General features: G+C 38.5%; 3 protein-coding genes across 5 annotated transcripts; all 3 read right to left on the bottom strand.

The window, feature by feature from the left end:
- Positions 1-542: 542 nt before the first annotated feature.
- Positions 543-8,342, bottom strand: cplx3b (complexin 3b). The gene is made up of 3 exons (XM_053501161.1): positions 7,896-8,342; positions 2,792-2,879; positions 543-2,687 (listed from the first exon to the last, which is right to left on the bottom strand). Exons 1-3 carry the CDS (start codon positions 8,051-8,053, stop codon positions 2,463-2,465), a joined length of 471 nt encoding a protein of 156 aa, XP_053357136.1. The 5' UTR covers positions 8,054-8,342; the 3' UTR covers positions 543-2,462.
- A 34,215-nt stretch (positions 8,343-42,557) lies between these two features.
- Positions 42,558-79,427, bottom strand: LOC128528272 (tyrosine-protein kinase CSK). 3 transcript variants are annotated; one of them, XM_053501042.1, is made up of 13 exons: positions 79,222-79,427; positions 59,741-59,820; positions 56,347-56,460; positions 55,650-55,762; positions 51,407-51,626; positions 48,708-48,801; positions 47,570-47,635; positions 47,385-47,484; positions 46,115-46,205; positions 45,233-45,306; positions 44,909-45,104; positions 44,714-44,800; positions 42,558-43,911 (listed from the first exon to the last, which is right to left on the bottom strand). In XM_053501042.1, exons 2-13 carry the CDS (start codon positions 59,753-59,755, stop codon positions 43,729-43,731), a joined length of 1,353 nt encoding a protein of 450 aa, XP_053357017.1. In that variant the 5' UTR covers positions 59,756-59,820; positions 79,222-79,427; the 3' UTR covers positions 42,558-43,728. The 3 variants fall into 3 exon arrangements, with proteins under 3 accessions (XP_053357017.1, XP_053357020.1, XP_053357018.1); XM_053501045.1 differs by having other exon boundaries at positions 79,360-79,396; XM_053501043.1 differs by lacking the exon at positions 79,222-79,427 and adding an exon at positions 77,973-78,074.
- A 30,196-nt stretch (positions 79,428-109,623) lies between these two features.
- Positions 109,624-113,894, bottom strand: LOC128527841 (cytochrome P450 1A1). The gene is made up of 7 exons (XM_053500459.1): positions 113,810-113,894; positions 112,398-113,277; positions 112,185-112,311; positions 111,983-112,072; positions 111,668-111,791; positions 111,220-111,306; positions 109,624-110,871 (listed from the first exon to the last, which is right to left on the bottom strand). Exons 2-7 carry the CDS (start codon positions 113,235-113,237, stop codon positions 110,562-110,564), a joined length of 1,578 nt encoding a protein of 525 aa, XP_053356434.1. The 5' UTR covers positions 113,238-113,277; positions 113,810-113,894; the 3' UTR covers positions 109,624-110,561.
- Between the last annotated feature and the right edge of the window lie 30,285 nt (positions 113,895-144,179).

The raw sequence follows: 144,179 nt of genomic DNA, 5'->3' as shown, positions 1-144,179 counted from the left end.
AAGGCTACCAAACGAATCCTCCTAACTCAAAAACTGAGTTTTTTTCTCCCCCCTGAAGACATAGGGGATCCTTTCATAGTTAGTCCTACTTGCTTGGGAGGTATTTGTTCTGGTGACAGTTCCACTTCACATGGTGATCGTCTTCGGCTGATGCAGACAGTTGTTCTCTGATGGCTTGTGACTGCAGTCGCTCAAAAGTTCAGGACTGAAATTCCTACAAACAGTTTTGTACCTGAGCCTCCAATAACAAAACTGGACTCCATATTAACTTAAACACCTTTCATGTTATACTGAACTTTCAGTGTCCTAACACACTGTATGATAGCAGATCAATCCCTGCTATCCATTATCACCCAAATGAGGGTGGGTTCCCTGTTGATTCCTCTTAAGGTTTCTTTTTGGTGTAATGGCTGCACAATTGGGAATTTGGGGAAAACCGTTGGACGGATGCATGAGAAATCCAAATTTCTTACTCTTTAAAAATAACAATAACTGAACTACTAATAACGCACAGGTTTGTAAATAAATACAGAACACACAAGTCATAAAAATATGTTTACTATAGTTTTAACATTGAAAATCATAAAATTACCATAATTCATAATTTAGTCTATAGAGTGTGGGAATTATTATTATACACTATTATATAATACACATTATAATACAGAGGAGAAAATCAACATACTCACGCTCTCATGTCACAAGTTTATACATAAATAAACTGAAAGATATTAACATGCATCTTTCTTGTTTCTGTGTATAGATATTGCTGTATATACAGGATTACGTTGCACCCTTACAGGTAACAGACACACAAAGACACACATTTTAAGACTCTTGGCAATGCTCTATGGCACTAGGTATTTGCACAGGTGCTTATAAAAATGGCAATTACACAAACAGTTTCAACCAACTGGCACAGCACGACTCACACAAAGCACACGGCGGAAAAAAAATGTTGGCAAAAAATAAAAAGAAATTAAATTCTTCATCTGTGCTATCGCAAACCACTCATTATCAGCTTGGAGAACCAAGCTGTTCAGTAAAAGACAGTTTGATTATTTTATATATGTAATATTGAGTATGTTGATCTTAAAGGGGGGAAACAGTCAAAAAGAACAACACATTGTAGCTGTAAAACAACACACAATCACCTCACAAGACAGCACCACTGGATGGGAGGTAAAGAATGGTGAGGGTTTGGGGTAGGTCATGGTCACATGATCGTCAGTGGGGACCTGAACGGCGGAAAACAAGCCAGGTCTGTTGAATAATGTCACAGCGGACTGGATGTTCGCTTCTTAGTCACGTAGTCATTATTGCTTTATCCTAAGATAACACATCACCTCCAGGGTCAAGGGTTTGATTCCCAGCTCAGGGTCTGTGTGCATGGAGTTTGCATGTTCACCCCATGTTTGGTCGATGTTATCCAGGTACTCCGCTTTCCTCTCACACTCCACAGATTAGGTTACTTTGGCGTTTCCAAATTTGCATGTAGTTTGTATGTGTATGGGTGTGTACCCTGTGATGGATTGGCACCCTGTCCAGGGTGTACCCCGCCTCGTGTCCCAAGTCTCCTGGGTTAGGCTTCAGGCCCCCCCGCGACCCTGTATACAGGATAAAGCGGTATAGAAGATGAATGAACTTTATCGATTATAGCACAATTAAACGCACTGAAGAGACTTAGCTTTTTTTGTTCTCTGTTAAATGCAGCCAGTCTCAAGATTTGCCTTTTTTTTTAATGGCAGAGGTAAGCAGCTTTGTTAAAGATGTGTGCGGAGCTGATTTCAGGGCCAGAAAAGTGTGAATAACTTAGCATGAGTGTTTACGGTCTACATTTTTTATGAATAAGGTGCTCTATAAAATGTATATTAAAGAAAAACATTATTTGTCACTCTGTTTTTTGTTTTATTCCTTATTTTTATTTAAATGTAATTACTTTTTTGTTTAAAGGTGGTGCTCTAGATGCTCAGGAAAAAAACCCTGGGTCAGATGCTTTTCGCAATAGCGGCGGTCGCATACTACCAAAGCAGCAACTTTCCCTGGTGTAAATATGGGCATAATCTCCAGCTCTGAAAATATTCACAACCAAACAGCAGTGATGGTAAATCTGGGATGCTCTGACACACAGATGGGCGATGGATATGTAGGATGTGTGAGTCCATATGCGCTGTACAGATCTGTCCATGTGTGAGTGTAGGGGAGCTTAATGGACTTGGCATCAAACCTGGCAGCTGGTACATTTGGCAGTGTATTGAGCTGAAATCCTATTGTGTGTAAATGCAATGTACGGGACATGTGATAGAAAAGAGAAGAAAAGAAGGGGATAGATAGAGAGAGGAAAAGGAGTAGATCTTGCCTTCTCCTTCAGCATGGTGTTGAAGACACAGACGTGTTATATGAGAGGAAGAAGAGGGAGATAGAGAGAAAAAAATGACACTGGGAGAAAAAGAGAGACAAATTCACATGAGTGTGCACTTCTCTGCGGAGTTTTTCAGCTCCTCCAGCGTGGCCTGCGCTTTGTCCTTCAGGTGGTCGATGTCCACGTTCTGGATGTTGGACAGCTGGCTGAGCACCGAGAGCTTGCTCTCTTCCTCCTGGTTGTCCTCGGCGATCATCTTCGCGAGCTCTGTGGGCAGCTCGACGTCCTGCGTCGCAGCCTGGATCTGCGTCTCATCCACCTCGTTCTGACGCACACGCATACACATACATGCAAATGAGTGATAATGCTAAAAAATAATAATCCAGAGTATACAGCTCGATCGATAATGTGGGTGTTCCTCTGCTGTACCTTTGGGAGTTTGTATTTTTCCCTGAAATGAGTTCTCACTGTAGCTCTTTCCGCCTTCTTCTGGGCAAAATTGGCATCTCGTTCTCGCCTGCAAGCAAGACATCACAGGTTTCAGTCAAAAGCACGTACACACACACACACACACACACACAGAATCTCTGGTCTGACACTGATTTATTCATCTTAAGAGCAGCTTGTGTGCCATTTCTTCACCAGAAGTATTACATGTAACATAAATAATAAAATAATAAAACACTTAAGGAAAATAATCAGTTTTTGGGTAATGTGATGTGGCTTGACATGGGGTAGATTACTGTCTGTCATCTCACAGTAGTGTTCCTTTAAAACCAGAGCATTTTGATTCCAATTTTAGCACTTAAGTCTTTTTTTAATCCATATACAGTGACATGACATTTAACATGTGAGAAGCATTTAAGTTCCTGTTATAACTTAAGCTATAGCAGCTATAAATAGTATTTTTTCTTTCGTTTTCTGTAAAATGATTGCAAAATGAAGAATTTACTCACGTGTTTTTCTATACAAGCTTATCCTGTTAAAGGATCTTAGGAAGCCTGAAGCTATCCCAGAGGACTTGGGGTATATCCTGGACGGGGTGACAGTCCATGGCAGGGCACACGCAGACACAAACACACACACTCTAGGCCTCGGTGCTAACCCTTACACCACCGTGCCACTCTGAAGAATTTATTAATGGTTTAAATGATAGAAAACTATGTACTATAGTCTCCTGACTTATGCTCAAAGTCTCCTGGGATAGGATCCAAGCCCCACACCACCCAGTACAGGATAAGCGGTATAACAGATGAATGTGTGAATAAATGAATGGATGATAAAGTGATTTTGTGCCAGAATCTAAAACCCAAAAAAATAATTTGGTACAAGAATGTTGAATTTAAAAAGAATTTGTGTTAAGACGAAAGAAAGATTTGCAAAAGGATATTCCAACACTGTTAAAATACCAGGCGGACAAATACTTTAAATGCATCAGGTAATTTTTTTGGTGATGTTTAATTGGAGAAAAGAACAAGCATGGACACAAGGTTAAGGTTTGAGTCCTAACTTCGCCTTTAATAAAGTACTGGAGCTGCGCACATGAACAGTTTTCACATAAGCTTCAATATGTCTATGAAAACCTATTACTAAACACCTGCCAACTTATGCTGTTCATGTTCCAGGGTTAGAGGAAACCACTACACTCATGCATTAAAATCACTTTCAGTCTTCTAATACTCATGAATACGATGCCACCTTTAACACTTTATATTTCAGATTTTTTTGCTGGTTATGTTTGCGCCTTTTTACGTTTAAAATGAATCACAATGTAACAGAACCCTAACAGTATCGGTGTCTGCCTAACCCTGGCCAACATACTGTGTAATGACATTTAATTTATTATATTTGTGGTATATGACAAGGAAATTGGTATGATATGTGGTGCCACAATTAATACACTGTATCTCTATTATAAAGGACTTCTAGTTAGTCCTTGAGCAGACGCTTGTCAATTTTTTTGTCACTGTGTACAGATTATGATGCAGTACTCCACGGGACCTCCAGAGGGCAGACATGAGGCAGAAATAGGGCTAAAAGCAGTACTGTACTCAGGTTTACATTAAAAAGCAACTTCAAAGTAAAAAAAAAAAAAACTTTTTTGTACTTTTGTCTTTCTTTAATTATTAATTCAGTTATTATTATTTATTATAATTTGGTATTTGTTTAATAAATGTATCATGACTTTAATTTTATTGTGTAATTTATTTTATCATTACTTATAAAAACTTATTAAGAGAATTTTTATATAAGTTTCTTCTTCCTCCCTGGTGTGTATTTATTTAAAATCAGTTTTTATCCTTTTATTAGCTTTTTTCTCTGTAACAGACTTTTTAATATAAAATGATTTTTTTAAAATATATGCAGAATTTATTATGTAAATAAAGTACATTATTATTATTATTATTAGATCATTGTTAGTTTTTTAAACTTATTTTCTATATTGTTTATTGTTTATTCACTTTAAATGTCAATTCTATAAAGAGAAAATACAGCTGGGGGTTTCACACCAGCTGCTTAACACACCAGCCAATATTTATAGCTCTAACCCCATTGAATTAAAGTAAAATTCATGGCCTTTGTCTCTCACATACACAAACACAAACCAGTATCGTATGACCTCCTCGCACCCACAACACGAGTGTTGTTTACTGAAGGTCACGTAACGCCTGCAATGACTGATCTATGATTAATGTCCATAACTCATTTTCTCATCTCCTGTGTTATACACCCAGGAGGCTGAACTTTAAAGCTTACTCAGAATCCTGTCATACACGTGACCCTCTGACAAATGAGCCGCGTCAATTGATCTGATAAATCAACACACGTTCAGAAGCTCAAGAAAATAACAGCGTGAAGACACTAAAACAAAAGGTTTCCAAATGCTATTTATTTTACATTGGATAAATATTAAAACCCATCTTCACTCTTTCAGTTGAAGGGGGAAATCTGTTTCCAACAGCTCAATTCATGCCTTGCTATGATTCTAATGGAAAGTTGTGATGCATGTTAAATCCCTTTAGTGCTAACCCAGCATGTGGAATTAGGGTACACGAGTCGCTGAAAAAGCGATTTGGATTTGGACATACCCTTGTGAAATAGCTGTTTGAATTTATGTAGACTCTGATGAGTTAGCTTTTCAGCTTTGGACCAACTCAGGTGAAGCTGCCACTTGAGAGATTCAGATGAGGTAGCAGTTTGGATATGGATGGACTCAGATTAAGTAGATGCTTGGATTTAGACAGGCGCAAACGAGGTAGCTGTTGGGTTTAAGGAGACTTGGATGAGGTAGCTCTTTAAATTTGATCAGACTCAACCGGGGTAGCTGTTTTAATTTGACCAGTCTCAAATGAAGTTTCTGTTCGAATATGAGGAAACTCAGATAAGGTAGCTGTTTGGATTTAGATAAACTTAAACGAGGTAGGTGATTGGATATGAGTAGTTGCAGATGAGGTAGCTGTAATATGAGTAGACTTAGATTGGGCAGCTGTTTGTATTTAGAAAGACTTAAATGAGGTAAATGTTTGCATATACTGTAAGTAGATGCAATTGCAGGAGCTGTTTGGATATGAGCAGAATCGAATGAGGTCAATGTTATGATATGAACAGTCTCAAATGGTGTATCTGCTTGGATTTGGACAGACTCAGATGAGCTCACTGTTTTGATTTGGACAGACTTAAATGAGCTGTGCTGTTTGGATTTGACAAGACTTAGATGAGGTAGCAGCATGGATTTGTATGGACCCAGATTAGATTGCTGTTTGGAGCAGAGCACACACGTTGATGAGGTGCAGTAGCAAAGTCCTGTATGTGTATTTGTGCAGATTCCAGTGAGGAAGGTGCTTATATTTGGACAGACACAGACGAGGTATCGATTTTGATTTGTGAGGTATCTGCTCGAATTTGGGCAAAACTATGGACAGAATTAGAATAGGTAAATAAACTTGGGTGAGGTATCTGGGTACAGCGTAGAGATGCACTCTCTATCACGTCACCCTTTGGGTCATCCAGGACAATTTGTGCTTTAAGCAAATTCTAATAAGCTCACGCATAACAAAGCATGAAAATGATGACAGACCATATGGCCGCAGATCCCACATGGCTCATAATTTCCTGTGTATTATTGAATCTGGTGAAGTTTATGTTCCAAGTGAACTAATAACAGATGCAGTGTAATTACCTAGACACTGATTAGGAGAATGTTTGCATATGTTAAAATGTGCAATTTTAGCTATCTATTAATAACTGTAACACCTGGTGTTTGGCAGTGAAACCATGACAAATCAGCATGAGAACCCTGTCACACATCATTTACACAAATTACTCAGAGATCTGTTTCCTTAAAAAACTTGATAAAGACTACTGTATAAATAAATACAGTTTACACAAAGGACAATGATGAGAGCTCAGTGGAAAATGAAAAGAAATCTGCAAAATGTGGGTATGATAACTGCAGATAAATGTTATCTTAATAAGACAATTGTTATTATCTTACTGAGAAGATTATATATATACTATATTATATGTGGTGTCCATGTTTGTTTGACACCATAAATATATTTTATGGTAATTATATGCCTCATTAAGGCATACTCCTACTCTTTGGCAAAAAAGGCAGAGCAATTATTTTCTGTCTGGGGTTTAAAAAATGAAAAAAAAAAACAAAACAATAAACCCATTTAGTCAACATGTTTAAACGCTCAAACAGCAGACTGTTGAGATTATCCATAATAAAAACATTTTTATTTGACAATACTACTAAATTTGGTATATTTATTAAGACTTACCACACCTGCCTGTGGTATCATCAAGCCTTTACCTTGGTATGTTTTTTTCTTTAATTACCCAGAATTGTTAAATTGGGGCATTATTCTAAAAACAAACTGTACACCTTTTTTAAAAATCATATACCATATTTACATTCCCCTCAAACAGATGGAGTTCGGTGCACTTTTATGAGTTGTTACAGTATTTATTTGAATAATGCATTTGTCATCATTTTTGTTTTTCACTACACACTCTACATCCAAAAGTATGTGGACATCTGACAGTCACACCCATATGTGGTTCTTCGTTAAAAACTGTTCTCACAAAGTTAGAAGTGCACACTTGTCCTGAAAGCTATACAATTTCTTTTTTACTGGAACTCAACCCAGTTTCAGCATGCACAAAACGAGCTCCATGAAGATATGAAGAACTCCTGTACAGAGACCTGACCTCAGTCACTCACTACCACTCTTGTAGCTGATTTAACACTAATCATCACAGCCATGCTCTAAAATCTATAGTAGAAAGCCTTGTTGCAGAGAAGAGCAGAGAAAAGATGAGCAAATTTTATCATTGCATAAAGGAAATGAAATATGGAATGGCATTCTCAATAAGCACATCTGAGTGTGATGGTTAGGGGTGCACAAACTTTCCACTTAAAACATATCAGTGAATTATTAAATGTGAATTATTAAATAATTAATGGTTAATTCTGAGTCTAATGTATAGTTGTTTAAGCTTTCTAGAACGTTTTTTAAAATCTTACTTCTCCTCCTCCAGCTGCTCTTGGTACTGCTCATACTCCTCTTCTGTCATGCCTTTAGCCGCAGCTTCTCCTTTCTCTGCATCCGATTTCTCCTCCTTTAATCCCCCGGTCAGGTCCTTCAGCTGCCCGCCGATCATGTGCTTCACCATGAAAGCCATCTCTGCTTATCCAAGTTCTCAAAAAAACACAACTTCCGGGTTCACAGCCGTTTAATTTATGATAAAAGCAATAATTTTCGCAAAAGCTTTAAAGTATCGATATCAGCGCTACAAAATATCAACATCAAATCTACAAAGTATCAATATCAAAGCTACAAAGTATCAATATCCGGGAATTACTTCTTTTCCCCCCTCTATGCAGGAGGTATAAATTATGGGATAGACGGATATCGAGTACCGACTCTTTCTCTCTCTCTCTCTCTATCGCGCGCGCGGTCTCGTGCGCGTATTGAAGTCGGAGCGGAATAACTGCGCGCGCCTGCTTGCACGAGCTTTCACTGCTCACTCCAGCCAATCAGATTCACGATATATTTAATATGTGAATACTATATGAAAATGTTGATTGATCTAAAATAAATAGTTGACATAATTTATTGAGAAAAAAAATAGTACCTTTATTTAGTAAATATACCTTTAACGCTATGACCAACCATGTAATTTTTTGTCACTCAGGGTGGAGGAGACCTTTCCAAGTAGTTATTGCAGTCTGAGAGGGAGATTCCTTTCTTTCTTTCTTTCTTTTTTTTACTAGCCAGAAGTTAGAAATTCAGCAATTTCATTCATAAATCTTGGACACAGCTGAAGACCTATATTGTTAATCTATAACACAGCTGAAGACCTATATTGTTAATCTATAAAGATTATAATGTATGTTGTTCTGGGTGGACCTTTCCATTTATTAGCTAATTACTTGTTTTTGTTTCCTCCATTGCTTTAATTACAGCGTTAGAATTACACGAACCAAAGTAAGTGACCACTACCAGGCATTTGTCTGAGCCTGACCACAAAATGTATGGATGAATAATATACATGGGTGCCATTTCTATTGTGACGTTGTCACATTTGACCCACATTTATTTAATGCACAGTGAAATTATTTTTTAATGAACTCTATTTGTCAGGTTAAATCCTAGATACCCATCCCTAGTCTGGAAATAACTCTACTGTTAATTGCATATAACAGGTTTATTAGCTTTTTTGGAAGGAGTCTCCAGTGCCAGCAAGTGTAATTCTGCATTCTTTTCCCACACAGGAAAGACTTTCGAATCGAGGATTTGGGGTTTCTCTGTCACATGACATGCTGAGTTGTTTATTGTTTAAAGCTGTTGTAAAATAAGGGAGAACAGGAACTCGCTTGTATTGTAAATATTACTATTAAGTAAATGAAATGTATGTCATTATTTAATAGATTACAAACTATGATGTAGGAGGAATAAATCCATTTAATGACATGCTGTTATAACAAAATTTGATCACAAAATGCTGATGTTGAATATTCTTCCTTTAACAGTATTACCTCAAATATTTTATTCTTTCCATGTTCAAGCTTGGCTGTACTTCATTATGGCTAAAATATCTGTATGATATTGAAGTGGGAATACTCTGTGCATGTAACTCTCCAAGGAAATAACCAGAACTACATCGCTCCTGCTACCCAGGTCTAATCCTTCTCCCTCATGTGTAGTGGTCACTTGTATGACGTACAAGATGATGCACCATTCTGAGTCATGAGGCGAAGCTTCAATGCTTGAAAAACGGTAATGAATGGGGCCTGGCTCGGGCTGTGATGGGCGCACCGCGCTTGTCAGAAAGCGTCTCACAGCTGTTTTTATGCCTCCCACATCAGGCTGACGCTTAAATTGCAGCCACGGCTTGTTGAGATGAAGCACTAAGCCGGAGGAGATAGCTGTAGTCTACAAACTAAACGTCTCTCATTATGGAGAAATAGCAAGCTGTCTTCAGTGTGTAGGACTTAAGTGAGAAAGGAGGAGATGTGTGCTTGCAGAGAAAATAAAATGTCAAAGAAAGCCAAGCATATGCAGAGCTGTAAAAGTGACTAACACCCACCACACACACACACACACACTTTATAAATCCGGATTCCAATATAAGAATGTCAGATTGCGAATTTCAGCATTTTCAGCTCACCTGCTCTATTGTGCTTTCAAACAACAGACAACAACAGACACCATGTACAGAAAGAATTTATACACTCACTTGACACACAACTAACACCGTGGACAATTGTGAAAATCGCTACAGTATCCCAGGTCAAAATATTTTACACAAATACCCCAAAATTTTGTAGCTATTAGACAGATTAGCTCCATATCACCTCCTGAAACCAGATCACATACACTAGAAATAGGGCGGTCCATCAATCCTGCTTACTAGAATGTTAGACCACGCCCACCAAGATAATTTTTAAAACAACAGTTTAGGTTAATAAATAAATAAATGAATTAGCTTGTTAATTAATTAATTAGTTGATTTTTGCTAATTAGTTTATTGATTTAATTATTATTAAAATTGTCACTCAGGTCATTACAGTTATATCTAGACTGTTGCTAATATTTTCAGGTTTTTCTTTCTCACTTTGTACGTAGCACAAAAATGACGTATTTCAAACTTCTGGCCACCATAAAATTTGCGTTGCTTTTCGAGCACAGCATTACAACACAGTTAATTAGTATCCCTGACTTCTACCACCAGAGGTGGCACAAACTCAAGTAAAAGTACAAGTACTTGCCTTAAAATTTACTCCACTACGAATATAAGTACCACTTGTGGATTACTTGTACCAAGTACAAAGAAAGGATTTTCTGTCTATCTATCTGTCTATCTATCTGAGACTGAATTAAATAACAAACAATATTTGAAAGTATCTTATGCAAGTCTATTAGATTTCAATAGCAAGAAAAAAATCAACATTATTTAATTGAATAGCATTGTTAGTGTCTTTCATTTCTGTGATAGCTTAGTTAGCTAGTTGCTACAATTGCTATACAATTAAATTTGGGAATACTGCAAAACATAATTAAAGGCTTGTTATAAAAAATTGCCCAGGATGTTCGCTACTTAGCTAGATCACTTCCATTTGTACTTTGTTAAGTGTTTCTGCTAAAGACACTTGAAGAGGGAGTCCGGCGAGAAGTGGGTGAGAACCGTTGCCCAGGTAACTGTCAATCACACTGGTGCGCTATCCACTCTATGCTAATTACCTTCCAGTCATTTCTGTAATCTTGGACTACTTGGATTGGTGGAATTGTTTTGTTTCTGTTCTTCCCTGTTCAGTTGGGTTGTGGCTCAGTCATGATATGGAGTGAGTGACAGCGTAAATGGTCCTGTTTAAATTAGAAAAACAGTGCACTTTTGTGTTATCGCCAGCTGAAAAGTAACTCTATTTCTCTTTTTAAAATGTATTGAGTAAAAGTACAGGTTTTTAATCAAAAATGTAGAGAGTAGAAGTAAAAAATACAGAAGTAAAGTACAGATACACACACACAAAAACTGTACTTTTTGTAACTTACCATCTCAGCCTAACACATTGCAAATATCTCTAACCATTAAATATGAGTTGTTTCACATTTTAACTAGCGCATGAATTTTTTGGAAATTTCCATTATCCCTCCATTAAAACTATTTGTAGTGCATGAAAAGAAGACGCTAGCTTGTTTTTTCACTTTAATTGCTTGGTTACTCGTTTGAAATCAAATAAACAAATAATTATGGTTATGAGGTCAGACAGTCTGCTTATGGGATCAGATATGTGTTGTCAGACCGGGCCAAAAGTAGGACAGAAAAATGCAAATTTCTTATAACAGCCTCTTACATAATAGAAACGCATGAATGCACCATCTCTTCACACGCACACACACACACACACACACTTACACACACAAAGTGGCTGACTGAGGCCCCAGCTGTTTTTACTGCTGCCCAGCTTCATGAATATGTCACACATTCTCTGTGTGTGTATACAGATTGCAGGCCTCCCTGGGATTTTGCTTCTGTTTGCTTTCACGTCTCGTTCTGTTTCTGTATGACAAGGTTAGCAGGATGCAGACAGTTAGCCAAACAGGCATTTAGTAACGGTGTCACACACTCCCCTTGTGTTTTGATACAACCCAAACAATAACAGCTAAAAATCCATCATCATGCACAGAAGAACAGAGCGCATGTTCTACAGCCAGAGATTAAAAACTAAACCATAAACACAGCACATGCATGCACTATTGTCAGTCCATCATCAGGTTTATTAAATGTGCACGTGAGTGTGTAAAAAAGAGAAAGAGAGAGAGAGAGAGAGAGTAAGACTGAGAGCAATGACCGTAGTCTAAGCAGAACAGACAGCTGTTTAAGCTATGACAGCTGGTTTGTCACAAGGTGCTGAAAAGGAAGACTATCACTCCAGTCCACTTAACACACACTGACAGGGGTCAGTCTTCAGCACAGGGGAATTAATCGATAGAAATCATTTTCCGCAGAACCATTTTTCACAAACACCTCTTCATGTTTTTGGCTCATTAATAGCCTGAAACTGAATCCAAATGGAAGGATACAGTGCATAAATTAACACCTATAGTGTGAAACTACACTTGCGGTGCACTCTTTATATTTATACTGGCTAGGCTTGCAGGGAGCGTGCTTCGAAAAAATGGTTGAGGCTCTTATACAAGGGTGTTCAAGTCAAAGCGGGACTTTTGATTGCGCCGAATAAAAGAACACAGGTACTGAATGAAAATAAAAACTATGTTTATTTCGTTATAAAATCCCTGCTACACTAATGCACGTATCCAGAGTAAAATGGTAAAAAGTGATCTTAGTACACCAGAGCCATGATCGGAATGCCTGCTCCACATCTGAAACGCTGTCCTCCCAGGAACTCCTTTAATGGCCCAAACATATGGAAATGCCTTGGACATGGGTCAGGACTGTCAATGCTGCACAATCAAAAATCCCGCTTTGACTTGAACACGCCTTGTCTTTTACTGGAACTTAAACAATTAATTAACCCTAAAGTGAGGAAACAATGACAAAACCAACAAAAAACATGTTAGTAAAGTGTTGGGCTACAAGAAGTCATCGCTATTGATGGCTACAAATCTCTGGAGCTTTACTGGAGCAATGAAAGCCATTTTGACGAAAGATTTTTCCTTCTGTTTGTAGATGAAGAGCGCTGTCTCCAATCATTTATAATTACTTAACTGGGTTGAGATCTGAAGCATACATATCTCACATCACTTTGATCATCATCAAACCACTCACCAAGCTTTCATGCTTTCTGAATGAGGATGGAGTCATTTTGAAAAAGCTCAGGCCCATCAGGTGAGAAACATTTCATCATGAGGGAAAGTGAATCAGTGAGAAGAACCTCATGTAGATTTACAGTGTTGTTTCTCTCTAAAGCGACACACAAATGTCAAGATGTCCACCTGAGAACGGAAGGTAATAAAACCAGCCCAGGCTACACTAGAGTGTATAGAGTGTATAAATAGGGAATAGAGAGTAGGACACTGTTTTAGATTCAGAGTCTCACTACTACAATGGGAATTCCTTACAAACCCATAACAACCAATGAACCAGTTATGCACTGATGCGTCCTAATTTAATGCCCCAGGAAACCGAAATCCCTGGTTGCTTTGTAATTAGGTTAATGTTAGTCTTGTGGATGGCACTGTGCATTAATCATTCCAGACCTCCCAATACTTTTGAAACTATGTTCTTCCCAATCTCAAGGTTCGTGTCATTGGTTTCTCAGGCTTATCTTTATGAATTTATGCTTGAACAGTCTTTAAGTCTAAGCAAATTTAAAGGTAAATGCTTGAGTACTAGGATTCAGGAACTGATGTAGAAGGGGAGAAAAAAGCATCTTAACTGTCTTTTAAGTAAAATAGAGGGTGATAAGAGAATATATGTTTACAGCTGCTATAACAAAAGTGATAACAGGAACTAACATGTTTAGTGTATAAAACAATTGTTAATATTACACAAAGATAACCAGAGTAAATATAAAATGCAGTTTTTAAATGATAGGGGGAAAAAGCTGCCCAAACCTGTCTGACCCTATGTAAAAAAGTAATTGAATAAACAGCGATTAAATTTCACTTGCCACACCCAGAACTGATTACTGCCAGACCTGTTCAATCAAAAAATCACTTAACTAGAACCTGTCTGACTTGCTAAAAGTAAATACTTTTTTATACAGTTGTTGATCAATTACCTATAACAGAACACTCTAAGAACTTCACACTGAACATTTACACAGGTTTCTTCTCATCTTCATAAACAAATTCCAGACTTTTCCAAGAACTCATCAGGTAAGTGCCGGAAAATAAACTCTCGTTCTTTTCTTTTTGAAATATTTTCCTTCCTATATTTGTCTAGACTCATATCAGACTTTTGTGACCCGAGAAGCATATAAACCTTCAGCACGACTCTGGTTGAGCTTTCAGCTTTAAGACTCTTTATTTTTTATTTTTCCCCATGTTGGTTCATCAGGAAGCAGCATGTCATTAAAATGTCTTGTGAAAAGTGGACACAACATCGATTTCTCCATGCATTTTGTGCAAAGCGAGAGAAAAAGACCATCGTACTGGAAGGACACACACCTTCCCTGTGACTGCTAGAGGGAAGAAGATTCGTCTCCATGGTAACGCACATTAATTACCTGTGAGTGCATTTCCACATCATGAAAGTGCCATAAGGTGGATTACACAACGAGCACGAGACTGAGCTGCACGAGTCTATGATGAGCTCATCCTCTCTCTCTCTCTCATACCCGCAGACACATTTCTTTTTCTCCCTGTCCCTCTTTCTCTTCTCTGCATCATCCTTCCTCTAATCTAACTCTCTTTTATTTCCTATTCTCCCTCCTCCTTTTTTTCGGAGAAGTGAGATTACACAATAGGTGCACAATGAGATGCAAAAACCTGAAAATTTCCTTTTCCAGTGACTTCCTGCAAACAATCAAAGAAGAGGTTGAGCACATGTGTGGCTATGTGTGCTTGAGTTTATATATTTGGTGACCAAATGTTCCAGCAATATCTGACAGTTTTCACTTCCTATGGACATTTTACAGCATTGCACAAATTATTATTATTATTTTTTTCAAAATCTTGAGGTTAGGGATATAAGTGATAAGGTGTATTCTAGAGTTTATAACCTGTATTAACAATTACAGTACTGTGTAAACATCTTGCCACCCCCCTATTTCATTCATTTATTCATTCATTCATTCATTTATCTTTTAAACCACTTAGTGGGTCGTGGAAGGCCTGAGGCCTACACACATATTACTGGCAATTTGGGAACACCAGTAATCCTAATCTGCATGTCTTTGGACTGTGGGAAAAATTGAGAAACCAGAGGAAGCCCAACAAGTACAGTACAGAGAGAACATACAAACTCCATGCAAAGGTGAAAATTGGACCCTCGACTATGCCGAATCCCTCATTTCTTCATATTAAATTTCATTAAATTGAATGATGCAAAATAGACTCAAGTAAAGAAATGGGAAAACGTGTAGTACTTTGACAGGCTGCAAAGTGCCTAAAGATGCAATAAAAAAAATTATTGTTTACGTAACAAACTTCAGCAGCAACTTCATTTCTCCTCTCGTCTGTTCCAACCACTCAGCATTCAGCTTCACCAGTACACTAAACACTGACTTGGTCATCTTCCTTCATCTGCACCTGTTACTCACTGGTTGATGACTCAAGTTATATGTTCGTCTGAAACTGCTTAGGTACAGGGACTGGAATGAAAATGAGAAGCAAAAAAGTCCTTCAAGTAGTCTGGAGAACTATTCCTCAAGCTCTTTGAGAACAAAAAAATGAAGAAATGTAGGGAACCTAATACTTTTGCACAATGCTGTATGTCAAAACAAAGAGAGCTACACAAAAGGTAATTAAATCTGAAAAGAAAACATTTACACACAATTCCCAATCTTCTACTGCACAACAAACCTCCAAAATGTCAATTACTAAATGTATTACTAAATCAAGGCCTACAACTAACTATATGATGTACATGTACCATGTTTGTTTAAAATATACAGTATGTAAGGTTAATTTTCTCTGTATTTGTCTTTGTACGAGCTTTACTGTACTAGATATGTACAGTACACTGAATTAAGGCACCAGTGATCTCTGCTGCTGGAGCTCTCCGCTAAGATGGAGCAATATTTCTAAAAAACCTTTTTCCATTTCTGTCTATATTACAGTAAATATAGACAGATATACTGTAGAAAAAGGCTTTAGAAATATTGGCTGTAGCAGGCTGTAACTATAGTGTCTGTAATTATAATGAGCAGGAAATAAAGAAACGTGAGAAAAACACACACACACCAGTGGTTTGGTCTGAGGAATCTATCAACACCTTCTTGTTGCTTCACAAATAATTTGCATAGAATTGAGCAAATTGTAATTCAAATGGAGCTTGCTGCTGAAGTCCTGGCTTTGCGTGTCACACATGGGCCGAGAAAACCAAAGGCCATCTGTTGCTTCATTGTGAATCATCCTTTTTTGATGATACAGTAGCTAATCCACACTTGTTAGCATACAGTAAATCATGTGTAACATCAAAAATATTAAAATACATAAAATGTTATACAGAAACTGTATTAGAATAAGTTAGCAAAACTGTGTAATATGGCTAAGGTGTAATGTTAGCATTCTCTAGGATTAGCGCTACTTTAGTTACTCTTCAGAAACCAAACACAGTGGTTTGTGAAAAGTCAGTCAATTTCACTGGTTCATTGGTTTCCATGGTTGGAACATGTGCATACTCTTTTTTTGTACATTCGTTGTTGTACTTTTTTTTCACAACATTCTGTTATGTGTTAGCAAGAGAGCTAAAAATAGCTATAAGCAAAGACAACTTTGCCAGCTAGCGCTCAGCTTCCTATACAGCTAGCTAGCATGATGAATGATTAAAGAGGGTGTTAAAAACATGAGATATTCCTAAAAGATACAGAATTAACATTTATGGCTCAATAGAAGCCAGTCAGTTTGCTAATAATGTGATTGCTAAAGTGTTAGAACTTCTTGTCTTTCTTCTCATTAAACACTGAGATGTGTGTGTGAGAAAGTGGCAGGAGATGATTTCCAGGATTAAGAGAGGAGTGGGGTGGAGAGGCTTTTAAACACTTTTTAAAAGAGCAGAACGCTTCAGTGCACTGCTTCAAACAGTCTTAACACACACACACACACACACATGCACGATTTGTGCACATCGCATCCTTTTGACATTTCCAAAATGAGATGAAATGTGTGTTAGTGAATTTGTGTGAATGCCGTATCAGTCGATCACATATACAGCTCCAGGTAAATGTTTATACACCCATGGCTGTACATAAAGTCATCTTAAAGGCACTTTGATATAATGCTGAAAATTGGATTCTGTGATAAATAAAGAATTTCCCTGTGTTAGCCTGAAAGAATTAAAGGAATTTTTACTCTCTAGTTCTTTCATGTTGCACAATCAAAAGTCCCACTTTTGGGACTTAAACGTCCCTCATATCTCTAAAATATTAGCTGTAGTTTATAAATAATGTATTTCCCCCCAAAAATAATTTCTGGCTAATTTTAATTTTAATAAAATTACATTTTATTGCTAGGTTTTTATAAAATAAGGAAAATCTGTCTCTGAGTCTAAGCATATTTGACTTATGTTGCATATTTGTAATGAGTATTGAGTTGGTGAATTGCACATTCAAGTATAACTTTTAGAGAAAGAAGTCATTTGTATAAGCACAAATTATGATTAGTTTGTATTTCACATATGCATTTAATATACATCTTTCAGAAAACCCGATTACAGAGCTCAGAGCGCAGTCTTTATCACTGTAAAAACCGAAGAATGTTTCCAACTATGTCTGCTAATACATGAGAGGGGAAAATAAATAAATAAAAAAAATAAATCTAAAATTCTTTAAATAGTGAACAGCGAGTCCAAGGCTGTGGTACTAAACTGTTATAAAGTTTAGGGAATTTTCAAAATATTAGAAAAATATATTTTATATTGCATTTTATTTTGTTATTGTTTACACAAAACTTGCACTTTAATTCATTCTATACCTCATGTTCCACTCATATTTTGTCATACTATACCTACATGCCATATCTCTATTCTTTTATATTACACATTCTGCACATCCTGTGTGTTTTTTTTTTTTAAAATATTATATATTTCTATTTTCATTATATTTCATTGTAACTTTGTAAATCTGATTTGTACATTCATCCCAAATACTTACATTTATTTTTTTTCTCCCTAGGGCAGTTTTTACTATTGCAGTAAAATTTTTCTCTTTCTATTCTTTCTTTATTCTATCTTTGAAGGCTGTTGTATAAGTACAGTTTAATACAAAGTAAACAATCGGTTTAAATATTGGCAAAATTGGCATAAGCAAAGCAAGTTAGCCAAACTTATGTTGAGATCAAAAATTTATATATACTTATCATAAACATGAAAGTCATTTTCAATATTGGATTCAAAATTGGTGATTATTCCTTTGGTCTGGTCTTTTACATCATTATGCATCATACAGCAATTTTAATGTACATGTTTGACTTCATTTTTAGCTTTATTCCTGTTTCAAAATCCATCTCCAACTCGACTAAAGTTGGCAGCTGACCCCACTGACAAAGAGAAAACTTCTGAAGGAAAGGTATGTTTGGAAGAGTTAAGGTGAAACGTTCAACCTTAAGAACACCAGGTTGGCTGTTACACATAATGGTGGTAGCATCCTGCTTTGGAGCCGTTTTGCTGCATGTGAAACTGATGCATTGCTTATGAAATAATGAAGCAGGTAGAGGACTAGCTCAGAATTATTCAGTAGAACCTCAAATCATCTGTGAGACAATTGGGTGTTTTGTCAGGACAGTGCACACATTAAAGCTGGTTGTGGAATAAATACAGGAATCTAACAAGTTTTAGGAGCCTCTTGAAAATGTGTGGACTGTGTGTAATAGACGGGTCTGTGCCAGAAAACCGAGAAATGTAGACTTTTGAATGCCCCCGACCTTGACAGTGTATGTGAACCTACGCCCACCTCTGTAGATATGCACACATAATGCGGACTAAAAAAACCCTCGAACCTTACACACTGATGCATCAAACCTAAATTGCATAGAACTGAGAAAACTCATTTCAAGTGATGCTCGCCACTTGCCACTATTTCTGCAGTTGTGAACACAGGAGAAATCTCGAGCCTTCGACACAGCCCTTTTTTTGTAAATGCTTCTTCCAGCATTTTCATGAGTGATATATAAACTCTGTAAAAATACATCACAATCATGTTTTTTGTGAAACCATAATTTACAATGATGACAAGATTGTGCAACCTGTAGATGTACTGTATATTTATCTGTAGATGTGTAGAAAAATGTTTGCGTGCCTTTGCATTTGGCTTATAAAAAAAAAAAAAGCTGTTTAGTTTATTGCCATCCTGTTTTATATTATTATCTTTCTGTGACATGGTTCTACATTTCAGTGTTATTATTATTTTTTTTAATCAACTTGAAGGTTGCTGCTGTGCCAGTAGTGTGTGACTAAGGTTAAGGGTGATGATATGATTTCTTATGAGAACAGACTAGATTTCATTAGGCAGTGCTTTCTTTCTTCATTCTCTGATTTTCTTTCGAAGCACAGAATCGTATCTGTGTGATCGTCAGTCTTCTTCCTCCATGCAGTGTCAAGGTTCATAAGCCTGGTGTAAGGCATGCAGAAGGCCAGTGATGGAGCTGCAGGCAGGGGGAAGGCAGTCCAGCCAGGCGGACATACACGGGGATTTATGTGACAGGCTGCCTGAAGGTGTTAGCGTTGTGCTTGATGGGTCACGGCCTAGTGCCTCGTGCAGACACGTGACCAGCATCCTACGCCTGCTCGGCTCCTGCGTTTGTCCTTCACACAACATACAACAGTGTAGACAGAACAAGGAAACAGCTATTTGAGGTTTGTATGCAAGCAAGAGCTGCTTCAAATGACGTGAGCTTATTACACAAACCTATTGTGTAACAATACAAATTAGCAAAAGTAAAAGCCATTACTTCAGTTTTTTGGGGTATATCTGTGAAAGCAATACTGAATTTGCCTAATTTGCCTAAAACATGGCTGTTAATCAGTTAAAATTTTAAATTTAGTTAATTACAGTCATAGTCTGTGATTCCATCCATCCATCTATCTACTGTAGGAACCTTTGTAGTCCAACTAGTGGCCATGGAGGCCAATGGCAACCACTGTATTTATTTTCATTTTGTACGACCTTGGTAGGACCTTCGCTCGACACACACATGCTTATCCACATAGTCTGTGATTAATCATGATCAATAACAATTTAAAAGAAAAAAACTCAAATTCACTTGTTTTATAATCATGTTGAAATAAGGTAATGCATGACAAACTGGGAAACAAACCTCTATATTTCCTCTATATTATAACCTTAATAAAAATTGTGCAGTTTTATATCTCAAACATCAACATTCAACAAATGCTAAAATAAAATCTTTTAAATTGGACTGGCACTGCATGCTGTGGCTGGGTGGTATAGGGTGTGGCAACCCACCAACAGCAGGGCTTGAACCTGGATCCTCAGATCTGAAAACCAACAATCTAGAGCCTTACCCGCCTGAGCGCGTGTTTATCCAAACTTCCATCAAGAAGCTTTACATAATGAAACTTGTCGTTCAGCACACCTGGTGATGATTCTGCAGTCATCTTATTATCTGTGTATTATCCTTATTATTAACGGCCCATTATCACACAAAGCCAGGTAAACTTGCTGCGTTTATGGAAAGCCATTAGGGCCAAAATTGTTCATATGATTAATTTGCGTACATTTTTTTTAACACGTTAAAAGTTCTAGGCTAATCACACGCGTAATTAATATTGACAGTCCTAGTCCTAAGTCACATGGGCAAATCTGTGAGACGTCACCATCTGCTCTTAAAATGGAAAATATTTCTCCACGTGAACCAATCAAGCAGTCTGACAGTCTGGTTGAGTAAATTTTTTTGCCAACAAAATACAGTAGCATATACTTGCTTAATCTTGGTTAATTATTTGTTCTGTTATTTGGTATTGATGCCAGTTTTCACCTGGCATGTTTTATTCATTGTATTTTTAGTGAAGCAATAATGATTTAGATATTTTTGAGATTTTGCCTCCTTTTTAATGGCTTGGGTAGAAAAATAAAACAATAAATAATTGCGGAAATCTGTTTGTGTTGCGTTTCAGTGTTTTGCCTCTGCGTCATTGAGAGGAGGTGGATGTGAAATATGACACGGTGTGCGTGCATGTGTGTGTGCGTGTGTGTGTGTGTGTACAAATGAATCATGCTCAATCAGACCAACCACCACAGGAAAACAATGCTAAAAGGAAACATGTTCTGAAATGACTGAAGGTGACATTAGGTGACATTATGACATTTTCTTTGCTTCATTACTCTCATGCACTGTATTTCGATATACAACTGACAAAAACAAAAACAAAAAATAAATGAAGGCGTTTCTTTATGGAAGTCATTTACATTTAAGATTGGAAAAGAGGCAGAAAAGTGCATTACACAGTTATGCAACCGAGTCATGGGTCCAATTATATTTAGCTTGCTCTGGATAAATTGATCTTCAATTCTCAGGGCTTCTGGAAATGTTTGAGCATGTTTTTAAATTTTTTTATTTTCATTGCCTTTGGGCATTTACGAAAACTGAATCAAGATGCTACCTAAGATGATCAGTTTTGTGTCACGCTTTGTAAGATATGCCAGATACCCGACGTTATTTAGCAGAAATGTTTCCTTTGCATGTCACATACAGTATGTATCTGCTGCACTAGAGCACTCAAATCTTACTGTATATATATATATATTTTTTTTTCTATTTTAATCAGAATAAACCTTTTTTCATCTGTCATTATTTTTTTTTTTTCAAAAGCAAACCTAAGGCCAGCGTGGGCTTTTTGTAATGTGCACATTTTGGTGCATATTTCCTCGGGTGGTACAGTAGATTCGTGCATAGTGCCATGTTTTATTGATGCCTGTCACTCTATGGTGCGATTGCAGCACCGCACTTGACAGCTGCAGTGTTAGAGTCAAATGTAAATGACAGCTTTCAGGTTGGCTCATGTCACTTCCTACTTATGTGCAGCTCCATCTTGCTCCTGCCAAAGAGCCGAAGGAACACTACTGCAGTTATTTAGCAGTCAACAGCATGAAAGACGCAGGGAAAAGGCCATTCATTCGCTGATTGCACACAAGATACAGGCTTGTATTCAAAAAAGATCCCAAAAGCAACTGAATATAATAGAGTGAGAGAGAGAGAGAGGAATAAAAATGGATGAGAGAGTGCCTCTTTTGTCATGGATCAGTTGTGCTGAGGTCATCACTTGGAGACGACCTAAACCTTGTCACAACAGAGCACTAAACAAAACCAATTCATACCACACAAGATGGGATGGGAAATGATGTATCACGGTCTGAACCATGGATTAAATGGAGTAGCTGAGAAATACTGTAGTGGAGCCAATAAAGGCTAATTCTGTTAGACAAGGTAGAGACATGAGATCAGAATGAGAAGAGTTTCCAATGTAATTCTCTATTGATTCCGTCTCTACTTCATCAGGTACACCTTGCCTTTGGCTTCAGAACTGCCTTTATTCTTCATGGCATAGATTCACCAACAGGATGAAAACACTGCTTAGAGATTTCGGTCTATGTTGACATGAGTTGCTGCGGGTTTATTGGCTGGACATCCACAATACAAATCCTGTATTCAAGGTCCCAGGAGGCATGGAGCCTATCCCAGGAGGTTTAGGGCACGAGGCGAGGTACACTCTGGACACACACTACGGGCAATTTGGAAACGCCAGTTAGCCTGATCTGCATGTCTTTGCACTGTGGGAGGAAACCAGAGTACCCGGAGAAAGCCCACCAAGCATGGGGAGAACATGCAAACTCCATGCACACAGAGACGGGAATCGAACCTGGCCAGGAATCAAACCCGGACCCTGGAGGTGCAAGGTGACAGTGCTAACCACGACACCACCTGATGTGAAACTCCAGTAGCGAAATATCCCAAACTGAGTTAAGATCTGGTGCCAGCAGAGGTTGTTTGAGTACAGTGAACTCATTGACATGTTCAAGAAACTACAGTTTGAGATGATTTTAGCTTTGTGACATAGGTCGGTTTCCTATGGTCATATATAAATGGTCTGCCAAAAAAATATTCCCCACACCATTGCACCACCATGACCAGCCTGAAACTTTGATACAAGGTGGGATGCATCCATGTTTTCATGTTGTTTACCTTGTAAATGTCATAGCAGAAATCAAGACTCATCAGACCAGGCGTTTTTTTTTTTTTCAATCTTCCATTGTCCAATTTTGTGAATTATATTACAATTATAGCCTGAGTTTACTGTTCTTAGCTAAAATGGAGTGGCACACGGTGTGGTCTTCTGCTGCTGTAGACCATCTGCTTTAGGTTTGATGTGTTCTGTGTTCAAAATTTTCTTCAGCCAACCTCAGTTGTAAGGAGATGTTTTTTGAGTTGCTGTTGCCTTTTTATCAGCTCGAACAAAGCATCAACAAAGCATTTTTTCTCTTTCAGACTATTATCTGTAAACTCTAGAGATAATAATAATAATACATTTTATTTGTAACACACTTTCCATTCATTAAATCTCAAAGTGCTAACTTTGATTATTGTGCATAAAAAACCCAGCGTGTCTGGCACCAAAAACCATGGCACATTTATAGTCACTTATATCACCATTCATCCTTGTTCTGATGCTCGGTTTGTTCTTCAGCAATTCGTCTTGAATACTGAAATGCACTTAGTTCCTGCCGTGTGATTGGCTGATTAGATATTTGCATTACCAAGCAGTTGATTATGAAGTGGCCAGTGAGTGTATATGGTCAGATGAATAAACCCGGGAGTCAGTATAATGTTTTCGTCACAAAAGGCACAATATATACATAAATTGTACAGTATATATATTATATTGTATATATAGCTATACTATTGATCAAGCCATAAAAGTTAACTCTTGTAATCGTTCATTCATGTTACTTGCGTATCTTTGGAAATTTACAGAATGGATAGTTTCCTGAGACATGCAACCCTGTAGCTGAACATTGGGTCAATGACTAGACTAATCTAAACATCTAACCTGGCGACAACACTGGCAAAAACATCTAACCTGCATTTATCACTATTTCATGAGATTTCACATATTTCAAAATGGTACATGATCTTCTAAGAGCTTGTTCTGTACTAGCAAATGTTTTTTTTTTGTCACCAAATCGTTCACAATGTTCCACACCGATTACAGTGAAGAGTTTTCCAGCTGTGTTTAGCCCATATGCATCAACACTGAGTGTCTGAGACTGCCGGTGGATTTCTCCTAAAGAAAGGCTGAAATGTGTCTAGGCTATAAAGTTCAAAATAAGGCTGTCTAAAGTTTTGTATTTTCTCCAGAACATTTTACAGAGCACTTGTCGCTTTATAGTAAAGAAGTGCTTGTTTGCAGAATGTGATCAGGGCAGAGAGAGACTGAGAGCACTACGGGTTTTAGCGTAGTGCAGCTATAAAGTGCTTTTTGTTTTAAATAGACAAGTTTGGGGCTTCAGTGTTTGGTGGTGATTTATCTAAAGTGCTCTACTGACCAAAAGTAGAATTCTAATAGTTGGATTATTTGATACACAGGAGCATGAACATACTTGGACAAAGATTACATGGTGAGTTAGAAGCTGAATATTAAGGTGATGCCTTTATTAGGTGCCATTAGAAACACATTTCAGACAATAATCTAATTCTTAAATCAGTAACAGGGTTGATTTTTTTTTTACACAATTACACAACATATGAATAACTAGTGTCCGTGCCAAGATTAAGACCCAAGGGGTGTTGAAGCCAAACCGAGACTTGCGATTGAAGGCGTAAAACCGATTGACATTTACAGAAAACTCCAAGCACTAGTAAAACACTGGGATAAGTGCATTAGTGTATCAGAGGATTATATAGAGATATAAAGGTTTTTACTTTCTTAACTGTGTTTTGTTATTTTCCACAATCAAATGTGTCAGTTTGACTTGAACGCCTCTCATCATAATTTATCAAAATGTCTCTCTTAGTTTTATATTAAATAACATGCAAACATTAAGTAACATTTCAAACTATAATTTGGGTGAGAGCATTTTACTATCAAAGAGACTTTCAATATTACAATATTATTCAAGATATTCAAAGAATAAAGAACTTTTCTTCCTTTGATCTTTCAGAAATTCCAACAATGCCACTTTCTGTGCCAAACATTTGACTTATGATTATTCCAGACCTTTTTGCATTGTGTGGCTAAAATGTAAATTTTTTCTCAATGATTGAAAATGATGTTTCAGGAACAATGTTTATTTACATTGTTTACCTGAAACATAGATATACTGGCACTTCATCATACCTACACGTATAAATCTATTGTACGCGGGACACAGATGACATCCTAGTCATAAAATCACCCATAACTTCTGCCCCACTTATTGCTCCAAATCATAAATTTTCCTCTAAAGAAACTAAGTATGCAAAGGGTTTAAAAGTATAGAACCAGGACACGCTGCATGACATGACATCACATCTGCTCTGGGTAATACAGCTCGCTGGTTTTGGAGTTAAGCTTTGAGCTAAGAGAAGAAATGGGACACACTTTAAGCCCTTGCTCATCCTGAAAGAAGTGTACTTTAAGACCACATGGGTTTGAGGGTGAGAATTGGGATGAGGCCACGCATTTTTAAAGGTTATGACCGAGGGTGCACACAGGCACTGAGACGGTGCCAAGAGCCAGCGGAGACAGAGTCGTGTCCCAAGCATCTGTGGCTCACATCGCAAGGTCAGTGGAGACAACATCGAATTCATTTCTCTCATGGAAGTAAATATTGTACTATATATTCATTAATTTTTTAGAGTTTATACTATTTATAGTCTACAACAAATTAAATTTACGTGTTTAAAGTGTTATAATATAGAACTTGTGCTTTAAACACATGAAAGTAACAACGAGACACACACACACGTGAATGTTTAAGGGAATAAGAGACCACACTGATGCACGGACACACTTTATAAGGTAGCTAATAACCGAGAACTACAGTAGCTAGCACAAAGCTATTATATCTTTTATCCAAAAACGATTTAAAGGCAGAATAACAGATATTTTGGTTAATTGCCAAAAACAAAAATATATATACTGTGAAACCTCGGATTATGAGTAACGCGGTTAACGAGTGTTCTGCAAGACAAGCAAAGATTTTTTATAAATTTTGACTTAAAAAAATAGTATTGTCTTGGTTTACAAGCACCGAGTATCACGTATCACACATGTGCTTCTTGTTTTGATGCCAAGCGTCACGTGATCACAACTGAGCCAACGGTTTTTCTCTCTCTTATGCTGCGGAATTGTAGGTAATCGGCTCCCCTGCTGGGTCTTAGTGCACGTCTCTTACTGGTATAATTAACATTCGTGTACGCGTGTATTGTTTACTATAACTCTGTGACCACGTGTGTGTGTGTGAAACATTTTGCTTTGTGTTTGTAAGCGTGTTTGTACAGCGCACATGTGTGTGTGTGATTCTGTTAGTATGCGCTCACGCAAGTCTGACTAGCGATGCTCCTTGCTAACTTTTCCGATAAAACAGTCTCTCCATTAATTTGTGTGTGTGTGTGTGTGTGTGCATCGCCTATTCACATTTATGGCATTTGACAGACGCCCTAATCCAGAGCAACTAAAATTTTTATCTCATTTTTCGAAGGCATCCAAGTAGCTGAGAGCAAGGCCTGAACTGTCAGGCAAAACATGGTATTGGTGCTAAATGTCTTACCTTAAAGAAAATTTCCAGATCATATAACACCATTTTTTATACTACTTAATGCTTCATGCATATACATTTATATTTTTATCAGATCCTTAACAGTCAATCCTTAACTGTTTTGAATTCAAATCTTTTAGTGATTTTAACTGTTGTTTATATAAAACTTGGCCAATTTAGTTTTTACATGAAAAGACATAAACCTGAAAAAGTCTATTAATAAAAAATGCAAAATTGTTAAGAAATTGCAGCATAACTTTTACAGGGTTATGGTTATATTTTTAATTTAAGCAACAATTTTTTACAGATCATATGCTTTTAGAATCCTACACCAATTTTAGTATCAATACTCATACAGAAATATGAATGATTTGCATTTTAAATGTTTATTGTTTAAAGCGAGACACTATAACGCTAAAAAATGCCCATTTTTGGAACACATATGAAATCATCTCTCCAAAACAGCTGAAGTTAGCAACTTGAAATTTTAGGGAAGCCAGATTGGTCACTTCAATGTTACATAAACTTCAGAATTAGCTTCTTTGGCCACACATATTTTCTGTATTATATGTAGAACATATAAATAAAATAAAATCAGCACCAATACTGTGTTTTGACCAAGTGGCAAGTTGGTGGTGCTGGGGTTTGGACTTAGGACCAATCAGTAGTCCAACATCTTAACCACTGAGCTGCTGCAGTGCATCATCTTGCTAACTTAACAAGTTAATAATAATCCTTTGTTTCCACACTTAAACTCTATTTATAATCTAAATGCATTTAATTAATAGCCTGGACTGGACAATAATAATAAGAATGATGTATTATGTAAAATAATTATAATTAATGATAATACTAGTACTAGCATGATGTTTTGCATGTCTTATTATAAAGCCATCTCAAATATGGTGAATATAACTGTATTTGGCATTACATAGAGATTTCAGAGTTATCCATGTTATTTCGTATTTTTACAAAAAAAACCAAATATGTGAGCTGACATCATCACCATGGTGACCTTTTAATTTTTCTGCACTACTATTATCAAGCTTGAGCAAGCATTTAAAATGTGGAGGCAGCTCTCTGACTAAGAGCAAAGTCTGACATTGGGCTGATGATGATGATTATGATGATGAGGATTATGATTATCATATTGCAGATCTGATTATATTGTGCTTGGGGTTTATTAACATTCTTAAAAAGCTGGCTAAAAATGTCAGGCTGAAACCGAGTGAAAAAAACATGTTATTTAAGCATGGGTGCATTTATTACCAGCTGAAAAAGAATGTTAATGAGAATGCACACGATCATTAGATAAGTGAGAAAAATTTAAATAAAAGTTCTCTGGTTTTCTCATAGCTCCTAAAACATGCTGCTACGTGGATTGGCACTCTTGATTTCCCTTAGTTAGAAATGTGTGCACAATAAATGCAATTGTGCATTTATTTAGAGAGGTGTTGCATTAGGAACTTACCCACAAGGGGCGTTCAAGTCAAAGCGGGACTTTAATAACAGAACACAGTTATGAGAGATATAAAAACTATCCTTTATTTCTCCATATAATCCGCTGCGCCACTAATGCACCAGTGTTTCACTGGTGCTTGGATACCATCAAGGTAAAAAAAGCCATGATCAGACTGCCTGCTTCATGTCTGAAACACTGGCCTCCCAGGAACTCCTTTAATGGCCCAAATGTGTGGAAACTGAGGTCAGGACTGTACAGGGGATGTTACCATAACTTCCAGCTGAGTTCCAGTAATGGTAAAGACAGATGCATCTCTTCTGCATGTTTGTGACAAGTTATCCATTGATTTTCAAGGATCAAACGTTTTACTTGCTGCATGTTCATGTGAACGACTGCAGTGGGCTCCGAGCCACCTCGGCCGTGATCGTTATTCACGGACATACAGACTAGAGAAAAATGTTTGCACCGTTCAAATGTTTTACTGTTGCTAAGATACTCATCACCGTACTGTGGTACGATAGCATAACTATTCCACATTCCTGCTTGTGGAAGAAAGCCAGAAAACTTGCAAGAAGACAGTAACCCAAGCTCAGGATCCAGCTGTAGACCCCGAAGCTATGAGGCAGTAACAGTACTCTTTGGTGGTTAGAACTTTTCTCTATATGGTTATTTTTGCATTTATGTTCACTAGAAATATGAAAAATTAAAGTAATATACAGTAGCATGTGCTACATAACCTGATTACTGGACTTAAATCCGGATCTCTATCAGATATCTTGAAACCCAGTAAAGGCGTTAATCTGATATAAGACATTGTAGTGCGCTGGTATTAAAGGAGCACTTGAGTAATCACAGCACAATTGTGTGTGTGTGTAAATCTAGTCCAGGATTTATTTTTTTTAAATAACAGTTTAGGTGCGTGGGTGGAGGCTGTGCATGCGCCCGTGTGTGTATGAGTAAGTCACAAGATAATATGAGCTGCTGCTGTGGATAATTTTGACTGCTCAGTCTGCTAATACCACCACAAAGAAGCATTTGCTCCAGTTTTTTGACTAATTAGCACAACTCAAAAGACTAGCGCTGGACTGACGATGGCGGATCTGACTGGATGTTGCCCGAGGTCTGTTAGCATGCCTAAACGACTGGCAGAAACAAAATGCCAAGCTGAAACTAAACAAATTAACCCAGGAGTTTAAGGCATGCTAACATGCAAAATAGAAACTGGACACTTTATGTAGGAAGATTTTATGGCTCTAATCCAGGTTTTTTTTATTGCAGAACAAAAATGAGGATTTTGATAAAAGTGTGTGTGTGTGTGAGTATGTTAGCCTAGGTCCCATGTTGGCTTGGAAGCCCTCAGGACCGCTCTGATGGGTCAGGAAGAGATCTCTGTTGGCATATTGTGTGACCTCCCAAGGCTGGCACTGAGCAGGAGGGAAGAACGCCGGGTCAGACGAGTGAAATGTTACCAGGGGGAATGCAAATTGTCCCTGACAACTGGTGCAGAAAGCATGTTCTTCCTGACTCCAGGACCTCTGATATTTCACAAAGTCAGACAGAACATGGCAGCCACCACCCGGGGCGCGTTTTGATTAGGTTATTTAAAGAGGTATGGAATAAACACACTCCTGAACACACACACAATCCTGGATGGACTCTTGACAAGGATTTGCTCAGATAGTTGTGGTGCTGTTTTTTTTTTTTTTTTTTTAGTCTAGCACGCTTCCCTCCTTCATAGTTCACACACCCTATGACCGCCTCCTTCAGGGGATGGAGAATTGGCCATCTGAATTGGTCACACTGCGGAACGTCACCATGGAATGTGCAGCGCAGTCTGTTGAAGGAGCATTTTATGGAATTCAATTTTCATTTAATGCATTTAATGCATTTTAGTGTAACAAGTTCTTTGTTCCAGGGGCGTTCAGGTCAAACTGGGACTTTTGATTGACAGAATATCAGAACACAGTTATGAGAGTTATAAAAACTCTGTTTATGTCTCTATATAATCCCCTGATACACTAATGCACTTCTCCTAGCGTTTCACTAGTGCTTAGACACCATCAAGAAAGGAAGGTATGATCGGACTGCCTGCTTCAAGTCTGAAACTCCCAGGAACGTCTTTAACAACCCAATCATGTGGAAATGTCTTGGAGCGAGGTCAGGACTGTACATGGGATGCGGCGATAACTCCCAGCCGAGTTCCTGAATGATTGGGTGTACAGCTCCCACAGACAGATGGGTCTCTTCTGCAAGTTGGCGACAAGTTATCTGTCGATTTTTAATCATTGTGAACACATTATTCAGTTTGTAGAGGAACAGTGCCAGAGAATGTGTGATGTCACTTTTCAGGCTACAAGCTTCAGGAGCTTGAATGCTGCAATCTGATTGGCTATCAACACTTTTGCCAGCATCAAACAGGAGAGCTCTTACTTTAAAATATAGCCAGTAAAGTAAAGAAAAAAAATACTTGTGGCATCGATGCCATACATTAATGCCATATTATTAAACAGTTTGAAGCAGTTAGTGGTAAGGCAAGAAGACGAGTGACAGGAGAGTATTTGGAGAATGGGCGTGTGTATCCCTGTCTCACATCACAGTGTTCAAGCCCTAGATCCGTCGTGACACTCAAGAGATGAACACACGATTGATTTCATCGACAGTGTTTCTGCTTCTCGCATGTCTTTTTTTCCTAAATATAAATATAGAAACACAAACAGCTCTGGTAAGATGCAGTGCATTCAGTTCTAACCTCTGCTCTACAGTACAGCATGTTACACCATAGCAGGATTATTCTGACTCCCTCAAGATTTAGGATTTTGAGGATTTTATTCTTTTTTTTCTTCCTCTTCTAAAGTTATGCGTGTGATGCCTACACTCTTGTCTTTCACTCAGCCGTCTAGTGTGATGCAGAGATAAGATATTCTGTTCAGGATGATTGTTCTCCACCTATGGTTGATAAAGTGGATATTTTGTCATTTTGCCTACATTCAGGTGGATCTCCAAATGCATACAAATCCAATCCAAGCTTTGTGTCTTGTATCCGATTATGTGCACCTGCATGTGACATATATACGATATGAACAGCGATGACATCAATGCCGAAGGAATAGCCTGTCAGTCGAAGGTTGTACGTCTGTATGTAATATAATATACAGGTATATGTCACCCGGATGGACGATGAGCTCTCGTCCCCAAGGTCAAGTGCTCCATAAAGATATATGGATGTAATAGTACAGGAGCAGAGAGTTCCTGTAGGTATCGCACCAGGGTACTGGACATTATTACACAAGCACAAAACGCTGTAGAAGGGTTTTCGAGTTAGGGTTTTTGGAGAGCCCCTTTATGCGCAGATGAGAGGGACATTTTTTACAGAACCACTTCACGGCGAGCAAGGACAGTTCGTAAGAGCATTACGCAAGACAATAACACTCGAGCGAACAAAACACTAGCGGGGCAAAGCAAAGCGTCTGCTAATATCTACCGGGTAATGCGGAGCGGATCTAACGCGATTGCCGTATTAGGGAAAGAGTGCGCGTATGAGAGTCGAAAAGGACAAGAGAAATGAGAGAACGAGAAAGACAGAGAGAGAGAGAGAGAGAGAGAAGAGCTGAAGGGCATGGTGAAGAGAGAAAATACAACCCCAGGCGTAATTACTGCCACATCACCCACTCAACCCTTAATGAGACTGGAGGCCAGCGGGGAGATCTGGCCCAGCGCTCAAGCAGAAAATAGACACAAAACTACACGATTAGACCAAATAACTGGCCTCATCCTGGCCGAAATGACTGGGTCGTTAAACACACAAACACAGCCAAAAAGAGAGTTAAAATAATTACACCCGAATCACACTCTCTCTCACGAACACATACATGCTCAGTCAATTCTCAGCTTAGTTTCTACTTTTTTCTGTTATGTTTCTTCACCACGCTGTTAATATACACTAAAAAAAAATAAGAATAATACAGCAATAAGGTCAGTGACTTTGCGACCGCTTCTTGCTCTCATTATCAACCCTGAGCTGATGCTGAGAGCTGACGCCCGTGTCGGAAATGCAAATTCAGCCGCCTGCGAGTGCACGTGGTAATTGTGAAGGCATCAGCTGAAACGCCAGCTTATTTTTAGGGCCTCTTACTGAGAAGTGTGTGTGTGTACGTGTGTGTATGTGGAGTGGGAGGGAAGATACATGTCTGTCTGACAAGCAAGAGAGAAGGGTGGGATGTGTGTGTGTGTGTGTGTGTGTGTGTAAGCGAGCGAGAGAGTGGTGAGACAGACAGAGTTGTGAGAGACATCCTGAGTCCACCTGAGGCAGCAACACCTCACAATGCCATGCTGCCTGTTTCTCAGTACCTGGATTTTATGGATTGAGCAACTATGAAAGATTTTGCTTTGCAACGTTAATTTTTTAGCTTACATGCTAGAGAAAAAAAAGGTCCTTGGGACTAAGGCTTCCTTGGGACTTTCTTAAATGATTGTGAAAAGGTTCTGTTAAGGATCTAGAATTACAAAATTTTATATTTTTAAGGTAATAAAGCAATAGGTGTGTTTATATGGACCATGATATTCCATCAATTATAATAATAATAATAATAATAATAATAATAATAATAATCTGCTCAATTGGAATAAACACATCAGTCAGAACACTCTGATCCAATCCAGCTCGATCAGAATTAATTTAATTAATTTAACACATTGTAATTTATCAAATAGGTAACTATTAGCCTTTTAACCTGATTGTTTCTCTTGTTTACATAAATATATTCTTTTTGTATGTTTGCCTAACATGATATGTGGTGAGTTTCTGGAGAGGACATTTTGCTTCCCTTTCTGATCAGTAAACTTGAACAACTCGCCTCTCTCAGTCTTTACTTCAGGCTTTTATCCACTGGAGCTCTGGCTGAAGGAGGAGCTCTGATTGGCTCACATTTCACAAGTAGTAAGGCATCTAACCATGTTAGAACCATCTAAGTTCTTGTAACCAATCGTACTGCAGAAAGTGGGATTTATTATAAAAAATCGGAAGCCTATGTCTATTTTTGGTCAAACAAAATCTTCATCTGTGACTTAGTGGCTCAGTGATTAGCACTATCTTAGCCTTGCACCTCCAGGTCTTGGGTTTGATTCCCGTGTCGGGTCTGTGTGCATGGAGGTTGCATGTTCTGACCCTTGCTTAGTGGGTTTCCTCTGGGTTCTCCGGTTTCCTCCCAAAACCCAAAGTCATGCATATTAGGCTAATTGATGTCTTCAGATTAGATTATATTCAACTTTATTGTCATTACACATGTACAAGTACAGTGAAACCTCGGATTATGAGTAACGCGGGTTACGAGTGTTCTGCTAGACAAGCAAAGATTTTTTAATAATAATGTAATTTGTCACCGCGCCAGTTCACACACAAACACACAGACACACGCTCTCTCTCTCTCTCTCTCTCTCTCTCTCTCGCCTTTACTTTGTGTCAGTGTTTAAGTGTGTGTGTTATGTGTGTGTGTGTGTGTGTGTGTGTGTTTTTCTTTCTCTTGCGCTGCAGAGTGTGTGTTTTATGTGTGTACGCACGCGTAATTTGACAAAGGGGTTTGCTGAGGGTTTGATTCAAATCATACTGGGACTTTCTAATAAAATTTCTGTTGAATAAAGACATAAAACTTTGACATTTTTAGAAGACTTCACCTACAATACATTGATGAGACTCGCCACAAACCTTTTAAAGAAGGCTGCATACAATCATTGGCCACCACTACTTGTACATTACAGGAACTTGACTAGGAGTTATTGCCACATCCACCATACATTCCTGACCTCACTCAGAGCCATGTCAACATGCTTGGGTCATTAAAGGAGTTCATGGGAGGCCGGCGTTTCAGATGTGAAGCAGGCAGTCTGATCACGGTTGCAAAAAAGTTTACTGAGAAAACTTTCTATCTTGAATGTATCCAAGCACTAATGAAACACTAGAGCAAGTGGACTAGTGTAGCAGGAGATTATATAGAGAAAAACAGAACTGTGTTCTAATATTCTACACAATCAAAAGTCCAGATTTGACTTGAATGTTTAAAAAAAGGTCATAATTTCCTGTATGAATGGTAATTTTTTGGGCCAACCTGCATTATCAGACATGATGCTGTAGATGTGTGGTATAAATTCGATTCTTTTCAGACAGGAGGAAATTCCTCTGAAACTTCTGAACCATGTGTGCAATAATTGAAGAACACTTTCACTTTTGGCATCGTCATAAATCTGATCATACCACTGTTTAGAAAACTAATGCTAATATCAATGCTTTCACTCATGGTCGACATACACACTCACACACACACACACACACACACACACACATGCTTAGATGTTCAAACAGCTCAAAGCTGATTAGAAGCTGCTTCTTAAGTTAATGAAGCTTTAGGTGGCTGTCAGGATTATACAGTTTCATACGGCAGTTTAATGTAAAGCCACTTAAAAAAATAAACCTGAACCTTTTTCTTAAACACCCCACATGGTGTTTAAAATCGATACCAGATCTTTTGACACTTATAATGAGTTGATGCTAAAAATAAAACCCCCATCAGGCAGAAGACCTCAGTCTGAGTCCAGGATTTCAAGATTCATTCCTCTTAAAACCTTCCCAGCAGCCTTCACAAGCTGGGATTAAGCAACAGGGTGCGTCCGATTCACCGTCCAGCCAATCAACTTCTTAGGTCTGCTTAACTTTCTGCCTCGGATTCCCAGCCATGAGCAGCTGTTGCGCTTTAATCTTCACAGCTGTAAGATTATGCCTTGAGAGAGTAGGTCTGGCTCGGATTCAGTGCTTCAGCCAGTCGCTCGTGTGATAAGTGTTTCACAAAAATAAAATATGACGCCTTCAAGGAGTCCTGAGGGTTTGGTAGAGAAGTGGATGGAAGTCTGGGTCTCAGCTGCACTCGCTGATAGCTGGAAGATTTTTTCAAAATGATCTAGGTCATGAGATATCAAGTCGTAAGTCAAAGTGTCTGGGTTTATATATAACCAAGATGGTTTTCAAAGAGAAATTGTGATTTTTTTTTATTGACAAATTTTGCAAATATCTAGAGGACATTCTGGAGTCCGTCAGAAAATTGATGTGCATTTTCAAACTGTAGTGATGGCAAAAAAGTACTTCATAATCCAACAATCCACTTCACTTTTACTACCATCATGAATTTTCATGTATAAATTTGAACAAAGAAGTATACAGTACCAGTTAAAAGTTTCTAGAACATTACTGGAGTTTTTTTTTAACCTTTAAAATAACACATATGGACATTATGTAATTAAGTAAAAACAACAGGAACAACAGTCAGGAACAAAGGTCTGGAACAGTTCTTGCAAGAACGGTATTGTGTCAAGTGCATTCGCAAGACCCATCAAGCATCATGATGAAACTGTCTCTTATGAAGACCATCTCAGGAAAGCGAGACCAAAACTGCAGAGGAGACGTTCATTTAGAGTTACTGGCATCATAAATCACCAATTAACAACCAGCACCTCAGATTAGAGCTGTTATGAAGCTTTACAGATCATGAGTAGCAGATACATCTCAATGTCAACTGTTTAAAGGAGATTATTGCATACTGTGGACGTCTGCATTATTGTTGTAGAATGTAGAATGAATGAAAGTCAGGACAGACCATGGAATTAGAAGGTGTGTCCAAACTTTTGACTGGTTGTAAATAATTATAAGCATAACTCAACGTATGTGCAATCTTGATCAATAGAGTGCAAAGGAAGATCCAGACAGTCTGGATCGTGGCTCTGGCGTATTGAGAAAAGTAATACCTTGAAGGTATCCAAGCACTAGTGAAATGCATTAGTGTAGCAGAGGATGTATAGAGAAATAAAGAGAGTTTTTACTTTGGTAATAGTTTTCTGTTATTCTGCACAATCAAAAGTCCTAGGTTGACTTGAAGACCCTTCATAGTATGAATACAGCAGTGTGTCATTTCAAACCATGTCTCATACTTAGTCATGCATTAGTCCATGCTAACCAGGGCACCAGAGGACACGACTGAGGAGCATCAGAACGGACAAAAGGGTCGGCACAAGACACAGCAGTCAGGATCAGAGTGCATGAACCAGACAGTAAGAAAAAAAGGCAAGCTACGTACGCATTAGCGTGAATGCCTACATAACTGTAAAACACCCAATGATACATCAAGAACAATGGGGGATACAAGGACATTAAATAGTAGTTGTAAAAATATTAAATAGTGTTTTTCTTCATGCTGAAGTCTCGCCAGGACTGGATGTCTCCGTCAGACCAGGGTACAAGCCTCTCGGCTGAGCCGCCTCTGTTACGCAACAGTGTCTTTGTTAGTGGCGCTCCACGCTCATCACTGTCCTCGCCAGCACGAGCCAAACACAACCGAGGACAGATCGCTGAAGGCCAAATTCCAGAGCAGGAGAGGAAAAAGTTGAAAATAAGAGCACTAATTTGGGATCGGGGGGGTGGATCTTTTGAGTCAAATACACTCCTGTTGTGAGTCATCCATTTAGTGTCAATCCTCTGCTAAACAGCTAAAAGATCAAACGGGGAAAAGAAAAAGACTGATACACTAAACAGAAGACATTTAATTGTAGCACCTGAAACCCTTACACCATCCTTTCACATTTATGGGTCACACAAAGTATCACGCGCTGATCTAACACATCTGATTTAATCATCAGTTCAAAGTCATGTCGAAACGTTGTATCATTAATGTCACTGTAGTCACATGTTCTACATCCAGGGTTGTTAGCTTTGCACTAATTTAGCATCATGCCAACAGCACGCTTCATCATCATTACACAGTGTGAAGTTGTTCAGTATCTAAACACAAGCCACAGAAAGCCCAAGCTGTATCGCACACTGCTATCTCAAGAGCTACGCAAGAGAACAGCGCAGAGCTAAAAACAGTCGTAGCTTCCTCACTTTCTTCTCCTCGGCACACAGCGTGGTGTCAGTGGAACTGCGTCAGGCTCGGGTAGGAGGTGTGACACCAAGTTCTGAGGCAAGACTTTATGTTCGAATTTGTTTGGATGAAAACATGTAAGGAATGAAACATGACTGCGTGGTGTGATGAAGCACAACATGACGTGCAGTTAATATTACCACCCTAAAGTTGGATTGAATTGTGCATTCTGAAGTGCTTCATTCCTTTTTTACATAACAGCAAATCGCCAACACTTACATTTTTTTTAAATTAAAGAACGACATAATTTTTCATCCATTACAGTTACATTCTAGGCGGCATAGTGGCATAGTGGTTAGCACTGTGACCTCGTACCTCCCGGTTCAATTCCCGTCTGTGTGCTTGGTGGGTTTTTTCCGGGTACTCCAGTTTCCTTCCACAGTCCAAAGACATGCAGATTAGGCTAACTGGTGTTCCCAAATTGCCTGCAGTGTGTAAATGCGTGTGCTCAGCAATGTATTGGCACCCTGTCTAGGGTGTACCCCGCCTCGTCGCTTTGGACCTCATCTCAGAGGTCCAAAATTACACCCAAATGAGGGAATGAAAAGGAAAATCAAGCAGCCAGAATGCAGGGACTGACTTAAATGAACTTGTTTTAAATGAAGTTTAACCGTGGAGGTTTTTCCTTTTATCATGTATGTTATAGCAGCTATACAACAGTTATTCCATCACTCGTTCTTTTTTTCTTTGTCCTACAGGAAACTTACATTCTGATAAATTTCCTCATGTCCAAAAGCTTCACCTCTGACACTGGAGACTCCTTCAACAACGTTATCTGTACCATACCAACAAATACTCAAGTCATTCAGTTTTTAAATTTTTTTTTTTTTATAGAATTTGTACATAAAAAGTCTGTGAAATAAATCCTATTTTCTACAACTTTCCATCTTGGCTGATGAACTACATTGAGAAGTGAAAAAACTTTTTTTTATTTAACATGCCGCTCGAAATATATCTAGGGCTCCATGCGGAATGCAGTACCGCTCCAGTTCTGTCAAATCAGGGATAATGTAGTGGACGGACTTCCTAAACATTAGAGGTTGGTACACTCCGTTTCTATTCCTAACTCTTCCCGAGACTCCCGGCTCAGCTGATCTGGAGTCCCAGCGGCTGTTTGTCATCGCATCACACTTTCATCACACCTCACACGAAAAAAAAAATCAAGTGTGAGGACTTGTTCGGCGCGAGCTCCCAGAAATAACTCCTCGCCAGACAAAAACACACCGTCTTTGCACCTGTCAGCTGCAAAGCGTCCCGGCCCGAGAGTGTACGCTGAGTGTGTGGGTGTAGCGAGAAAAACGAATCCCCATGAAACTTATTATTCCCATGAAAGTAACTCACATTAGAACAGAGGGGCGTGGATCCTGCAGGGCGTGAGTATACACTAGTCTTATGCAAAGCTCTTTTGATTGACGGCTCAGTGGCCCAGTTTGGGTCGTCTCGAATGTGGGTCACAAGCTGGAAGTCTTAGAGAATTCGATTGTCGTAGGTTAAATTAAATTCATTTAGAACAACGTGAGGCTGATAATTAACCTTTATTATTCATCATTGTCGTGATTTTAATTAGCAGCATGCAGATCTTTCCTGAGGTGAACGCTGAATCGGGGTCGGTGACGATATTCACAAAACATCACTTCCAGTGAGGGAAAGGAGGCGTGGCCTATGTACCTGTCAATCATTATGCAGGAGGCATGGCCTATATCTCTGTCAGTCTGAATGAGGAAGGCGTGGCCTCTGTGACTTATAGGCTGCGTTCCATTTCGAAGTGTACTTCACAGGGTGCTTCCTACTCTCTGTTCCATTCGCAGGGAATGTCGGTGAAGGGAACAAAACTCCACCATTCGGAACACCCTGCGAAGTCACCAGTGCAGACGTCACTTCCTCCATGCGTTACCATGGTAACATAAGCTCCTCGGATACCTGTCGCTGAGGCTGTGAAAATTACACACTACGACATTAAATATTGAATATTTATTAAAACAAAAACTGATACTATTATAAAAAATTCACTACTAAAATGTTTATAATTTGTAAATAAATTATTGATTAATAATAATTGATTAAAGATGCAGAGATTTTTATTAATTTTTTTATTTATTTTTTACAGATTATTAACCTATATAAGACTATGGATTTCATGATTAAATAATTACCATGTCGTATTATTGTGATGTCATCCTCGATAATAATGATAATAAATATACAGGTGATACCCAAACAAATTGGAATATTGTCCAAAAGTTAATTTATTTCAGTAATGCCACTTAAAAGGTGAAACTAATATATAAGATAGACTTACATTTACATGCAAAGCAAGGTAGTTCAAGCCGTGATTTGTCATAATTGAGATGATTATGGCTTACAGCTTGTGTAAACCCCAAATCCACAATCTCAGAAAATTAGAATATTGTGAAAAGGGTTAATATTCTAGGCTCAAAGTGGCCTAGAAAGGAAGAACATGCAAACTCCATGCACACAGAGCTGGGAAACGAGCCTGGCCGGGAATTTAGTCCGAACCCTGGAGGTGTGTCCCACTCTAATCAGCTAATTAAGCCATAACACCTGCAAAGGGTTCCTGAGCCTTTAAATGGTCTCTCAGTCTGGTTCAGGAGGAAGCACAATCATGGGAAAGACTACTGACCTGATAGTTGTGCAGAAAACCATCATTGACATCCTCCATAAGGAGGGAAAGCCTCAAAAGGTAATTGCAAAAGAAGTTGGATATTCCCAAAGTGCTGTATCAAAGCACATTAATAGAAAGTTATGTGGAAGGGAAATGTGTGAAAGAAAAAGGTACACAAGCAGCAGGGATGACCGCAACCTGGAGAGGATTCATTGAGAGCCACCAAACACAGACAGATCCTGGACCTGGGCTTCAAATGTCATATTCCTCTTGTCAAGCAGCTCCTGAACAACAAACAACGTCAGAAGCCGGACTAAAGAAAAAAAGAACCGGTCTGTTGTTCAGTTGTCCAAAGTCCTCTTTTCTGATGAGAGCAACTTTTGCATCTCATTTGGAGACCGAGAGTCTGGAGGAAGAATGGAGAGGCACACACTGCAAGATGCTTGAAGTCCAGTGTGAATTTGTGAAGTCTGTGTTGATTTGGGAAGCCATGTCATCTGCTGGTGTTGGTCCCCTGTGCTTCATTAAGTCCAGGGTCAAGCCAGCCATCTACCAGGAGATTTTGAAGCACTTCATGCTTCATTGGGGATGCTGACTTTATTTTCCAGCAGGACTTGGCACCTGCCCACACTGCCAAAAGCACCAAAACCTGGTTCAATCACTGTGGGATTACTGTGCTTGATTGGCCAGCAAACTCGCCTGACCTGAACCCCATAGGGAATCTATGGGGCACTGCCAAGAGAAAGATGGGAGACATGAGACACAACAATGCAGAAGAGCTGAAGGCCGCTATTGAAGCATCCTGGTCTTCCATAACACCTCAGCAGTGCCACAGGCTGAGAGCTTCCATGCCACGCCACATTGAGGCAGTAATTACTGCAAAAGGGGCCCAAACCAAGTACTGAGTACATATGCAAACTTATACTTTTCAGAGGTTCTATGTACAATCCTTGTTTCATTGATTGCATGTAATATTCTAATTTCCTGAGATTTACATGAGCTGTAAGCCATAATCATCTCTTATGACAAATCACGGCTTGAACTTGCTTGCGTTGCATTACTGAAATAAATGTGAAGTGTTGTGAAGTGTACTTCACAGGGCACTTCAGGCCAATCGAAACGCACTTATAGTTGAAGGAGGTGTGGTCTTTGTGGGAGGTGTGGCCTCTGTCTTTGTCTGTCCTTGTGAAGGAAAAATACGAGCTATGTGATGTCAATCACTGTGAGTGAGGTGTGGCCTTTATGACCTCATGGCAAGAATTGTTTGAATTTTAGCTTTCCATCACTACATTATTTATCACACCATCTGAAAAGCAAACACGCACACACACATATACCTAGTGTTTTTTTTTTTATTCATTTGATGCATGTGTTTTAGGAAACTTAGCAGCTTGCCAGCTGCCTGCTGCTTCATCCCCCTACGTCCTACTCTCACTCTCTCTGTCTCATATACACACATACGCATTCAGCCAGCGTGATGCCATTCTCACCCTTATTACAATTTGGGATTTTAAGGATTGCAGATTACACACAAAATGCCAGTCTGCTTATTCAACCGGTTCCAGAGATCGAGACAAGCCTTTTCCTTTTCTCCAACCTTTTGTTTATGCGCACACAAGCAACATGTCAATCAAATGAACCCCGCCCATGTTACAACATCTAGATACAGACATGATTATTGTTGAAGATAAAACATCACAAGAACTAGTTGTACAAAATCAAGGGGTGTTCAAGTCAAACCGGGACTTTAGATTGCACAGAATACCAGCTCTGAGAGTAAAATCTTCCTTTATTTCTCTATATAATCCCCTGCTACACTAATGCACCAGTGTTTCAATAGTGCTTGGACACCATCAAGGTGGAAAGTTTTCTCAGTATGCTGGAGCCATGTTCGGACTGCCTCCCTCACGTCCGAAACACTGGCCTCCCAGGAACTCCTTTAATGGCCGAAACATGTGGAAATGTTTTGGAGCGAAGTCAGGACTGTATGATGCAACAGCAGAGTTTCTGAAATGTGCAAGTGGTATCAGTTCCCACAGACAGATGTGTCTCTTCCACACGTAGGTGACAAGTTATCTGTAGGTTTTCAATGCGTTTCACTTGCTTGTTAACGAGGACGACTGCAGTGGGCTTAAAGGCACCTCATCATTCACGGACCCCCAACCTTCTTTAAAAAGTTTGCACAGTTCAAATGTTTTACTGTGGCTAGAAATCTCGTTATCGTACTGTGGATAAAGTCTTCTGTAAACATCAATCACATTTTACGCCTTCATTCATGACAAATGTTATCACAAGTCCTGATTTGACTTGAACGGCCATCAAATTTACTGTTCGGGAAAAGGTAGAGTAATTCTGCACTTCATGGCTTGTTGATGGATGAAGCTGCAGACTTTTTGACAGTTTTTAAATCTTAAAGTTTAGTATCCTGCATATAATTGTTTGTCTGGTGCTGTAATTTTTTTACTATATTGTTCCGTACAGTACATACACACGGCAATTCATCAAGCCTTGTTGTTCTGGGCTTGACAATTTGCAAGATACAATAACAGCAAGAGGCGGAGCTAAATGAAGGGTCATTTGTACCCAAGCCTAAACGGCATTTTTTGATAAATACTTTCAAACCACACATAAATAGCAGCAGCACACACATACACACACACCAGTGTGTCAGACAACTGTAATAAGGTCAATTTCTGAGTGTTTTTCCCCTCATCTCTGACCATGTACACACACACACGCACACACACACACCACTCTGGTCTGATGGAATGATTTATTCATAATCATGGCAGCATAATCAAACAATGAACATTGAAAGCACTGACAGATTAACCCCAGGTCTTTCTTTATCTTGCTTGCTCACTCGTCTCATCACCTCAGCACGTCTGTCAGTTGAGTCGTCGTTGCCTTTTTTCAGGTTTTCCTCTTATTTCAAGTCCTTTAAATACATTTTAATATAAAACAAGCTCACGCATGAAGAGTTCTACCGTACTCGGATCCATCCGCCCCCGCATCCCGAGGGTTTATGGGTAAACTGCTTTGTGTGTCCTGTTTTAGCTGGCGCAGTTTGAGCTCTACTGGGAAATGCATGTGTAAATGTGTTTTGTGTGTGTGTGTACATAATTATGTGTGTGTGTGAGAATGTGTGCACCGTTCCAGCTCTTTGCACTTGTCCCAGGTCAGGTGTTGATTGACGTGAGGAGACAGCAAATAAACACAACAAACAAATCAACAACGACAGAAAAAAGACAATCATTAAAAAAAAAAAAAGAATAAAAAAAATGAATAAAAACAAAAACAAGTCCGTGTGGCAGAAAAGGGGGACGTGAGAGGCATCGGTCCTGCCATCTGGAGGCACTCAGGCACAAAGCGTACGCCGCGCACACACACTCGAACACATACCACATACAGCATGGAGGAGATGCATGCAGCTAGAACGCTGAAGATTTAGAGAAAGAGACAAACAGGGGGTTTAAAGAAAGAGAAAGATAGGAAGGGAGAAAGCAACGCAATGACAAAAACGATGGAAAAAAGGCCAGCCTTGCTCCTGTTTAAGTCATGGAAACATAGAGAGAGATAGAGAAGGACAGAGAGAGGGAGAGAGAAAAAGGGAGGGAGGCAGAAGGGGGCAAATACTTTTAGGCAAAAAATGTCAGCATGGTGTAATAAAAAAAGGCAAAAAAAAAGGGCACAGTACATCTAATAAGCTTCCACTCCCCACAGAAACACAGTACGAGTGTGTCCAGATTAACAGTACAAAAAAAAAAAAAAAGACAAATGAAAGGACAAGCTGGAGCCTGAGACGCCGCTAGATGAGGCAAGCGCCTGCTGCGTCTCTATCCGTCTCCCCCACCTCCTCCTCATGGGTTAAAAAAAAAAAAAAAAAAAACAGACAAAAAAAAGTAGGCATGGTATCGTCCCTCCTCCGCTTTACAGGTAGAGTTCTTTAGCTCTGATGTGCTGCAGCTTCTCACTCAGCATGCGGAACGAGGGCCGCATCACCGGGTCCAGGGTCCAGCACTGCTTCATGAGGTCGTACACTACGGCGGGGCAGCCGTCTGGCGCGTCCATCTTGTAGCCCTTCTCTACCCGCGGCACCACGTCCTTGAGAGGCTAAACACACAATCATCATCATCATCATCATCATCATCAAGTTCTACCAGAGCACTTTCCTAGTCTTAATTTATGATTTCGTTTTCTGTATATAACCAATCAGCATGTGGAATTTCATTATCATGTGACTGTTTAATTGTCTACCAGAACAAAATGGTACTTGTTAGCCTGGTTTAAACAAGACGTTATTATTTTTATTTTATATTACTGTATATATGTTTTTTCCCCCCAACTGAAACAAGATTATTGTAGTGCAAGTCTGTAAAACAGCAGACTAAATTTTACTTGGACTAAACACTCTTCCTGATGAGTACACTCCCGCCACGCCCCCAATAGGCTCCTCAACCTTGACCTTCAGCAAACTAATACTGAATTATGCTGATCTGGTGTCTGTAAACCCCATAAGAAGAGGTCTGGGAAAACCTTTTCTCCGTCTTGGTCTCATCGTTAAAACAATGTTATTATTTCCACGTTATTTCCCTGTAGATCTTGTGTACTTTAAACTCAATTTAACAAATCCCTTCAGACACTGAGGATGTTCTGGATCGAGATAAGACTCGAAACATTTTTAAAATGAAAATAAAAAGAAACAATGTTGAATAATTAATTAGTGATATGAATTCAAGCCCTAGGTAACATCCGTTTCAGTCTGTCATATCTTTGACTCGGACATGTTCAATAAACTCAACACAAAGCCGTCACTGCCTTCTAGTGGTCAAACAAATGCTACATCAAATCATACAATGATTTTCACCTAAAAATCGTACAATCAGATTAAACACGCTAGGGTAAACTTTCTTACAATTTTGGGGTAAGGCACACGCCCGAAGGAGTAGATCTCCCAAAGCAGGACGCCGTAACTCCATACGTCCGACTTGGTGGAAAACCTCTGTGAAAAGAACGTAAGAAGTTAATACGTGTTGATTGAAAATAAGAAAGAACGGTATTGAACACAAGACTGGACTTAGATTTTTTATTTATTTTTTTTATGTGTAACCTTCGCTCGAAGTGCCTCGGGTGACGTCCATTTAACAGGCAACTTGGCCGTGTCCTGCGTGGACGACGCTTCCTTGGTCAGACCGAAGTCGCTCACTTTAGCGATATTGTCATCGGATACCAGAACGTTCCGTGCTGCGAGGTCCCTGTGCACAAAATTATTGGCCTCGAGGTACTCCATCGCCTCACACACATCACTGAGAGAGACGGAGAGAGACAGAAAGAGAGAGAATAGATGAAAACAGATGGCTGCTCTGGATGGTTTATAATAATGTGGAGGAAAATGAAGCCTGCAAAGCTCGAGTATGAAACAACCAAAACTCACAGTGAAAATTTGAGCAGGCACTCGACTCCGAGCACAGTGCGCCCCCGCGAGCGCAGGTAGTCCACTAGACTCCCCTGTTATAAAGACAGAGAGAGGGAGAGAGATTTTTTTAAAACGCTCATGAGAATTATCTTATCTTTAACTAAACGTCTGTACTCTTACATTTTATATACATTTATTTATTATTACTCTCTCCATCTCCTCCTGTTATTTTCTTGTAACTTTATTTCTAAGCTTTGGCAATACGAATGTACATATTTATTCATGCCAATAAACTATCGTAAATCTGGAGAGAGATAGAGAGAGAAAAAGGATGAGTTAATCCATAAGAGAATAACAGAGTTAAGTGAAGAAAGCAACAGAGACAGAAAGGATGAGACAGGGAGAGAGTGAGAAAGCCAATCAGAGTGAGACAAAGAAGGAGAGAGAGAGAGTTAGACAGAGAGGGACAGAAAGACACAATAAGACAGAGAGAGGAAGAGAAACAAAGACAATGACAGACAGAGAAGTGAAAAATGGTGAGAAAAATTGGGAGAATGACAGCATGTGAGAGACAGAGAGTCAGGCAGACAGTGAATAAAAGAGACAGAGAGAGGAAAAAAGAAAGACACCCCAGTTTAGTAATCCTAACTGAGAAGCTGCCCCCAGACGTTTTCCTAACAGGTTTTAGTCTGACTGCTGATGCACTTCGTGACATTTCACTCAAAAAAATAAATAAAAAATAAAATTAAATGTAAGACACAGCATACAGTATGTAAAGGGGGTCACAGAGAGGGCAGATGAACAGATGGGTTTTATCCGAGAAGGTATCAATCGCAGTCATTATGGCCATGATGATCGCAGGGTGTGATGCAGCTAGTAGCTTTAGCATCGAGCGCTTACCTTTGCCATGTACTCGGTGACGATAAAGAGGCTGCCCCTCTCCTCCACGATCACTCCCAGCAGCTGTACCAGGTTATTGTGCCTCAGTTGCCTACACAAACACACACACACACTTGTTCAGAGACTGCATCAACAATGATGCAGGTGATTTTTTTTCTTTCCAATGTCACCTGATTTACCTCACAGGGTTTAGAGAGTGCAGAGCTAGGTGATACCAAGATAGGATAAAATAGTGATGCTGATACTTTGATTTCTTTAATTTGTTAAAAAAACAAACAAACAAAAAAACTGGTAGCAGCTGAGTTGGTGTAAAAATGTTATACTGAATCTTTAAAAATGTTTGAAAAAAAAAAATATTCAGAGTTAATTTTTTGTGTTAAATAAAATTGTTGTAGATGATAAACTTTAATTTCAACTTTCACTAATATCTATCCTCATCTCTATTTACCCATCTATCTCCTTCTCTATACATCTGTCTATTTAATATACCTTTATTTATATCAATATACATTTCTTTCCCCCATCATTCATGTTTCTCTATCATTTAACCTTTCGATAAAAAAAATTCTCCATGCATCTCTACTTGTCATCTCTCTCTCTCTCTCTAAATATATATATATATAGTTTTACCCAGTTTTGTTTTTAATCCACTTTATCCATTCATCTACTCTATCTATCCATCTATCTAACTATCTATCTATCTATCTATCTATCTATCTATCTATCTATCTATCTATCTATCTATCTATCTATCTACCTATCTACACCCACGCACAATTGATATATCTATGTACTCAATCTGTATTATATATATATCTTTGTATATGTCTCTATCCATGTACTGTAGCTCTATATCTGTCTCTATTTTTTTTTAGCCATCATTATTTATAGCCTTCCATTTTGTTCTATCCATCCTTGGACCATCACCATTTATATATACATTTCTATCTGCCCATCTATATTTTTTCTTTCTATATCTATACATATTTACATTTTATCTGGGTTCCATCCATCTAATTATTTATTTGTCAAGGTAAGTCTTTAGAAATTCATTGCAGACAGGCAGTAACGCAGCTGTTTGGAAGTTCATTCCAGCACACAATTCTCAGAACTGAAAAAGAGTTCAAAGAGACGTGGGAGTAGCCAAGGAGTGCTTGAAGATTAGAGGGAGCGTGGTGCCGTAAGGGGTCTGATAAATGCAATCAAATCATGCAGTGTTATATGAGAGCGGAGAAATCAGCCAGGCCGAGCTGAAGAGGTAGACACTTACGTCATGACTGAAGCCTCGGCGATGAAGGCCTGTGCCGTGGCATCGTGCTTGATGCACTTCACTGCCACCTTGGTCCCTCTGTAGTCTCCCACCATTACATCTGGGGGAAAAATGTCATTGTCATGTTATGTGCTCACACACACACACCATAATGAGATGAGACAATAGGAGATGAGATGATATACCTCCAAACTCTCCTTTGCCGATGGCCTGAATGAGTTTTAGGTCCTTTCTGTTGAGAGCCCAGCCACCTGTTGAGACCAGAGAGAGATTTGCAACATGTGTATAAAATCTCGAACCCTAATCCTGACCCTTGACCTCTGCAGTAAATTATTACACCTTTGAGAATCTCAACAGTAAAAACCCAGAATATATTTAGTGAGAGCCGTTCTACCGCCTGTCAGGTTTGTTGGTTAAGACTGAGAATCAAACTGGGCAGAGAATACATCAAGGCAATTGTAGGCTTCCTGCCATGCAGAAGGCCTGGGTTCAATTCTCACCCAAAGTGCAAAACGCAGCCACCAGATGTAGTGCCTGTCTTAAGACCTAATGGAGGCACCTGGGTTTTGCATGAAAACAGTGTGACAAAGTTACCAGAAAAACTACCAAGCACGCTCAGGAAAACATCTGTTTCACTTACAGTACTGTGCAAACATCTTGGGAACATAGAAAAAAAAAATCATAAGAAAAGATGCTTTTAAAAGCATTTTTACATAAATGTTTTACTACTTCTATAAAGAGCACTAAAGTAGAATACAATAAACACAGTATCTTGTGTGAAAACTTTTTGCTTGAAAATAATCAGTGTTAGATACAGATGTCTGCAGGATTATAAATAAAACAGCTGTTAAGTTTTACTGAGCATGTTGGATAATATGCCAGAGTAGTACTAGAGATCTTCTGGTAACTTTTTAACACTCACTCATTTCTATTTTCATGCAAAACCCAGGAGCCTACATTAGGGTTTTTTTTTTTTTTTGCTTCCATCTAAAAAACTGATTTGTCATGTAATATTTTGCTTTTATATTTGCTTTTTTTTTATTTTTTATTTATAGGCATGCAAACATTCTTCTGTATGTATTATTATTTATTAAATATGTACTTATTTATTCATTTTAATGGTATGTTTGGAAAAAGTGAAATGCTTTGTACATAATAAAGCAGACATGATCGACATTTGTAGTAAAGATAATATAGTGACGAAGACTTTTGCACAAACTGTGGAAAATTACAATAACTAAAACCAATGCATGCAAACCCAAAAAAATGTTATCGCCGTTCTTTTATACATGTATATAAAGATGTATGTGTGTGTGCACTTACTCCTGGAGAACTCGTCCTGTGCTGCTACTGTTCCCTCCATGAGCTTTGGCTTAATCAATCGAGTACACAGGCCATCAGCGTCTTTGGTGTAATGCTGAGCACACACACACAAACAGGAGGTGAGTTTATTTTGTATAAACAGTCTTATTTCCCTAACAAACTAGGCTGTAAAGAGAACAAAGGATCTCGGGTTTCGCACTGCTACACCTAATTCGGCTACAAGCGAGTCACGGTTTGTGCAAGGAAAAACAAAACAAAAACGCAGAATATTTCCTGTTTGACACTTTTTTTTTAACATAGTTTCACTTTTCCAGCAGATGTCAGTAGAGGAAAGGAGCTGTGTGTGACACACATGCAAGCTTACACACGCCAATAACATTCCAGCTATGCTCCCTCGGGCGATAATGACGAGAAGATGTAGAAACAGTGTGCAGTGTGAGCGGACACATCATGTACAGAAATGTCAAGGAGCAACTAGCAAGTAGAGAAAGAATTGTTTAAAAGATAAAAGATCTCCTAACACACAGCAAGATAGAGCGAGAAGGAGACATTCAGAGCCAGAGAAAGAGAGCGGGTGAGCGTGAGAGAAAGTCATATGCAGCCTGACGCAACAGGCATCGAAAAGGGTGGGGAGAGGAACGACAAAAAGAAAAAACAAAAGAGGAATGTACGGAATCCTTGAGCAAGCCGAAATACATAAAGGGCAAGGAAAAAACACACACACTTATGGAGTATGACTAGAATGGGTGACGCTCTGAGAAAGTATCAGCAATAAAAGGAAACTGGCTTAAGTGCACAAAACATAAAATCCTGCTTATTAAACTGCTTAAGTCCGTCCAGTTAAACCACACACACACAAGTCTGATGCTGATGCATTCAAGTGTGTATAATCTATACTAAGTGTACACTAGCTAGCTCGCACATCAAAACATCCTGTTCATAAAATGTTCAATATATTTACTAAAAACACCTGTTCATCTTAACACAAGCTAATGACCAGCATTAGATCCCAAACCAACCAGAGAGGAATTCTTAGTCAGCTAGCTGATATAAGCTATCATGACAGGATTTCTGACAGGATAAAATTTAATTCTCAAACCCTTTTACATAAACGTTAATATTATTTTCACTGATAAGATAAGCCAAATAACTAACATCACCTCACTGCTAACATTAGCAGGGAGTTTAATTACTAGCTTGCTGAGTATTTTTGACAGCTAGCTGACACAAGCTAACCTGACAGGATTTTTTACATTTAAAACATTAAACCCTTCTCAGAAATGTTTATTATATTTACTCATAGTTTTAGCCAGCTAACTGACACTGACTAACATTATCCACAGATAGCTAAGAAACTGCTAAAGATTTAAGGATAAATGATAAGTATTAATGAACAATTACATCATTTTTTTTAAATTAATAAAACAGAACACTACCCAGCTAGCATGACATAACTCTTAATGTTACCCAGCTAGCTGACACAAGCTAACCTGACAGGACTTCTGACAAGAGTGTTATTTTAAATGTTAAATTCTTTTCATAAATAAAAAATACTGAAGACATAACCATCATGGACTAACTGCTAACATTACCCATTAAGCTAGCATGAGATAGAGGATTAAAAAATACAAATATTTAAACTCTTTGCATAAATTTTCATATTTACTGATAATGTTAGCCAGCTAGCCAACAGTTTACATTAACAGCTGTAGGTTCAACTGCTAAGTTGAGGAATAATGTTAGCCAGCTAGCTGATATTTTTTATAAAAATGTTACTTTTCATATGTTTATAATGTAATTAGTCATGTAAAATTTAGATAGCTGGATAAACATTATAAACATATGAAAATAACATTTTTATTAAAAATGTCAGCTAGCTGGCTATCTAAATTTCACATGACTAAATACTACTAACATTATCCACAGATAGCTAAAAAAAACTGCTAATGTTAACCAGCTAGATGATGTAAGAAAACATGACAGGAATTTAACAGTATATTAGTTTTTTCTATTTAAAATATCAAACCCTTCTGTTTATAAATGTTTATAAGATTTACTGATAGCTTTAGCTAGCTAACCAACATTGATTCAAACTAGCATTATCTACAGCTAGCTAAGTTACCGCTAACATTAGCCAGTCAGATGATAAGAGGTTGCATGATATTTACTGAAAACTTCATCCAACAAACTACCATATCACCTACTGTAGCAAGCTAACAAACATACCCTTAATGTTAGCCATCTAACAGATGTGAGTGAAACGATGGGATTTCTACCAGTTTTTAACGCCAAACCCTTCATATAAATATTTTGAATATTTCCCAATAATATTAGGAAGCTATCTAAAATTGGCTACCTGCTAAAATTACCCAGCGAGCTAAGCAACTGCTAGCCAGATAGATGACGTGAGCTAACAAGACAGGATTTTTAGTAAACTTTAAAATAATCTGCTAGTCATGAAGATTTATTCTAGTTCGTACTGATATTAGCTTATGTTAGCCAGCAAGCTTAAACAGGATTTTCAGCTAGCTGATATGTTTTGCCTGCTAATCACTAGCCAGCTAGCAGAGAGCGTACTTGACAGGAAATCACAATCTTGTTAAATTTAACGCTGTTGTCATTATTAACTTTCATTCACACTGATCCTAACGGTGAGGCGATGCGCTAGTCACATTTTGTTCCCATCCCGCATCCCTCACCTCCACCAGCTGCATGAGATTCTCAAAGTACTCCTCTTCATCGATGGAGAGTTTGCCGTTGTGGTAGATAATGCGGTAATGCTCCACCTTTCCCTCGCAGCTTACACACAGCGTGTAGTCACCAGGGTAGTTGGTGCTCTCACGCACCAGGTAGAGCCCTGTCTCTGGAGGGTAAAGCAATCGCTCAGCCTGGTCCCGCGTAATCTTACCGTGGAACCATCTAAATGGGGAAACAAAAAAGGTGAAAGACTAATAAATAAGCAATTTTGGGCAAAACAAATGTTACATTCTATTATAAACACACAGAGAGGACTTGATTAAAGCGTTTACCCTCCTACATCCTCAGAAACCGTACACAAACTTAAAAGGAGTACTCCAAGCTAATCTCTATTCTTAATAGAACTGTAAATCATATCTAGTCTGTCTGCTCGATTTTATGCATTAGGATCTTCGATTGAATTAGATTCCATAGCACTAACGTTTATAGTCTGTGTATTTCAAGCAGCTATGTTTCTTTCTAGTTTTAAAGAATAAAGTTTTATAAACTTTTATAATATGGACTAAATGCTGTAAATGTAAGTATTTAACATACAAAACTATCTTCTGCACCACACTTCAGGTCAGTAGGTTGCAGCATTGATCCAACTGCTCATAAACTTAAAAGTATATATTAAAAAAAAAGACGTAATAATCTTACAAAACGTAGAAGATGGAAGTGGATGAAAGTAAATACTAATGTAATACTCATTAATAAAGACACAAAACATATATTTAACGCACACAACCGTATATTCAAAGCATATTTGTGAACACTAGTCCCATCCTTGAAAAGAGATGACATCTTTTATTTCTAAATATAATTGCTGAACTGAAAAATCCTCGAAATCGTTCTACAAAAACATAACTTGTCCCAAACCAGGATGTGAAAGGAACATTGTTGGGACCGGGGGTTTGCCCTCTCACCCTGTAAAGTCCCTACAGAAATGACAACGTCAAAAAAACTCAAGATGTCAACTCAGACAAAGATTTTAGATGATTTTTTTATTTGTTTGTTTCTGGATGCACTGAAATGTGCTGAAATTCTTGTTTGTAAAAACCACACAGAAGAGATGTGTTATAACTTGTTACTGACAATCTGTTTATACTTCTTGTTATTTTAATTTGCTTTGGTGACATTATACATACTGTTGTGCCAATAAAGCACACTTTGAACGTTGAAAAGAGAGGAAAGCGCTCTGTTTTATTACAGCGTCGAATCACTTTAGGATGACCCCATACAGCTAAAACAGCTTTAAATTGAAGCAAGAAATAAAATAGAGCACATTAATTTGCTTCTAGTTTTTGAAACTGTTGAATGAATAAATGAAAAGATCATGTGGGTTAAAGTCACAATGTCACTGCAGATGAAGAGGACTGTCGGCTTTAGTGCTCAGGTTTCAGGTTTGTCTGAAAGCTGATGCCCCAAAACAACAGGAAGTACTGTAATGCAGTGTATTGTAATCATTCCTTAATGTAATACACACACAATAACAGTAGCATTAGTGCAAATATCATTCGGAGCAAACACTAGAGTAGCGCGTGTTCCTGATTCCCTAGAGTTTTACACAGCATATTTGCGTTCTCCATTTATATACTGCTCTGAAGACAGATAGTGAAAAAGAGAGAGAGAGCGCTAGAAGGTAATACATGGAGAGAGATGGCAAGAGAGAGTGTGAGAGATACACTGAGAGAGACAGAGAATGCCAGAAAGAGAGAAAGAAAAAGATACATGAGAGGAGTGAGAAAGAGAGAGAGAGAGAGAGAGAGAGATATGACAAGAGTGACAAAGAGAGAGACAGAGAGAGACAAACTAACATATCGACAGACAGGGAGTGAGAGAAAGAGTTATAGGCAGAGATGGAAAGAGGGAGTGATGTAAACGGAGGCAAACAAAGATGGGCAGAAAGATAAACAGCAATAAAGACAGACAGACGAAGAGAGAGAGAGGGACCGAGAGATACAGGGACACAAAAAGGAAAAAGAGAAATACTTGGAGCACGACTGAAAATGAGTGTGATAGAGGGAGAGATAGACAGATGGCCAGAAACAGATAGAGAGACAGACATAAATAGAGAACACCAGAAAGACATAACGAGAGACAGAATTTGTGTTATATAAAGCGAAGCTTTTAAAAGAATCTCTCTGCACTGCAATTTACCGTGTGACAAAGTGAAAGAGGCGTCGCCACGACAACCAGCACCGCTTTCTCCCTGCTGATCCCCCTTTCTTTCTTTCTTCCTTCCTCTCAGACACTCATCTAATCGATATTTAAATGGAACATCTCAGAGCGGTCTCACTACAGAGCGGGGATGAGCGAAGCATCAGAAACGACACGTTTAGTTACCGGGTTTATCTGGGCGAGAGCGTCGTCATGGCAACGATGACGTCTTGGATCCAGGAAAATTACTACAACAAAGCTTGCTGACATGCTAGCAAAAGTCTGGAGTTGGACATAACGCCACTATAACGTTCAACACTGACGCCTTTACGTTTATACGTTTACAAAAGCAAGCTCGTTTCCTGTCTCCTGCCGCATCTTAAATTACCAGCGTAACGACAAGACTTCAAGGCATCTGAAAATACAACCATCATAAAAGGCTGACGTGGTTTCCTTCATTCCAGGCATTTCGGACGTGACAAATCTGCAATGCGTCTGACAGGGTCGTTATCCGCTCAATCATCGCTATTTCTCTCTCCTAATCTTAGTCTGTAGATCATAGCTATGCTACATGCGCTTACATTATCTGCTTGCAGAACCTGATTCGATTTTATTCAAGGTATTCTTTGCTTCAAAACAAGATCTTAAAAGAAACGGAATATTTCTGAGCGAGCCAGGGGAATATGAAAAAAAACGATACGAGCGCGAGCAGAGCTCGGAAAGTCCAGTAACGTTGGTTATTCATCAAGGACGCTGTTAGAAAGCCTCGGGGTGAAAAGATTTCAGTCCAGCCCTCGGAACACAGAAGCCTTTTCTGTTTCGGAAGCTCGGATAAACAGCGAGAAGCTGGAAGCCGCAGGGAGGAATGCTGGGAAGGATGTCGATGTGACAGATGAAGCACATTGAAGCAGATTTTCAATCGCCACAGGACCAGCAGCTTTGGACTACACTGTGGTGGTCAGAATGCCGCTCTTTCATGTACAGTGTTGTCCTGAGTAAAGTAATTAAGACTTCACTATGCGCGTGTGTCCGTCTATCCCCTCTGGGAGCTGCTCAGAAGCTGGATGTTCGGAGGGAAGCTGCTTACTGCAGGCTCGAGTTGATTAGATCAGTGCGGCTGCATTCCTTTAAAGCACGCTCATTTATGAGCCAGCGGCATCCCAGATACACACATGCACAAACACACAAATGCAAGCGCATACACGCACAAACACAAATACACCTACGCACATGCATGACTGAGGCCCGCCCACATATACAGACAAGTGAACACGGTTTCTGTTCACACAGTAATGGAAAAGTGATTTTTTTTTCTTCACAAAACACTTTTAGAACTAATTGAATAAATAATTACAAATAAAAAAAACATAACAGTTTTATAAGATTATGTGGAATTTATAATTTTTTTTAAAGACAAATTTTGGAAAAATTAGAAGGCACTCATATTGCATCACAAGAGTTTTATGAATGTAACACTCATCTGGCTGGCATAAAGGCATCATTCGAGTTTATCCTTGTAGAGCCATTGAATCAAGTAAAAAATAAAGCATAAAAATTTTAGCACAACCGAAAGACTGATATGATGAAAACCCGCTTAAATAGAGGATCTTGTAATGTCCAAGATGGAAGACGTGACAGGTGTGATGTCTGATCTTCTCATTCCTCCTGTCCTTACAGAGAACAGAGGGATTGCATATCCCCCCAAAATCTTTTTTAACTCAGCCAAGGCATTGCTATAACTGATTGAAATCTGCCCCCATGGCACACAGACAGAGAAAGAAAGAGAGATAGAGACACAACATCAGGAGAAGAAGGAAAAGAAAAGAAACGCTGTGTGTGTTTTGCTCCTGAGGTCATTAATGAAGCTGGAGCTGAAGAAAGTTGTGCACTACGAATCATCTGGACTGCACAATCATAGTTTGGCATTTGCAGATCATTTCCTGTTCTGATGATGATGATGATGATCCCATTATGAGACATCAGGACAGAGAGAAAGACAGAGAGAGAGAGAGAGAGAGAGAGAGAGAGAGGGGGGGGGGGGCTTACGGCATCAGGCTCAGTTTCCCTCCAGACTTCACTCCCTCACGTTTCTGCACGTAGTTGGCCGGGATCGTCCCCTCCCTCCCCACAGTGTTCTTCGCTTTGTACCAGTTAGGGTCCTGTGGAAACAGACAGACAGCAATATAAAACTGATTCACTCGGCCTATTCAACGTGATTGAAAAGTTTACACGCCTGTGGTTCCTGACTCTGACGCAGAATCGAAAATAAACATCTACTTTCCAAATGAACAGAAATCTAAAATGTTCATGATCTAATAACCACTTTATAAAAACAACAATTAAGCTGCACTGCTGATGATTATTCCATGCAGATGAAAAAAAAAAAATTATATGCGCAGAATGCTGTCAAGTGCAAGTAGTGGATTTACAGATCTTGCAGTGAGAGAATGAAGAAAGGCAGATACAGCTCGTCATGGCTGCAACATTTGGGGGTGGGCTTCCCAGGATAGCTTCATAGTGTCAACAAGGCATATAACACATGTCATCTGCATGTCACGTCATGCCTGTCCATGGGAAATGCTACAAAATTCTGAAAGTTGGGCGTTGAATTTGAGATTATAATTTGGAAGTCAGTAAAACCCTGTAGTGTTTGGAAGTTTAATGACTGAAGACAGATATATAGAGTCATTTACTACAACGTGCCGATTTGCTTGCGTGGCTACCGTTCCATGTTCATGCCTACCTTAGTGACACCGATGATGCTCAGGACGTCTCCTCTACAGAAGGGCAGATCCTGCTCTGCGGTGCCCTGGAAGTTATACTTAGCCACACACTCTGTGCCCGGCGGCCATGGTGTCTGCACAGGAGAAAGAGGGCACAAGCTTACACACATTTACTCGTTCCTCATAACCTCATGTTCTAAATACATGATGTCGCCTATAATAAATGTTACAAAGATGCATTGTTTCATAAGTACACGTAACAACTGTTATATAAATACAATACAACAATCGTACAAAGACATTAAAGTTAAATCTAATCTAATATGCTGAAAATGTAAATATAAGGGAGGGGAAAAATGCATGAATGTGATAACCTGGTCATTCAATACAGTAAGGTCGTCAGCTGACTTTATTTTATTGCCACATAACGTTGCTAAGTCTAGACCTGATCAACTGAAGCATCTCAGATCATAACACTGTCTCCACAAGCAATGCATGACAAGTGCAACGCTTCATGACCTTCCCTTCTTACCCTGTCGCGCCCATCGCTCCGGAATAGGGTCAGTCTGAACTCATCAGATCACATGACCTTCTCCCAAGTCAGTGTTTGATTCAGTTACGTTGTGATTTTTTTATGTTACAGTTCACGCATCGCCATACTAAATATAAAATATTTTTTTCTAATTATTTTTAATGTCTATATGTTTGTATTTAAAGTGGTAAAATCTCGCGGTTCCTGTAGACCCTACAGGTGGTACGCTCTAGACTAATCTGCATGGTTTTGGAGGAAACCGGAGTACTCGGAGGAAACCCACCAAGCACGAGGAGAACATGTAAACTCCATGCACACAGAAACCCAAAGAGAACCCTTGATCCTGGAAGTGTGAGGCGACAGTGGCTAACCACTACGCCATTGTGCCGCCTCCCAACCCGCATTCAACTTACCATTGTGTGTTAGAAACTATAATGTGTATGTTATGAGTAAGAATAACATTCAATACACTCTATATACATGTTATATTTATTCTACGCATAAGTATATTGTATTATATATAAATACACAGTATATTCTATGTAAAAGTACAGGGGTTGGACTATGAAACTAGAACACTGGCCAAATTAGTGTTGGAGGTAGGGCTGGGCGATTAATCGAAAAGTATTATTATTAATCAAAAAGTCAAACCTTTGCTTACTCGTGTAAAGGCCAAATCTCGGTTTCAATGGGGCTAGCAGAGAAAATCTTGGGCTGTGGACAATGTGAAACATGTATTGTACTCGGATGAGTCCACCTTCATTGTCTTTCCCACATCCGGGAGAGTTACGGTGTGGAGAAGCCTCAAAGAAGCGTACCACCCAGACTGTTGCATGCCCAGAGTGAATCATGGTGGTGGATTAGTGATGGTTTGGGCTGCAATATCATGGCATCCCTCAGGCCCAGTACTTGTGCTAGATGGGCGCGTCATTGCCTAGGATTACTGAACCATTCCGGAGGACAATGTGTACCCAATGCTTCAATCATTGTATCTTGAAAGCGGTGCCTTGTATCGAGATGAAAATGCCCCAATACACACTGCAAGACTGATGACAGAGTGGTTTGATGAACCACGAGATGCCTCCACCCGGACCACGAAGACTTTTGACTTAGTATAAAAAAATATATATATTATATATATATATATATATATATATATATATATATATATATATAGATGGATAGCAAACGCTATTATTTTCGAATGAAAGAAAATGTATATCGGGCACGTGAAGGTCAGCTCAGTAGAGCCATTTGGGTCCTACGGCGTCACGGGTTGCTACGCCAACCGATACGTTCAGATGTGCAGTCATGCGTGCATTGAAGAGAGCAGAAAGCAAGAGCAGCGCACAGACAGATTAGCGGAAAAAAAAATTTCACGTTAAAAAATTTTGAAAAGTTTGATTGTTTGATTTGGAGAGTTTTCCACGATGAATGGGTGGGAAAATATGCATTCATTCTTCCTGCATCAAGCTCTACGAGGCCTGTGTGTGTTATTTGCTCGGACTCTGTTGCGGTTGTCAAAAGTGGAAACATTAAACATAGACACATTGAAGAAACTTACCCCCAGCAGTCTGTGGTAAGGGCGAGGAAAAGAAATGAGCTTAAAGTGCAGTATGAGCGATCTACACAGGTCCTCTCTCACACACTCACCGCCCAGCAATGAGCTTATGAATGTTCACTGAGAATACAGGGGATTTTAGGAAAACATAACAAGCCCTATACGGATGGGGAAATAGTAAAGGAGTTGTTAATTTTTAAGTTGTTGGCAACTATTAAGTTGTTAATGTTTAAATTAATTTATGTTCTGTTCAGATTTAGAGATGAAGGCATTTTGCACAGTTTTCTTCATCATATTTTTGTCAGATATTGTTACTGGTTTAATTAAAATATTTTGTACCAAAGCAACATTAAGGACACAACAGAACAGCATTAACAAGAGATCCAATTTGTGAAGGATGTAAATCGGTCTGTTTATACATACGAAAAGACATGTTTATCCATATGAAAACATATATTGGATACACCTAAAGAACTGAGAATACAGGGGATCAGTGTCTGTTTTGGGTTGTCTGGACCTTAGCTGGTGAGGAGTGTTTATTTACCGGACCTCAAGCAATTTTAGTTGAAGACCCCTGCCCTACACCATACTAATGAATCATGGTGGTCCAAAACCAGGTGTTTCAGTTTCATTGTCCAACCCCTGTAAATGTTGTAACAACGTTATAAACGCAATAAATTGTACATGCAAATTATAAATATATATGTAAAGGGGAACATGTTATACACTTGTAATAGTTTTGCATGGTGTTATAAAAAACACAGTGTTATAAATAAGTAATGGATTATATTATAAGTATGTAATACCAGGTATAGGCAAGTTACGTATTCAGGTTATAAATGTGTGACGGTGCATAAATTTGTTATAACTGTGTGATATTTATTAAGTATATGATGAACAAGAAGTGAAGTTCTGTTGGATTTGTGTTCTGTGCGACTGGGACGACTTTAAAAAAATAACAGGAGAGAACGTGATGTAATTAAGACCTCGCAGAACTCAATGAGAAGGAGCTACACACACGATTACACGGAGGTTCACACAAAAAGGATTTAAAAATCATTAAATTGGGAAAAAAAAAAAAAAAAAACACAGAGCAACATAATTCTAAATAATGGAAACCAAAAATGTCTCATTTCCTGAAAATGTGCCAAAGCGCTTGTGTAACCTGCAAGATGCAGCAGATGAACCGGATGAGCCGCGGTGCACATTCCTCTTTCACTACTGAAGGATGTGTGCAGGACTCACGCCCCACCGCGCAGGAGTGTGTGTGTGTGTGTGTGTGTGTGTGTATATATAGATATAGATAGATAGATGTGTGTACCTGTAGCTCAGACATTGCGTGTGTCAGGGGGATTGCAGTCTCCTCAAGCAGGTGTCACAGGGTAACGGGCAGCATCAGAGCTGAGGAGAAAACCACACCAACACACACACACACACACATTAAACCTCAAAGAAGAGGAACATTGAGATTACCTACACCCTTTATAAACCCAAGGTGAGTTTCACTTCATGTTGATTGTGGCAGTGCACTAAAACAGGAGTTAATAAACACAGTGTGTGTGTGTTTGTCACCACAGTTACCAGGAGTCACACCCCACTGCGGCGGCGAGCACGACGACAACGCACCTACGTTTTCTCAGACCTGTCGCCCATATAAAGACCTTTTACAAGCAAACCTAAGTGTCCAACCGTCAATATAACGTAATTACACTGCAATCTCCGTTAGAAACACCAGCGCTCAATACGAACACGGTTTCTTTCTACACTGCTTATTAAATATCATTTTAAAGGTTTCACGTTTCTAATTATGACTGTATGTGAGTAACGTTATATAAAGTTTACAGATAAAGTTTATCAAATACAGCGTCACACAAGTTATTAACCACCATGACTACTAAACCAAACAGGATAACGAAATTTTTTTCTTCTATCTATAAATGTAAATGTATAATAGAACTGGAAAATTGGTGTGTCTGTACATCGAAGATATTTGGGACAAATTATTTGTGGGGACAGACGATGAGTAATAGCACACATCAAGATGGTTTTTGGAAATTTTTTGTTTGTGCAAGCATCAAGTGCGTTGAACGGTTTTAAATAGGGTTTTCACAGGTGTATTTGGCCGAGCTTGAGGTAACAAATAGGCCTCATCACAATCGGCCCATGGGGAGAGAAAATGTTACTTTGAATTTTAAAGGGGAAAACGTCTTTATATCATAAAAAAAAAATTCTTCCTTATAATTCAACAGATGGCGCTAATGATTTTTTTAACACGACTTTATAAGCGCGATCTCGCGGCTTCATTCCGCACACTTCATGGTAACGCACAAATTTTAGTTCATTCCAGCATTCAACAGATGGCGCTGTACATTTTTTTAAAAAGCGCTTATGAATGTGCGATTAAATTCCACACGAACAAAAGTGGCTAGTATTGGTTACATGTAAATAGTTAGTTTACGGCATGAGTATTAGATGAGGTAGATTGCAGTATACATCATAAAAAAAGATTATTATTATTATTATTAAAGATGCACAGACTGCAATTTTCGTTTACCTTTTTAAAATTCTCTCTTTTTAAAGTTTTACTTGTTGATACTAATTTTGGCCACCTCTTTCTCACTCTCTCTTTTGTAAAACAAATATAATTAACTACCGTTTTACGAAATTCATAATCAATTTATTTCAACACAATCATCTCACATTGCGTAACATCCTAACATTCGATAACCTGATTAGACCTGGCCTTATGAGGCTTCACCCTCCATTACAAGATCTATTACTATTAGAGCCACTTAAAAACGTCGAGATGTTGTCAGACTTATGCCCTACACAGCATCATGGGAACAGACTTGAGTGGTCCCTCACTGACTTCCTGCGGCAGAACAGGAAGTGAAAGTCAGAAGGGCAGTGAAAGCTGACGCAGACTTTCCATCACCCAAAACGTTCAGTGGTGATGGCTCGAGCTTGATTGGGGGGTGAGATAGGGCACTTAACCTTGCGCTTACCTCATCATACAACACATCTCATCCGTAACCATGGGGACCACAAACACAAACGAAAAAAAAAAAAAAAATAGATAAAGGGTCACTCAGTGGGATAAATACAAATGTGGAAAGTTTAGCTGTTAAAAGAGTGGTATATAACGTATAATACGGAAAAAAAACACACACACACAAAAAACAGCAGCCTTGTGTGTGTGTGTGTGTGTTCCTGACACCCATGCAGAAACAGGAAGTGTTCTAATTGTGGACTGCTGCAAACAGACCAAAGCCAAAAATAGAGCAGAGCCCTCAAAGCGCGTGTGTGTTTGTGTATCGCTATAGTTAAAATATATATAAATAAAAAAGCGGCAAAAGCAGATTTTTTTTTCCAAACAGTCTCTCACACACAAAGACAAACACTAAGAACTTTCCCAGTAAGATTTTCTACGGTAACTTTCACGTTAAAACACGTCTGGCGTCGACGTCATGGCAACGGATCGAATCCCGCAGACTTCCGCCTCGACGTGTATTCTTTCTTTGGTCATCACACACTCGCAGCGAGGCGCAGAAACAGGAACGACTCGGCGAGAGTTCAGTAACCTGTGGCTACGCTGCTCTTATACCACCATCACCATTCATAACCGCAGCTGGATATAAACGCCTCGGCCACAGTCACATGACTCCTGAAACCTTGATAAACACTCAACTTTCTTAATCAAACTTTCTTAAAAGAAAAAATGGTCATTGTAAGATTGAGTCACTGCTTGTCCCGAATCCAAATCACCTGCTGATCTTCTACACGTCTGAAATCGAGCGATGATTTATCTATTTATTAATTTTTTTGCCCAGTAGGAAAAAAAAACATGGTGACGTGAGCACAGCAGGGTAAAAAAATGACAATGTGTGCATGTTGTATTTTTGAGTTCGAATTTGCAGCCAGACATGTAGCCTACGCTGTCCCTACTTTGCTATCAAAGAGTCTATGAGATGATATGAACAGCTGTTAAAACTATGAGATGCGTTCAAGTCAAAACGGGACTTTTAACGTCTTGAAAATCTATGGATAACTTGTGGCCCAGAATAAGAAACATTGTGACGTGAGCACAACAGGTTTAAAAATCTTACATAAAATCTTTCACAGGATAGGATTAGCATGTTGTAGCATTTTTCAGTTAAAATTGGTGGCTGAGGATGTAGCTCACGCTTTCCCTACTTTGCTAACAAAGTCTACGAGATGATACGGACATGTTAATACTATGAGATGCGTTCAAGTCCAACAGGGACTGGACGAGATTACAAGCAAACGAAGCCGTAAAACCGACTGGCGTTTATCGAAGACTTCAAGTACAGTACGGCGATGAGGCTCTTAGCCACAGTAAAAGATTTTAACAGTGTAAACGTCTTGAAAATCGTCGAAGAACTTGTCCGCCAACTTGTTTACGAGACGCATTCGTCTGTGTGAACTGTACACACAACCATTCACCAACACCACGTGTACATTTACAGGAACTCGGCTGGGAGTTACTGCCGCATCCCCCGTAAAGTCATGACCTCGCTCCGAGCCATTTCCACATATTTGGGAGTTCCTGTGAGGCCGACGTGATCAGACGTGAATCAGGCATGAGAGAAACAAATTGAGTTTTTACTCTCATAACCATGTGTCCTGGTTTGACTTTGTAATAAAAACCATCTACTGAAACCCAGACAACATGAAAGTGTGTCAGGTGCGTTCTGAGCGAGCGGTTCGCATCCTGCACAGAGTTTTGCATCGTGCGGTTGGCAGCCCGCGCCGCTGAACACATGCTGAAAATATGGAAATGTGACCTTAATGACTATGCAAATCCACTCAGGCGAGGTGAAGAAGATTCTCACTCAGCCAGCCTTCCGAGCCTGACGGGAAAAACCGAACGATTCGAGAGAAAGAGAGAGTGCTTACAGATGTCTCGTTGACTCGAATGAATGATTTTAAGTCGCTGTGATGATAATCATATCATCTCAAGACCTGAAAAAGTGCACCAGGTGAAGGACCAGGTTAGCAGAGCGAGGACGAGCTCGTGTTACATCACATTTGCGGGAGAACGTTTTCGGCCAACTATCTATCGATCCCCTTCCTCATACCTGAGCTGGCACAAACAAGCGCAGTATCAACACGGCGTACTTGCTCCAGAACTGGGTACTGAGCAGACACACACCAAAGCCCTGCTGCGGTTCACACTTACAATGATGAGAATGATGAAGAGTTCGTCTAATCCCAGTGCAAAGAAGAAGAGAGTCTTTCTTTTCATAAATCTTTGCCAAAATGCTGCCTGATGAGGAAGAGGCGGTTTGCACAACTCCTGCTATTTATATCCTGTGAATATTCAGGGACAAGGAGGAAGTGCGTGCATGTGTGCGTGTATGTGTGTGCGTGTGTGTGTACGTGTACTACATGCACATTCGCAAAACAAGAGAAAGCAGTCAGTTTCATGCTGGCAGACATTACACAGAGACAGTAAATGGAGAGATAAATACAACAAGAGTAAAAGAGACGGAAAGTAAAGACAGGTAGGCGGAGACACAAAAGAATGAGAGAGGTGTGAACAGATGTGTGTGTGTGAGTGCCTGAGGGAGGGTGTATAGGGAAATAACACTTAAAGCTACAGTATGCAGTTGATCACGTGTTGATTCCAGGACGATGTTCTAACCACCCATGCTGACATTCACCCCGTCTGCACAGCCACTTATCACTGACTTATTACCACCACACCTCCCATTCCACGTTTATTACCCCTCATCATCGCTGTACAAGAGGTCAGAGAAGGCAGTCCTGAAGCACGAGGATGTTTAATCAGTCTCACAGCCGCGCCATCACGCTCAGTTTAACCCAGCCAGAGCCAAACTACCCCGGGCCTCGCTCTGCACCACGCGGAGCAATTAAAGTCATCTGTGTGATGATGTCAGAGAGAGAGAGAGAGAGAAAATCAGAAAGAAAACGGGAGAGAGAAGAAAACCATAGAGAGAGTGGGAGAGAGTGTTGGAGAAAGGAAAAAGAGGAGAAAAAGAGAGGAGAGGATGAGAGTGAGAGAGTGTGAGAGCGAAGAACGTGAGAAAAGAGGAGAATGTGAGACAGAGGAGAAAGTGGGGAGAGTGCATGAGAGAGACAGAAAGTGGGGGAGAGAGAGAATGAGAGAAGAGAGGAGAGCAGGAGAAAGAGTGTATAGGAGAGAAGAGAGAGGAATGCATGAGAGGAAAAGAGAGAGAAAGTATGAGAGGAAAAAGAGTGTCAGAAGAAAGGAGAGAACACAGAATGTGTGTGAGAGAGAGACCGAAAGTGGGAAAGAGAAGCGCATGAGAGAGAGAGAGACAGAAAGTGGGAAAGAGCATGAGATGAGAATGAGACCGTGGCAGAAAAGAGAGGAGCATAAGAGAGTGCCCGAGAGAGATAGACAGTGTGAGTGAGGAGAGAAAGAAAGAAAAAGAAACATGATGATGTAGGAAAGAGAGAGAAAGAGAGAGATAAACAGAAACTGAGAGGAGGAGAGGACAAAGAATAGGTGAGAGAGTATGTGAAAGAGAAAGAGTGAGAGAGGGCAAAAGAAAAGGATGTGTGAGAAGGGGATACAAAGAAACAGACAGAAATGACAGAGACAAAACAGTGAGAAAGACAGTGCAGGTGAGGAAAGAAAGAAAAATACATAGAGAGTGAGAGAGGAGGACAGGATAAATGAGACATTATATTAAAAAGATGAGGACAGAAAGAGAGAAACAGAAAGAGAGAGAATGAATAGTGAGTACGGTTATTTCTGCAAACTCTGTGCAAAAGTGTTTTATCAGCAACTGCGGTTCAGTGCAGAAATCAAGATTATAACACGAAAGGAAGAGAACAAAGGAGAGAGAGAGAGAGAGAGAGAGAATGAGAGAACGTATAGATGGTCTTACAGTTGTTTCTTTAAACACACACCGAATGATGTGTAATGAATCAGGTGAGCCCTGTTCTTCATGAGGCAGCGGGACGATAAAATAAAGCAAGAGAACTCCGTTAACAACAAATGCCAGGCGCGACAAGCCGACCCCGAGCTCTACCAGACTTCCTGAGAGGCCAGAGGACACGCCGCACCTCACACCTACAGATCGGCTTTACACCAACCTTTAATTTCCCCACATTGCTACACACTCACGCTCGCAGTAATGTAAAGTGAGCCGGTTAAAACACAAGCACGGAAAACACTGCGCTCTTCATCTTCATCATCATCATCTCCTCTTTGCTTTCTTCACGGACATAGCGCTGCGGTATTAATATAGGAAAAAAATAAGCTCCTTAAAAGATAAGGTGTAAGTACCGGACCTGACGACCCAGAGAATAGAAAACTAAAATAATTTTGATAAAGTGTGAAATGCTTCCATTAATGTATTTTTTTTTAGGCAAAAAAAAAAAAAAATAGAAAAGAAAAGGTTTTAGGGCTCGTTTTAAGAGTCACCTAAATTTGCGGAATCCTGCAGAATCCCGGATAAATCTAAGAGTCAAAACAGGAATTCTGGTTATAATTATTAACAGGAAGTGATGTAACGTGCAATCAGATACACGGTCACATGAACAAAAACAGTTCGAGACATGAGGTAATATATTACAGTGCATTAGGTGTAATGAAGTACTGCACCGATTTACACACGGTTTTGTCCTTTTCACCTCAGAACGTGAGGCGATTTTATCTTTCCGTCTCTGTCGGCCGACGTGCCAAGATCTTAAATCATCATTTACCTTCTGTGCATGAAAAACTGCACACAAAAAAAAAACACTTACTAGATGGAAATTTCCTCCAAGAAAAGGTCCTCCACCTACCCGGTCTTCACACGGCCTCGTTAGAAATGCTCGGACTTTCATTTTTGGTCTTAAGGCCAAAGGGTCAAAAATAAGAAGCAGCACAATCTTATCTATGTTCAATTACAAACTCGTTAGACGTGTAAGGAGCGGATAATTAAAAGCTTTTGACTCCAGGAAGTCATCTGCGTCTGGACGGATCACAATTGCATGGGGATTTTTTTTTATATTTAGTTATTTTTAATCGCCTACACAAGGCAGCTATCTATAGAGCAGGAAATGAAAAAGGTAAATGTTTATGACAAACAAATATTCGAAACCCCTCAGGGCCAGCCCTGTTCGAGTAACTCAGGCATGCAGGCTGGGTAGAAAAACCGGTACAGGATCGGTGATCCGAGAAACACTTAGCGCTCTCGTACATCGATTCGCCTGGATGCAATTCAACACAGGATCTATATTTAAAGGTGCATTAGGTACCATTATTGCCCGTGTTCGCAAATCTCCCAGTGCGGTGTATATAGAACGACTGACGGAAGGAATGTCCAAACATAAAGACCTAAACATCCGGGACTGGGAGTCGGTTTTCCATACAAGCTTTCTCAGCTCCTTAGGACATTTGCACCGAGGACATGACTTAAATCAATATTTTTTTAAACTCATTTTTTTCAAAATGAATCATAAAAAACAGGGCAGGGGGAAAATATATGTTGTACGTACTATTCTATTCATATATATTATACATCACACATACATACTGTATAAGAATATAGTATTGTGCAGAAATCTTAGCACCCGATAATTTTCAGTACAAAGTTTCCACAGAATTTTTTATTTATTTACTTGTTTTTTATACATTACGATTTTATTATTATGTCAGTACAAAACATTTCTGATTTTCAAACATCGGTTTTCCACCACAAAATTAAACATTAGAGAGAAAAAAAATGTGCACGCCACAAAAGAAAGCAGCACATTACATAAGCGACAACTTGGGAGAAAAAAAACAAAACCAAAAAACCCTAAAGACTAAAAATGAAATCTGCCGGAATCTGCATGCAAAAAAAGAAGCAGGTGCAACAGTCAGAAAAACTGTGTGTGGTTGTGCAGGACGCCTGGGAAACTTTTATAGTAACTTATTTCCTTATAAAACTGCACAAACTGTATCTGCGACTAAAGGGTCCTCATAGTGCCGTCGCACCAAATGCTGATTTTGTTTAATTGATCGCTGTTCACTGGGCGTTGTGGGTCTTTTTTTTTTTTTTGAAGACACCTTAGCTCTACAGCATTTATTTGCATGTGCATAAGATTTTTGCACAGTACTGCATGCACGAACGCACGCACACACACACACGCACGCAGTTAAAATGAGAAAATTAATAATTAACCCCCTCAAGAACATGTGATGGACGTTCATGCAAAAAACACAAGTCAGTGATGATGAACGCAGTTACTAATTCAGAGTAAATAATTAAATAAACAGGCCTCTGAAACGTATCCAATTTCGATTACAGTTCTGGCTTTCGACAATTATGAAAACCAGATAATCGAGACGAAACAATACCATGGTCTGTTTCGATAAGAATCATCTCATTTTGTGTTATAGAGCTATTTCCTTTGTAGCGGTGTGCTTTTACTCCTCACACCGAAAACCCCAAAACTCACTTTCAGCCAGGTTGGGGCATTTATCATACAAACTTAAATAATTCTTTTGACTGTGTAAAGCTGCTTTGCGGCAATGAAAATTGCTAAAAGCGCTATACAAATAAAATTGAATTGAATCAATTTATCTAACAGATATTTTTAAAACAAAATTACACAAAGGAAAAAAACTTTTTTTCCCTATGCATTATATATTGATATAATTAATACTTTTATGATAATACTATAATACTACTAATATTAGATTAATATAATATACACCATACTATTTTTCATTTCCTGAAGTGTGTATAAATATTTTTGGCTGACTCTGTATGTAAAAAACAAACAATTTTTTTTTTTTTTTGAAGATCAGTTACATAATTGTGAACTCAGTTTTGACCAAAATTATTGTGATTATGAAATTTTATCATTTGATCCAGAATACGATCCATTATCTTTTTAAACTTATCTTTATAATAAAATTGAAATATTCATAAGTTACTTTCCATGATTTTAATATTGTTGTAATAAAGTCTTAAACTGAAAGCTAAATTCTGATGTGTGTGTGTTTACAGGAAAACAGCAAATACACAATATTTGTATTGCATTCTAATTATCCGTATCTGTATCCTGATTTCCTTCCGAAGTGGGAGTGGCCTAAATTAAACAGGATGTTTTGTCTCTCTCTCATTTCTTTTTTAATTAAACAGAATTTCCTACTAGCATCACTATCTAATACTAATGTTACTTATATAAAATGTCCTACCCTTTAAATTTAGCGTAACTTTGTGGTGTAACTTTACCTCACAGCGACCCTGGATAGGGTTCTGACCCACACCGATACGCACACGCCTGGTACTTTTCTACTCAACATTATTGGATCATGAATTATGGCTCGGCCTACAGCGGATTCTGACCCAAGAGGATATCAGAGGATAAGAAATCACATTTCATTACACTTACATGATGTTTCAGGTTAACACTGCTTGTTGCACATTCTGTACGAGATATAAAACCTCAACCAGCCTGCTTATGTATAATAATAAAAAGCTCTTTATTATAGGAAATGTTTAGCAGGCTTGCAAATTTTCACACCTTTTTCTTAACCGATGGTTGAATACATCATAATAATAAAAATAATAGATTAATGACCAAGACACACACTTCTCTCATCGAAAGTTCTAGCAGTGTTTCAAAGTTCCCACTGCAGTATCAACACCGACCTCCACTTACTCATACTGTTTATGATTTAAAAAATCTAAGGACAGCTGAGCTAATGTTGGATTGTTGTCCAAACTGAATTTATTTTTTATATATTACTGTGTTATAGTACTCTCTATATGATCAATTACATGTGAAAGGACGGTAACACAATACCAGGTCTAATTCCTTGTACTTGACAGTAGACATGATTTTGATTCTGAAACCGAGTCCTTACTAAAACTAGAAGATACAAGTACACCACCCATGTCTTATCCTCAGAATTGACCCATAAGGCACTAAAACGGTACCCGATAGTGAACTGTTAGTGCCAAATCTACATCAATCACAAAAGTCAGGCTGTTTGTTGGTGCCTTGTTTAATAAAAAAAACAAGGTTTGGGAGTTCAAAAAATATTTCTGTAACGCTGCTTTGAACCAATGACCACTGTATATAATGTGCTATAATGTAACGTAATTGCACTGTATTACATCAGATTCAGCGATACTCGATCGTGTCGAATCGTATAGTGTGAAAGGTTACACTCTCACTGACCAGGCAGCTTTTAATGATGATGTCATGCATTAGTTTGCCGTGTTCTCACTCTCGTGCTCACAGGAAACTAAACACCTTGCACCCGTGCAACTATTTGGTTCCATCTTGCTGGAGAACCTTTCTTGCAAGAAAAAAGAAACATCCATTTCATTATGCATTTTTTTTTATGATTCGTGTTTTTTCTCTTTTTTTCGTGTTACAGGTACATTATAACATCATACTTACTTCTTTCTGTGTGGGTGTTCATACAAGTATCTAAATGCATGAAATCTGAATAGAGGATCAAGCTCAAATTTATCAAATCTATCAGGCTTGACATTCTGGACGCCATCAGGCGACCACTCGAAAAACATACGTTGTGGTCACGTGACCAACGTTTCTCATTCTGTCGGAGTGTCAACAGCTGCAAAGTTGGTTGGGTTCTTCCTCATTCTGGGTTTGTGCTCCAGGTGTGGTGTGTGACGGACATTTCCCAGTTCCGATTTTGACATACATACACACACGTGTACTCAAATACACACACACAGACACGTGTGAGTTTCAGGGGCTGTCCTGCATTTATATTCCCAGGCCTGTATTGTAATATAGGTGCTATTCTTGTAGCATTTGCAGGATCAGTGCAGGAAATAGAACAAACACACATACACACACAGAAGTACAGCGCCCTGATCACAAAGCTGTGAGCCGAGCAAGACACGTCTGACGTTTCCTTCTCACACGTTATAATTAGAGCCGTTTCCCCGATCCTCTGTGTGTCTGCGCTTTATCGGCGGATTAAACCACAACACCCATGTCTGATCTCCATAAGCGAAAGTGTGTATGCTTTGTGCTTGTGTGCGCGCGTGTGCGGTCATGTTCTCGACCGATAGCTGAGCAAAACCTTCAAGTGCCAGTATGGCTGGCCAGATGGAGGCAGCACGCCGATTTCTTGCCTCCCGACGTAGACTCACAAAGACGCCATTCTGCTAAAGACGCACGCACAAAAGCACGGAGCAGCTGCACACACTCACTCACACACACACAGGAAGACGGTTTTTGGCTCTCGGCCACTACGGGATTCATTATGGACACAGAATGCAATTGTCTAAATACAACAATCACTCACAGCTGGAAAACAGACATGAGTGATGACTCGTTAACAAGAACGGACCGAGATTAAAGCTCTACGACTCTTTAATCTCAGACTCGTTAGAAAATAGGAGAGATCACATCTCGTGTGGAAATCGCACCATGACTTGTTCAAAACGTGTGTGTGTGTGTGTGTGTGTAAAGATTTTTAAAATTGTCTAAAAATCAGGTTTAAGTGGAGAGCAGAAAATCTCTCAGCCATATGTAAGCAGTTTGGGTGGAAACAATTGAAAAGGAAAAAACCTGCTCTCGTGAGAATGACACGCTAATCATAGTATGTCATAAACTGCTGTCAGCCATGTCGATATCAACGCTAAGAGCTAAAAGGAGGAAGAGAAGTAAAAATTCAGGACAAAAAAAAAAAACAAAAAAAAACACACACCAACACGGATAAACGTGATAAAAGTATTCGCGCTGTATGTGTGGCCAGGAAATTAACAGCTTGGCGTCAGCTTGGCTAGTAAATTATCAGGGATACGATATGATGACACCCAGGTGTTGATGCGATTTGTACAGCAAGTCCCCGACTTACAGACATTTCGAGTTATAATAACTTGGCTAGTGATAATTTACTAGCCAAGCTGACGTTTACGTACTTATATTTAATTTATTTTTGAAGCTGGTGATAAAGCTGAGGTATAGATCTTTTGAAAAAGTTGCCAGAGCTCAAATAATTTTAAAGATTTTGAAAATATTTACAAAAATCGTGATACAGAATCGAGATATTAATCGAATGTCACCTAGGTATCGTATCCAGATAATATCATATCGGGTGGTAACTTGTGATTCCCATGCCTATTATACACACATCATCGATATTACATCATCGTATTGCCCAGTCCTAAATAAGAGATTACAGCATGATATAAAAAGTCTCTATGCAGAGACATATCAGGTTTATTATTTAGGGAATATTACAGAAATACGTTCGCTACATTTTTGTCTACAAGTATTTAGATTCTACGAAACCCAAAGAACCAGGCTTAAACCTGATGTAGCTCCACCTACCTGGGTGGGGTCAAACAAAGAAAAAGTGGGGGTGGAGCGAACTCATTAGGCGTGTTGATGTGAGAGACTGGGATTAGGTTGAGGGTTATATAGCAGAGGTTTGATCAGGTTCACATTGTTTTTATTCATTGTTCTTGGGTACGAAGTGGCACGTGGCAGTAAGCACCTACTTGGTGAATGTGACGCTATTAAACACCTTTTAATAGGAAGAGAAGAGCCTTCCTACTGCATCAGCTACGACGGTGTAGGACAGAGGATGTAGGTTACTGAACCCTGTGACAGCGATCTACTTTCATGCTCTGCTACGATTGGCTTCTATATCTGAATCGATCCATGCCCGAGTATGCTGTTCTGTTTCCAAGCTTGGAACGATTGTGTTCTCACTGATCAAAATAAACCAGACTATGGGGTCAAGTGTTCTCGGAAACGATCCCAGGGTCTCGCTCCCTCTCAACTTGGTCTTGAGTTTTGCATCGGGAAACATAAACTTTCAACCCGAAAAAAATCATTCCAGAATAACGGGTTTCGATCCTGAGCTTCAGGTTCCTGTCTGGATCCTTAGGTCTCCTCTTATATCGAGAAAAAACACGACACTGGCTATTCTAAACACATTCTAGCACAAAGATTAAGCGATAATGTTCATATTATACATGTATTACTGGACGTTTGACAGACGCACCAAACTGGATTATTGGTTTATGTAGTTTCACACCTCACACCGTTGTCTATTCTAAGCTGTGTGCTCTGTGCAGAACAAAAGTAACCTGACAGCACATTTACGTGTATAAAAAAACCAAAAACCTTAATGTCACGTTGCGTCATCTCATATTTAAAAAAAACAGCTCAATTATTGCCCGCGTTTAGACTGACTGAGTGAAACTCTACCTGGTGGTTCGAGAGGTGTAACAACGAGATCAATGCGATGGAACCACAACCACGCTAAACAGATTCAAACACAAGGGGAAGCTAAAAATAAATGCCCGGTGTAAACAAAGCTTAAGATTAGTTTTTTTTTCTTCTTCTCATAACTGCAATATTCTAGCGACTTCTCCAACCGCATCTTCTCACCCGTATATAATGCAAGACAGGATGGATGTTGCAGGGCACAAAGGGATTTTCTAACCCTCTCTGGTGTTTTAAAGCATTCTAGACTGACACACGTATTGATTTTAGTTCCTGTCATTCACACAGGACAGGAAATGGGAAAGACATCCTATACGAGCACTTCACTTAACGATAAGATAGAGAGACTTTATAGTCACTGTAGTGATGAAACGAAATTTGTTTGGTAGCTCTCAGAGACAAGCAGTAAATCAGAAAAATGTAAGAAGAAACGAATGATACTGAAATTTAAAAATATAATAAATATGACAATACATAGAATGGAATGTAGGAGAAGTTAGCTGCGAGACGTCTAACGTATACACGCACACATACAATTTATAGCGCGCTTAAAAATAAAAATCATGTGGCTTGCTACAAACTCCTCAGGCTTCAAGATTGTATAAAAAGAAAAGCTATTGCAATTAATGAGATTACTAATTACTAGGGCTGGTCCGAATACCATTTTTTGAGCTTTGAGTATTCGGTAGTGATCAACATCGAATATTCGAAGCTTCGGTGGGAGGGGGCTGAATATATTCTTATCTCTAACAAAGGCAGGAATCTCTCGGTGTGTGCTCTCTGTTGCATTTTTATGTCGAGAACCGTTTATCCAACTGCTGCGGACGCAAGGGACTGCAAAGTCGCATTTTTGTGTAATATGGATACAGGCAAGTTGTCATGAACTAACCTGAGTAGACCAGAAGACGTAGCTTCTGCGGTTAGCCCTTTGTAACGTGGATGGTAAACCCAAATAAGATCAAATAACAAAAATAAGTTCAAAACAGATAAAATACACGTGCAATTGTTATAACAGGCTTACTTTGTCACTTATCTACAGTAGAGCTTTCTTTCTAAGAGGTCGAGTGGATTATTTAGGTGACTGGGGTGTGTTGTCTCTAAATGTCTTCCTACTTTGTTGGGTCTCGTGCTGTCTGCTGCCAGCGGTTTAAGACACAAAACACACACGGGTCTCTCCTCTGCCCCCACCGCCCCCACCATGAATCCAAGCGCAACATAGGATTCATCATGTTTTCCTTTCAACTGGCTTTTTTGTTGATTAGGCTGATAATGCTGAATCACCTGCTTATTTTGTGGTCCACGTAACAAATGTATCCATTGACGTTATTACGCTCACTACATACAGTACGCTACTGACCCGGTTTGTGTCCGCGGTAAAGTTAGTTTGATATTCGCATCTCCGAATTCAATAGCTGCGTAAATAAACCCGCAAATAAGATACCCACATATATTTCCTCTCTACATTGTCTTTAAGCTACATCCGCCTTAAATTATACATGTTTAAAAGCATAAACACCATTATTCTCTACGGCGCAACGAATGATTTAGGGATCATCGCAAAATGCCAACAAAAAGCGTAGAACGATATCGATCTTCTCTTCTGTTCAGCGCCTGAAGGATCAAAAAGCAACTTTGTTGCCACACTGGAAACTAGAAATGCCAGACTGGTACTGCCTGATAAAATATTAAAGTTTAACAAAAATACAGAAACATCAGCATACACATTGAAATAAATGAAATGACGTATATAATACCGAATGTTTCCTTATATTTTGTTCCTTTGGAATTAACATGCCGACTTTAAACCGTTATTGTTGCACTATGGTTCCACTTTTTCTCTGATGTTATTTTAATTTACTTGTATTAATGATCCATTTCTTTGCATGTGATTGTTTAGTTTCGAGTGTCCCATCTTTACTGTCAATAAAGAAAATCATGAATTCCTATTATTTTTCACTAATTCCCTCCCGCTCATGTCTGTATTCCCCACTAGTGGGGCGCGCCCCACACTTTGGGAACCACGGATTTAGAGTATTGGACTAAAAATAAATATTAATAGCTGAAAACATCAGATAAAAGAATACATTTTAAATGTTAAGTTAATTCCTTCGAAGAAAAGAAAAATTTGGCTAGATTAGATTGAATGTAGGGTTAATTAATAATAATAATAATAATAATCTAATAATTGCTGAAATGTTACATTTTCATTGACTAAAACTTGAATTAAATACTTAAAGGGCTCATGTGACTAAAACTAGAATAAAATGGCCAGAATTTGTTGATTTTAACATGACTAAAGCAAAATATTGTCAAAATATGATAAAAACTAACAAGGACACAATCCTGGGAATAAGCGCTGTGCATGCTGAGACTGCTCTATGCTCTTAGGTAGATCTAAAAAAATTTTTAAATCAGTTGTTTCATGTTTCATAACGTCGACATCAAAGAACAACAACAAAAAAGACACAAACTCAGGAATAAAGGAAATATTAAGAGGCTGAGGTTTCCTGTGTGTGTGTCTCTCAAGGACCTGACATCTGACGAGGAGGAGGAGGAGGAGGAGGGGGGAGGAGAAGTAATATCCTTGATATCCTGAGCAAAAGACACCGCGCCCACCCTTTTCCAAATCAATACACGAAGCCTGCACGACCACACCGAGGACGAAAATGTCACGCAAACACACCAGGCATGTAATTAAACGAACCCGAAAGCAGCTTCTCCTCCAGAAAGAAATTCTACCAAGCACTGAACGAATGTCATTAAAAATGTGTCGCATTAAAAAGAATGGGATAGTGAAAGGCTCATGGAGATGAGTCTTAAGTAAAAATCAGATAGAGAGAGGGTGACATCGTGCTCGTTAGAACCTTTATCTCAAACAAGAACGGAGAAGAAAGACGAAAATAGGGACAAAATGAACATCATCATCATCGCTGCCTCATGGCACATTAGGCACTTTTTATTTTCCAGTGACCCTCTCACACACGCTTTACAAGCAATTCAAAGAGTAAAGAAAAAAAAAGATAAAAAATTAATAAAAAATAGGTGGAAAGAAGTTTTTTTTTTTTTTCCACCTCATAACCTGAGCAATTTCTGCAAATCAAAGCACAACCACGGGCAGACTGGATGGGAAGAAGAGAAAAAAGGATATATACAGTAATACAAGAAGACACATACGAGTGCCTCGCCTCACAAATTTTTGCCGTAAGAATTGAAATGGAATTCCAAATTTGGAATTTGCCACACAAAGCGTTCTCAGGCTCCGAGTGAATGAACCGAGCTGAACTGAACACCGGATAAGTTGCATGTACGTCCAGGAGCCGTTCAAAACTTGTTCGCGTCAATGGAAAAGTCAAGCGAAGCGAGTTTACTTTTTTTTTTTCGTGGTTTTATTTTTGCATTTAGTTCAAGACTTAGTGTAGACATAGCACACCAAGGGTCCCAAGCATGTTAGCAACGACAGAAGCAAGAAGAAAAGGGAGACACTTTCAGTTTAGAACGGATTATCTGCGTTTACATTATTTAATTATTATAGTTTTGCAATACGAAATTTCACCACCTTAAGGACTCGCTTCCAAAAGGGATTTAATTCGTACGCCGGGGTTCATCTGTATACGGGGGTAAAAATAATAAAAATAGAAAAACAACACGTTGGACAGAGTAAAGTAAAAAATAAAATAAAAAAAATAAAATCGGCAATGTAGTGAAATAAATAATTATAATAATAATCAAACTAATTAGCTGTATTTTAAATTTAAATTTAAAACTAAACCTCCTTCTAACTACAGTAAGGCTAAACACTGAAAAATAATACCAACCCCACTGTAACGTACCTGTGATAAATACATGCTGATTATTTAGCAAATTCGACTTTACCTTCAGGAAAAAAGCAACACTGTTGCCATGGTTACAAAGTGACGTTTAGATCAGATCTGTCCATGCAATATTGTATAAAAACAGTATAAAGCTTAAAATACCTTTTTGTTCATCATTTTATCAGCATGATTAATAAATAAAAATAAATAAATAATTAATGTACTGTATATTTTAAAAATGCTTATAGAGGACAAGAACAATTTTTTCAGAGGCAGAGTAAGGCGACATTTTTATAGTTGGGATTTTCTTTGAACAAGTATTAGTCATATGAATAATACAAGAAAAAAAATTATATGATGATGATAAAGAATGGGGGGGTTCCTGCTGGTTGCCATGGTTTCCACATTTTCATAAGCTGATTTTCCAAATCAGCACCGAATCAGGGTTACGACAGCCGAAGAGTCAAGGAGACCCGCAATCACCTGCTAAAATCCCGATTCCTAGTGGAGCGACAAATCCGGCTCGAGCCATGTGAAAGACAAAAATCAATACGGTTTAAACGATCGGCTTCAGTGTCTAAGGACTTGTCTTGAAATCTCTTCCTAAGCTGTGCTCACCCCCCCCCTCAAAAAAAAAACCTAACAAACATGAATACAAAGCTCTTGCGCCACTTTTACATCATGATCAGCGAGAGAAACACAAGTCGACTCCTGAAAGCCTTAGAGTTTGTGTAGCGTTTAATCAGCATCATGTCCAACTCTCATGTCCAGGAGAGAGTGGATAAAACATCAAACCCTATACGCTGCGTAACCTGCGGCAGGTCACACTTTTGTAACTTCTTTTCCTATTTCTAATTCGAGACGATCGAGTCCAGTGAGTCATCATGATCTCATATTGCTGGTAAGTCAAACCTGTCTTAAAGGAAGACCCAGAAAGCAACATGAGACACACACACACACACACACACATTTAAAGCACTCAGGAAGCCTAAGAGGTGTAAACACTCAAAGAGTAAGTAAATAAAGAAAGCACCACTGCAGCGCTCTTCCGGTTAATTCCCACAATCCGCATTGTAGGTCAATAATGTAAAGACAACTCAGACCTTATTGGCCAAGTGCACCAGATCAAGCCTGCACGAATGAATCAGACACCACATACGGCTCCGTCACATGTCGCCGTCTCGCTCGTCGGATCCCTACCAAAGTCTCCGGTGCCAAATAGTCAGATTAGCCCAGTTTCAGTCCTGGTCATCCTTCTCGCTTCATTTCATTTCAGCTTCTCTAGCCAAAAAAAGCCTCTCGTCTGCTCCTCTACCGGCTCTCCTACCCTGTGTACGCGTGTTGAACAACAAGCACACAAAATTACCACCTACTGACCCGCAGATCCATTACGGTGTGACAGGAGACCTGAGTGCATCAAGATGTAAAGGTGTCTCTAAAGTATTAAACACCACTTACAATAAATAAATAAATAAATAAATAAATAAATTTTTTAAAAAGCTCATAATCCAGAGAATCAACACTCACATGCAACAATTGGATTGTAGCTGATCTTCCACACACACAGCCACACCTCAGCTGTCAAACAGCCCTGGTGTGATCCTGGGTACTGTCACAGCACCACTTTGACACCTTTAACCATCAGCTTTATCTAATCTCAAATGCAAAGTAGATCTGAAACCGAGTGCATGTATGACAACAATGCTATGGACAATAGTTAATACTGTGTTATACACACACACACATATATATATATATATATATATATATATATATATATATATAAACTACCATATTATTATATATATCAAAATATAACATATAGCAACAAATTTAGTCAGACAATTTTTAATCTTTTCCTGAAGTGTATACATTTTTTTTTGGCGGACATATATATATATATATTAAACATATTGTATATTACTGCATATCACTGCAGAAACAAACACACACTTTTACTGTATATATACACAGACTGCATGCATGCCACTTTTATATGCATGCAATTCATATATGCATACACAATTATGTATAAAAAGATTAAGATAAAGAGATTTAAAAATTTAAGAAATAAAAATGTATATTTTGCGCATCTCAGGTTAGCTGAGCACTCTTAAGCTTTCTGATTAAACCCAGTGCATGCATGACAACACTACATAATAGTTAATACAGTACTGTATTAAAGCCAGCAAACACACACACACACACACACAAATATAAGTTATATGATTGCATGCATGACAACAGTACAGGTAAAACAGTATTACAAACACACACTAAATATATATATATATATATATATATATATATATATATAAAGTTATAAGACTGCTGCATACCTTATATATTTATATAAGGCACATTCATGCATTTATTACCTAATATAAACAAATGCATGCACCTATTATCATTATGCATCATATAATAAGACATTTCCCAGACATGTCCCCATGATGCATGTATTTGTATGTAAGTATATAATCAATAGAGAGGGGAAAAGATTTACTGTGTTTATGAACACAACTGTATATTCTGTGCATCTCTGGTGTTAGCTTAGCACGCTGCTAAAACAGGACCGCACTACGCTCTCATTAATAAATAAAGGGCGTTTAAAATGTTAAACCACCAAACCCTCATGGTGATAAATCACTAATAAATTCGTATAAAGTGTGAAACCAGGCGGGTTTTTTTTCAGTCTGCAGAAGCTACAGCGCCCTGACACGGCAGTCCGAGCTAATTACCGCTAATAACCTCCCTCGGTCTCCCTCTCTCTCACCGTGCTGTGGAGCCGCTGGTCTGGTCGCCTCTCCCCCGACTCTGAGACGCTCTCACTCGGCCTGGGTCCTGTGTGTAACTCGGTGTATCATGCGGCTGAGATCAGCACGCGACGCTCGGACACAAACACGGAACTCACTGTGATTGCTGCTGCTGCTGCTACTTGCTGCTCGCTCCCTCGCTCGCGCGCGCACTCAGGCAGGCCTACAGAAGAGGAAATGGGCTCCGCGTACTGCGCACGCGCGGACACTCAGGTTGGCTGCGCTACGGCGCTTACCGCGCACGCGTGAACCACTCGCGCTCCCCTCGCCGGGCTGCGAAGCATTCACGCATGCGCGGTCGTTCAGCTGGTCGTTCACAATGTATAATTCATTCGGATAATTGTATAACATTTTGTTTATTTACTTATGTTTTTATTTTTTTTCTTGGTTTGTTTAGTTATTTATTTGAAAATGACCTCCCCTCATTATCTCTCCTCAATGCTGATAACTGGTTACCGCGCGCCCCCGTGTGGACAAAATAGTTTATTGCGCTTCGCACTTCAAGCAAATGAAATAATTATATATCCATCCATCCATCCATCCATCCATCCAACCAACTTTTTTCGGGATCAATAAAACGTCTATCTATCTATCTACATACTGTGGCCAATTTGAAAACACCAATTAACCAAAGTCTTTGCAATGTGGAAAGAAATCAAGGTAAAGTTTTTGGACTGTGGAAGGAAAGCAGAGTACCCACAGAAAACCCACCAAGTGCAGGGAGAACATGCAAATTCCATGCACACAGCCCCCGAGGTGGGAATCAAACCCTTGACCCTGGAGGTGCGAGGCCGAAGTGCTAACCACTACACTACAGTGCACCCTTGTGCCCAGGAGTTCCCCTGGTAGGCGCCAGGCAACCCATGACCTCACATAGGATGATTGGTGAAGTCAAATGACGGATGGATGAATAAAAAGATGGAAGGATGGATAAACCACACACACACACACACACACACACAAAATAAAACTAAGGTTTTAAGCAAACATATTATAGCAATACATTTCCCTAGGTTTAAGATAGAATGGTGGTGAATAGTGCCTTGGACTGGTGAGACTGGGTTCCTGGGACTGGCTCCTGATTCATTGCAACCTTGATCCTTAATTAAATGCAGGACACACAAGTCATTTTTGTTTGTTTGTATGTTAAATTGTGGACCATTTTTTGCATTATTGCTTTGCACGGTGCTTTTTTTCATCTTTAACACAATTTCTAAAAATTAGGGCTGGCATGGTGTTTAGCCCTGTGGCCTCGCACAAGTCGAGGGGTCGATTCCTACCATCGGTCTGTGTGCTTGGAGGGTTTCCTCTAGGTACTCCAGGGCCAGGCGGAGCTCAGGGGTTAAGGTATTGGACTACGGTTCGGAAGATCCCAGGTTCAAACCCCCACAATCACCAAGTTGCCACTGTTGGGCCCTTGAGCAAGGCCTTTAACCCTCAACTGCTCAGATGTATAATGAGATAAAATGCTTATCGCTCTGGATAAGAGTGTCTGCCAAATGTAAATTTATATGTACTCCAGTTTCCTGCCACAGTCCAAAGTCATGCATCCAAATTGCTTGTAGTGTGTGCTCTGCAAGGGATTGGCATGATGTGCAAGTACCTCGCCTTGTGCCCAAAGTTTTCTGGAATAAACTCCAGGCTTCCCATGCTGCAGCACAGGACAATCAATTTAGAGAATAAATGTTCATCGTCTGTCTATTTTAACCTGTTTTTATTCTTTCATTTTTCTTATTATACTTTTATCTTAGGCATGGCCATATTATTGTTCTTTCTTCCTTTTTCTTTCATTGTTATTTTTTTGTATTTTAGTAGCCTTGCTGATTCTGTACATCACTTTGGGCAATAAAAGTTGTTTTTAAATCTCAGATCATTCGATTTGACTCGACGTGACCAGCAGGGAGCGTAAGTGGATCACTGGAACTAAGTGGAACTAACTGAGACCTGAGCAGAGATGTCAGATCACACTTCATTAGTGTTAATCCCTGCATCTGGCACTAAGTGTAAAACAATAAACAGAAGAAAGCTGATACGCAAACCTTAATCATCTGAAACCTCTGCTTTTGGGGAAAAATCACATTTTTGTTTTATCCTCTGAGATGGTCCAAATGGTGTGTGAGAATACTGTCATAACAATGCACTAAAATTAAAGACTGCAATAAAATTTTATATATATATATATATATAATGTGTGTGTGTGTGTGTGTGTGTGTGATATAATGTGTGTGGCCCTTGTTTCTCCCAATGCTGTCTAATACAATAAGGCTTATTAATGATAGAGACTTTAATGAGGATGGATGGACTGCGTAGCTCCACATGTTCTTGGGGTTTCAGGTTGCAGTGTATGCAGGCACAAAGCCCATTTTACAGCTCACACACATACACACACACACACACACACACAGAAACACACACGCAACTCAGTTCCGCATACTCACATCCACAAACCTGGACCAGGTTTAATCAAAGTGATTGCAAATGTGATTAGTTATTGCTTAAGCAGTTGATGGCTCTTTTTTTTTTCCTTAAAAAAATTATACTGCAACAAGACATTAGAAACATGCAATCAAGTGCATAAGAGCTGCTCAGAATAAATGCATAAAAATTGAAAAAAATCTACATTTTGCATAATTGTTGCGTAACAAACGTTTTGATCTCCATTCAAGGACATACGTAGTCACAACCCATGCACACACGCGATGCACACACATGCACCCATGCACGTGCACCTGCTGACCAGCATTTACACACACATACACACACACACACACACACACACGATGGACACACATGCATCCATGCACGTGCACCCACCCACCAGCACACACACACACACACACGCACAAACAATGCACATACATGTACCCATGCACGTGCACAGAGAGAGAGAGAGAGAGAGAGAGAGAGAGAGAGAGAGAGAGAGCAGAAATGGCGCAACAATGAAAAAAAGAAAAGAAAAAAAAGACATCTGTCCGTACTGTGTATTTTACAGGTGTATGCAAAAGTGTAGGCACCCAAGTCTCCAAGTCTCTGGCATTACACACACACACACACACAGTATATGCATACAGTATAGATACACAGTATATATCAATCATTTGAGTTAGTGCCCTTTCTTTTAAGTGTGAAATATTTTGGGGTGGAAAAACATAATAAAAATCATCTGATCATAGCAGATTTTAGATAGATAAAGAGATAAACTTTGGATAACAACTTTGGACAGATGACCTCACATTTGCCTTTAGAATATTCTGGTATACACAGGAGTTCTTGCTCAGTTTATTGTTTTGCAATGGGCATTAAGGCCAAACAACTCCACTGTGGTCTCATCTGTCCACAGAACATTGGAGGAACAGCCAAACACTGCAGCTACAGTCTCCAAGTCTACTAAAGACTGTCTCATGTCAGAGGTCATACACCACAGCAAGACTGAGCACAGCCACAAGGTACTGGGTAGTTATACTGCATCAACAAGGTCTAACCCAGGCAATGATTTCATAGCAGACTGGACTTTCAACATATGCTGTTCAAGCAATTTTGAAGAAGCGCACTGAAACAGGAAAGGAAGAGAGCATGGTCGGCCAAGGAAAGTTAACGCAGCAGATGCAAGACACATCACGCTTCTTTCTCTTTGACGTCGGTAGATGCTCATTATCACCATCTGCAAAGAACTGTCAGAAACCAGTGAGACTCAGGTACACCAATCTACTGTTTGGAGAAATCTGGTCAGAAGTGGCCTTCATGGAAGAATGAAAGATCTCCAATGTGAAAAAAGGTAACAGGAGGCAGGTTGTTAGGCGAAAGGCTGGAGAGTGTCTCAGGCGACAGTGAAGCGTGGTGAAGGTTGCTTGAGTTTGAGGTTTGAGGCTGCATTTCTGTAAATGGGGTTGGAGAATTGGTCAGGATTATTGATGTTCTCAATGCTGAGATATACAGACAGACACTTATTCATCATACAATTCCATCAGGGAGGCGTCTGATTGGCTCCGATTGAATTCTACAGCAGGACTACGACCCCAAACATACAGCCAAAGTCATTAAGAAGAACCGTCAGGTAGAGAAGAACAATGAGTCTGAAGAGACAAAAGAGAAAATATGATGAAATGCTCTGTAAGGTGCCTATAAATATGTGTAATATGATCAATTTATTTATGAAAAATCTGATCAAGCCTCCGACTGTGAAGGGAATATGATAAAGTGCTTCATAGCACTTTTCTTTGGGATAAAATGTGATCAAGTTCCCTGTTTGGTTCCTGTAAGTAAAAAAGGTGATGGAGTGCCCCTGTGGTGCCCGTACAATAGAGAATGTGAAGCCCTATAGGCTGCCCCTCTAACGGAAAAAAATATGTGATAAAATGCCCTTTGAGTGGATCTACATAAGAAGAAGTATGTTGAGTTGATCCTAAGGTGCCTTAACAGTGAAGATAGTTTGATGAAATGCCAAAGTGGCTGCCCTCCAATGCCTTGTAGGTTGCCACTTTTTATATGAATGATAAGGGCCCTCTGGAGTATATATGAAAAATAGTATAAAGTGCCCTGCATGTTGTGCTTACAGTGAGGAAAGTGTATTGAAGTGCCCCATAGGGTGTCTCCAGGTTGGTAAACATGATGAAATGCCCTTCATTGTGCCACTATGTATAAAAAAATAATGATGTGCCTTTTAGGGTTTCCTCTTCTGCATGAAAATTATATGAATTGCCATCTGAAGAACCTCTATGTGTGAAAACTTATGAAGAAGTGCACCTAAGGGTTTTTTTTTAATGGAGAAAGTGTCCCTTTAAAGAATATTGAAGAGCTGAAGACTAAACTTCAGACTAAACACAGAGGACTGATATCCAAGGGCATTGTGATTTTGCGCGATGATGCACACAAAACTTTGTTTTGAGCTGTTAAAGCATGCTTCCTTTAGTTCTGATCTCGCTTCATCAGACTTTCACCTGTTTGGTTCCCTGAAAGCAGCCCTACGATGATGAAGATTCACTTCTGATGAAGAACTGAAGACAGCAGTGCATTCATGGTTCACAGCTCAGCCGAACACATTTTCAATGAGGGAATACGAGAGCTTGTCGACAGATGGACAACGTGTATTAAAAAGGAGGTTATGGAGGTTTATAAAAATAATGTATTTGTCTTTTCGAAAAATTCTACAATTCTTCCTTGTTTCTGTGCTTCTTTATGCGCTAATTCTCTGACATGCACAGACTTCGGCTAGGTCGATGTAGGTCATGCATGGGGTATCATTTTATCCAGGCCTTCTCCTCGAACAGCACAACAGCTTGGCAGATCTGCACCTTGGCGCATCGTTTCACACTCATGTTCCACTCAGCTGCAAAGAGCTTCCCAAAAGGACGGATGAGCAGGTGTGTGAAACTTGAGCTCCATTAAAAGAACGAGGACAGGAGGAAGCAAAGTACGATCATTTCTAGAAGAAGAAAAAAAAAAGAGATACTGGAACATGCCAAAAACTAAAATCCTGAGAGGGAGGGGAAAGGAGACTGGGACAAATAAGGGGAAAGGAAAAGACAGTTCTGAATAGAGACGGAGAGATAGTAGGGGCACGGGGACGTGTAGGGAGACAGAGAGGTAGAGAGGGAGATGGAGCGATAGTAAGAGATATCGCAGCCAGGCAGATCAGTAGACAAAGAGTGTCTGAGCGAGCCAGACAGACAGAAAAACTAGGAGGAGAGGTGAAAGAGAGAGAGAGAGAGATAGAGGTCAGACTTGATACAGATGGCTTATCTCTCTCCTGGCCGTATCTCAGTCTCATTCTCCTGCACTAAGTATGGCAATATATCACAATCTTCCAATTCTCTTTCTCTCACACGCACCCACACACTCATCCACACGCAAGGTGATAAGCTCTCCACCGTGAACAGTTCCCTGTCGTGCAATCTCGCAATGACATAAACAGACCAGAACAGAACAGAGCTGCACTTTGGACTTATTGCATTTCATCCATCCTGCATGCTGCGTTAGTAAACAGCACCAACTCCCAGCTCATTCATTAACCCACTATCTCTTACACACACACACACACACACATTCACTCTCAGGGTGGTGTGCGTGGGTGTGTGTGTGCACACCATATGCACGAACACTTTTATAACCACCTGTACATACACACACTCTCAAATACATACATACTGTACACTGCTCTTGCCCACACACACCCACGAACATACACACACACACACACACACACACACACTCCACACGCAATGCTGAACCTGCTCGACGGGGTAATGTTCGGTAAAATAAACTGTGCTGGAAGCCGTTCTTCAGGCACTGCAACAAAGAGAGAGAGAGAGAGAGAGAGCAAGAGAGAATGTGTGTGTGTGTGTGTGTGTGAGAGAGAAAGTGAATCAAAAGAAGTTTCAATTTAATCAAGATAATTAGACCCATAAGATTGGCAGCCATAAAATTAATATTTCATGCATATGTGTGTGTGTGTGTGTGTGTGTGTGTGTGCAGTATATTACTGTGCAAAGGTCTTGCAAGTTACTGCTGCACAGCAAGTCTGTCAAAAACAGTTCCAAACGTTCCAAAAATACTATAAATGCAGTAAACAGTAATTACTGGAACAAAGTAAAGTAAATGGTACAAAAAAGGTTTAAGTCTCAGGTATAACTTGTGCAGTTTTATAAGGAAATGAGCTGCTTAGTTTTACTGAACATCCTGCAGAACCTGACACAGTCCTCGGGCTTTCTTTTTGTCTGAAAAGTGCTTTTTTTACATAATGCACTGTTATTATTATTGTTATTATTATTATTATTATTATTATTATTATTATTAATAACAATATTTATGTATTTTTATTTAAAGTAATATAATATTTTTTTAAAGCTATAATACTCATATTTGTCAATTAAACTAATTGCACTAACTTAATAATTTTGTATAAAAACTTTACAAAAAAAGGGTGCCTAAGACTTTTGCACAGCACTGTATGAAGATTGTTTTAGTGTCATTTAGAACAAATCTGCAGTATAGTGAGTAGGTTGTGAGCTAATCACAGCTGGACACAGGGAGCATGAGAAACATTGGAAAAAAACAACAAAAAAGTATACAAAAACGTTTGATGGGAGAGCATAGTTTTTGCAAATGGTTCCTAGGATGTTGCCGGGCAGTTGCTGCCGAAACCCAGGTGATTGCTAGGGTGCCAGGTATGGGTCAACGAACTTAGTCTGCAGTTTGTGGCTAGCTCTTTACAGCTACATCTTTTATCAGCTTTGCACATCTGGATCCAGATATTATCCATATACTTCTGGAGAAAATTGCTTAAGATACAATAGGTTATATGGTGATTTTATAGGAAACAGCAACTGTCAAGCTTACATATTCTCAATAGTACTGCCTTCTGGGCTTTCACTGAATTATTAGTATAAGATATTAATTCTTTTTAGATTTAAACATTTGCATTGTAGATTTGATGGCATTGTTTTATTTCCCTAGGTTTGCTCTGTCCTTGGGTTTATTTATTAAGATTGCTCTGTGTGATGCTGAAGCTGATCTTGAGGTTAAGGTTGATTATAAGTTTGCTCCATATAATGTTCAAAGTACAGGATATAAATGTAATAATCAAACCTTGATTGATATCCTTGGGGAACTTTTTACTGTACCTGTTTTGATACAGTAGCAGTCTAGTCTTTAGGATGTTTTGATGTGCCTTTGATGTGTTCTCTAACAAACTCTGGGGACTTTTAGGAACAAGGTTACTTTAAATCTTTTGACCTTTTAACTGCACAGAGATGAGTGCGTGCCATAAAACATCCTCCCTGGTTGAATGGTACAGAACTTACCAGAACATCAGAACCTAGCATGAAGACGTGGTTCACCAAGATATTAGTTGAGAAAGAACTCAAGTTCTGCCTACCCAGATCTCTGACCTTAAGATCTTTGGAATGATTTGGAATGGATTCCCAAAATTTGATGGAAAGCCTGGAAAGTAGAGATTATTTTAACAGCAACATACATGTACTGTAAAATGGATCTAAAACTAGAATTGGATGTTCAACAGGAACATCGCCAGCATGGTAGTCACATTCGGCGATATAGTGTATCTTCTGGAGATTTTTACATAACCATGTGATGACATTGTCTGTATATTAAAAGGGAAATGCATAGAAAGCACAAAAACTCATTGTCCCATTGCTATCAGAGTGGTTCAACTTGAAAATCATTGTTTAAGAAAGCTTGATGGATCTGTCAAGAGTTCCTAGAAAGCAGGAGCAGTAAGATGAAAGGTTGAAAAAATGATTCAAATCCTACAGTATGTCTAATTGTTTGTATCATGTTCAGAAATAACTTTTCTGATGTATTGAATTATGTAGGCTTATGCTAATGACATGTCAGCCTTACAGATTTTAGTTAGATAGATAGATAGAGAGAAAGAGAGAAAGAGAGAGAGAAGAAACAAAGACATTATAGGAGTTACTCATGACAGTCCCAACTGTGGTCCTGGAGGAACTAATAAAATGACCTTTTTTTAAATTAAATTAATTTTTTCTGAATTTCTACAGGGCATAGAGTTCTTCCCAGGCCAAGGTTGGGATCCACCATACTAGAGCAACATGAAATAATTAAAAATAACCAGGAAATTACATGCATAATCAGAGAATTGATGAAATCGCTAGATGTTAGCTACCCAGATTTGTGTTTATTTGTTAATCACTTCAGAACCCAGTCCAGGCAACAGCTGAGCAGTCGAGGGTTAAGAAGGCTGGGGCTTTAATCTCACCAAAATGTGGCACAGAGTTTCATCATGTGACCTCGCTGTCCACATGTAATTTCCATTCAGATTGTGTTTACACACTAATGACGAGTATGATGATTATAATCATCATTATACAGTAGTACCACAGCCATTTTATACCGCAGGACACAAAAGTTTCAAAAGTCTGAACACCTGTTCCTTTGTAAGCAGATTTTAATGCTTCCTTGCACAAATTATTCCATAACGTTTTATACAGTGTTTTTTTAAGCTTAAAACTGCACGCTTTTCTTAATGCCTACGTTTAAGTAAAAACAATTTTTAATATTTTTTTATAAAAAAAATAAAATTTTTATATTTATATTATAATATGAATTGAAAAAAAGGAATACCACAATATTAGTGACTAATATCACTAATAATTCATGTTAAATTAAATTAATGGCCTTCTGGGTTATATACATCATATACAGTATATACCAAATTCATTCATAATAAAATTATTCTGGACCAATTATTTCCCAGCAGGAAGTTTTGGTTGTCAAAATGTTGTGATGATGTTAATTTGACACGGTTATAGCCTATAACTAATTATAACCTAATGTTAGTATTATGTTGTATTTAAAAGTTAAAATTACTTAAATGAAATTACCCCAGAACAATGTTGACTACATGACGACAGGAAAATATTGATCAAATGCCCCCTAACATAAAGTTTAAAAAATGACTTTTACAATTAAACAATATTTATACCAAAGCGATGGCCTCAAACCTCAACTACTGCAACAAGAGCACAATTGGACCACTAGGGAACATGCTGTTGAAACTAGTAAATGCATGTACATAATAACAAACACCACAATAATAATAATAATAATAATAATAATAATAATAATAATAAACAGACAATGGCAATTTACTTAATTATTTTAACGGAAAGCATCCAAATGGGTAAAAACTAACCCTGCTTAAGGACTGAGATGTGTTTCGTAAAAATAGATGTGATGCAGTTTGGATGCTGGAGGAAAAGAAACATTAGATGTGACATTAGAACAATGAGAGATGCATGACTTTAGACACACGCGCTGTGTATGGTAACCTGTTGTGTCCGTCAGAATTCTAAACCCTGTTAGAAACTTAAGGGGTCATGGATGGGCTTGGACATTGTGTGAGTGGATGTTAATCGGCAAAAATGCACCAAATAATGGTTACAATTTTGTTCCTTTGGGGTTGTCTTTGCATTGTTGTGTTTGCCTCATTTATTTAACGTTATGGCAATGTCATTTTAACTTTTAAAAACAACCTTATATCCTGTTTTAGGGTTTCCGCTGGGTTGACCCTCCATCAAGCCACCAAAATAATTATTCCACACTTTTTAAAATAATAACATATCTAAACATACGGAATCTAGAACGCGTTTTGTAGCAAATGTGAGTCACAACCTACCAGCTGAGAGCCACAGATTCAATGCTACTTGTATTTATTAGCTGAGTCAGGTGTGGCTAAGGAGGAGCACTAATGTGGCAGTGCAGGGCATATCTGCAGAGCGTGCAGGTAGGGACCGGGACATGTGCAGTACATCATTACATGAGTCACTCTGTGTGCTACTGGCAGTGAGTCATCGGAAGCTGTTCGTGTTGCGCAAACAAAAGAGATGCACTCTGTACACGTTTACAGCATGCCAAATAATTTCGGCGTCGATCCAGTCTTCTCATGTTCCTTTTTCGCAGATCATTTAAACGCCGTGCTTATCGGAAGGCTGTTAAAAGGATAACGAGGAGCTGTTTATATTCGAGCTTTATCTTGTTGATCTCGACTAAAATTTTTAGTCTGCACTTTCTCACACATTCTACAGTGCAAAATTTAACGATATAAACGTATTTAAAAACATGCAACAAAGTTTGCATATGCAATATAAAATTGTGCATAATATCATTGTATGCTTTTTCTGCTTCAGTTAAGAAAAAGCTGTTCATTCGTTGATTAGTTAAATTACTGTAGATGTGCTACAAGCTGAGAAAGCACTAAAATGTGCAGGGCAATGGTTCTCTAAGAGCGGAGCTGGGAACCGCTGTTGTAGAGCATTAGAGCAAAATAAAAATATGTCATAGAAATAGGGGGAAAAAACAGTGCTATGTGTTTGTGCAAAAGCGTCACCTAAACTCTCCGTGTGCTATATTTATACAGACGTGGGGAAGGTTTATTACCTTATAGTTTACTGAACTATAATTCTGCTAATGATAGAAATGTAGGACAGTCTTTCCTCAACAATTAAAAAAAAGAAAACAAATAGTAATTATAATAATTGCGACAACCCTTAGCGCACACATTTAATCATAAATGTGTTGGTGTCTATGTCTTGTATATCCATTAAGTGTTGCACTGTATATCTACCCATCTACTTACAGCTCAATGGCTATGTCTACATCTGTGCAGGTCGCATGCATTCACTGCTTTTGGGTGTGTATTGTATTGGTGCTGTGCGAACCTGCATTGAAAGTACAAATAGGTACATCTATGAGAATGCAAATCAGACACTGTGAGAATACATCTTTGTGGGTGTGTGAATGTGAATAATGAGTATGTGCGTGTGTGTGTGTGATTGTGTGTGTATGAGTGTGTACTGTATGTATGTGTGTGTATACGAGAAAGAGAGAGAGTAGTTGTTTATGTAAAGGCAGGCGCGGTGTGTGCTCAGTAATTATAGAGTAGGACAGGATGAGGATTAGTGTTGGCAGCTAGTGAGGCTAAGACGGTACACACTGCAGACTTCCTGCTTTTAACTCAGTTCACCTATTTACTCCCATTGCCTATTTCCCTTTGATTTTCTGCCTCCCTTTTCTGCTCATTAAGGCACTTCTATGCAATATAAAACCTTACGTTTATTTAAAAATGCATTTAACACTTGCTATTTAATTTTTGCATGTAATAGTGCTTTTTTAATCACAATAATCCATGTCGCCTTGGCCTTCTTTTTTTGCTTTCCTTTTTCTCTCAGGACTCTCTCAAACTTCCATGCATTATGATGAAGGAAACATGAGTGTGTGATATGCTAGTTCTGTGCTCTGGCACATGTAACTACACATGTAACATTTACATTTAGGCATTTGGCAGACGCTCTTATCCAGAGCGACTTACATTTTTATCTCATTATACATCTGAGCAGTTGAGGGTTAAAGGCCTTGCTCAAGGGCCCAACAGTGGCAACTTGGTGGTTGTGGGGTTTAAACCTGGGATCTTCCGAACCGTAGTCCAATGCCTTAACCACTGAGCTACTCCTGGCCCTACGTAACTATGCTTAGCACAACAAAACTGTTTTTGCGCTATGTTGGAAATAGTAATATAAAGTAATATATGCAATGTTTTTTGTCTCACCCTTGGTTTTTTTATTATTAAAGATAAAATGCTAGCTATTAACTATGCATTAGTTAAGAGTGTATGTTTGAACTTTTTTGCAACTCCTGGCTGGCTCGCCATAGGTATGCTATGGATAAACAGACAAAAGCCCAACAAAACTGTATTTTTTGCTTCTTTATTGAACAAAAATGTCTCCACCGCACAGAGATTTTTTTACATTAAGTTAGAGTCAGGTTTTATTTGTCACATATACGTTACTGCACAGTAAAATTCTTTCTTCAGAACAAGAATAACAAAAATATTCACATATCCCAGCCTCTTGTTAGTAGACTGGGGTCAGAGCGCAGGGTGAGCTATTATACAGCGTCCCTGGAGCAGACAGGGTTATTGACCAGAACTAGAAATAGCTCTAAAATAAACAAGTACTGTAAACTCAACATGACCACCTGACTACCTTTAAACAAAACCAGTCATACAGGGAATGCTATGACATTTAGCTGGTTGAACAGTAAGATAAAACAGTGGGAAAAACAAAAACTTAGCTTCCATGGTGTATTAGAAAAATAGCGACATCACGACCTGCAGGGGTGTGAACTGTGGCAATGATCCGGGCTAGCTCACCAAGCTTAGCTTGACTGCCAATGTCTAATGTGCCAACTTCTTTAAATTGGTACTGACTGTTTTTTTTATTTTATTTCCTCTATTCATGTTCAGAAAAAGAAGAATTTATTTTTTTGACAAATAAATATATATATATATATTTTTTTTTTAAAGTTCAATGAACACTAACCATGCTGGTTGCTTTAGTTGTGCTAGAAAAACATGGATTTTTTTCTTCATAAAAAATTATTTTTTACTAAAGTTAAAATGAGGCTGAGGGCAATACACCATCGCCCCCCTATCCCCCCCCATCCCCCCCCCCTCCAATGCGCTCCTTATAAACAGACTCACACTGTCCATATCTCAGCAACCGTGCATGATACAATAATACAAAGATGAAAAATAAATGCTGTTGCTTTTATTGAGGGAATATCGACAGCTGAACAATAGTAGTACTTGTAAAAACATTAACATTTAATTAGCAAGTGGGTAGAAAACATCAACCCTTCTTTAAATATTATGGATGGAGTTAGGCCAAGTTCACAGTTGCAATCACATTTATTCATCTCTGTGCGAGAAGAGATCAGGGTTACATTCCTTATGAAACCAGCATTCACATTTAACTAATAAACTTTTTTTTTTTTTTTTTAAGTTTGCCTCCTAACTACAAATTAAACAACCATTATAATTAATCTGTGCTTGATCACAGTATGGCCTCACAGCTCCAGGGTTCCTATTTCAATCCATAACTTTCACATGCTGTTCTTGTGTCCATATTGAGTTTCCCCCGAAAAACATAATGCTTAATGGATTGGTGCTCTCAGTTACCTCTTTGTATAAATGAATGCGATTGTTTACTGCAAGTGAACGAATAATTGCAGTGTGTTAGCAAAAAGATGTATGAAGGATACATATGAAGAGTCAAGTTAGGTTTGTTACAGTTACATACAAAATGTTTGTCACTAAACCGTGTTTATTGTATTGAGGAACATTACAATTGAAGTTAGCCAGTTGTGGTAAATGTCACTTGTAGTACATATTGTACTATGTAAAACAGTCTATTATAACTTTATTAGATACTTTTAATGCTTATCAAATAGAATGACAAAGACTTACTGGCACAGCACAATAATGTATTTATAAAGAGGCTGTTTAGAAAGTGTCTCCTTTACGAGACAGTTGACTGGGTAAGCTGAGATGAGGAGATATCAGGTATGTGCAGGTCTGATTAGATCACCCTGCCCGAGTTGCCTAAGTATGAACTGTGAACGTGATCATATGCACAGAGATCCTGATATGTCATCAAGAAAAAAAACAGCTGTAAAGCCACTCTACTACTCTACGCACATCTGCAGCAGCAAACATGGGCAGGCGCATACACATGAACACACACAAATCCAAACACACAGGAAGTGCCCGCCTTGGCATTAAAGGCAGAATCGCTTTCATCCGTTACATTTACTATACGAAAAAAGCTAAATTGCCAGGCCTTAATGGCTCTAGTTTAGTTCTCTTGATTGAGTAATGGGTCTGTGATTACAGTACATAAGGAGAGCTTTAGTGGTTATACGGACTTTAATACAAATGGTGTGTGATGCGTTGATGTCCCTATTTAGCTCACATGCGTGCATGCCGTGTACTGAGGTCCGTTGCCATAATACGTTGTGCACGCTATGAGAGTGAATGCAAATCCATGCCTTGGTTCCATACTTGAAGTTCTTTATCTGTGCATCTTTTTTAAGCAGTAGATGCTACTATAAGTGGAATGGAAAAGAATAACAAACTAGGCACCATGGATGCGGGCTGGTTTGTGTTTGTGCTTGTGTGTGTTTGTGCTTGTGTGTGTGTGTGTATTTCAGGGGTTCCTGTTACATAAGAAAGAGCTTGGGAGGTTTTGATCTGATCTAAAGGCAGACACATTGTGTGGACTGGAGTTGCGGGAAGCCATCTTGGGTGTGGCATCATGGTGGGAGACCCAGTTTTGGCTGCTATCTGGTCATCTGGACCCACAAGTGAGAGATCTGCTATTTTTAGCGCCGGATGCAATATTGTGATATTTCCTTTAAAGTTCAGGGCCTCTGGTAGCATTTTTTTTTTATGTGTGTGTGTGTGTGTGTGTGTGTGTTTTTGTGTGTGTGTAGTTGCTGTAGGCGATGCCTTTGGTTGATAGCATCGCACGCACATGCCTACGTGTTCCATATCCACTGCCAGTTCCACATCAGTGGATAGGAAAGGACAAAATAAGCACGATGTTTAGCTTAGCAACAGACTTAGCTCGCATGCTACTCTTCCCAATATAGACAGGTGGGAGGGGACGAGGGGAAAAAAAGAGAGAGGAAGGGAGGGAGAGATGGAGGATGCAAGACAGTGAGCACAAAAAACTGGGTCAAGTGAGGTGAGAGAGTGTAGAAGGAGAACGACCGAAATTGATTGCTTGTGCATTAAAGAGAGCGTGCATAGAAAGGAAGGATGAAAGGATAAAGAAGAAGAGAGAAGCAAGATGGGTCAACGGTGCTTTGCTGTAACATCGATTTGAAATGGACTTCATTGGAATTTGCACATTTCGTTTTCACATTTGGAATCTTCTGGCATACCCTAATCCTGATACACTGTCTGAATCTTGAAAACTTTGCCCAGAGAATTGATCAAGCTCTGACACATTGGATGGAGATGTTTTTTTTTTAAGGAAGGCCAGAGGTTCTCGAAGAGATCAAGGTCTGGGCTTTGACTGTACCGTTCATAATCTGTTTTGCCATCAGCATCACCCTGACTTTTTTTTTGCAGTCCTTGATGCTAAAGAGCATCTCCACAACATCATGCTACAGCACCTCCGCCAGTCGGACTAACGGATTATGACGTTCGATGGTTTCTGTCCTACAGAATCTCTTGGTCTCTGATGATGATGAAAATGCTGCAGTTTCAATGCCATTCAGTCGACCTGATAGACATCTGGGTTATTCAAATCTTCACCAGTGCTGAATTCCAGAGTTCACGATTTCCTCATTTTCATCGCTATCTTCTCCTCAACACTTCTCATCTTTTGCACTAATCTGGCCACCAAGTCACTTTTTTTGTTCTTACCTTGTTCTTTATAAGTATTTGGGGTCTGATCTCTTAATACTGTAATAGAGAAACGGAGAGCCGAAGTAAGGGCGCTTTAAACACAGGTATTCAAGGATGTCTCCGCTACCGTGATTGATGCACGGGCAAACTGAACTCCTATCTGCAGAGACCTGTAAAAAGATTGACTGCCCTTAAGGTGATCAGTCTTAATTTCACCTTAATAAAAATACATAATAAATGCAAAATGATATGAAGAATTATTCCAACCAAAGTATATTCTGTATTAAAATAATTAAAAATTTAGAAACACAAAATAAAACTCCTAAACAGGAGATGCCACTTCACTTAATAAGCCGGTCGTTCTGGTGGATGATGGCTATCGCACGAGTATAAATAGTGTAATAAAAAAACAACTTATTAAACATCTGTCCTGCTAAAGCAACGAGTTTGCGCAGATCAGCCATAACTATAATGCAAAACATTAAGCCTAGTATTGTGTAGGTTCCTCATGTGCCAGCGGGGCAGCTCTGGGCCCCCATGGCATGACTCCACAAGACCTCTGGGGTGTGCTGTGGCGTTTGGCTCAGGAATGTTGGCAATGAATGCTTTGGGTTGTGTGGGCTGCGGGGTGGGGCCACTCTGGACCGAACTTGTTTGTCCGATGCTTTTCATGGATGCTTGATCGGATTGGGATCTGGGGAGTTTGGAGGTCATGTTGGCAGCCTTGTTAAGCTCCATACGTGTCAAGCTGCCACCTTTCTATCATGACGAGCTCTGAATTTTTTGTTCTGCACTGGCTTTTGTGTAGGCTCCGACTTGACCCCCAGGCATAATTTGGCCTTGGGTGATCATGACCCCGTTATTGGTATGTAACTGATCATCAATGTTATTTAATTCACCTGATGGTGGCGTTAGTGTCGTGATCAGTGAATACACAATATTTTAGATTAGTAGTGTGATTCAGTAATTTTGTGCAACTTTTTAACATGTAAAAAACAACCCCATACAGTATGTTTTAAACCATCTCAGGTAACATCTCATTTCATACAAAATGTTTTTACTTATTAAATGAGGTAAATGACTTAAATGAGGATCTTCTTTTAGCCCACACCTGGCAAACATACAAAATTTTCCTAATCAAATTTATGTTTACTCTAATTTTTAACGTTTCAAATTATGAAAGAAAATATAACAAGGTTATTTATGCAAAGCGACCTTATCAGTGAGTATCATAATATCTTAAAAAAATAAAGAGAAAGCGAATAACATAATGAGAAGAGGAAATTTGAATGAAACAACTTCCTGTTGAACATGTGAGTTGTGGACTGTTCCAGATATTTCAAATATTTAATAATAATTCAAGCACAGGTTCATTTAAACATTATTGCAAAAAAAAAAAAAAAAAAAAAATCAGATATTTAAAATTTATTGTAGTAATTTTATATGACATGTTTAAAATGTTTTATATCATTCAATCTCACTGTGCACAGAAACCTGACCAGCGGTGACTTTTCTGCCCCGATGTTGCTCAGTGTAGTCGAGTGGATATTGTGTTTGATTCTTCGAATGGACAAAACTCAAGCAAGCATGAAAACAATGCTGTGCTGAGCGTGCCGGCGCTGTGTCCGCACAGATCCACACGTAGTCACGTATCAGGTATAACCCCAAGCTTAGGCTTCATCCTCATCACTTGTCAAGATCAAAGCAGGTACAGTTGATCATATCAGTTCCAAACACATGCTGTTTTTACACAAAACCGTTCTTCATCCATGGCAAAACTCCAGGCTCAAAGAGCTGCACATAGTTCCCTGTGAAGTACACTACACGGGGTGTTCAGCCATGTTAAGTACGATTCCTCTGGAAGTGGATGTGCAAAATTTACCATCAGTCAATGCGAAGAAAAAATGGAGCTTGGAAGGTGATGTCTATGGTATATATATTATTTGCAAGCCTGTAATCAATAAATCCTTACTATTATATATGATAATAATTTCTCTACCATATATTTCTTGCAAATTAATCGGTAATGATATTATTTTTTGTTTCAATAACTATTTAACATTTATTTTCAGTGCTAAGTAATTTCCACATGAGTAGCAACAGACATCCGTTACCATGGTAACGCACAGAGGAAGCATCGTCTGCGCTGCTGATGTCACAGGGTGGTGGAATTTTGTCGAGAGAAGTTCCCTTAACAGGGAGCAGGGAGTAGGGGGCACACTTTAAAGCGCGCGGTGGAATGGAACGCAGCCTAGACGTGCATGAGATGCCTTACACTGTGCCAGCAACGTGGCTTATCTGAGTGATGCTTGTTGATAAAAGAAATGTTCTATTCAGAAGCCTACATTTCGCTTTCGTTTGTTTTCCTCTGGGGACATCTTTATTGCTTCTACAACCGAGTGCTTGATGCATTATTTTTTTTAACTGTTTGATAGTGATTTTAACAGGCCAATGTTATTAAGAATGTAAAAAATAAAAGTGAATTGCAATCATGCATATAGTTTGCTTTCTCATACAGTGTCATTGGGATAAGACAGGTGAAAATGTCATCCAGGGTACAGTCTAGTATCTTATATAATTATACTCTTTGTACATACATGTATTAGATTTTGTATTGTAGCTAATTGTATTGTATACATATTGTATAGATATTGTATTGTAGGCCAATTTGAGGAAACTGGAGTACCCGGAGGAAACCCACTAAGCACGGGGAGACTGCACATGCAAACTCCATGCACACAGACACGAGGCGGGAATCGAACCCGGATCCTGGTGGCACAAGGCGACAGTGCTAACCACTATGCCTTAAAAAAAACGAATAGTGCTGTGATGAGTTTAAAAGGATAGTTTTCTAGGTAACTAAAGATGTCCACTAACTTAAATACAGTCAAGCACTTTTCTGGTGTGAGTATTGAGACTGGAGGTTGAGATGTGTTTTTTTTTTTGTTTGGGAGTGAGAGATTACATATATACTGTATATATACTTATGAAAATGAAAATAAATTTACATTACAGTTATGAATCTGCACCTGAAACAAGGAAAAAATCTCAAGTATGCCTTCAGAAGGAGCTTCCGGGAACAGCTACAGTGGATCTATCTTCAAATCTTGTTAAGTGAGATTATGCGACTTCCTAGAGGTTGTTTATTCTTTATGGATGGACACTTTGTTTACACTGAATATGGCCTGTGCATCATTTCCTCCACATGATGCTCTATTACAGACTGTCAGAACGCGGACGCTGCAGCGCAGGGCGTCGTGTACTGTCCGTGATGCGATTGAGAACCGGACCCCCTGTGCGCTGGTACTGATACAGTCCTGAGTACAAATGGGTGCTTAAACTAAACAAAAGCAAAGAAGAAGCAAAGTGGAGAACAAAAAAAACTGGAAAAACCTGGTGTTCAACCTCGGCCGTGCCGAGCTCTCACGCTAGCACAGAGCGAGCGAGAGAGAGAGAGAACAGTCACACGCGAGTGCTCCTGTCACAGCCAGCCACTCTGCACTCTCACGCAAGAGAAAACGCAACTCACAAACGGGAACACACTTACACACTCTGCTCTCTCTTGCAATATCACACACACACATACACACACACTCACTTTATGTATCGATATCAACATGGTCACCGGCCTCTGTCTAATCTCACACCCTGCTCAAATCAGTACAACTCAAATCAAGCCTTGATGTTTGCACTGTTCGGGTTTTTAGAAAAGAAGTGAGCAAAGGACGTACAGTCTCAAGTGTCAAGTTCCTTCCACGAGTGGCTTCTTAGCACTCCGGGTCAGTGCTTTGGCTGGTTATCAAGCCGAGTCAGGTGCATTACAACCGGAAAACCCCTAACATTTCACAGTGTTCTGATTGATTACGCTTTACATGCTGATGGTTTGCATCAGCTTGATGTTTTTGCCAGGGAACGTGACCTGGCAAAGCTTGCGGGAAACATGGCTTTTGGGTATTTCCTGTATTTCCTAAAAGCAACATTTCTTCATAGAGATCACGCTAACCTGATCTCATGAGAAATTTGTAAGAAGATGAGTTAACAAGGTGGTGATGAACTCAGGTCAGGTTGCATTTCAGGTGAATTTTATTTACGTCATGGGCGAAGATATAAACACTCTGGCAAGAATAATAATGAAACCACGTGATGTCGTGCCTGCCATGCATGCATATTGTTATTAAGTTGCATCATTTTCTATTTTTAAAATAATAAGCAAGACAAAAATTACCTCTCAAAATATTTGACTTGTCCATCCTTAGTTGGGCCTTTCTAAGGGACTAATAATGTTCATTTATGTTCATTTACTATCATATGATCTAGAACCTTCTTCGATCCATAATAAGCATTTTAAAGGGGCGTTCAAGTCAATTAAGGATTTTATTTCTCTTTAGATAATTATCCTAGTGTTTCACTAGTGCTTGCATATCATTGAGGTAGAAAGTTTTCTCAGACTGCATGTCTCATTCACATCTGCAACACTGGCCTCCCAAGAACTCCTTTAATGGCCCAAACATGTGGAAATGGCTTGGAGCGAGGTCAGGGTTGTATGGGGGACATGGCAATAACTCTCTGTTTCTGTAAAGTGGTGCTTGGGATTTATTGTGTGTACATTTCACACAGATGGATGCGTCTCTTCCACAAGTTAGCGCCATTGTGCAGTAATAAAAGACATGTATCACCTACCTGAGTGTTTAGATAGGTCCCGGTTTGACTTGGACACCACTGAATATTAAAAAAACAGTTGGATTTTTTTATTTATTGGTGCAAAGAAAGAAGTTGAATTTTTCTCCAGTGGATCTTTCAGCAAATGCTTTATCCTTGTCAGGGCCATGCTGGCTCCAGAGCCAATCCCAAGAACACTGGGTTCAAGGTGGGAATTTTACCTCGCATGTCACTCCGATCCAATACACACTTTGAATCAAGAGAAAATTTTAAGTAACTATTCAAATCAATGGCACGTTTTTGGGAAATCGGAGGAAACCAGAAAACCTGGAGGAAACCCACACAGACACACGGAGGAGAATCTCAGAAAAATTACCCTGTGATTCTGGAGCTCAATTTTTCTACTAATGTAATCCTTAATTTTTTTATGTTTTTTTTTTTTTTTTATTCAAGCCAGATCCTGTTCAAGTTACCTTTTTACAGATTTAAGAATTTTATATACAAGTACTGTCATTTCTAAACCAATAATCAATTACAGAATTATTAACAGTAAATTATTTTTTAATGTAATGTGTTACTTGTGTAGAAGATAAAGCACTTATTAAATATTTTTTCTAATAACCGCACACCCAGACGTGTTTATTTTATTTTGATCCACATCAATTTGCCAAGACTAACAATTTTTATATTTATTAAAATGATCAAATCATACATTTTTTACTCTACAGTTGATGATGAGCAACATCACTTATGTTATAGCAGCTATAAACATCTGTTTCCTCACCAGCCCGGCTCTTTTTTCTTAGCTTGTCATACTACCAGAAAATAACAACTTGCAAATCCAAGTTGAAAAGTGCCTAAAAATACAATTTAAAAATTGGTTGTTTGTGTAACCACCTCGGCAGCGACCTCATTTCCCCTTTCATCTGTTCCTACCACTCAGCATTCAGCATCACCGGTACAGTACACTAATCACCGCCTGATCATCTGTCATCATCTGCAGCTGATTCTCACTAGTTCATGACCGAGTTAGATGTTTTTTTTTAATGCTTGTGTGATTCATAGGTCACTGTGTGGCTTAACAAAGAAAAAACATTCCTCTGCTCAGGTTGAGGAACTGGACTGAAAACGAGAGCTGAAACAGTCCTTTAGGAAGCCTGGAGAAACGTTCCTCATGACTTTATAGAAAAATGATAACAAAATATAAAGAAATGGAGGAGTCAGGATTTTTGCACAGTACTGTATATTATTAAATATTAATATATATTCTGCATTATTGTAACATATTAGAGCTGCCGTATTAATATAAACTGGAGATTTGTCCTGCAGACGGAACTGTTTGAGCTGCTGTATTCGAAAATGAATCAACACATGAATCGACCAATCAGATTTGAGAATTTAAGAGCACAATGGTGTAGGAAATTAGATATCGTTTGTATGTAGGATAATTAATCCATGTATCCATGTAGGAAGCTCTGTAGTTCAACTATGGACTGTGGAGATCAGTAATGATTACCATTGTATATGTATTGTATTTTACAACCGTGATAGGACCTCTGGTCAACATCCACACACGCTACTGGCAATTTGGGAATGACAATGAGTCTAATCTGCATGACTTCGTATTGTGAGAGGAAACCGGGGAAAACCCGCCAAGCTTGGGGAGAACATGCAACCTCCATGGTGGGATTCAAACTCAGACCCTGGAGGTGCAAGACCACTTTGGCGCTGTGCAGCCTTTGGATACTGTAATTAGTAGAGTATATTAATCTTGGCAAGATTTATATCATGGAAGGTTTATATTAATCAAAATCCTAGTGTCGCAAAACAAACAGAGAAAATGCAAATAACAGAAAAAGGGGTAATGGAAAACATAATAATTAAAAAGCATTGAGTTTGAAGTGTTGTTTAATTGTCTTTGTGTTTCGGCACGCTCTTCAGAAGAAGCGTTGACCTGTTGGAAATGTCAGCAGCATATCAGTCAGGAGCTGACACTCACACAAAGGCCTTCTTGTCACAATACACAGCTTTTCTGCCAGAAAAAATGAACATACATTATAACCCGGCATTGTTTGTTTAAGCCAGGCAACCAACAATTACCGTATCGCCACAGTGCCTGGCTAAAGGTTGCCTCTCACACACTTTATACTTAAGACACCTGTAAAATATAATCACACACATGCACACACCAAAACAAGCTGTGCAGGAGTCGGAGAGTGACAGCTCATCAGGCTACAGGGGAAATGTTCTCGCACATTATAGACACACACACACACACACATACACATAGACATGAGAGAGAATGACAGATGGAAGGCTCTGTCATTCATCTCCAGCTCCTCCCTGTCACACAGCTCTCATGAACAGGAAGGAAGTGCAGCGGATTAATAAGGACACCAAAGCCCACGCAACGACTTGTATAAACGCTCGACTCCAAACCGTGGGAGGTAGGTTTAAATAATCAGGAGAAGAAGATGACACTTTTACGACCTAACCATACTCGTGATCACTTCTGCGGCTTCTTTCATTCATAAAACTGTCATAAATATTTGGTTCTGTAAGTCCAAATGGGAGAAGTAAAAAAAAAAAAAGAAAAGAAAAGAGAAGAAAAACTCCTGTGCTCTCACGGAAAGATTAGTGTCAGATAGTTTCTTAAGATAAGCATCCTTGATATGTTCTTCATTCACACGCAAACACAAACATGCAAATGTGTGTGTGTGTGTGCGTGTGTGCTCGCATGTAAGCGGGGTTTGGCATTGCGTGTGAAAGGCGAGGAACGGCCCCTAGCGCTCGGCAGCACGGCCCGGCCCGGCCCCGGCGTGGAGCCGAGTGGAGCGGCACTTGGCCCTTTGGCTTCCAGCCTGCTGGCTGCAGATTAGAATAAAAAAAAATAAAAAAAGCTACAAGGTAAACATTGCTGCTACAATCGATATGACCTGCTCTCTTTCTCTCGCTGGGACTCACTGTGTGTGAACTTCCTGTGTGTGTGTATGGGGTGTTTGGGTACAGAGGAGGTGAGGGGGAGGTTTTTCCTGTGCAGGGAAAGACAGAGACAGACAGAGAAAAAAAAATCCATGGAGGTGCATAACCCAGTCCTTGCATAACGTCCTCTCTAGAAATGGACACAGCGTGAGGAGGAATGTTTATTGATCTTAGTCACACACACTCAGCACAAAGAGGAACTTCACTATAGGCAGTTAGCACGCTATGGGAATGTCGCGGACACCGCTCCTGCCCCGCTATCAGCTTCGAGGAGGAAATGCCAACAGTGGCCCCTGATAGCCCCACAGCAAGGAACCACGCGATGATAACAGGGATACAGACCTTAAACACAGATTTACTGAACAAATAAAGGCAAACTTTCCACTTCATTCTTTCAGCACAGCAATTAACACATGGTCACGGCTCTGGAACTTTAATGACCTAATGGGAAATGGAATGGCCTAAAGGGATTTTATAATAGCAAGAGCCAAACTGTGCACTGATGGATTTATGAATGAAACCGAAAGCCATAATTTACAGCACTGGAGAGGTGTTAAATAGGTCCAGAAAAGCATTTCGACAACTACACTTACAAATGCTATAAAAAAAAGTCATTATAAGTTATATAGTGATGTCACCTTTTAATACAGGTGTAATTACACATGTGCATCTATGTACGTACGGTTGTACGGGGCCCCAGAGGAGACAGGGCCAAGGGCCTTACTTAAGGGCCCTCAATGGCAGCGTGGTTAAGCTGGGGATTGAACTGACACCCTTCTGATCAGCAGGCCAGAGCCATAACCCACTGAGCTACTGCTGCATAATTACTGACAAGGCTATGAAATGTAATTGGATGTTTATAGTAATTGCATTAGTTATGTCATTATTACACACACACATACTGTATATATATATATATATATATATATATATATATATATATATATATATATACATAATGTGGATATATATAGTCATTATAGTCATTTCCAGTCATTATCACTCAACATTTTGTATTTAAGTAAAATACTTTTTATTATTTTTAGTAATTTTAGTTAATTTATAATTAGTTCTTTTATCCGTAGATCATTTGCTCATTTTATGCATTTAAAGTATTTCCAGAAAGATGCACAATCATCTGCCAAATAGAATAAATAAAAAAGGCAAAACATTTAGAAATGCATTTAGAAATTAATATATAATAATGCAATAATAATAATAATAATAATAATAATAATAATAATAATTTATATTTACACACTTCAGAAAAAGGAAACTAGTATGATGTATATTATATTAATATCATTATCATCATATTATCACATATATAAATATATAATGTATAGCATTTAATTTAGTATTAAAATATTCATACAGGTTTTTCTTTCCCTGAAGTGTGTACACATTATTTTGTCTGACTGCAGCTAAGAGTCTCATCACCGCTTGAGCTTGTAGTAAATGTTTTATCGCCTACGTTCATGAGAAATTTCATCCCAGTTCCAGTCTGACTTGAACAACCCTTGTAGTATCATTTTCCATGATACCTTTGTTATATGCTACCTTGCCTTGTACCATAATGATGAACATCCTGTTATGTAATACGTAGTGCGTTTCAACCTCCTCTTAGCTGTACAGTGCTTTGGTCAGCATCAGCTTTTAAATAAGCTTTAGAAATAAAATTAAATGGAATTAAACTGAATTGAAAAATTCTGCCTTTCTGCCATTTTAACCCATAAGACTTAACATTAAGGCTGGCTTAGTGCAGGCAAATGTTCGGAAACGTGACATGAGATCATTGGTGTGTGATGCTTATGATTATTTTGTGAAATGGCTCAGCGCTTTTTTAGCCCACTATTGACAGTCCATGCTCTAGATCCTGGTGCAGGATGGTGGTGATTTAAAAGCCAGTGCATACCACCAGACCTGACAAAGCCACTTATCTGCTGACAAAAGTGCAAGCACTCGGCTTCAATGCAGGACTTAGGAGTGACAGTGATCCACACGGTTTCACATTTCTGCCTTTCATGTCGCACGCAAAAGTTAAACAAAGGGAGCACACCAGGTCGTAATGTTTCGATCGTGAGAGAGGCTGTGTGTTTGTGTGTGTGTGTGTGTGTGTGTGTGCATGTGTGCATATTTGTGTGTATGCATGTGTGTCTGTGCAAGCTGAGTACACAGCAATTATGTTATGTAAACACGAGACACTGGCAGCACACTGCAACTGTTTGAATATACAGATTACACGCTGAATCTGTGTGCTTTCAGCCTCCCATAAAGCATTGTGATTCTGTGGGCTTAAAGTCTCCTGGATCAACAACGCCCCCCTTCAACAGTTTAATGGCATGAAACCGCACAGATATAACGCTGCGGCCAAATCATGACGCAATCGTGCCCTAATTCACACTGTTATTACTTGTCAAGGTATTATGATTTTTGGCTTGTGGCTTTGTACATGTGAAGGCCTGAATGGCTGTGCTGTGAATCTGTTAATAAACAAGCTTGTGTGTGCATAAAGGCATTATACCAATAACAATTTACTTCCATGTTATATTCGTGGCCTAATGATAGAACAAACAGAGTGACAGGCGAGTGTGTTAAAGCAGTGTTTTTTGTTTTATCGCAATTTTCCTAATCAGTTCTGACCTCGCTCCATAGCATTTTCACCTGTCTTGGCCATTTAGCGAGTTCCTGGGAGGCCAGCGTTCCAGAATTTGAGCAGGCAGTCTGATCACGGCTCCAGTGTACTACAAAAACATTTACTTTACATACATGTTACACTCGTGGCCTAAAGATAGAACAAATAGAGTGTTAGGCATCACAGTGGGCGTTTTTTGTTTCTTTCCATTTTTCTTCTGATAGCAATTGAATGGGAACATGCAGAGAAAGTCAATGGAGACATCTTTAGCCCAGATCATAGGTTCTAGCTCTTCACACATACCCACGGACACTACAAGATTTAGATTCTCCAGGTTCTTCATTTAGGGGCCAACCATGGCGCACTTAAAAGAACCACAAGGCTACAGAGTTTGTCAGTATTGGCAAATCCAAGCCCAGGTTAAGCCTGAGTCGTATTGGGGTCAAGGCCAAGTCACAATCGTGACAGACCATCAACTCCATTATGAACCCAATCCAGACGAATAATTCTGGACCACAGATATAGAAATATAATTAAGTTCTCACAATATAATCATTATCTTCTGTAAACCATCAGTTGAGAGCAAGAGCATACAGTACATTTAGCAAGACCACTGCTCAGGCTGAGACAAGTTGAAAGCAAAAGTTCTTCAGCCATACTTGCTAGCTATCTCAACCTTTTGAAATGGCTTCTCAAGGTTGAGAAGGTTGTCAAGGTCCTCACACTTATCATGGGGAATAGGTGGAGGAACCTTGTTTTAGGCACTTTTTAACACATCTTATGCTTAGCTCCATCGTCCATATTCTTAACCCCTGAATATAGATGAGGATAGGATTGGACAAACTACACAAACTAAAGCACTGTTTCACCATCACACACACTCAAAAAAAGGTATCGTTGCTTGGGGTAAAAGAAAAGTGATATCCTTAATCACTGTATCTTCTTGCCTGCTATGCAGTTTCACTACTCAGTCCCAGGGGTTGTAGGGCCTTAATGCCAGACTAAGCCTGAAGAAATATGTCAGGGTAGTGTCAGGAAAGAAGGGATTCAGCATAAAACCTGTGTGAAAAATCATGATTTGTGGCTCGAGTGGTTTATTTTGGTGGCCCCTACTGGGTTCAACTGAAAGAAGAAGAAGAAGAACAACAACAAGAAGAAGGTACACCATGTTTCCAGGTGAAAGGTACAAAGTAAAGGTACAAAACATAAGAGTAGCGCCCCGGGAAATTTACACTCACTAATCTTTTTTTTTTTTTCTGAATGTGAAGGAATGTTTTTTTCTTAATGTGCTAAATGCACCGGTAAATTTTCAATAGATATTAATTTATTATAATTATGTTTTAAATATACATTTAGTCACCTGGCAGACACTTTAGAAGCGGTTCCACAGCAATGAAAAAAGAATACAATAGAGGAGGGAATAACGTTGCTTATATAAAAGGACCGATTACATAATCCTAAGGTTTAAACAGGGATGCGTGGCCAAGAATTCCTACTACATCTGGGCACGCACAAGCACTGACTCGTTTACTCAAACATATAAACATTCATGCAAAATGAGGAGCTGTTCACATGCTTGAATGAACCACCAGCAGTAAGTGACCAGAGCTGGAGTGAAAAGTGATTGAACTCTGACGCTACTTGTCTGTAGGATGTAACCCAAACAGTCTGGGTTGGAAAACCATTCCACTCTAAATAGACCCAACTGCAGAACTTTCCAACAAAACATTCCAGCTTGGAAAGTGAACTGATCCAGAATAGGCCTGAATGCAGGAAGTAATCCGAAACATTGTATATTGTAAACGATTTTCATTCTGAGTAGACCAGATTGAAGGAATTGTCCCAAACATTCCAGATCCAAGAAGGAGTTTGATTCCTGAAAAGGCTATTTCAGAACTATTCCAGAAAGTGACCAAAACATTCAGGATTGGAAGAGCATTTCACTCTGAATAGACTCAACTACAAGACTTAACTCTAAGATTCCAACTTGGAAAGTGACTCGGGACTAAACCTCAACTCCCAATCTGCAGGATCTAACTCTAACATTCTGGATTAAATGAATCAAGTCGATTACAACCCAAAAATACTTTTTTCGGAAGTAACAAAAAAACAAAAAAAAATCAAATAAGCAAATAAGATTCCTCTCTGAGTCAACGTAACTACAGGAAGTCACTCAAATATTCTGGGTTGGATCGTGATTTAATTCTAGCTCAACTCAACTGTAGGAGTTGACAATAGCATTCCAAATTGAAAAGGATTCTGAATTGACCCGACTACGGGAAGTGATCCAAAACATTCTATATTGTAAACCATTTTAATTCTAAATACGCCCAATTGCAGAAATTGTTTGAAACATTCCATTTGATTAGAAAGTTGCTGGAATCCTGGAAAAGCTAGTTCAGAACTATTCTAGAAAGTGAACAAAACACTCAGGATTGGAAAACCATTACACTCTAAATAGACTCTGCAGTACCCAGAGATGATTCTTGGAAATCAGCTTGGAATGTGATGCCGTTTAAAAACTCACTCACTCACTCACTCATCTTCTATACCGCTTTATCCTGTATTCAGGGTCGCGGGGACCTGGAGCCTATGCTTAGGACATGAGGCAGGGTACATCCTGGACAGGGTGCCGATCCATCGCAGGGAACACACACATACACACACTCACACAGGCGATTTGGGAATGGCAATTAGTCTAACCTGCATTTAGTTGGAGTGTGGGAGGAAACCGGAGTACCCGGAGGAAACCCACTAAGCACGGGGAGAACATGCAAACTCCATGCACACAGAGACAGGAATCGAGCCTGGTCGGGAATCGAACCCTAACCTTGAAGGTGCAAGGCGACAGAAACTCCCGCAATCTTATGAACTAACCCAAATATTCTGGATTGGAAAGCAATTCAACTCTAAATTAAGTTGACTGCAGGAAGTAACCAAAACATTCTGGGTTGTAATCATTTTGACCCGGAACAGACTCTGTTGCAGGAATTGATCCAAACAGATTAGAAAATGATTTTTTAAATTATATTTTTTCTTGAATTTCCCACCTAATTTAGTCATGTCCAATTCCTCCCCGTCACTAGGGGGCTCCCACATTAAGGCTACTACTACCACTCAGTCTGGAGGACTGATGACTATCACGTGTTTCCTTTGAACCATGTGATGTCACCGACTGCATCTTTTTAAACTGCTCGCTCATGCACCCACATCACTGAGAGAGCTCGGCCAATTTAGCTCTCCCTATGCCCTTGGCTGCGAGAGGCTACAGCACCACCCGGGGATCGAATTAGCGATAGGTTGATAGGGTGAGCACTTTACCACCGTGTCATTCGGGGGAATTATAAACTGATTTGATTCTGAATTAAGTTGACTTCAAGAAGTCACTTAAACAGTCTGGGTTGACTTGACATGAAATAAACTAATTCATTCTGCATTGTAAAGTAACTCAAATCTCAATCAACTCAAACCCCAAAAGTGAACCAAGCACTCCAGTAGGGAATGCAAGTCGACTTTGTACCAATCCGAAAGCAGAAAGTGACCCAAACAAAACTAAAAACATTCATTCTGTTCAGTTCTGTTTGTGTATAGCAGAGATACGGACTGGTGACAGGTTTATGCACAAACCTCCGGCTCTGTGATTCGGTCAAACGCTTTAATCTAATTCACTTTGCTTACACGGTTTGAATCCTTCTGTCATTTTGCAATACTAATTGTTTTCATCCTGATGGTATGATTTCTTCTAGGATACAATTTACAGGCTCTTACAGTATGAGCCTCACATGAACTAATTTAATTGGGTTGATATCCAAAAATGTTGCATTATTGGATGTCACCCCCAATTAAACTAACCCAGTGGTCACCACTACCATCATCACTTAAATAACAACCGAGGGAGAATCATTTGGATTTATTTATTTTTTTTACTCATGTAGACTTCCTAAGACTCTAAGACTTAATGGCCCAAACATGTGGGAATGTACAGGGGTTCAGTAATGCTCCTGTAATGTGCAAGTGGTGTTGGTGAATGACTGTGTGTGCAGTTCTCACAGACAGATGTGTCTCTGAATCTCCCTCACAGTTTTGTAATTTTAGTGGACTTACAATTTTGGCTTGGCACTTGGTATCATACTCAAAAGGAATAAAGCCCTATAAAATAATATAAAATAAAATAATCGACTTTTTTTATTGTAGCAGTGATTCTCTTTCATGTTTTAAGATACCACCAGAAAAAGCGTTCATTGCTGGATTGTTTTTGAAATTTCATGGTTCTTGTTGTCCTGCCATGATACTGGACTTATCCCCTCCTGTTTATTCTAAGCTACGATACAAAGATGGTGCAAAAACAAGTCGATGACCTGGTTATTATTATTCTTTATTTATTATTATTTTAGCAATGAATACAAATGTGCTGAAACATTGCAACAGCAGTGTACAAAAAGGCATAATTCATTAATTCATAAAGGCATAAATCACTTTTAATTCTCCTTAAAGGTACACCTATATATATATAAATTCACTTCCTTCATTATTTTCAATGCACACACACACACACACACACACACACACGCACACACAACACTTTTTTTATCACTCATGCAAATGCACAAAAAAACATTAGAAAAAAAAACAGTGGCCTGTCAGTTCTACCTATAATAAAATCTATATCTCTGTGGGCCTCGGTAAGTAACCTCAATGCAAAACTTCAGCTTTATGTACAGCCAGAAGTTGAGGCACATTGGAATCTTATCAGTAATACAGCAGAAGAATGTACAGATCACATTTTGGGATGAAGCTTAAATATCCTTAAAAAAAAAAAATTACTTCAGTGTTAAACATCAAGCAGGATGATGCAATTGTTCGTGGATAAAAAAAAAAGTCATGCATGTTTTGTAAACTACTCTAGCTTACTATAAAGACATTCCATCCGCTGAAAAGAATTCCACAGAATTAGATTCATGTTTTTATAACCACTGCAGCAAAGTACCTGAGATACAACCAGGAATGAGCCACAACCCAACTCTGAGACAGCACAAACTAAAGCAGATATGAACACAGCGTATGTGAATTTCACAAGATTAACAGTCTTGCTCTTCTGGCAGCTAAGTGCCTACATTCTAAAAACATGTAGATCTGCATTTAAGACTGGTAAGTGTCTGCCATAGCACCGTGAGGACTATGACTACACTAAAGCGATCCCCTTTCTATACTGAACACAGCATGATACAGAAATATGAGGGATTTTCATTACAATCCCCGAATTTAACAGACGGATTTACAGCCGCCTCAGGCTCTCACACCTTGCAGGAAGATTCGAACCCAGGCCGCGGCGTGGTGCGCAAAAGGCAGCGCTTGTGCTTCATGGTGAGGCCATACTCCGGGGTCATGTCTACTGTCTGCCCTGGCATGCCGCTGAACTTTAACCTCTGGATGAGGATGGCGAGGAAGAGGAAGACCTCCGACCGGGCGATGAGTTCACCCACACAGCGGCGTTTGCCCAGACCGAAGATCATGACCTTCTCGCCTTCCATCTTGTTAAGCTCGGCGCCATCGGCACTCAGGAAACGATCGGGGTTGAAAACGGAGGGCTCCTTCCATGTTTTGCTGTTGAATGAGAATCAATACATCGTGTTTAACAACTTCATTTGGCCATATCACGTATTCGGGTTGCTAAGACATGCAGCACAAACATTTGCACAATTGAAATTCAATATTTGACACTAAGCTGGAGAAGCAGCACGCTGGAAAGTTAAGATTCAACATTATCGACTAGAAAGCTTTAAAACACAGCGTCTGATCACGATTGGATTCTGATTGTTTCTAACATGGTGAACATGACAAATCTGAAACTTTTACAATGACATCATAGAAAAATTCCTGCAGTGCCAGTTCCTCCGCTTGCCAATTTTTTTTTATCATGATTTCATAACTGCATAATGTAATTGAACTTACGGGTCATGGTTGATTTGCCACTGGTTAATGAAGACACATGTGTCTTTAGGAATGAAATATCCATTGAGTGATGTGTTTTTCGTGGTACTGCAAAAGAAAACATGCATTAATCAACATTATGTCTCTTCTCTATAGTATACTTAATTCTGATTGGTCAAGTAGCTGTTCCTTCTGCAAGATTATTATTAATGCAACTTTTTCTAATGTACAAACAGAATTGATCATCTATGACCATTGACCATTATTGATTAGTGAAGTTATATTTAACAATTTGTAATCTTTAGTGTCAGTGGTTTGGATCAATTGCATGTAAAGGTGTAGCTCAAAGGACTATAAACAGACTTTTTTCATTGCTGATTAATTCCCATAATGGCACAACATCTTTTAATTCTTTCATTAAAAAAAAATGTACATTGCAGACTTTTATGCATACGTTTGTGGAACCTACCAGTGCGGAATGGTGAAAGGAAGAAAGGAGGTATGACGGAAGATCTCCAGGATGAAAGCCTCGAGGTAAATCAGGTTGGTTTTGTCCGTCAGTTGCGGTACGCGGTCCAGTCCAACCTTCTCCTCTGTGAAAAAAAGGGCAGAGCTTAATGTCTTGAGTGTCTCATTCGATGACTCATGGGATGATTCATTGACTCATTACGTTCATTCACTCACAGAACTGGAGTGTCTATTTTAAATTGGAGGATTATTTGCAGAATACATTGTGTTGATCCTTTTTTGTGCTGTCAATCAGACAAACATTAACGTGACTTACTCAGCTCTTCATGCAGTCTCTCTTGAATCTCAGGATAAGCCACTAGGTACAAAACCGACCAGGACAAAGCCGTGCTGATTGTGTCGAAACCTGTAAAGATATACAGATGAGTGTGAGGCTGTGCGCAAAAATGCCAGTGATTTGATTAATATATTCAGTATATTTATTTCCAAATGATTAATCCTCGATTATCCTTACTCACCAGCTCCGAAGAGATCGTTCACAATTCCCACTATCTTCTCATCAGACACCTGGACGTTTGAGTTCTCGTCCAGCTTCCTGTCCTCACAGTGATCGATGAGAGAGTCTGTGATATCACGAATGTTGTCCTGGAAAAAAAAAACACACAGTGTGAACATGCACATTTTTGTTGGAAGCTCATCATGCTATTCAGATACACTAGATCAAACAGTACCTTATTGTATGTCTCGTAATGTTCTTTGACCAGCCTCTGCATGAACATGTTAAAGCGCTGGTTAATGGCCAGGTATTTCTTCATGGTCGTGCTGGGCAGGAGGCGCAGGAAGGGAATGAAGTCAGCCGGGTTTCCGCTGCCCACCACTTGGTTGAACTCTTCACTTAAGTTCACCAGGTTTAACAACTCCCGGTCATCGTGACTGTAGCGGCGGCCAAAGCACATGCCACAGATCACGTTCGTAACAGACACCACAATGTGACGGAACGGGTCGAATCCGCCGCTGGCCTTCATAACACCATGCAGTCTCTCAATCAGGTACAGGCCCTCTTTGCTGATGTGTTCCTCCAGGGCGCAGGAGTACTCAGAACTCTCACCCTCGATCATAGCAAACGAGCGCAAAGCGTTCTGGGCGAGCTTGCGTCGTGTGCGCCAAACACCAGCCTGGTCTGTGCTGAACGCCAGGCTCTTGCCTTCACTGATGAAGCGGAAGCTGTAGAGGTCAGGGCGTCCGGCGAACTCTTCACCTTGCTTGATCAGAGCCTGGCGTACGACCTCGCTATTGCTCAGCACTGCCACGGGACGTGTGCCGATCTGGACCTGGAAAACCGGGCCGTAGGTCTTGCTCATTGTCGTCAAACTCAAGTGAGGGTTGCTTCCCAATTCCAGCACGTTTCCAATCAGAGGGAAGGGTTTTGGACCTGGAAGCACCCGAAGACCTTCAGGGATTTTGGTACGAGTGACCCACATGAACAGATACACTGTGCATATTGTTATAATGGCAACGAGACTCTCAGATACGGAGATAGGGCCATAAAATGGGATATCTGCCAGCGCCATTTTTATTTGCCTCAGGGAGAAAACACCTTAGAAAATAAGTCTGAGAGAGAGAGAGAGAGAGAGAGAGAGAGAGAGAGAGTTATTGCACGTGCGAGAGAATTTATTTCAATCCCTTTTATTAATATTGTAATTTTTTTTTGCATTGCACTAGTAATTTCTGTCTATTATCTATTAACTCCTTCCTATTTATTTACTTTAAGTACGCTTTTCTTTAATTACAATCCTGATATAAGTGCATATTTAATAATAAAAAAAATGCATGATTGCGTGATTGCACCATGCCTTATAATTAAAACAGTTCCTATCCTGCACAGAAATTTTATCAGTGACCAGATTAAGAAACGAGCAGACAGGCTTATGGCAGCTTCTCGTGCCGCACCGGCTGAGACAGAGAGCGCGCACTTGGATGCGTGCCACATAGTAAACCAGAGTATTAACTTTACATATGTAAATATAAATAATAATAAACAAATCACACATGAGAAAGTTTTCATTGCACGAAAAAAGATTTAATTTCTTGCTATTATTATTATGATTATTATTATTATTACTGCTGCATGGAGCAGACTTACCTTGAGAGAAGAGCTCAGGGCGCAGTGTCCAGCTCTTTAATGTACGATCTTTTTCTCTGATCTTTTCTGCTTCTTTGAAACGCTGTTACACTCGCGGGATGAATAGAAGTTTTATAGAGGGGCTCTCGTGCTGATTGGCCGCCTGCCCCGTGACGTCACAGCGGCGGAGCGTTTGAGGTGCGAGAGTAGCAATTAGATGTGAATGGAGATTACAGGAGATCACAAGAAAGGAGGGGGGATTAAAACCTTTTATGATTTCACCTGCTTTATAACACGCAGCATTAAATCACGTTTATACGCAGATAAAAAAAAAACATTTAATGCATGAATCAAACTAGATTTTTAATATGATGATATTTTTAATAAAATGTTGATCAAAGAGATCAGATCAAATTTAGATCAAAGAGCAAATCTTTTGCTTTAAAGAATCCATTCTGATAAAGTTCTGGCTCATTTTTTAAATTATTATTATTGTTATTACCAATTAATTATTAAGTGAATTCATTTGAACATGTGTAAGAGTTAATAAGAATAACTTTTGGTTGATCTCATGAGGTGACTGCGCAGCCTGACTGCTTGTTTCATTTTTTGTTTGCTCTGTGAAACATGAAGTCCTGTGTTCGTGCCTTTCCAGTGCACCACACCGCCTTCGCGTGACTGCAGCCATGCAGATTGTATAGGAGCTGTCCCGCAGAGCCGCCGCCCCCCAACGCATTCTCACGCAAACCCCTGCAGGGACCCCCCACATCCAGGCGCGCGAGGGGCGGGACAACTCAGTGCAGAGCAGATTAAGACAAGTCCATAACAACACAGTGGACTTAAAATAAATACATTAATATATTATAATATATAAAACTATTATATAACAGCTTCATTTAATATCTATGAACTTTAATCATACATTCTGCTCAATGCTCAGTGCTATACCAGGGTAAACATTTAATAGGAAATTATATTTAAAAAAAAAAACCGTGGAAGGTATATTGTTAACTAATATTGTATGCCTGTGTGTCGGAGAGAATATTATACATGTAGTGTGCGTAAAATAAAAATAAACCCATGCGCATTGGTTATTTTGGTCGTGCGATTTCTTTTTCTTCTTATTATTATTATTAATTCGTATTGAGAAGACTTTAAAGGAAGTGTTGTGATATCTTTTTTATTTAGTATTCAGACAGAGACTTTGTATGATATATATATGTAGTACTGTGTAGTACAATGTTTTTTTTTTTACATAGTCTCACCATTAAAAGTAAAAATTACAAATTACTTCATCACCGATGACATGTGATCTGTATGCTGAAAAGATGATGCTGTTGCAACAAAATTCCATTAAGTGGAAAATAAAAATAGAATAGTTTTTTTTATTATTATTAGAGGAATTTGCAATCCGAATGATCAACTTTTGTTGACCTTTCAATACTACAATTTTAAAGTAGGCTATATTATGGTTAATAACCTATAATTATTAACATGCCTAAAGCATGTACCTGGCCTATATCTATAGAAATATTGGGATATGAAAAAACAACAAAAACAACAGCAGCAGCAGCAATAATAATAATAATAATAATAATTTAACTTTAAATAAAAATTTTGTTAAAAATTAAAATTTAGTTTGTCATACCATTTTTTTATAAACACCTTTCAGTGTACCCAAGGAAATGAAAAACTATTAGGATGATAACTGTTGTGTACTACTAGTAACAGCATAGCATAGCAATAATAGTATAGTACAGTTACTACTACTGCAAATACTAATAATAATAACAATGATACACAGAGGATCTCCAACAAGGGACCATGAAGACCAGTGGTGCTTACCACTGTATTTATTTCGACGTTTATGACCGTGCTAGGACCACTGGACCAAACACTATGGGCAATTTGGGAACGCCAGTTAACCAAATCTGCATGTCTTTAGACTATATGAGGAAAAGAGAGCACCCAGAAGAAACCCGTCAAGCACGGGGAGAACATGCAAACTCCATACAGAAAGACTGGAAAGGCAGGAATTGAACAGGAAACCTGGTTCCAGTGTGAGGGGACAGTGCTAACCACTATGCCACTAATAATAATAATAATAATAATAATAATAGTAGTAGTAGTAGTAGTATCCAGTACTATAAAATAGTAGATAAAACATTCAATTGGGCATTGAACCTATTTATTTTCAGTAACATTTATTGAATTACATTTCTATTCCATTAAAAAACGCCGAGCAATGCAACTTCTGGCAAAAAGTTATTCAAGGTTTAAAAAAAGTAAAAAAAAAAAAAAAAGAACAAAGGTTTATCTGTTTTCTCTTATAAAAATAATAATTGCATGCTTGATAGCCTGTGAGAGGTCCAGAGAGACAGGCTTTTTCCGCAGCGCGCTGAGTATTGGCGTTACAAATCCTCGGAAATGTATTACACAAGCCGTAATTACCCGAGAGCGCTTGCGCAACACGATAGCACATCTAAGGCGTAGAGTAAAGGCGCGCGCGCACGCACACATGCATGCAGTGATCTGGATTTCCGCCCTGAGCGCTGTAGCAGGAGCTGATGAGTGAGTGAGCTGAGTGAACTTAGTTAACCCCACGCCTCATCTACACCCCTCCACCCCCAACACACACACACACACACACACACACCTCCTTCCGTGACCGGTCAGGGCAACTCCTCCTTCTTCTACCCCTCCTCAAAACATCCTCACGCGCTCGGAGCGCTCGGGTTCACGCGCTCTCACGCAACCTGGCCAATGTTTAACTAGTGCAGAGATCTACAGGTGCACACGCACGCGACGGGATACGAGAGAGAGATAAATAGTGGTTTGACAGTGTTGCATGTTAAAATATACTTATTACTATAGTCAGGCGAATAAAGCTGCACTAAAAATACTATAATACTGTAATAATAATAATAATAATAATAGATAGCAACGGTGCCTTCCATGATACTCAATAACGTTGTACAGATATAATAATAATAATAATAATAATAATAATAATAATAAAAATAATAAAAAATAAACAAAGACAATATATATATGACAAAATGTCTTAAATGTTGATTTTTCTTATGCAGAATTATTATTATTATTATTATTATTATTATTATAAAAATACCAAAGACCAAATAGTTCTTTGCATTATTTATTTATTTATTATTTGGCATAATTGCTTAAATCATATGTAGCCTAGATATTATTATTATTATTATTATTTGTAGTAGTAGTATTAGTAGCAATAGCAGTAGTAGTAATAGTAGTTTATAACATAATTAAGATATGTATATAACATCAGTTAAGGCACTGGATGGTCCGGGGTTCAAGCCACAACACAACCAAGCTTCCACGCACGGTCAAGGTGTCGTATGACATCTAGGGGTGTCGTATCATGTCTTACCCTGGACTCCAATTCCACCTTCCAATTTCCCCATTCTATAAAATAAATTTGACAATTATATATTTATTAATGGATTATTATATAGGTTATTATAAAGTGTAGGTTAGGTTATTATAAAGTGTATAAGTTTTCTTCTTTTTGCTTAAAGCAAGTGTTTCAAAGTGTTACATTGCTCAGGATTCTATATAAAAAGGTGGCATGGTGGTGTAATGGTGAGCACTGTGGCCTCATCCTGTGATGAATTAGCACCCTGTCCAGGGTGTACCCCACCTCATGCTTAAAGTCTCCTGGGATAGGCTCCAAGCCGATCAGGACCCTGTACTGAATAAGCGGTATAAAGGATAAATAATAATATTAAAAAAAGGTTGATTCTAATTTATGTCAAACATTGAAGGTTTGCGTTAGACTCACCCTCAACAAGCCTAAATAAAGCAAAAATGAAGTAAACAATGTACCTTTGGCATTCATTTTGTTTAAAAGTGAAAATAAATTGGGTCACATTATCTGACATATATAGTCTTATGTGGAATTCCTGGTACTTTTTACAAAATCAATGAACACAGAGGATAATGCTTTTTGTAAGTGATATATCTAGTACCTCCTTTATCCTGGTCCTAAACTCATCTTAGAAAGCCCCAGTACTCACACACTTATACACACTTAAGGAGAATTTAATCCAGTAAATCAATCTAAAGTGTTCTTGGGAAGTCTGAGGAAACCAGAGAACATATACTATGTTTAGCACTTCTTATAGCAACATTTTCAAACAAGTTGCATAGTTAAATGGTAGATTCTGAAACTTAGTTTTTTTTCCCATATGGTATAGGATGACAAAGGGATTTTCCATGTGTGCTGTTTCATATTTATACTCCACTGAAACAGGACACGGTTAGAGGCCACAGCATAGTTAGTTTATGAGAACTGATTTCTTTAAAAAAAGAAAAAGAAGATGAAGAAAAACCTGAGTCAAGCTGAGTGTGAAAATCTGAATCCTGAGTCTGAGTCTGAATAAAGCACCTGGACATTATGTATCAGCAAAGTGCACCAACAGGACCTGAAGGTACTCGGATACTGTTTGTTTTTGTTTGGTTGCGCTAAAGAGATGACGTTGTGCGTGACACAGAATAAACAAACAGCAACATTTCAGGATACAGGATATTTGGAGTCAAAGAACAGAGATATGCAAGTATCTGATCTCAGACTTTGTGTTGTGCTGTGCTAGAAAAATAATCAAAGGTGACCAAATAACTTCTTATTTTTATGAGAGCAAAATCAGGACACAATCATTCAACAACACCACTTACGGGAACTGGACTGGGAGTTATTGCCTCATCCCCTGTACAGTCCTGACCTCGCTCCAAGCCATTTCCACATGTTAAAGGAGTTCCTGGGAGGCTGGCGTTTCAGGAATGGCTCCGACTTTATACCTTGATGGTGTCCAAGCACTAGTGAAACCCTGGGATAAGTGCATTAGTGTAGCAGAGGATTAAATATGGAAATAAAGGAAGTTTTAATTCTCATAACTGTGTTCTGTTATTCTGCGCAATCAAAAAAAGTCCAGGTTTGACTTGACTGCCCATAATTTGTGACTGTTTTAATCACTGATAAATGACAAGTTATTCTTTTTATTCATTTATAGTTACATTTAATGCTTTAACATCATCCACAAAACAAAAAGCCTTTCTTGTTCTCATTCTTGAAGATAATTCGTCTTGAAGTCTTGAAGCACTGACACTGGATACTCCTTCCACAAATCTCTTAAGTGAAAATCCCCCACGTGAACAGTTCCACATGTTTGAAATCATTTATGTACCGCCTCCACCATATGATATAGGTTAAAAAGAGATGTGAAAGATTAATGAAAGGAGTCTCCAGTGTCAATGCTTTATAACCTTTGTAAGGTGAATCAACATCTTCTGACAATTAGTACAAAAACCTTAACAGCACTGTTGTTTAACAGCCACCTGATCAGATAAGGGGATTTGTGGAACATTAAAAGTAAAAAAAAAAATGACCTCATCAGCGGTGACATGTGATCTGCATGCTGAAACGATGATGCTCTTGTGACAAAATTCCAGTCAGTGGAAAATAAAAATATAATAGTTTTCGTTTCTAAATGTGTAAGGGAAAACACCCTTTCACAATATCATCTGAATGATCTCAGAAAGCACTATCACTCAAAAACTGCTTAAGTTCCAATCAGGTCAATGTCTCAAGGCAAATCGGGTTAATTGTTTATTTAAGTCAAAACAAGTCATGTAATGGTGCTGACATAAAATTATTAATGATAAGTCATTTAAGGGCATCAGACTGAGGGTAAAAAAAAAATGTGGTTTCTGGTGTAAAATCAAGCTGCTTTTTTTTTTTTCAGTTCGACTGGTGGATGAGTGTTATCAGCCTGTGAGCAGAGCTGAACGCTCTCCAGAGGCTTTGCACGCGATCACAGCACGTTGCTTCACAAACACGGCTCTTGCCAGGAAAAGACATGACTTTACAAATCAATGCAAATCATTTTACAACCTCAGATTAATTCTCTGTTATGAATCAAAAGGAGACAGTTTATGAATCGGTCTAATTGCTATTGAGTTTACCTGTAAGATTATTTTACATACAAATCTACAACTGATCAAATATTTCAAAGGTGATTAAAGGAAAGCATTAGTTTTATGTCAAGCAAGTTTTTTTTTGGCTCTTTAAGTTTCATAATGTGGACATTTAGGAGTTTTTCACTGTTACACATTTCCTCTCTAGGGACTAAGATGCACTAGCTCAAATTCCAATCGAATTCAAATTTTATTTGTCACATACACAATCATACACAGTACGATATGTAGTGAAATGCTTACACGACCGCGACTGACCTTAAACGTAAAAGCTTATTTACAAGAAATAAATATGAATAAAAAAGAAATACAATAGAAAATAACATTTAGCTAGGTAAAAATAAAGTAAAAATATTTCTGTACAAATAACAATAAAAAATATTCTGTGCAATAGGAAAGTATAGAAGTTATGGAAATTTTGTGTAAATAAAGAAAAATGACTGGGGGTCTGCATGTGCACAAGTGACCTGTGTGCATGATCCAAGAATGAAACATATGAAAAATATGAAGTGTGTATGAATGTGTCCATAAGTGTCCATAAGTGTTCAGGATGAGTGAAAGAGCTAGTGTCATGATTGTGGATGCTTTAGAAAATGGTATTAGTCCTGTGTGGTGTTGTGGTTGTGGTTGAAATACCTTATCGGCATAACTATCAAAAAATGAGGTGTACACTGCTGTTTACTATAGAGAAGTAAACAAACAAACAATTGCATAAATAAACAACAACAACAATTACATAAATTTAGCAGTATATGTTATGTTTGGATATTTAAAAAACATTAAAAAAATTTTTAATTATAATAATAAAAAAAAATATGTATGGAAAATGATGATTGTAAATAATAAAAATAAAATAAACAAATAAATAAATAAATAGACTTAGCAACAGACTATTTGGTCTTTGGTGATTTAAAACAATTATAATAATAATAATAATAATAATAATAATAATAATAATAATCACTTTATTTACATATGATATAAATAATGAATTAAATAATAAAAAAATAATAAATTAGTACAAAAATAAGCAAACTAAGCAATTAAATATTTTGTCTTTAGTAATTAATAATAATATAATAACAACACTATATCTGGTGTAAGCGGTATTGCCAAATAAATAAATAAAAAAAACTAAGTAATGAATTATTTGGTCTTTTGGTAATTTGTTATACATTATATATACAGTAATATGACTTAAGTCATATGTAGGTTAGAGTATATATATATATATATATATATATATATATATATATATATATATATACTGTTACCTACATATGATCTAAGTCATATACTGTATATGTAATGTATAAAAAATTACTATATATATGTAAATATATATATATAACCTACATATGACATATCATGAAGTCAAATAAATAAATAAACTAAGCAATTGACTATTTGGTCTTTGGTAATAATAATAATAATAATAATAATAATAATAATAATAAGTCTTATTGTTGTTGTTATTATTATTATTATTATTATTATTATTTTAGGTATAATATAATTAAATAATTGTAAACAACAAGCAAACAATTTTTTTGTATAGTTATGTATAATCATAAACAAACACTTTTTTCTTCACAATTTGCACAACATTTTTATGGCACAAAATCTACAAACTAAATGTACCACTGAAGTGTGTATCTGCAGGAAGTTATGCTTGTTTAGGGCATGTCCCAGTATAACCACACTCAGCTATCAGCAGCCAGAGTTTTTGTTTCCAAACGGTAAATATGTGCCATATCTCAGTGTGCCAGTGTCAGACAGTCGACACTATCAGGCACAAATTCCACTCTTACGTTCTTTTTCTTCCCTCGACTGAGCCACTGCTGCGGTTATCACTCAGCCGAAATGTTTTCTCTCCTCTAATCAGAGACCCTGTGAGCTCGTCCTATGGACCTGGGGAAGCATTTCAGTTACTTGTGTTCTCTCTCTCTCTCTCTCTCTCTCTCTCTCTTTCTCTCGCTCTCTCTCTGTTTTGACAAGGCTGCTATGGCACGCTTGGCTTGTTGAATTCTACCAACTCACATAGCAGTTTACCCAAGAAGCCCATGGAGCGTTATGTAAGAACTGGTAGCAAAACACTTCCCAGGAATAGTTAAAAGAGACAAAAAGGAAAAAAAAAAAAGGAAACATAACATATAAGAACAATGACCATGTTGGTGACATTAATCGCACTGTCTCTGAGTCTAACTATTCTTGAATATCACACACACACACACACACACACACACACACACACACACACACACACACACGCCATGCTATCATTTTGAGGACCTTCCATTACTATAATGATTATAATATAATGACTAATTAAAACTATTGCACATCAAACTCAATCTTAACTTAAGTAAGGAGCACAAGAAAAAACAAACAAACAAACAAACAAACAAACAAACAAACAAACAAAACAAGCAAATAAACAAAGCAAACAAACAAAGATTGCTTTCTTTGTAGATACTGAGATACTTTCATACTGTACTTATAGAGAGATTTGGTCCTCAGTAACATGACACATACACACACTTCCCAAAAATGGACTAGATTTATTCACATGTGAGGTGTTACTGGGGATCCTGATTGGTGCAACATAAGAAAAAAAAAAACTGTCTAAATGTTGGCACTTTTGAGGACACTGCAGAAAAGATATAAGACTTCTTATGAGACCGTTATAACATCTCATAACTTTATTAGTCTCTCTCTCTCTCTCTCTCTCTCTCTCTCTCACACTCTCTCACACACACACACACACACACACACATCAACTCACACTATCTACAGATGAATTACAGGGATTTAGAGCCATTCATAATCCTCTTGTCACTTGAATTAAGTATAATTAGTATTTAGAGGTCATTAGTTGTCCTTGAAGGCCTATTATGTACATTAGGTTATTTGGAAAAGTGTCTCATTGTATCGTCACCTTTCCAGGTAAGGATTATTACCCCCTTGATGGCACAACAACTGAATGACACACCAATTACAGTAAACAAGCAGGGCATGATTACAAAGACAACACATTTTCTAAAGGATTCCATATGATTTATGCTTTTCTAAATGATCTCAAGGTTACATTAGGCTACTGATGTTATAATTTATGATTAATCCAGTTGACACGGAGAACAAATCCACTCATCTTTCACGACTCAGCTTGCTTTCCCTCCTGCATGGCCCATCTTGTTTCGTGTTTGTCATTCTGGCCTTTACTTATTTGTACCTTTTTTTTTTCTTTTTTTTTTTGGATGCCAGGGAATATTTGCACACCACAATGTGAGAGCCTGAGGGCTTGTGTTTTTAAACCAGCTCACATGCAACACCAGTAGGAGCTGAGTGAAGGTGCTGTCGTGCCAAAGGTGGCGTGAAAAATTCCACCTGGAGTTGAACAGGGTGTAAATCACAGCAGGCTTTCAACTCTCTGTAAGTAAATATGATAATATGAGCGCAGAACTGTCCGCCTCTGTCCTGTCCTCACGAGCAGGGACGGAGTGTTCAATTGTAGAATGACTTGGAAAAGTGAATCAATGAACAAACATAGTAAGGCAAGAAAAACTAGCTAAAAAAAAAAAAGCTACAGATATACACGGACACATACAGTGACATAATGAACTATCTAGCCCTCTAGCCCATGGCAAGTTTTTAGGGGGAGGGGGGGTCCTTTTGCCCCGGCTCTGAACACCTGGACATGAGCTAGCACCTCGTTCGCTTTGGTGGAAAAGGAGAAAATGCGGATTCGAGAGTTGAATTCAACGATGGTTCAAATTCACTTTAGTATAGAGGAAGAGTTACTCTACCAACATGTCCAATTTAAGCAACCTGCATCAGTTAAGAAAAATGCTATGCCTTAAAATATTTCGCATTACTTTCCGTACAGCCATTGTATGATAATATAGTGTACGTTGTAAGTTTTATTCAAATGGTAATTCTAATGAATCAATTTACGTCAGTGAATCGTAATGGTCATAAATAATATAAATATTAATGAAAATAATATTACTGAAAAAAAAATACTGGTACTCATTAGTTTAATAAAGACTTTCTCCTCCTCGCCAGCAGAGGGCACACTCTCGAGAATTGTACAGCACTTTACGGCACCAACAACCGACTTCACGTTCCATGTGACTGTAGTGCATCTGACCCCTGCAACAATGCTTATTGGATGAATTAATTGAATTTATTCACTAGATGAAAGCCAATCTGATATTTAGCCTCCAGTCTTGTTTAACAGTTTTTTTTATTATTTAAACCTTTCTGCAATTGGATCCTCAGACTGTATCCAAGACTGTGAATTTCATACACCTTGATTTCCCCATTCTACTAATTTTAAATGTATTATGACGTCACTATTAGATCAGAGTCGACTACAACCTGTGTGATGCACCACAATATTTCCTCAAGGTTTAAGAAAAGATTGCCTTTGAAGCTGAAATGAAAGACTTTTTCTTCCACTGATGATCACATTGCTGTTAGCAATCTCACTCCAAGCAGCAAGTTGGGGGGAAAAAAACATCAAATCCATCATAAATCCAGGAGGTGTGTAAAGGAAAAAAAGACAACAGAAACTACCCCTGCTGGGACAAATGGGAGAGTTGACAAAGTGTGGATTTAATCACCTGCTGCCTGGAGAAGATGAGAAAACATAGTTCTGCTTTCAACTGGGATCAAATGCATCGTTTCATGTACAGGATCAAACTGTCTTCTATCTGATGTTTGGGTTCCTTCAAGGCTGTCTGTGTTGAGTGTAAAACAGGCCAGTGTTTACGAGTGTTGTAGTGTTTAAGGAATATTTGGGCTTTTTAATTTTGCATTTATACTGGGATTTATTGTGTTTTAAAGACAACTATGAGTAAGAAGGATGTGGGACATGAGATTCACCTTCTTCTATACCGCTTATGCCGTGCAGGGTCAAAGGAGGCCTGGAGCTTATCCCAGGAGATTTTTGGTTTTGGGTTCATCTGACCATCTGACATTCTCCCAATCCTCTTCTGGATCATCCAAATGCTCTCTAGCAAACTTCAGATGGTAGTGGACATGTACTGGCTTAAGCAGGGGGACACGTCTGGCACTGCAGGATTTGAGTTCCTGGCGGCCAGTGTGTTACTGATGGTAGCCTTTGTTACTTTGGTCCCAGCTCTCTGCAGGTCATTCACTAGGTCCCCCGTGTGGTTCTGGGATTTTTGTTGTTCTTGTGATCATTTTGACCCCATGGAGTGAGATTTTGTGTGGAGCCCCAGATCGAGGGAGAGTATCAGTCTTGTATGTCTTCCGTTTTATAATAATTGCTTCCACAGTTGATTTCCTCACACCAAGCTGCTTACCTATTGCAGATTCAGTCTTCCCAGCCTGGTGCAGATCTACAATTTTGTTTCTGGTGTCCTTTGACAGCTCTTTGGTCTTGGCCATAGTGGAGTTTGGAGTGTGACTGTTTGAGGTTGTGGACAGGTGTCTTTTAAACTGATAACAGATACCATTAATACGGGTAACGAGTGAAGAACAGAGGAGCCTCTTAAAGAAGAAGTTACAGGTCTGTGAGAGACAGAAATCTTGCTTGTTTGTAGGTGACCAAATACTTATTTTCCACCATAATTTGCAAATAAATTCTTTAAAAACCCTACAGTGTGATTTTCTGGATTTCTTTGTCTTATTTTGTCTCTCATAGTTGAGGTATGATGAAAATTATAGGCCTCTCTCATCCTTTCAAGTGGGAGAACTTGCACAATTGGTGGTTGACTAAATACTTTTTTGCCCCACTGTAAACAAAAAACATACAACAAACAAACAAACAAACAAACAAACAAACAAACAAAAAACCCAGTTCAGCACCAAAATGTTTCGAAGACATTGTTGAAGAGTTGGACCCCTACAGATATATATATATATATATATATATATATATATATATAAGTATATATATATATATATATATATATATATATATATATACTTGTATATAAGTATATATATATATATATATATATATATATATATATATATATATATATATGTACTGTATATACTGTATATATACAACATTATTAGACATTACAGAAGCACCCCTAAAATGAACCGTTTGACCATAAAAACATGATAAATGCCACATTATAGTAAATTATTTTTCTATGGCACACAAGGTTTTTCTATAAAATAACTTTGAATATAAAAACCACTACATATCGCTCTTAGGAAGTTTTGAACTCACACATATTTAACACAACACAACACTGAACAACTGCATTACATAGCAAACTGAGATACAGTAAATCCATAAAGAGCCTCTCGTATCGCTTCTTTCTGACGTGTGATCGGTGAAGTGAAACTCCGGACTGGCCAAACGAGCAGCTGCCAGGAATCGACTTAATCTACTTCACTGACTTTTTGTGAATGTTAAAAAGGGACGTTTACAGTCTGTTACTGCCGTTGCAGTTCTATACTGTTGTCAACAATCAAACCGGTAGAGGTGCTGACGATGCATATGTGATGTTTTCTTTTAAATGTTGCTCATGAATTAAGAATCTCTAAAATTAAAAGCTTCCATGTGCAACAACAACTAACAAAAAAACTGAGAGCTTTTATCCTGGTTCTAATTTGCTGCTGGCAATTCGCTACAAAATCATCATTTAATTCTAAAGTTTGCTACATATTTTTGTTAACGTAAACTCATCCAGAATAATTATTAATATTATTTAATATACAACAACAAGCTGTGTAAAATTATTTATATATACATGTGTACATAGCCACAAGCAGAACTGCATCCTGATTTATCCATTATGACAAAACTTTGCAACATAACACAAAATTTACAAAATCATTTTGACATGTTTAAACATATTTTTGATTAAAAAACATATGTATTAAAAAGTATTTATTCATAATATTGTATAATTCTATTAAAAGAATTGTTTTGCAGTTAAATCCTTCTTGTATTAATTAGGGTGGCTTTTGTTTTGAAACCAGTGCTTATTAAATTTGTTATTGTGTTATTTAATAATTATTGTGTTGACTAAAACAGATAGATCTTTTTTCTAAGAAATCCACATAAATCTACAACATTGCGCAAATGCTTTTAGCCAAAACATGGTATTGGTGGTAAAAAGTGTCTCACCAACAGTAGGTGAAAAGGTGAATTTTTTGATAGGATCATATAACACCATTTTTCATGATACTTAATATCTTGGTCCATGATTAATTTTTTGTATGTTTACACATTTATATTTTTCTCAGAAAAAAAATAGCTAAATACAATTTTATGCCCTTTTATGTGTCTGTAACTTTTATATCTTTCAAAGATCTTAATTGTCATTCAGATGAAATTTGGCGAATTTAGGTTTCATATGAAAAGATGTAAACCTGGAAAAGTGTATTATTTTAAAATGCAAAATTATGAAGATATTGTGAAATGAATTTGACATGGTTACTGACACTACAGATTTTTATCTCTTTGAGCTTTTTACCCCCCAAAAAATTTAAGCAACAATTTTTACAGTTCATATGCTTCTAGAAGCTTACACCAACTTTAGTATTAATACTTATAAATAAATATGAATAATTAGAATTATTAATTTTTATTGTTTGAAGTGAGACTGTATAACGCTGAAAAATGGCCATTTTTGAGGCACATATAAAATCATCTCTTTAAAACGGCTGAAGTTAGCAACTTGAAATTTTTAGAAAAGCAAGATTGCTTACTTCCATGTTGCATAAATTTCCGAAGTAGCTTATCGGCGTCATTTTCTTTATTACATGTTTAACATTAAAACTGTTAACGTTAAGCCACCAACAGCTATCGCGAATCCATGATTTCCTTTCGAGCTTCCAACAGTAAGTTCACCTTCTTGTGCGCATCCACTGGTGGATTACATAATCTCAACTGAATCACACACACAAACACCTCTCTGTGTGGGCACACACGCAAGATTTCGCAAGCAGCTAATGGCATCTGGCTACACGCTCATCAACTTCACACACCTGATCACAGGCCATCAGAGATACGGGGAATCATAACTCCTCCATGTTTACTGGGATTCTCATTTGTTTGATGATGATCAGGGCTGGGATTAACTTTCTCATAGTTTAGTGTATGCTTCACGTATAAGTGAAACGATTAAGGAACCCTGAGCATTCATTTATCTTTAATAACGCTTCATCCTGGTGATAGTCATGGTGGAGCAGAAATCTCTCCCAGGAACTCTGAGGTGAGAAAACACTCCGGGTGGGACGTCTATCACAAAGACACACACACACGCACATACACACACACAGGGCCAAGTGAGCATCTATTTGTCATGTTTTTGGGAAACCAGAGAACCTGGAAGAACCTCGACACAGACAGAAACCTGAGCTCAGTCCAAACAACACCGCTAAATTTGTCTTAATGAAAGACTTGTATTCAATCAGGATGATGTCAATCAATATGATTTACTGCTACAAGATGTTGGACATGACTCAAAGGACTAAAAATAAGGAGCAATATATATATATATATTTTTATCATTTAACTACAAAAGGGCTGTTCTAGTCAAACAAGGACTAATGAATGAGGTGTGAAACTGATTGACGTTTATATAATACTTCAAACACAATACGGTGATGAGATTCTAAACCGCAGTAAAACATTTGAATGGTGCAAACGTTTTAAAGAAGGTCTTTGAATAATGTGAATAAAAACCTGCAGATAGTCCCGACCTCACTACAAGCCATATCCACATGCTTGGAACATTAAAGGAGTTCCTGGGAGGCCAGCGTTTCAGACATGATCATGGCTTTGGTGTCCTAAAGAAAACTTTCTACCTTGATGGTGTCCAAGCCCTAGTGAAACACTGGGAGAAGTGCATTAGTGTATCAGCGGATTATAGAGAGAAATAAAGGGAGGTTTTACTCACGTAACTGTCTTCTGTTATTCTGTCCAATTAAAAGTACAGGTTTTTTTTTTTGCACAATGTTAATAAAAACAATTGAAAATGGTTCTAAATAAAGAATGTATATGCTGCAGCAAGAAAACAACAAATCGGAACAACAAAAATAGCTTTGGAAGGAAACAGAAGAACAGTTTTTCCTTTTAGTCTTCAATCCTGATGTCACAGAGAGAGCGTATGACATTTGGCAGAGCTACAACAGATCCACTGCCTTCCAGATTTACTGTCACGCAAGAGAAAAAGAGGAAATTTCCACACAAACAATCCAAGAAACTTACAAGTCATTCTAAACAAACAAACATTCTAAACAAAAAAAAAACCCTCAAAAAACAAAAATACAATTTTTTTACAAGTTTTTTTTTTTCCAGAATTATTGACACACCATGAAACATTTGCAAACAAAATTATCATTCTTGAAAAACTTGGAGAAAATAAAGGTTTACTTTTTTTGTTTTATCAAACCTAAGGAGCACAATTTTAAATGTCAGTGATCACAAAACATAAAATAATACATGATGTCTCCAAAGTTTGTAAAATGTTGAATTTTTTTTTTACATTGCATTTTTTTAGCAGTAATTCCTGGAAAATAGCAGAAATTACTACTAAAAAAAAAAAAATATCGCAGGACGCTGTACTTAATAAAAAGAAAACTTGTGACATATTATTTCAAATATTTATTTAATATCTTAACAAAACCATGATCTGAAAAACATAACAAACTTAGTCTTCCTTATTTGATCTGAGGGATATTCAAACTCTTACACTTAAATACACTGTCTGGCCCTAAAAAAGGTCCCAATTTCAGACGGGTCAAATTATGCAAGTAAGTAAAACAATTAAGGAAAAAGGGTTCTTTCCAAAACCTATAAGGATAATGCTGAACTGGCAACTTCATAAAAGATATATGGTCAGACCTGAATGAGATGTGAGGTTTATCACATCTATGGAGTTTTTCTTTTTTGTTTTTTATGTTTCTTCCCTAATGGTACAGGGATATCCCACGACTCAAGTTATGAAAGAGCGTTCCTGGAAGCACAAGCAATCATTTTTTACACATGAAACTGGACACCACACTGTGTGCTGTAATGCTTATGTTTGCCTGGGCAGTGTTTATATTCTTTGTAAATTTGAATCAAGTTAAATATTGTGTGTTCAATGGGATCAATGAATCCGTAAACCATTTTGACTGTGTAATTAAAATGAACTGCATGTTCTGCACTGGAATGAAATGTCCTGGTCTGTCTTCCCCTCGTATTTACCTTTACCGTCCCTATAAGCGTGTGCTACGTGCACTCAGGCTTCTCCCATTCCTTAAGGAACAGCAGCATTCACCAGTTTGGACACGTTCCATATGTGCAGCTTTTCTAAATATATCGTCTCAGGTCTCTAGAAGCATTCAGCTGAGAACGGAGAGGCAACAAGGCGTCACGTATCAGTTCAATCTAAGCTTTATCTTTGGGACACACACACACACACCGACTTGTCCTTCTTTCACACTGGTTTATGGGCTTTCACTGGCGTGAGAAGAAACAGTGATTGTGACAGAGATTATGATGTGTCCCATGTGCAACCTGTATAAACCAAACAGGAGGGCTAAATGGTGGGCCTTTATCTTCATTAGATAAAAATCTGATAATATTTTGATTGATGGCGCTATTGCAATGAAGAACAAACTTCATACAACACCGACTAAACCAGCAGAAAGCCATCCATAAGAAATGAAAAAGCACTTCACTTTGGGCTCTGGATAAACTGGTAAATGTTAAAGATGCTGAGAACTTTGTAAGCTTTTTTAGTTTCAAGTGTAAAATGAAAATCTTTGCATTTATTGTGCAAATGGGTATTTACATCAAAACACTTCAAGGGTCTCAGAATCAATCCTAGAAATCGCAAATTAAAGTTAATTTACAGCTAAAAACATTTCCACCTAAGAGTAGGACATAAAAGTTATTTATTAAGATTCCTACTTTTACTTTCAGCGAGGAGTAGGACTGCTCCTAGGAAAGCGTATGATGTCACCATTTACGACACTGAGTGCTGCAAAGCAAGATACACATTATAGTGGGTGTTGTAGTTTTGACAGGTTTGTAGGTTTAAATTGTAAAAAATCTAAATAAAATGGTGAAATTGTTTCACGTAAGCCTCCTCATTGGTGCTTGGGGCGATTATTTTAATCTGTGTGCCATGGATGATGCCCACAACTTCAGGGAAGCAACCGATACACATGAATTCAGTTTGTTTTTGTTGATTTTATGCTGCATGGGGAAATCTATGAATCTGCACATGATCTGCGGAGTTTGATTTATTATTTTTGATGTTGTTTGCTGGGACAAACTGTAAATTTAAAACAAGTCACTTATTTAAAGCTGCATCTTCACTTTTAATAAAATCAAAGTAACAGTCACCCACAGAGACAGCATATGGAATGTTCGTTAATTAACGAGTTGCATACCGCACAGGATTTTTCTCAAAAAGTAATTTCCTTGCTACTCCTAACCAGTTAGGACGCCACCGGGGCTCTTCTAAATTTGGGTGGATTTCATTTTATAAATTTAATAAATTTCATCTTATGTCATCGTTATGAACGTTATGTCATCGTTACACTACACTAAGCACTATTTAGTCACTGGAACAAGGGATTGTACAAGGGATCTTACATGGTGAACTAGATTTCCATGGAACGATATTTGGGATTCATTATTTGGGAGCGTAAAAGTTTCTTATGACTGTCCAACACCTCCATGGTTTATTCTTCTCACCTTTAGCCATATGGTACCCCTGTTAATTGCACAATAACTCCTAGTCACTAACTGTCGTCTCCAAATTCAATGCTAGTTCCACCAGTTGCAGATGAATGTGTGTTGGCGAAGCAAAATAACTTTAAATAAAATTAAGTAAACCAGCGAATCATGATATTTTGATAATAAACGCCACTGAATCTGGTTGAGGTTCTGCACACCTCAACTCTATAGAACACCCTTTGGGATGAATTAGAGCGGAGACTCCGAGCCAGGCCTTCTCGTCCAGCATCAGCCAACATCAGTAATTTGTGAGGTGTCTGATAGAACGGTCAAAAATTCCCATAAACACACTTCTAAACCTTGTGGAAAGCCTTCGCAGATTATCCCAGAGGAGTTGAAGCTGTTATAGCTGCAAAGGGGGCGGGGCCAACATTATATTAAACCCTATGGATTAAGGCTGGTGAGCGAATACTTTTGGTAAAATAGTGCAAAAAAAAAAAAAAAAACAGGAAAATATCTGTGAAACGCTGTACACTTTTCCTCCTGCAAATTTTAAATTGTATAAAAAAATTGGTTTAACAAACATGACTAAAAAACACTGTAAATTGTTCCGTGCTTGCCAAGATTTTAAATAATCTTAGATCTGGGAATCTTATCTTGTTTTAAAATTTTCTTGCTGCATGGACAAATAATTGCACTAGTTTGAAGAATTATACAAATTCCTGTTCATAAGTACATTTGGTACAAAAGCTTAATAAAAGGGCTTTTCGGGGCTGAAAATATATTTAAATCATGCAACTTCCTCATCGTCATGGAGCGTGCCACTCGTGGTTGCTTAGCAACGGCAGATGCCATGCCATGACTTTTTTTTAGACGTGACGTAAATGGGCGCTTACGGTACGGTGTAATTTTAACTTCAAAATCATTTTGATCGAGGTGATAGTACAGTGCCTTGTTGTGTTGTCCATTAAGGGCAGTTTGTTTCATCGTTTTTTTCAGGCATAAAAACAAATACACTTTACTTATTTAGTTTGTTTCGACACAAAAATGACACAATAAAAATTTTTCTTTTGTAGTTCTTAACAAATTTTTTTCCATTACTTTTGCTATAGCTTAAAATGTATTTTAAATCTTTCTGATGCTTGGATTAAAGTTGCTTTAAAGTTCCGTAGGTAGTTATAACTTTATTGCCGCTGTATGATACAGATGGTGGCACAGTGGTGTAATGGGTAGCGCTGTTGCCTTGCACTACCACAATCTGAGTTCGATTCCTGTGTGCATGGAATCTCAGCTGCAAAGAACAATGTGAAAATGTAAAGTTGTTACAAAGCTGAAGCAGGTTTTAGCTGAAAAATAAAAGAAAGGAACAAAAAAAGCATGCATTACAATATGTGACAACACTGTAAGTATATACTACGTCAAGTAGAGTCAAATTTAAATTAGCACTGCGTTTATTTAGAAATTTTTGAATACATGCATTGTTACATGAGCGTCGTCACGGACTAAGTCTTCTGTTTGATGACAGAAAGTCACATAGAGGGTGTTCAGGAATGTGGGAGAGGCTGAATTAGAAGAGTAAAGCAAGACTGTGGGTGTGTATGTGTGTGTGAGAGGGAGAGAGAGAGAATGAGAAAGAGATGACTATCACGACTTTTGTCATTCATGGTTAGGAACCATCATCTCCTGGTTGTTGCTGTAGGAGCGGCGTGTTCACTCTCTGCTGCCTTTGAAGTGCTTATAAATGTCACCACTCTCCTTTCTTACACATCTGATACGGCAGAGCAAATACACACCGTGCCGAGACCAGCCAATAAGAGCGGCCTGTCTTCACGTCTTCATAACCATGCCTTTCCTCACTCGCCAATACAGCCCTGATTGACAGCCTCTGTGTTGTTTTCTTTGCTCCAGCACACCTGATCCCGGTCGATAACTGATCCAGGTCACTGATATACCGCAAAGCTCTACAAGGAAATTAAACACTGCAAAGAAAAAAAAAAGAACAGTGCCTTTTTGGTGGAAGGCCATAATATAACCATGAGACTGTAGTGGAAAATGGGGGTGTGTGCATAACTGTCAAATGTTTTTGCATGAAAGCATCTCCCTGGACCTTAATATAAATAATGAAACTGTCACAAAAAAAATTACTACTACAGACTTAAGAACAATAACTTACAAACAAAACGGCGAAACGACAATAAAACACATTTCAAAGATGAAGTTTTGTCTTAAAATTACTCCAGCGCTGTTATTTCAGCAGTGAAAATATGAACTAATCCCAGTAAAAACATTCAGTTTAGATTTTATAATTAATATCTACTGGTGCAGGGGTTTGTTTACATTAAGCCAGTAATTTATTTCAAAGTAGATTGTTCAATCCCCACATAACTGTTCATAACATTGCTTTTACTCAAAATTTTGACCACCACGTATGGTGCAGGTTAAACTGCAGGCGGATATCAGAAGTACCTAGAAAGTCTCATTAAATTCTGTCCAGCCAGATTGCTGCGTGTGCATTACGCCGTCAATTCCTTCCTGTTTCTAATCTGGCACAAAACTGCTCATAACTTGACATTTACTCAACATTTGATTTCCAAAGATTCATTCCTTTGTGTCCATCCAGTTTTGCGTGATGTTGAAATCTGGCTGGGCCGACTGGTTTCTGTTCTTGCAATGTATGAAATGTAAAGATATGACTGAAAGAGTGAGTTATGACCAATGTGAAAAAAAAAATCAACATTACTTAAAAAATATCAAATAACTTCATTCTGAATTTGAAATTGTTTGTAAAAAAAAAGGGCTTTTGTAGAATGTTTTTCGGAATTTTTATTACAAAGACATCACATCACTTAATAAATCTGCCCTACCAGTTCATCGGACCATCTTTTGCTTTGATTGCAGCTCACATTCACTGTTGCATTGTTTCTAAAAAGCTCATCACAAATTATTTTTCTGTCCAGAGTCACATTCATTTCTCTCCAACATCTTGTATTGATGGTGGGAGAATTGGACCTCTGCGTAAAGCCTCTCCAACATCATCCATGTGTGAAAATTATGTCTCATGCTCTGTGAACCACTCTTTCACAATTTGGGCCGGATGAATCCTGGCATTGTGATCTTGGAATATGATCTTGGATCCAGGAAAGACAAAATCCATAGATAACCAGGTCAGGCTTGGACAGTGGGCACTGGACGTAAAGGGTGCGTCACTTACCTACTAATAATAATAATAACACCCTAATACTGTATGCCCATTGCTGTGGAACGGAGTAAATCTGCATAATGTTTTTCAAGTGCTCCATAGTCTATTCTTTATAAAAAAAATTTTATCAGAATATCCCTATGTTTTTTTTTTTAACTACACAGCTGTTTAGTCCCAGTCCCTTGAGTTCTTGATCATTAAAAATGCATTTTTTTAGTTGTTAACCCAAGTTTAGTCATTTTCCCAAATTAGTAATCTCCTTAGTTGTTTTCTTCGCTTGATGCAGGACAATAATTTAATGCTTCTGGAGCAAAGAAACATCTTTGCCACAACCACATGACATGTTTTCTGACTTGGTTGTTTAAGAAATGAGAAGCTACTCACTACATCAGTGAGGGTTTTATACTGTAACTTGTTGCAGCTGAACCATATTAATCACAGCAGTAATTATCCAATGGAATGAATTATCCAGCTGTAATATTTGCTTAGTTAAATTCAGGTGGTTTAAATGTTTTTTTTTAACTAAGTGCTGTAATATGGACATCTGGATGCCACTGATCCAGATGTGTGGTGTGATTTTTGTGATGATTACTACAAGTCTTAATATATAGATCGATGTTCTCTTTGTCCCTCACAGAAGACAGGTTGTTTAGACTAAACTTATGTTAAAGCTTATTGTCTACTTTACTACAATTATAATGAGGCTTGGTAGCACGGTGGCTTAGTGGTTATAGCACTTTCACCTTGCACCTCCAGGATCTGGGTTCGATTACTGCCTCAGGGTCTGTGTGCATGGAGTTTGCATGTTCTCCCCCTGCTTGGTGGGTTTCCTCCGGATATTCCAGTTTCATCCCACAGTCCAAAGACATGCAGGTTAGGTTAGTTGGTGTTAACCTCATGCCCTAAGTCTCCTGAGAGGGCCATGCGACCCTGTTTACAAGATAAAGTGGTATAGACGATAAGGGAGTGAGATGATAATTAAGCTTCGTTTTTTAATTTTATTTTTAATTTTCAATTTTAATTTTAATTTTTTGCGTTATTTATCCTGGAACTTCATATCTGTGGATCAGTTTCTAACTTTACTGCGCTTATCAGCAGAAAACAAAATAGCAAGACAATAAATACTATATATATATATATATAAAATATTCTAATACATAATATAATACATAATATACATTTTTTTTAATGATGAGATCTTCCCGTGTTATGATGACTTAATTTAACAGCATTAAAAGTTGGTTTCACATTTAAAGATCGCTTCCCAGCCTTTCTCTACCCATCAATTATCAACAAACACACACACACACACACACACACACACACACACACACACACACACACACACACACACACACACACTCACGTCTGCGGTCTTTTATTTACTTTGCATGTACCGTCATTGAGATAATTATCATTTGTAAATGACTCACAACACTCCCATTTAATGTTCAGGGTGCAATTTATCATGACTGACTTATGCAATATTGACTTAGTGTTCTCTCTCTCTCTCTCTCTCTCTCTCTCTCTCTCTCTCTCAGAGAGATAAAATCAGATCCTTGCTCTACAGTACGTTTCTTTGTGTAGCTGTTGATTGTAGGATGCTTGCAGTAAACTTTCCTTATATTTGTTTTTGAATTTTTGAATTTATTTAAAAATCGTTGTAGCTTTGCGTAGCTGGTCACTTACATTTGGAATAACCTGAATCTCATCATTCTTTTTTTTAAATTTTTTTTTTATTCTGCTATACAAACCAAATGTACAAATGATAATTTTGCCATCTTAAAACTTTTAAATGATACTCATGCCATCTTAAATCTTTTACGTTATAATCATGCCATCATAAAACTCTCAAACAACAATTGTGCCATCCTAAATCTTTTAAATGATACTCATGCCATCTTAAATCTTTTAAATGATACTCATGCCATCTTAAATCTTTTAAATGATACTCATGCCATCTTAAAACTTTTAAATGATACTTATGCCATCTTAAATCTTTTAAATGATACTCATGCCATCTTAAATCTTTTAAATGATACTCATGCCATCTTAAATCTTTTAAATAATACTCATGCCATCTTAAATCTTTTAAATGATACTCATGCCATCTTAAAACTTTTAAATGATACTCATGCCATCTTAAATCTTTTAAATGATACTCATGCCATCTTAAATCTTTTAAATGATACTCATGCCATCTTAAAACTTTTAAATGATACTCATGCCATCTTAAAACTTTTAAATGATACTTATGCCATCTTAAAACTCTCAAATGACCATCATGCAATCTTAAAACTTTTAAGTTATAACCATGCCATCTTAAAACTCTCAAATGACAATTGTGCTATCTTAAAGTGCCATCTTAAAACTTTTAAATAATAATAATGCTACCTTAAAACTCTCAAATGATAATCATGCCATCTTAAAACTTTTAACTTATAACCATGCCATTTCAAGTGCCTCTTCATCATGCCATACTCAAATGATAATCATTTCCAATCATAAACTATGCCACCTTAATACTTGACTAATGATATATTAAAATAAAAAATATATAAAATAAAATGATAAAACAATAACACCGCGATGTTAATCCTCTCAAAGGTTAATTCTGAGCCGGTGAATCGTGCACGCTTATTCAGAGGGCCGTGCTTCACTCAAACACTGTTTATACCCCGCTGTCCGTCACTGCTCCAATAATTATAAAGCTACACTGCAATTATCTTCAGTTAATGAGTGAAGTTAGCTCTGGTGTGTTCTCAAAAAACTGCCTCTGTAGCTACTTTTCGCCCAGAGCTTTAAGCTAATAGTTTACCCGTGACTCAGTCTTAATCCTCAAATTAAAACATAAAGACTCTCTCAAACCTTCAGCAATTTCACGGATATGGGGAAATCAGCAAAACTGACACAGTTCTCAAAGGGGATTTTATTGCTTGGGATTTAGTATGTACCAATTAAGATGTTTGCGTGCGTGAGCGTGTGAGTGCGTGCATGTGTGTGGGTGTATGAGTGTGTGGGTGTGCTCTGAATTGCATTATGCACTAATTTTAGTCCGTAAAACAATTGCCATTGGAGAATAGATGATCAAATATAATTGTGCAAGCGTGTGCATGTGCGTGCGTGTGGACTGCGAACCCTGCGTGCGAGCCTGCATAGCGTGTGTGCGTGTGTGCATGTGTGTATGCTAAATTCCTGCAGCATTCAGCAGGTTCCACTAATTGTTTTACTGCAAATACCAGACTCATGAACAATCTCCCATTCTCTTATTGGGGCTGTTTCTCTGTTTACCTACTGTTCGAGTCACTAAAGCACTTTGCATGTGTCTGAGTCCCGAGTAACACAGCCCTGCTAGAGAATCCATTCTGATTACTCAGCAAAGCTTGGACAGCCGTGTCGGTTATAACTCAGTTACACGATTATATACAGTAATGCTTCAACATTTGTCCAACATGACCCTGTTGCTATAGTAGAAGCTTATAGAGTATTTTGATTGCATTCAAATGTTGATAAGAATAGCACTGATAGGATGAAGTTTATGTTATGAAATATTTGTGGAAAATTGCTGGAAGGATATATATATATATATATATATATATATATATATATATATATATATTACATAATCAGAGTTTTACATAATCAGTGTGTTTGACCTGTGTGTTTAATCAGTGTGACCTCAACCCTGGTGTGTTATTTACCTTACACAGGCAAGAATACCACAATCACACCCAGGAACAAAACTACCGACGTGAAATCAGAAAACGATTTGTAACAAAATTCCATCATATTTTAAATAAATAAATAAATAAAAATTTCTTCTATTAATGATTTCAGCCCTATTCAATCTTCAGCTTATGTATTTCCTTTACGTGAAACCAAACAAACCAAGATTCAGAAGAATCTATGTGAGTCTTCAGCATGGCAGATCTTACTATAGCTTAATAGTAACATACTGTAGTATGTATACTGTATATAGTATAGTGTATATATATATATATATATATATATATAGCTTAATGCCAGGAATGTTCAGAAATCAGGAACAAAATGCAGCCATCTTTTTCAAAAAACACACTCCATAAACTATAAGTGGGAATTGTGACTTTAGCATTAGCTAAAAAAAAGCCACATTTGTTAAAATATTTGACCTAGAATACGAAATGCAGCATTTTTCTCTAGTGGCTTGCACCTCTAAGGTTTGGGTTTGATTCCTGCCTCGGGACTGTATTGTGGGGTTTTGCATCTTCACCCCATATGAGGTGGTTTTCCTCCTGCTTTTCTCCCACAGTCCAAAGACATAAAGATTGGGCTAATTGCCAATCCAGAATCGGTAGATCAACAACATCCAATACATGTAATCAACAACTCAAATAATGCACAATTTTGTTTAATAATAGGAAAAGGGTGGTGGGAATGCTGGGCATGTCTAAAAAAAGCGCAAATGCTTTACAATGACTGCACAAAATAAGAAAAATACATTGTTTGGTTGGAGCCAACCATGGCAGACATGCATTTAGTTACATTTAGCATACACTTGTTAAACACTGCAGTAAACAATGAGAGAAGAACCAGTTTGGATTTGCATGCGACCAATTTACATTTACGGCATTTGGCAGACGCCCTTATTCAGGGCAACTTACATTTTTTTATCTTGTTATACATCTGAGCAGTTGAGGAGCCTTGGGTTAAGGGCCTTGCTTAAGAGCCCAACAGTGGCAACTTGGTGGTGCCGGGGCTTGACCCTGGGACCGTCCAATCAGCAATCCAATGCCTTTACCCCCCTACCTTAACCTAAATGCAGGACAAAGACTATTTCCATCTTTATGGTCACGTAAGATTCTACAAAAAAAAAAAAAAACTAACAAAAAACAATACAGTCACAGCTCCTAATGTACGCATGTTTCAGGTTTAATGAAAACACGTAAAGAGACTATAGTTCCACAAAAGCCCTTCATTCTTAAATCCTAGGTCTCTAAAGGATTGTCATTCTGTAGTCTGTCAATCAATCAGATGTGTCATGTTTTCTTAAATGTGACAGCCCTAGCATGAGCACAAAAACAACAATGAGTGTCAATGAACAAACCCGGCCGGTTAAAGAAAGAGCAAAGAGCAAACAAGGTCAAATCACGATAAAGCAGTGGAAGAGATGGCTTGGTGATAAATGTATTGACAGAACGTATACCTTGCAGTGTGTGTGTGTGTGTGTGTGTGTATTTGAAATTCGCTATATGTTGAGTTTAGTAGGATCCTGGTGGTGACCCACAGTACTTGCTGTAGGTAACCTGTATCTGTCAGGATCATCCAGGATACAGCATCGATGGCAGTGCTGGGGTTCGAATTTAGGGTTGTGGGGGGCCTGGAGCCGATCCCAGGAGACTTAGGGCACGAAGCAGGGTACACCCTGGACAGGGTATCAATCTATCGCAGTATTTGTTTTAATGTCGTTCTCAGGATTAACCAGTATTAATATAATATAATATAATATAATATAATATAATATAATATAATATAATATAATATAATATAATATAATATAATCAGAACAACCTAGGCAATATGATTGCCTTAATTTAAATTCATTTAACCAACTATATAAACATAACTTGAGCTAAAATGGGTCGCGCAGGCAAAGAAATAGCACAGATACACATGATCATATGTTTTTATTGTTTTTTTAAGTTGTTTTTATGACCAAATAATAATAATAATAATAATCTCATTATGAGAGTTTTACATTTTTACGGCGTAAATTCCATATTCCAATAGTGGTAAAATTTACACGTTATGTAAGTAATAATAGCTTTTGTTCTACTTGAAATATCCGTTAACACAAATGCACAGTTTGAATTTTGGAACCTCCCTGTTAAGGCTTTTTTTTACACCAGCAAGGCTTCCTTCTAAACACATATACAGTGGAACCTTGGATAACGAGCATAATTCATTCCGGAAGTGGGCTCGTATTTCAAAACACTCGTAAACCAATTTTTTCATAAGAAATAATGGAAACTCAAATTATTAAATTGAATCAAATAATTTGTTCCACAGCCAAAAAAAAAATAAATACATAGAAATAATTAAAACAAAATATTAAGTAAAAATAAAACACCTGCACTTTACCTTTAAAAAAAAGTAAAAATAAATCCCGACAGATAACTGTTTCCGTTTGGGTGCGCAGGAGCTGTGTGTGTGTGTCTGTGTGTCTGTGAAGGCAAAAGTAGGAGGGGTATGTGTGTGTGTGTGTGTGTGTGTGTGTGTGGCACGGTGTCCACACAAAGAACAAGCTGATACAGAGAGAGAAAATGGATCTTTAACCTCTCTAATGAGACTTGCTTTTGCTTTACACGCGCGCTGTACACACACGCATACAGACACAAAATAAAATATGTTTTACACACACACACGGTTGTTATAGTAAACAGTGCATGCGTGCACGGATGTTGATTATACCAGTAAGAGATGCGCACTAAGACCCAGCAGGGGAGATGATTACCCACAATTCCGCAGTGCAAGAGAGAGAAAAACCGTTGGCTCAGTCGTGATCACGTGACGCTCGGCATCAAAACAAGAAGCCCATTCATGATACATGATACTCAGTACTCGTAAACCAAGACTTGTTTGTCAAAAAATCTTTGCTCGTTTTGCGGAACACTCCCAAACTGCGTTACTCGCAATCCGAGGTTTCAGTGCATATATTTTTTTACTTGTCATTGATTGTGATGATTATGCTGTGTTGCCAGCACGTATTTGTGCCGCTTGGGTTTTAAGGGTTATTAAGAATGAGCCTGTTCACATTGACAGATGTGAACTATATAAAAAAGTCTTACTCTGTAGGACACTGTAGGCTTTTAGAGGCAAAAAAAAAAAATAAATAAATATATATATATATATATTTAAATATATAAATATATATATTCATTGTGCATCCTTATATTAACTATGTCTTGTCAAATACATATTTACATGCCGGTATTGTAACCCAAAGATCCAGATTAACTTCTTATGAGAGAGAATTACATCTTATGTAATGTAGTGAAAAAAAGAAATCAACCAACCAGATTGTGAGGCTAAGTTATTGCCTGTTGACTTCTCGCACTGTTTAACTACCATGCATTGGCTGAACTGTATATTCTGAAGCCACTTTTCCCAAGATTCAGGCCTCGGAAGATGAAGCACAACAGCCCAAGGCTCACAAGCTCAGGACTTTCATGTGCGTCATAATTACTGTGGCTCTTTATTGGCAGCTGCCGGTTGTTCTGTCTCTTGCTGGATCGGAGTCAAATCGGAATTGGCAGTTAACACCTGAACGACAAGATAATGGAGTTGGTGGCAGATTTATTGCATGCACCACGCTGAGAGACATGAACTAAAATACACAGAAAATGTAGGCAGAAAATGTCTCCTCTGAACGCATGCATGCTTCTGTAAGACCCTGTGATAGAGCTGCTGCAGAAGAGCCGGTTCTCTAGGACGCCGCGGTCGGCTTAACACCGGAGATTAGGAAGCTTTTTGTCTGCACATTTCCTCAGGTGGATACATTAGGTGTTGTTTTAAATGACAGGTCTGGGCTCATAGTGATTCAGAGAGAGAGAGAGAGGGAGAGTGAGAGGGCAATGCCAAAAGAGGAGGAGAAGCAGGCAGTGTGAGAATCCAATTCTGCTGTTTCTCGTGGCTTCGTGCCACCAGCAAGACAGAAAGCAAATATGTGAGAGAGAGGGAGAGGAAAACGTACATCCTAGCCTTGCAGTGACAGCAGTTTATTTAGGATGTGCACTAACTTTCTAAACAAAGTGACTTTTGTTCTACTCGTTTTTCAACTTTCTCCCTCCCTCACCCCCCCTTACCCCTCATCTATCCATCAATTAATCTACTATTTATCATTCTACTTATGTAACTCTAAAGGTTTTTGGCAAGGTGGTGTAGGGGTTAGCACTCTCCACCTCCAGGGTCCGGGTTACATTCCCCATGCTTGATGAGTTTCCTCCAGGTTACTAATTTGGTTACTTTCTGTAACCAAATTGCTTGTCGTATACGTGTACCCTGTAATGGATTGGCACCCTGCCACGTGCCCAAAGTTCTCCCGGGATAGGATCCAGGCCCCCCACAACCCTGTATACAGGATAAAGCGGTATAGATGATGAGTAAGTGAGATGTGAGAACTGTCCTGTAGGCATAGTAAGGCAATCATGTGTGTGTGTGTCTACAAAGCAGGACAGTACATAATAAGTAGTTGGCAGGCCAGGGGATTACTGCCTCTTGTTATCTCAAATGAAGCTGTGAACGTTTACTGCAACAACACGCTCTACCCAGCATGAGAACGTCTGCTTCAAGCTACTTACACAAACCTCTGACTGGAAGAAGAGCTTATTACAGGATTGCACCGGATTCCTATGTTGTTTTTGCAAATCCTTACATTTAGAGCATTTATGGAATTATGCAAGATATCTTGAGGTGTATTGACATTTCATGATTTGTACAGTATGTGTACTTGGCTGTAAACCCAAAGTGATAGTGGTCTAAACAGGAAAGACTTTTTTCAGTTAATCTAAACTTTCTTTTAGTTAAATTCAATTTAGTCACTCAGTTGGTCTTTTTTTTATAATATACCTGCCACCAAGTGGGCCCTGTTGGGTCCTTGAGCAAGGCCCTCAACCCTCAACTGCTCAGACGTATAATGGGCTAAAAAAAAAAAAAAGTTAGTCTGGATAAGGATGTCTACCAAATAGCGTACTGTAAATGTCATGTAATGTATTTTTGTAAGTAAATTTTACTGGCAGAATCTCAGCAACCAAGCATGATACAGTAATAAGCTTGATATCAAAAAGGAGCTCTTCGGACAAGGAATCTAAAAGTATGACTAATAACTATCATGGCACAAAATATTACTCAATACCTGATTTCGTGTGATGGGTTGCATACACAGTCAAGTCCATATATTTGTAACAAAGGAATCTTTTTGCCATTTGTACACATCACAATGAAAAACTCATGAAGTCAAGACTTTCAGCTTTACAGTAATTTAAGGAGTCTGGCAAAAGTGTGGCATTAACCATTCAGGAATCACAAAATTTTTCATAAACAAACCCCAATTTTAGGGGTTCATATACAATCTAATGGAACAAATGCTCAAATGAAACAGTTCCATTCCATGGCCAGGTGTGGCTCTTGTTACTGAATGACTAATGAAGGAGATAAAAGGACTGTATGTGGTTATGAATGTTACATTTGCATTTGGTAGCTGTTCACTCAACCTTTCAACATAAAGTGTCTAGGCAAGTGAACAAAAAAAAAACAAAACAGTGGGATCGGAGAGACAGCAAAAGCACTAGGATTGGCATTACAACATTTTTAAAAAAAAAAAAAAAAACATTTTTCTACTAAAGATTACCTGGCAAGCTGAGCAATAGCAAAAAGCCTGGATGACCACAAAACCATTTCCATGGAGGAGAAGAAATCATTTTCAACATATAACCAAGTCAAGAACACTCTTAAAGAGTTAAGAATTTTATTGT

This window comes from Clarias gariepinus, chromosome 7 (genome assembly GCF_024256425.1).
Source record: "Clarias gariepinus isolate MV-2021 ecotype Netherlands chromosome 7, CGAR_prim_01v2, whole genome shotgun sequence".
NCBI classification, from domain to species: Eukaryota; Metazoa; Chordata; class Actinopteri; order Siluriformes; family Clariidae; genus Clarias; species Clarias gariepinus.
The sequence above is the reverse complement of the archived record's forward strand: the minus strand, read 5'-3'. Positions and strand labels throughout refer to the sequence as shown.

What these genes read in the sequence shown, in the direction of transcription:
- LOC128528272 (XM_053501042.1), bottom strand. An exon ending in CGGCAAAGGAGAGTTTGGAG is followed by an intron (nt 47,485 to 47,569) that starts GTATATCATCTC and finishes TTTTTCCCCCAG; the next exon opens with ATGTAATGGTGGGAGACTAC. An exon ending in GCCGAGGCTTCAGTCATGAC is followed by an intron (nt 46,206 to 47,384) that starts GTAAGTGTCTAC and finishes GTGTTTGTGTAG; the next exon opens with GCAACTGAGGCACAATAACC.
- LOC128527841 (XM_053500459.1), bottom strand. Translation starts at nt 113,237, where the DNA reads ATGGCGCTGGCAGATATCCCATTTTATGGCCCTATCTCCGTATCTGAG. An exon ending in CCTTTCACCATTCCGCACTG is followed by an intron (nt 111,307 to 111,667) that starts GTAGGTTCCACA and finishes TTTCTTTTGCAG; the next exon opens with TACCACGAAAAACACATCAC. An exon ending in TGGCAAATCAACCATGACCC is followed by an intron (nt 110,872 to 111,219) that starts GTAAGTTCAATT and finishes CTCATTCAACAG; the next exon opens with CAAAACATGGAAGGAGCCCT.
- cplx3b (XM_053501161.1), bottom strand. Translation starts at nt 8,053, where the DNA reads ATGGCTTTCATGGTGAAGCACATGATCGGCGGGCAGCTGAAGGACCTG. An exon ending in GAGCAGCTGGAGGAGGAGAA is followed by an intron (nt 2,880 to 7,895) that starts GTAAGATTTTAA and finishes TCTTGCTTGCAG; the next exon opens with GCGAGAACGAGATGCCAATT. An exon ending in AAAAATACAAACTCCCAAAG is followed by an intron (nt 2,688 to 2,791) that starts GTACAGCAGAGG and finishes CGTGTGCGTCAG; the next exon opens with AACGAGGTGGATGAGACGCA.